This window comes from Rhineura floridana, chromosome 7 (genome assembly GCF_030035675.1).
Source record: "Rhineura floridana isolate rRhiFlo1 chromosome 7, rRhiFlo1.hap2, whole genome shotgun sequence".
Taxonomy (NCBI): Eukaryota; Metazoa; Chordata; class Lepidosauria; order Squamata; family Rhineuridae; genus Rhineura; species Rhineura floridana.
Window position 1 is genome coordinate 145,058,524 of NC_084486.1, and position 114,665 is coordinate 145,173,188.

The 114,665-nt window shown below is 47.3% G+C and overlaps 2 protein-coding genes and 1 pseudogene across 2 annotated transcripts; all 3 read right to left on the reverse strand.

The window, feature by feature from the left end:
- Positions 1–798: 798 nt before the first annotated feature.
- LOC133388561 (heat shock protein beta-7-like) lies at positions 799–9,125 on the reverse strand. The gene is made up of 3 exons (XM_061634519.1): positions 8,981–9,125; positions 4,927–5,081; positions 799–972 (listed from the first exon to the last, which is right to left on the reverse strand). The coding sequence occupies exons 1-3, from the start codon at positions 9,123–9,125 to the stop codon at positions 799–801; spliced, it is 474 nt and encodes a 157-aa protein (XP_061490503.1).
- Positions 9,126–15,806: 6,681 nt separating this feature from the next.
- On the reverse strand, positions 15,807–71,510 carry FAM131A (family with sequence similarity 131 member A). Its single transcript, XM_061634520.1, has 5 exons — positions 71,355–71,510; positions 55,006–55,099; positions 31,390–31,572; positions 22,782–22,910; positions 15,807–16,712 (listed from the first exon to the last, which is right to left on the reverse strand). The coding sequence occupies exons 2-5, from the start codon at positions 55,073–55,075 to the stop codon at positions 16,183–16,185; spliced, it is 912 nt and encodes a 303-aa protein (XP_061490504.1). The 5' UTR covers positions 55,076–55,099; positions 71,355–71,510; the 3' UTR covers positions 15,807–16,182.
- A 3,434-nt stretch (positions 71,511–74,944) lies between these two features.
- LOC133388563 (splicing factor YJU2-like) lies at positions 74,945–84,504 on the reverse strand (annotated as a pseudogene).
- Positions 84,505–114,665: the final 30,161 nt, after the last annotated feature.

Consider the following 114,665-nt stretch of genomic DNA (forward strand, 5'->3'; position numbering starts at 1 on the left):
ATATCCTAATCCCAATCTGGTGCCCACTGCATGTTTTGGACTACAACTCCCATCATCCCTGACCATTTCCCATGCTGGCTGGGACTGATTGGAGTTGTAGTCCAAAAAAATCCATCTGGGAAAGGCTATTCTAGATCATGTCCTTTGGGGATAGATATTCTTCTGTTTCCTTAGAAAACCCGTTCTGTACATAAGAATTGGCTAAAACAACCAAGAGATTTGTGGCACCTTAACAAATTAGTCTTTAAGATGCCACAAGACACCTTGTTGTTTTGGCTGCAACAAATGAACAGAGCTAGCCCTCTGGAAATGTTCTTAGAAGTCTGTGCCCCATTTCTTCTTTGCAGGAAGAATTGCTGCATGTCCGTGCCATGAATGAAGGAAATTGCTAAGGAAAGAGGTCAAGAAGAAGGTGACATTCAGACAATCCCTATCACAAGCATATGCTGAGGAGGGGGCAGGGGTGATCTTTATTGAACGGTGGAAAAGGGAAGTTATTTGAGCAAGATTAAGGATCTCTTTGGTGGTTTCCAAAACTGTAGCAAGAGTTTTGGGGAGTGCATTTATTTTCCATAAAGGAAGCCACAGCTCTGAACTTACAAGATCTGAACAGGGTGGTTCACGACAGACGCACTTGGAGGTCGCTGATTCATAGCGTCGCCATAAGTCGTAGTCGACTTGAAGGCACATAACAACAAACAACAACATTTCCACTCCCGCAGCAGGTGATCTATTAAAGGTAAGGTGGATTTATGGTGTGAGGGAGCCCTGCTTCCCAGGGCGTGACAAGATGCGCCATTAGAGCTTGACTTCCGTGCGATAGAGAGGTGGTGGGGCCAGGAGTTGCCGCCTAGCAGTGATGATCAACTTGCCAGAATCGTTCAGGGAACAGCTGATGGACAGTGGATCCATGTCTGCTGGGAGCTGGCACTTGTGAGTGAAGGTGTTGGAGACTGTGCCATCTTCCGCCACCTGTAGCGCAAGCAAAACACCCTGGCTTAAGCATTTCTCACAAACCAGCTTTTGCATTATCCACAACTCAAATGCTAAACCTGCACTGGCTAAAGAATACATTTGGTTTTTAAATGGACTATGCATCCTCATGCTCAAAAGCAGAGCAAGTAGTTGAAATGTTCTGTGTGTCTGTGTATGTGTGCAGAAACTTCATTAGGGAAGACATAAGAACATATGAAGAGCCTGCTGGATCAGGCCAATGGCCGGTCTAGTCCAGCATCCTGTTCACACGGTGGCCTGCAGGAAGCCCGCAAGCAGGACCTGAGCGCCCCTGCGGTTTCCAGCAACTGGTATGCAAAAGCATATCGCTCCCGACTGCAGAGGAAAAGCATAGCTATTATGGCTAGTAGCCACTGATAGCCTTATCCATGAATTTGTCTAATCCTCTTTTAAATCCATCCAAGCTGGTGGCCATTGCTGCCTCTTGTGGGAGCAAATTGCATAGCTTAACTGTGTGCTGTGTGAAGCAGTTCTCTCTTTTGTCTGTCCTGAATCTTCCAACATTCTGCTTCATCGGATGTCCATGAGTTCTAGTCTTCTGTGAGCGGGAGAAAAACTTTTTTATCTGTCCACTTTTTCCGTGCCATGCATATTTATATACATTTCTATCATGTCACCTGTTACTCATCTTTTCTCTAAACTAAAACGCCACAAATGCTGCAACCTTTCCTCACAGGAGAGTGACTCCATCCCTTTGATAATTTTCATTGTCCTTTTCTGAACCTTTTCCAGCTCTACAGTATCCTTTTTGAGGTGAGGCGACCAGAACTATATACACAGTATTCCAAATGCGGCTGCACAATAGATTAGTATAATGGCATTATACTAGGAGTTTATTTTCAATAATTTTCCTAATGATCCCTGGCATGGAAGTTGCCTTTTTCACAGCTACCACACTCTGCGTCGACATCTTCATCAAGGTATCCACAAATACCTCAAGGTCTCATTCCTGATCAGTCACCACCAGTTCAGACCTCATGAGCTTATATGTGAAATTAACAGTTTTTCCTCCAATATGCATAACTTTACATGTGTTTACATTGAATTGCATTTGCCATTTTACCACCCATTCACTCAGTTTGGAGAGGTCCTTTTGGAGCTCTTCTCAATGCTTTTTGCTTTAACAATCCTGGAGAATTTAGTATCTTCAGCAAGACCATAAAATCATAGAATTGTAGAGTTGGAAGGGGCCTATAAGACCACTGAGTCCAACCCCCTTCTCAATGCAGGAATCCAAATTAAAGCATAGCTGACAGGCTGCTGCCCAGCTGCCATTTGAATGCTTCCAGTGTCGGAGAGCCCACCACACCCTTAGGTCATTTGTTCAACTGTCATACCACTCTAACAGTTAGGAAGTTTTTCTTGATGTTCTGTCAAAATCTGGCTTCCTGCAACTTGAGCCCATTATTCCATGTCCTGCACTCTGGGATGATTGGGAAGAGATCCTGGTCCTCCTCTGTGTGACAACCTTTCATGTACTTGAAGTGTGCTATCATATCTCCCCTCAGTCTTTTCCAGGCTAAACATGCCCAGTTTTCAGTCTCTCCTCATAGGGTTTTGTCTCCAGTCCCCTGATCATCCTTGTTGCCCTCCTCTGAACCTGTTCCAGTATGTCTGCATCCTTCCTGAAGTACGGAGACCAGAACTGGACGCAGTACTCAACATGAGGCCTAACCAGTGCCAAATAGAGGGGGACCATTACTTCATGCGATTTGGAAACTATACTTCTATTAATGCAGCCTAAAATAGCATTTCTCTTTTTTGCAGCCATATCACACCTCAGACTTTTTTAAAAAAAATATTACATTTATATAGCACCTTTCCTCCGAGAAGCTGAAAGTGGTGTACATGGTTCTCCTTTTCCTTGTTTATCCTCATATCAACCCTGTGAGGTAGGCTAGACTGAGAGACAGTGACTGGCCCCTAACCACCCAGTGAGCTTCATCCTGGCTGAGTAGAGATTTGAACCCTCCTCTCCCAGGTCCAGCACTCTAACTATTACATCACACTGGCATCTATCTCCACAGCTTGCTGTTGATTTTTTCTTTGAGCAGCTGAAACATAAGAACTGCCTTATTCCAAGTCAGGTCTGATTCATCCACCTAAGTACTAGGACTGTGTACATCTGCCTGCCCCAACCTGGTGCCCTTCAGCTGTTGTTGGACTCCAACTCATGGTCAATGGTCAATGTTCAGGAATGATGGGAGTTGTAGTCTGACAAAATCTGGAGGGCATCTGGTTGGGAAAGGCTGGTCTATATTGTCAGGCAGAGGTTCTCCAAGGATTCCCCCAGCCTTACCTGGAGATGCCAGGGGTTGAACTGGTGAGGGAAGGGGGCTCCTACATACAAAGGAAATATCGTGCAGGAGGTCTGTTCTGCACAACATAGGAAACGGGCCTTTAGTGTGGCAGCACCTACCCTGTGGAATTCCCTCCCTTCGAATATTAGGCAGGCGCCATCTCTGCTATCTTTTCGGCACCTTTTGAAGACTTTCCTCTTCCAACAAGCCTTTTAAGTCGAGACCTATCCTAGTCTGCATCTGTGTTAGAATTGCTTTTAATATGTTTTCTTTAAAAATATGTTTTTAACCCTTTTTTTAAAAAAAAGATGTTTTTAAAGTTTTTTTCAAAATGTTTTTAACGTTTTGTTTTAATGTATTTTATGGTCTTTTTATGATGTTTTAAAGTGTTTTTAGCGTTTCTGTTTGCCGCCCTGGGCTCCTGGTGGGAGGAAGGGCGGGATATAAATCAAATAATAAATAAATAAAATAAATTACCACTTAGCTACAGCCCTTTCCTGTTGTCAGACTGTCCTAGGGAACCTACAGGCCTTTCGGAAGCTTTCCAGGAGTTACTTAATGGAAAGATCATTTCCTGCCACGAGGAAGGGCGGGATATAAATCAAATAATAAACAAATAAATAAATAAGATCAGTAAGGGCAGCCATGTTTCCTCGAAGAGCAATTGCCCTTCACAACTTCCCCTGCAAGGTGTAGCTGCAGGTGAAAGGTTTTGCGTCGTCCAAGCAGTGGTGGCTGGGGGCTCCATGTCAGTGGGGCACCGGAAACCGCTCTGGGTTTTCATCTGAGCTTTCAAGGAGCTGTCCAAGGTGGAGCAGATTCCACTGCCCCACTGACATGCAGCCCCCAGCCGCCACTGCCTCCAGGGGACATGTTCAGTCTATGCAGGGTGGCAAGGAAACCCAACAGGACTAGCCAATGCCTGCTGTAAACTGAGGTGTGTTCCTTGACAGCCACCAATGCAGAAAGTGTCCCCAAAAAAGTAAAACATGAGCAAGCCACAGATATATGTGCTTAGTTTGGGCCAGATTCTTCTCCGAAGCAGCCTGGGCAGCAATGCCACAGAACTGCCCTCCTGACAGGGATGGGGAAAGGTGGCAGTGATGTTGGGGCTATGGTGGAATCAGAGCTTGGAAAAGTTACTTTTTTTGAACTACAACTCCCATCAGCCCCAGCTAGCATGGCCGCTGGATTGGGCTGATGGGAGTTGTAGTTCAAAAAAAGTAACTTTTCCAAGCTCTGATGGTGGTGCACTGGTGGGAGCACTGAAGTGGCTCCGCCAGTGCATCCAGACAGCCCCAGTCTCACTGGCACTGTGAAGGACAAGGCTGTCAATGGCTACTAATCCTGATGGCTACGTTCCACCTCCATTGTCGGACATTATGCTTCCGACTGCCAGTTGCTGGAAACCGCAGGAAGGGAGAATGCTCTTGTGTTCCAGTCGTGTTTTGCAAACTTCCCACAGGCATTTGGTTGGTCACTGTGAGAACAGGAAGTCGGACTGGATGGGTCACTGGTTTGATCCAGCAGGCTCTTCTGTTCTTATGCCCTGCCCAGCACAGCCCAGGTAAGCTCCGCAGCTCAGACCCTCCCCCCCCACTGGCCAACTCACCTTCTCCGCCTGGATGACAATACAATAGTTGTAGGTGGTCACCACAATGTCTTGAGGTTCAAACTGACTGAGGTCAGCCATGACCTGGTACTTGTCGCCACTGGCGATCACGTTGCTGCTGCCCAGAGTGGAGGGGTGTACTGCTGGGGGTGAGCCTGTGAAGGTGGGTGAGCAGAGGCAGCAGAGTTGAACAGCGGTAAAAGTAATATGTTTTCGTTGTTTTTCATGCTGCATTTTAAATTTATGTAACCTGCCTTGGGACCTACAGGTGAAGGGCGAGCCATAAATATAATGACATCATCAACAACAACCATGACAACACATCTGGTGGCACCTTGGAGCATGTGACTGACCATTGCAGCAGGCCTCCCGAGGAGGGTGACAAGGGGAGAGGAGAGGGAGCAGAGTGGGGGGTGCCAGGATGGTCAGATGCAATGGGGGGAGTCAGGAGAGAGTATTTAGGCAGGAGCAGCCTTTGGTGATTGTCCCTGACTTGAAAAGCTGCACCTTCCCAAAGTGGAGAGGGCCCCTTTCAGGCCTGGCACCAGCAGACGGCCAGGTTGGGGATTGGCCGAGGGCCCCTGTGGCTGACAGGGGCCCTTATGGCTGTGGCTGGGTTGGTGTGGCTCCAGCTCCACAATCTGTACTAGCATCAGGTTGTGGAGGCCATCCTCCCAGGCAACACCCTCACCCATCATCCATGGGGGCTGGCTGTACCACTTCTCACTTCAGTCCACCATGTGTACATGCTTTTCATCATGCAACATGGTGTGGGGGCGTCAATATGTGTCTGGACCGATTTAAGCCCCTGGCAGCAGTTGCACCACTGCCATTTTCGAGGGCCTGGGGTAGGCTGGCGCCAGCCCTGCTCCCCCTATTATTATTGTTGTTGCTGCTGCTGTTATTACACTTGTATATTGCCCCATAGCCAAAGCTCTCTGGGCGGTTTACAACATAAAAATCAGTATACAATATACAGTTCATATCTGGCCCAATTGCTATTAAAGGAAACGCAATACATCACATTTTTAAATAAACTAAACGATAAATCTCAACAATGTACATAACATAATAACAGAATAAACAAAACAAATATAACAGATAAAAATATCTAAAAATATTCTCCCATATCCCATTGTGCTTCTCCCCACCTAACCCCATCTTCTATAACCAGTAGCGCTATATCCATTTCTTCCATTGTCTTCTTTCGCCAAACAACCCCAAGACGACTCCAAGTGCGACACTAAGTGCGCACTTAGTGTCAGATGAGGGCCCCTGTCTTGGATGGCCTCAAAGGGGGATTGTACCACTTTGAGGAAGTGGGGCTGGCCCAAGTCATTTTGTCACCTGAGACAAAGGACAAATCCTGCCCCCCATTTCACATACAGAAGCTGATTGGTCAGGGCAGCTGTATCATAGGGCTCCTCTGGATGACCTGTTTATTGAGCATCCTGATTCGCTTGCACCAAAGCTTACGCAGAGGTTAGATGATGGGCGGTCTTTATTGAGCATTTGTTTTGATTTGCTTGCTTAGATATCTTCCTGGTAATCGTTCATTCATCCCACACTTTTCAATGCAATTGCCTGTCAGTTTCCTAAGCCGAAGCATTTGCTTGCATTCGGGTGACAGAGCACTTTATTATTTCTTTATTAAACTCATATCCCGCCCTTCCTCCCAGAAGGTGCTTTTGGGCTTCCCCTTGGGGTATCTGGTTGGTCAACTATGAGAACAGGATGCTGAAGCAGATGGACCTCTGGCCTGATCCAACATCCAGGCTCCTCTTTGCATCTAGTCACTCAGCTGCAAGCTAGGCTGGTTATCCAAACTCAGCAGCCCATGTCTGCGTGGCGAGGGGGGTATCTTAGAATGGGAAGTTACACAATGGATCTTTTAGTTCAGCTCTCCACTTAAGAGCATAGGAACCTGCCTTACACTGAGTCCGAGCATTGGTCCATCTAGCTCAGTATTGGCTACACTGACTGGCAGCAGGGCTGTCTCCCAGCCCTACCTGGAGATGCTAGGGATTGAACCTGTATGCAAGGCAGATGCTCTGCCATGAAGCTATGGCCCTTATCTTCGTACCCAGATGTGGCATGGTCGCTGTTGCTCGTCCTGGTTCAGAAGCCATTGTTCCATGCACAGAGACAGTCATGTGATGGCCCTGCCCAGAATTCTCTGTGTGCATCAAGCATTATGACACCACTGCCAGCGTTGCTAACCAGCAGCTAGAAATCAGTTCTGAAGCAGCAGCCGTGACGGTGGAGCGGGTTGTGAAAGTGGGCTCCAAGGGAGAGTTTCCTGTATGAACCAGTCTTCTCTCCTGGGGAAATCACAGAATCTTCCCTGGGGTAGGAGGGCCATAACTCAGTGACAGAGCAACTGCTTTCTTTGCAGAAGAGATCTCCGGTTCAGTCTGCAGCACCTCCTCACAGTGCTGGGAAAGACTCCTGCTTGAAACCCTGGACAGCTGCTGCAAGCCAGTGTAGGCAATACTGAGCTAGGTGGACCAATGCAATACAAGGCAGTTGCCTGCTCTGTTGTCCCCAAATGGAAGCATTTTACCTTCCAGAAACCTTGCCTTGGTTTCTCTCTTCTGACAAAAGGGTTCCATGTCCCCAGGGTCAACCCAACTAATATGGCAAACAAAGCAGTCTCCTGGTGTACCAGGACTGCCTGCCCAGCTCTGAAAGCAACTTGCAGGGGAAGCCACGGCCTGCACCTTTGCAAGGGAAGGAGGCACACAGAGGCAGCTCGGCAGCTCCTGGGCTGGGTGGGCACCCTGGGGTCCCAGGAGGGAGGGACAAACATTTACCATGAAAATCAGGAAAAAGGGTCCTGGTGGTCAGCAATGGATCAGCTATGGCCAGGGTGGGCCAAAGGGAGCCTGTAGGGAGACGGGGGGAGCAGAGGAGCAGAAAACAGCAGAGGGGACGGACCAAAATGGATGGGTGATGGAACAGGGAGTGGGGGGGGCGTGTAGAACCCTTTGCAAGCAACCAGTTCAGACCTCTGGGAAGTGTGATCTGTCCACACACACAACCCACAAGCAGGAGAAAGATAGAGACAGAGAGAGCAAGGAGGGGGTGGGAGAGAGAGAGAGAGAGAGAGAGAGAGAGAGAGAGAGAGAGAGAAATGGGTGGCAAGGAGAGAGAGAGAGAGATGGGTGGCAAGAAGAGAGAGAGAGAGAGAGAGAGAGAGATGGGTGGCAAGAAGAGAGAGAGAGAAAGAGAGAGAGAGAGAGAGAGAGAGAGAGAGAGATGGGTGGCAAGAAGAGAGAGAGAAAGGGGTAGCAGAGCAAGAGAAAAGGGATGGCTCCAGTCCTATACACTGCTGGCATTCTGCCCCCCCCCCAGATGATTCCCAAGAGAATGTGACCCTTGACAAAAAACATATTTTCCACTACTGGCCTGAAGTTACTCTGCCCAGCCTATGACAGGGATGGCAAGATCAGTTCATTTCGGCTCTCTCCATTTCTTGGTTTTCCAATCTTAAATTCAGTTCTCCACATTTCTGCAGCAGTTTGCAATTTTTTTTAATCCCCATGAAATTCTCCAGTGCTTTAGTGTGAATTTCCCCTAATAAATAAGTTTTCTTTTGATCAAAGACCAGCAAATCCTAATAAACACATTTTTGTAGGCAGTTTTGACTAACGTACACGTTTTGCAAGCCATTTCTCATCATTTAATGCCTTTTTGCATGTTACTTTCACTCCTGCATTAATTTTTATGCACACTTTCCCCTAATATATGCATTTTTGTAAATGTTGCTTAGTTGGCGAACTGCATCCCAACATTCTAATGCGAATTTCGAAGGATGGCTGAGTTTTGCTTCTCGTACTGTTTTGGAAAGTGCGGATTTGATAGGTTCGGCTTGAAATGTGAACAGAATTGAAATTCTCGCCCATCCCTAGCCTGTGACAAGAAGCAACATTTCCATTTGCCTAGAGCTGGTGGAGAAACCTTGGGCTGGGCCTAACTTGCCTCCCATTGCACAAGCTCAAAGGGGGGGGCAGGGAGGCAGTGCATCTATCTCCCACATGCAGGGCTCACTCACCTGAGTATCCATAGGACTCTCGGGCCCTCCCGGCACCAAAGATCCCATGTGGAGGGTCAAGCAGGGGTTCAAAGCAAGGCTTCGCAGGACTGTAGGTGCTGATGTGCTCCGAGCGGAAGGTGGACGATGAGCTCACAGAAGACATGGCACAGGTGACGGTGGTGGGTGGCAGCTCTCTGCTAGGGGTGATGTGCAACTAGTGTACGTATGGAGGGACAGGGGTGGGGGGAGGGAAGGGCCTTGTCCTTGTCCTGTAAAGCTGAGATGTCCATAATTGGCCTAGTTGCTGTGCCCTCTGAGTCCTGCACGCTGGAATGTGAGATAAGAAGGCTGCATTCTCGGCGGCTGAGAGTAGGGGGTAAATTCCCTCTCCCGCCCTCGATTCTGCTCCTTCGACACCTGAGAGACTGACAGGCAACTATTCTTGCGAGAAAATTCCACATCAGACAATGGCTGGAATAAGAGGGGTGTCCCATGGAGGACCTGTTTTATGGAAGGGACATTGCGGCATCTAGGGTTAGCCCAGGGCTGTGGCTCATTGGCAGAGCATCTATATATTACATGCAGAAGGCCATGGGTTCAGTACTTGGCATTCCTGGGGTGGGCTGGGTCCCAGGGTCTGAAACTCCCTAGAGCAGCTGCCAGTCAGTGTATGCAATACTAAGCTAGATGGACCAGTGGGGTGACTTGGTATAAGGCAGACTCCTAGGAAGGGAACAGGTTCCAGATTTTTCGGCAGAGGGCGGACTGATGTTCCTGCAGTGCTGTTTGAGACTGCTCATAGCGATTGGGGAGGGGTTGTCCTTGAATTCTGTTCAAGGGTGGGAGGCAACAGCATGCCTCTGAATACCACTTTCCGGGAGTCACAGGTGAAGAGAGTTGCTGTTGCAGCTCCTGCTTTTGAGCTTCCCACAGGCATCTGGCCACTGTGAGAAAAGAATTCTGGACTAGAGGGGCCTTTGGCCTGATTCAGCAAGGCTTTTCTCATGCTCTTGCAATTGCACTTAATTGGACAGTCTGTCGTGAAGAGAGAGACTTTGTTCTCCATGTACTTAAGCAAATTAAGAAGAAGGAATGCAATGTACTGCTCATTTAGAAATCTGTTCCACGGAATGCGAGAGTCTACACATATCTTAAACAAAATGAAGACCGCAGTGATTAAAGATACAGTAGAGGCCCGCTTTTTGGCATTCCGCTAATACGACAGTTTTCAGTTAGAGTAAGGTCCCACTTATACGGCGCTTGTTCAGCTTTTACAGTGTTTTTCGGGCGTCGGGAACCATTTTATTGAAGGAGTTCCACTTTTCGGCGGGGGTCTGGAACGTAACCCGCTGTATGAGTGGGGCCCTCCCTGATGGTTTTCTGGAGACTTCTGAAAAGGATCTTGTTCCGGAGAGCCTTTGGGAGGGACTGAAGGTAGAGCCTGACACTGATTTTATGCCTTCTAAGTTAAATTTTACCCTTGTAGTCCCCTTTAGTACCACTCTCTCTATATATGTATATATTTGTGTGTGTGTGTGTATACCAAGAGGTCTTCTGCATCTTTAAAAGTTGTGCAGGGGGGAGGGAGAATCCCACCTTGTGGTTTTTCCCATTACAGCGTTGCAAGAACATCTGCGCTTGGCTGACTTTCTCTTCTCCTAAAGATACAGGATCAGTCTCAGGCCGAGCCTGGCAACCCTAACCACAACCCTGGAGCTTCTTGGAGGTTTATCAGGGGTCCCTCAATGTAGTGGCAGACGTAATCCCCTGAATCTCCGTGTGAACTGACTGTTCCCCCCGCCCCAAGAATCCATACAGCAGGGGTTCCCAAACTGTGGTCCATGCCTCACCAGTGGCACATGAGCTTTATTCACGTGGTCCACAGCATGTCCACATTAAATATCCATATTGATTTTTAATCGTATTTTTAGTGCTTCTTCCATTTCTTCCATTGTATTTTACTGTATTACATAAGAACATCAGGGGCATCAGCAGAGCCTGGGCTGCTGGACCAGGCCAAAGGAGGCCCATCTAGGCCAGCATCCTCTTTTCACAGTGGCCAACCAGGTGCCCTCATGGGAAGCCCGCAAGCAGGGTCTAAGGGCAAGAGCACTCTCTCCTCCTGCGGTTTCCAGCAATTGGCATTCAGAGGCATACTGCGTCTGCCTACAGAGGCAGAACATAGCCATCCTGGCTAGTAGCCATTGATAGCCTTTTCCTCCATGGATTTCTCTAATCCCCTTTTAAAGCCATCCAAGTTGGTGGCTGTCACTGCCTCTTGTGGAAGCGAATTCCGTAGTTTAAGTACGTACTGCATGAAGTAGTCCTTTCTTTTGTCTGTCTTGCTTCATTGGATGTCCACGAGTTCTAGTGTCATTTATTTTTATTTTTATTTATACCCCACCTTTCTTTCCATGACAGAAACCCAAGGCAGCTTACATATGGTTCCCAGGTGGTGTCCCATCCAGGTACCGACCAGGCCAGACCCTGCTTAGCTTTAGCAGGGTGCTGGCCTCTGTGCCTTCAGACCATAGCCTGGGACTGTTATGACAGAGGGGGGGAAATTATTCACTTTCTGCATGCCATGCATAATTTTATACACTTCTATCATGTCACCCCTGGCTCACCTTTTCTCTAAACTAAAGAGCCCCAAATTTTGCAACTTTTCCTCGTAAGGGAGTCGCTCCATCCCCTTGATCATTCTGGTTGCCCTTGTCTGAAACTTTTCCAGCTCTACAATATCCTTTTTGAGGTGAGGTGACCAGAACTGTACATGGTATTACAAATGTGGCCGCACCATAGATTTATATAACAGCATTATGGAATCAGCAGTTTATTTTCAGCTCCTTTCCTATCAATCCCTAGCATGGAATTTGCCTTTTTTTCATAACTGCCACAGACTGGGTCAACAACTTCATTGAGCTATCCATTGAATATCACAATTTCAGTTTGATGGAATGCAAATTGTAATGCAATAAAACACAACAAAGCAATAAACTGTGATTAAAAACCATACAGCATCTAGCACAATGTGTTACAACTGCTGCGACAGGCAGAAAGATTAAGCGGTCTGCCAAGACCATAAGCAATGTTCACGTTGCTGCCCTGGGCTACTACTGGAAGGAACGGCAGGATATACATTTAATAAGCAAGTAGGTGGTCTGTCTGGGGAAAAGTTTGGGAACCTCTGACACTGAGGGTTTCTTGGCAGATGGGTCAATGTGGGGGGAAAGTCTCTGGAGGTAGAAAGCTTGAAAACCGCCAGCCAAATCCAAGGAGAGGAGTTGTGACTACTCAAGGGAGGATGCCACGAGCAGAGCCGGTAGGAACAATCTACAGAGACACACAGACAAAGTCAGGTAGAACCAGCCTTTTAATGAATTACAGATACAAACAGAACAAAACGGACACTCATACCAGCCAGGGGCATACACTGGGAGCAGGAAGGGGGTCAGAAATAGGGACACACAGTAACAATATTGTGCATTTGGAGGTGGGAGAGTGGGTAGAGCGCAAGGGGCAAGGTGGGGGAGGAATGCATAGGCTTTGGGACACAGCTCTGCACAGGCATCAAGGTGGGCATAGTGGATGGCAGGAAGGGGGGCTGCACAGAGGTTAGTTGTGAGGTCAGGGCTCCACCTAATGGGCTGACTTTGCACAGAGTGGTGGCCCATGACTCAGGTGGGGGAGTCATGATAATAACTACTCAAGCATCCTTGGCTTAGAGGGACATCCTTGAACTGAAGCTGGTTTTATTCTCTATCCCCGTGCACCCCCTGCCACCTGAACAGCCCTTTATCCCTCAGGTGCACGGCAGCATCCCTCATCTTCCACTGTCATCCTTCTAGGCTATGCCACCCAGCTGGGTCCAAACAGCTGCAAGGAACCACTGCGGTCTCTGACCATCACCAGCATGCCTAGAGCAAATCTGTCCTCTCCAGTACTGTGTGGATTTGGAGGGACATCTGCACCCTAGTAAACTCCTCCTTCCAAAGGCCTTGCTCTTCCTTAGAGATGCAAAGCTCTAAAGGGCCCGGGGCAGAACAGAAGCTGGTGCCCGAGGGACAAAGTTCCATCCCTGTTGGAATGCAAACACGCCCTCCCTCCTGTATTTAGCAGTAACCATTAGGGACAGCTCCAGGATCTGGAGGGCCATCCTCCTCCTCACTTCTGTTTCTGCTGCCCATTCACTTGCCATCTCCCTGTGAGTCCAACCACCCAGAGGGCAGAGTAGAGGCAAGCAAAAGACCAAAGGGTGATGCTCTCCTCCTCACTTTAATCAGGTGACTAGACTAGACAGTGACTGCAAGGAGGATGGGGGGAGATCCCAGAGGCTGCAGGGGTTGGCAGTGAGCTCCCCTGCAGTGGCGTGTACCTTGGCAGGAGCCCAGTGATACCTACTTCTCATCCTGGCCCTGCAAACCATTATTTCCCCTCCCCTTACAAAAACCATATTATAAAACTTGGCTCTTCTCCACTCCCCCCCACCCCAAAACAACAGAAGCATCCCTTGAAATAACCACATCCCACCTAAGCAGCCCTCCCCTGCTTTCTGCAGAGTACCTGGTTAAAAGAACGGGAGAGGCAACAAAACCAGGAGGAATGGGCCTGATTGTCTTGATATGGGAACAAGAGTCTGGGTCTGGATTCCTGTTCACGTGCAGACATCTCTGTGTATTTGTGCAAGTGCTGTGGGGTGTGCTGAACACAGCTCAGCACGTGTTTGCAATGACTCTTGGAATGCATGTTTATTTTTCAGGGATATTTCTCAGTGACCACACGGAGCACAGGGTGACCGGATGCTATAGATGATAGGGCTCCTGTGCCTTTAAGTAGTTGTGTCAAAGAAGGAAAATTGCATCGTCATAGCACTGCTGGAATGGAAATGCTGCACTGGATGAACCCAAAATGAGCCTTGTGGGATCAGGCCAAGGGTGCTTCCACTCCTGGCCTTAACAGTGGCCAACCAGCACCGCTGGGAAGGCCACAACTGGAGCATGAAAGCAACACCTCTCCCCAGCAGATAATATTCAGAAGTATATTACTTTTGAACATGGAGGTTCCACTCCCTCTAGAGTAAACTAGGGGGAGCCCTCACTTCTTTTGCATTTGATCATCTGCCTTGAGGAAACAACTGGAAAATTGGGATTTTTTAAAAAAAAGACAATGAATTTCCATATGCAAAATGGTTTAAAACTAGTTAGCATGGCTCCATCCCCAAAGAATGCTCAGAAGTATAGCTTACTGTCGGTGCTGAAACATCTTTGTTAAAGCGAACTAGCCGTGCTCCTGTGCCTTTCGCATCAGCCTGCCCCATAGGAACTGAGCAAGCGAAACGCCCCCCCTCCAGTCAGCATAAAGTGATGGGGAGAAAATCTCCACCTGTAACATTTCTGTGGGTCAGGCTGATGCTACAGGCGTAAGAGAAGGGCTGATAATAAAATACTGGCAACAGAGTTGCAGTTCCTAGAATTAGTAGTGGGTGGGAAGGGCCCTATATTAAACTGCTTTAGGAGGGCTGTGTGTGTGTGGGTACGTGTGTATACATGTGCAGGACAGTAGATGTGCAATGAAGTACACCTGTGCGCATGCACAGGAACACGCATGGAGATGCAGCATTTATGGAGGGGCGCATGCCAATGGTGTATGCAGGATTGCATCTGTGTGTCCCCTTTTCTCGAGGCGTAGGTACACTGCAGACTGAACACTGCTTGCCACAGTCCTTTGCTCTCCCCAGGGACTGTTGCTACAGTTGTGCAAGCAGGAGGAGCTAAGGATCTTTAACAGAATTCTCAGCACCCTTGCCAAACTGCAGTCCTCTGGGACCCTTTGGAAGGAGCCGCGACGGTTAAGCTGGCACAAAACAGACAAGACATTTATAATGTGGATATGCCTGGCCTATATCCAGAAGTTCCCCAGCATACTAGTTTTCCTGGGCCCACCCCAGTGCCGTCCTGGAGGGTAAGGGTCCCCTTCGCTTTTGGAGCTCTGGAGAGCTCAGGGGAGGAGGTGGACCCCTTCCTAGCAAGGCGTCCAACGTGTCCTGTGCAGTGGGGAACCGCGAGGGCAGAGGGGCGGGGTGAGGATCACAGTATTCCCCACCCTGATTATCCAGGGTGGGAGTGCAGAGTGGCGGGAAAGAGACCCCTTACAAAACCCATCCACAGTGAGGGCAGCAACGCCCATGACAACGGCGACACAGAGACACACGTACAAAAATATAGAAAAGATCTGGGTCGGTGGCGTGGGAGGACTGGCTCCTCCCTCCCTCCCACCCATGCCATGCTCCCCGCTTCTTCCCATGGGAGAGAGTGGGGAGGCAGAGGGGGAGCACATGTCAAAGCACATCAATGCACCCGCCACCCCCCCCCCACTCCTTCCTTAACCCTTTCTTCCAGCCGGTCCACAGTATAAAATTCAAGACAGTAAAAGCCAAGAAGAAGTGTCCGTTCGGGCAAGGGTGGATTTTTTTTTTGGACTTTTTTCTTTTTTAAAAAAAGGCATAACAAATCAAGCATCCATTGCATTCCACATTCCGTTTCAGCCCTTCGCCTTGAGCCGGAGGAGATTGGAAGGGAACTGGGGATATACCGTATATATATTTATATATGTATAAATATATACATAATATATATATACGTACTATATATGTGTGTGTGTGTGTGTGTTAGTTAAATTGTCTTAAGAAGGGTTATCACAGTTCTGCTTTAAGAGCATCAGCCATGCCACCTGGACAGCTTGAAAGGCGCCTCTGTCTCTGCCGAGTACTGAGATTGGGCAGCGCAGCATGCTCCAAAAGGGCCCGGATGGTGGCGAGTCCAGTTGCTGCTGCCCTGTTTCTGTTACTTTGCTTGCTTCTTTTCCCCACCCCCACCCCCACCCCCAAGACATTCTCATGCAAAGAAAACAAAACAGACCACAAGAGAGAAAAGGAGAGAGAGAGAGAACGCAGCAGGCAAAATCCACGAAGCCACGTTAGAGGCCCCTCAGGCTTAAATGGTTGACTCAGATGGCACGGTGGAGGTGAAAAGGGTGGGGCGGGGGGTCTACTGGTTTGCTTTCCACCCACTTTCCCCTGCCCTGCATAGAGCCAGGCCGCCACCCAGAGAGGGAGGAACCTTTCCTCCAGGTGGACCGGCAGGCCACGGAGCAGAGCTGAGGACGGAGGCCACGGAACAGGACAAAATGGCAGGTGAAGCATGCCGTGGGTGGAGGACGGTTCACTGCTCCCCAGTGTCCTCCTCTTGCTCTTCTTCCTCCACCTCCTCCTCTTCGTTGTCATCGAGTGACACCACGCCCGAAGAGGCCACGTCAGACACTTTCCTCCGGACTTGGCAGCTGTCCCCGTGGACTTTGTAGTCCTTGCATGGGATCCCCTCATCCTCTGTGGGCGAGAGGCAGGACTCAGTGAACGACATGGAGTACATAGAGTCCTGGCACTCCAGCTGCGCCAGGCTCCGGAAGGCACATTCTCCGGCTGTCTGTGTGGGCAACTTGGAGAGGAGCACCCCCTCCCCGCCGGACATGGAGCCCAGCAGCTTGGCGGCCAGTTCCGAAGGCGAGCCCAGCTCCTTGAGAAGGCGGCTGTCCTCCAAGCTGCAGAGGCTGGAACACAAGGTCTCCGGGGAGATGGTGGTCTGGGAGGAGTCGCTCTCGGGATCGCAGGAGCCTTGCCGGGCGTTCAGTTGGCACAAGCGGCTGTGCAGGAAACCCTTCAGCAAGGTGCTAGGGGGGAGCTGGCTCATTGCATCTGCAACACAGCAAGGGAGTGGGCATCAGCAGGGCAGTATTCTACGGACATAAGAGGTGCCATGACGGTCAAGTCAGGACTTAAGCCAAGCATGAAGAAAGTCCACAGCTTAGGATCTCATCGGAAAAGGCGGCAAGCAATTACTGCTACTGAGCTCTGGCTCTGTGCATGGAAATGCAGGGAGCCAAGGAAGACCTCAAGGGCCATAGCTCAGTGGCAGAACAAGGCACTGCCTGCGACAGATCTTCAACCTCCGGCATCTCTGGTTAGGGCTGCCTGCAACCTCAGAGAGCTTCTGCCCATCAGTGCAGACCAAGGCTGGCTAATTGGTGACCTTCCAGGTGCTGTTGGACTCCATCTCCCACCATTTCAGACCATTAGCTATGCTTGGCGGGGCTGATTGGGAGCTGCAGTCCAACAGCATCTGGCTTCCCACCCCTGGGGTAGTCAATTCGGAGCTAGACAGACTATGTTTCCATGATCTGTAAAGCGATCAGAACTCAAGGAGTGACCGTGTGGCAAAGCGCAGCTCCCTTGCAATGCCCTTCAGACTTCCTTCCTCAGTTTGAGCAAGAAAAGGATTGGGCTTACTGCTCTTCTCTGCCCTGAGCCGGATCCTGCCGGTTTCTGTCTCAGTCTTCAGACTTTGCCACATCACTTAATCCCTCCTGACTCAGCAGGAACGGCACCCGACCATCAGGCCAAAGGTCCATCTGTCTCCGACGCTGGCCAGCCAAATTCCCAAGGGAAGCATTGTGGAGGCAGCCACCCTCTTTTGCTGGTCCCTAGTTATCTGCTGGTCAGAGGGATTATGTCTACATTTCGTAGTATCATAGCAGTGCGAGAACAGCCATGAATGGTATAAAGCAGAACCCGGGAACCTGTGGCACTCCAGAGGTTGCTGGAGGCTAGCACCTGTCAATCCTCCCCAACATGGCCCAATGGTCAAGGATGACTGGAATTGCGATGCAGCAGCCTCTGGAGGGCTACAGGTTCCCCAACCCTGCTGTGAAGGTTTGGCCTCAGCTCTAGAGCTCTCGTCATTTGTGCGAGTCCCACTGATTAAAATGAGCAATGCAATAAACAGGCGGCGTGGGCCTGGAGGAGTCGGTATGTTTCATGTCTCTATGATGCGGCAGGAAACCCTGTGGCCCTCCTGAGATTGCTGGACTCAGCCCTGACTACTGGCCATGCTGGCTGGGGCTGAGAGGTGCTGGAGTCTGCACGTTAGTCGCCTCTGTTCCAGGAGCTTTGACGGAAGCCTAAAGAGCTGCAAGCAGCTGTGGAGTCCTGGCAAAAGGGGCGATCTTTTAAAACACGCACAAGTGGGGCTTCAAGCCCTGCCCAGCCGCAGCTTGTACCGCTATTGCAAGGCAACCTGGCCATCTAAGCGCATGCTTGCCGGTTGCACCTCATTCACCATTGATACATTCAGCGTCCTTTAGTTAATGGAGACCTGGTCTATGAGTGCAACGGAATGAGACGGTAGAGTGGGCTATGTCACTTTTGGCTGTGCATGAGATACTGTGTTTTGAGGCAAAACGCTCCTTGCAAACAGAAATTGAGCATAGCCGGCAACTGGCTGGGCTAGCACCTCTTGCCCTCACCCCCTCTTGAGGATTCCTCCGTCTGAACTGGGAGGATCTATTCTGTCACCCCATTCTGCCATGCCCTATAGGCCCAGCCTGACATCTTGCCTACGCTGGTTGCAAACCAGCTTAATTGTCAGAGCTCCCCCCCCCAGCCAAGGATGCAGAGAAAAACCTTCCCCAAAAGAACAAAGGCCTGGAGTTGACCACCTAACATGTCACAGAGGAAGAGGCAAACTGGAGCAGTGACCCTCAGCCGTGAGCATGGCGGTGGGGTGCCCTTCCCCCTACTCTCATTTACAAAATGTTGGGGGACTTGTAAGACTCTGATTGCAGGAGAGCTAGGGAGCAAATGGCAATGCAATCGACAGAGTAATCGTGCCCTCACAGGTACGCCGCTGAGAGGCCTCAGGAAGCAGCAGCTCCACTCCGCTGGCGGAGACAGAGGTCGGGGTTGGTCGGCTGACACTCACACGGTTGGAAGCTCACCCCCTCCCGGCCTGCCTGCAGAAAGCTCAGCCGGTGTACGTGTTGCACTGGCGATGTTTCACTGGCAGAGTAGCTTGAAAAGCGGCGTGGCGGGGTGGGGATGCCACATCCTGTGTGCTTTTGCTTCTCTGGCATGACTCTGTGCCTAAACCTGGGGTTGGCATGGTTCATTCCCTCCCATTACAGTCAGCGGGAAGATAAAAGAGCCAGAGCGTGGTATAATGGTGTCAGACTAGGGCCAGGGGAACTGAGTTCATATCCTTGTTTATGCATTTATTATTTGATTTATATACCGCCCTTCCTCCCAGCAGGAGCCGATATCCTTGTTTGGCCATGAAGCTCACTAGGTGACATCAGTTCTCAGCCTAATCTACCGCACAGGGTTGTTGTGAGGATAAAGGGAGTAGTGGTGGAAAAGGACAGCCTTCAAGTTGATCCCGACTTATGGCGACCCTATGAATAGGGTTTTCATGGTAAGCAGTATTCAGAGGCGGTTTACCATTGCCGTCCTCTGAGGCTGAGAGGCAGTGACTGGCCCAGTGAGCTTCAGGGCTGTGTGGGGATTCGAACCCTGGTCTCTGTTGGAGGAAATGTGGGGTACAAATTGAATAAATAAATAAATGAGAAAAAGCACCTCTTTCCAGCAAATCTCCCCACTTCCCCACCCGTGGTCCCCAATCAGTATTAAGGTGGGGTTGTCCTGGTAGAGCACATGTTGCAATTTACAGATGGGCATTCTGGATCTCAGGAAATACCTGTCAATGGCCAAATAACAGGGAGTTTGACCAAATGCAGCTAGCCAACTGCCCAGGCTGCCATTCTAATGTGTTGTGGGCACAGCTGGCTTCCTAGCTGTCAGTCAAAAGAGTTTGTCCTCAATCAGCTCTGTGTGAATTTTGGCCATATATAGCTAACTGTGAAAGCTTTATGATTCCATTCATTAAAAAAGAAAGATATATTCATAATTTTTTTAAAAAGTTGTTGTTTTTTGCATGGCTTAGGGTAATCCTCCCAAGTGGTGTGAGAGCATGTGGCTCTCTGACTTGGCTCCCCCTATGGTGTTTGCTCCTGCAACCAGAGAGGTAGCGTTCTTCCCATGCGTGCCTCCCTCTCCTCCTCTCTATTGCCCACTCATTCTAATTATACAAAAGAGTAATTAGAACTTTCCTTAGATGCCGCACTGGCAGATTAGCACTGACTTTCTTTGATATGCAAATGGGCCCAGATTCTCTGTTGGCAGTTAATGATAGGGAAAAAGAGCGCTTTTCTTCGCGCAGAAGGACACGGATCACATGAATCGCCAACACACGTGCGCCAGCTGTGGGCTCTTCTTGGGAGCAAAGGCTTCTGGAGGCCCAGCAAATCCTTGAGGCCAAGCCAAGGGCAAACAAGCAATGGAGGGAGAGGAAGACCGGACAAGACCTGCAGCCCAACAGGCAACATCTGAGGGTACAGAGTGATGCCCATCTCCCCGTCTGCAAAAGGCAGTTGGGGCTTTTAACCCCAGCCAATTCTCAAACCAAAACCTGATGCCTGAGCTTGGCATAGCCCCAGAATACACCATCTGGGAAATTCACCCATTTGAGTGGTTGATATAGTGTCTGTGGGGGGCCTCAAAATCATTTGGGGGTGCCTTTCTCAGTGCAGTGAGTGGGTGGGATCGAGATCCTTTCGTTCTAAGTATGTGCCAGGGTTGGAGGAGCGGACCAGCTGCACTTGCTATGTGGTGAGAGGATAGGAACTCCCTATATGCTCAGAGCTACTCTCCTTGATTAAATGATAGCACCTCATAGCTGTTTCATCAAGGAGGGATGTACCCACAGGGTGGAAGGAGGTGCTCAAGGAAAAAGGGTGCAGCTGCAAGGCCATAGGAAAGGGTTGTTTAGTGGAGATCAGCAACAACAGCTGGCAATGGGTTTTCCATGTTCAGAAATATTTCCAGTTCCCTGACGCTGGAGATAAACAACAAGGGACGGTTAGGACGATCTTGCTTGTGCTCTTTGTGACTCTCCTGGGGGATTTGGCTCAGCATTCAAGAAGTGACTTCTCCTTTTTGGGGAGCTGCATCACACACCAACAAGTATGCCAGGCGGTGGGGGCTGGCAGGGCCGGTGCCAGAGGGTGGCCAGGTTGGGCCCTGGCCGAGGGTCCCTGTGACACAGAGGGCCCCTTCTTAGGGTGGGAGGGTGGTGCTCCCGTTCCGTGATCCAAGGCAGCATCAGGTCCTGCAACCTGACCCTGTCATGCGTCACTGAGGGGGAGCTCCAGGCACCACCCCAACATAGACAGTGTGGGCTTCAATAAGTCTGCACGCACCTCCCACCTACCTCTCCCATTAATGTGAATGCTGTGGGCACCGTGCACGCATTCCTGCCATCACCCAAGATGGTGGTGGGCAGGGCTGGCACCAAAAGGCGGCCAGGTTGGACCCTGGCCGAGGGCCCCCTAAAGAGCCCCTCCTTTGGGTGTGGGGGTAGCGCTCTCCTTCTGCGATCCTCGGCAGGGTTGACTCCCAACCCTGCCGCAGGTCAGAGATGGAGCTCCCAGCCCCCCCTAAAGACCGTGCAGGCCTGTGGTGCCCACCCACTCTATCTACCTCTCCTCTCTTTCTGTGAATGCCCTATGTGCTGTGCGCGCAGCTGCCATCAACCAAGATGGCAGCAGAGGCTTCTCTAAGGTGCTGATGCCCCTACCGCCATCTTGATTGATGGCAGGCATGTGCGCGCACGCAGCATAGCATGCATGCGTGCCATCAACGAAGATGGCGGCAGGGGTATCATTCCCTTAGAGAAGCCTCCACCGCCATCTTGGTTGATGGCAGCGACCTGTGTGCCCAGCGCACAGGGCATTCACAGAAAGGGAGAAGAGGTAGGTGGAGCAGTCCCACACAGTCTGTAGGAGGGGCTGGGAGCAGGGGGCCTGGGGCAGGCTGGCGCCCAAGGGCCCAGTCATGCCTGGTGCCGGCCCTGGCAGTGGGGCTTCCCTAAGGCACTAATGCAGTCACCACCATCTTGGTTGATGGCAAGCATGCCTGCTATGTGTGCACGTCATTCACACGACACAAGAATCAGGTGGGGCATGTAGGGGCTTTTTAGCCCCACACCGCCTGTATCGGGGTGGTTGGGCCACTGAACCGTGGGCCCTGGTGCCCAAGGTCCCAGTCATGCCTGGTGCCAGCCCTATGGGCTGGTGTATTAGGGCAAATGGGGTGCTGCCCCACTAACCTCAGTCTGCCCTCACCCAGCCCCAATCTCTCTGCCTTCTTATTTACAACCAGACCAGAGGGTGGTCCTGGCTGTCTCCTTCCTCTTCGTCTCAGTGTTGCCCTTGTAGAACTCAGCAGGGAGGAGGATGGGGGCCAAAGCAGACCTCGTTCGCTCTGCCTGTCATTGACTCTGGCTCCACCAATCACTGGCTCCATCTCCATCTACTGTTGGTGTCCCTGCCTTCCGCCCCACCAGAGTCAATGGGCACCAGCCACCACTTATGTCAGGGATGGAGAACGTGCAGCCCAGCCATATACAGTTGAACTCCCAACTCCCAGCCAGCGTGGCCAATGGTCAGGAACAATGGGAGATGGAGCAGCATCTGGAAGGCCAGGAGGACCAGTGTGGTGTAGTGGTTAGAGTGCTGGCCTAGGACCTGGGAGACTGGATTCAAATCCCCAATAACCCAGGGGACCTTGGGCCAGTCACAGTCTCTCAGCCTAACCTACCTTGCAAGGTTGTTGCGAGGATAAAATTGGGAGGGGGAGAACCACATCTGAACACAACCTTGAGCTCCTTGGAGGAAAAGTGGGATATAAATGTAACAAATAAATATAGAGCCTCACCCCACCATCCCTGATGTACGCTGTTCTCTCCCCTACCCCCAAATAGGAAGAGATTTTTGGAATGACCATAAGGAACCCTGGCAAGTGGGGGGAAAAGAGGGAGGCCCACTGCAGTCTACTTCTGCTGCATGCAACCAGATATGCCCCCCACTCACTTACCAGCTGGTTGGGTTGTGTCGGTGGGAGTGGCAAAATCTTCGTCGTAAGATTCATCATTGGAATCATCCCCATCCACCGAAGACCAGGCCCTCAGCTTGGCTTCGGCAATGGCAAATTGTTCAGCTACGCCTAAGAAGGAGGGTGAGCTGTCAGTCAGAGGGAAACGAGGGGGGGGGAGCCTGGCAGCTGCAGAAACGACACATCGCGCAAAACATCCTGAGTACGCTGTTGGCACTAGGGTTGCTGTGTGACAGGCAGAAATTCAAGAGATGGGTTTTCCCAGCCATGGCAATGCAGGGAGAAGTGGGATAAACTGCACCTGTTGAATTTCAGATTACCAAGCAGTGGGAAAAGGTGGGGAAAAATCCCACCCCCAAAGCCGCTACATTCCAGGCGCTTCTGCCAACTTCCTTCCTGATGGAGGTGTTCTAAGAGGTGCAGCTTTTTAATCTCACCGAATTGCAAATACAGGAGGTGAGAAAGCATCTGTTGAATCTCTCCCTGTCATGCAGCTCTTAAAGGCATATGGGCGTCTGTCAAAAAAGAAGGAATTGGCAACCTACCACCTACTTTATATTAGGCCTCCACGATGTGGCACCATCAAGCTTAATATAGACTCCCAGCCTTGCCTGGCAGGGCAGGGCAGAGCAGGGAAGTCTCAATAAGCCTCCTGGCATGTTGCTACCTGCCAGGGATCACAAAAGGAGGCCCTTGTCAACCCCTTTACAGGACACAAGGCTGGTGGATTCAGCTTGGCGGGTCATGTGAAGAGGTGCTAATTTCTAAACAGCCCTCTGCAGCTGTCCCTTCAAGCAGTGCTTTGATCTGCTGCAATGAGCAGTACAACATGGTTATCTTCCTCTAAAAAAAACCGTTTGCCTGCCGATTTCAGCCTGTCAAACTTCTGTTAAAGGCAAAGGAGCAGGCCAGACCATTTATTTTCTGGCCATTTGGCAATCTTAGTGTCCTGAAATCTAAGTGGATTTTGATTAATTCTGGCATGGGTAGCCTGCTTCAGCTGAGTGAGGTTTCACTCCAGTAATAAAAGGCACAGGAGAGGCCCCTCCGCAAGTCAGCTGAATTGTTCTCCAAAACTTAATCGCTAGTGTCCTGTGTCTCTGGAAAATGACCTGCTAAACTGGGAAGTTGTGGCTTAAGGCTCCTGCCTGGGATTTACTGAGAAGCATTGCTCCGCCTGATTAATTTTTACCCTCCATTTGTATATCAGGAAGAGGCATGATCACCTGTCATTTTAGGGCAATTTACTCTCAGACTCACACCTCTTAAGATGTTTAACAACATAGGAAGCAGACCTTTAGAGTGGTGGCACCAACCCTTGGAATTCCCTCCCCTTAAATATTAGACAGGCGCCTTTTGAAGACCTTCCTCTTTCAACAAGCCTTTTAAGTAGAGACCTTATCCCAGTCTGCATCTGTGTTGGTATTGCTTTTAAAGATGTTTTTAAAGTTGTTTTTAAAGATGTTTTCTTTCAATATGTTGTAAAGGTTTTGTTTGTTTGTTTTGAAGATAAAGTGCTTTCAGTGTTTTTGCTTGCCGCCATGTACTTTTTCTGGGAGGAAGGGTGGGATATAAATTTAATTAATTAATTGATTAACAAGCGGTGCCAGACGTCAGAGCTGGCTCAAGACATTTTTGCTGCCTGAGGAGAGGTGAAGCAGGAAATGTCATGCCACCTCCCAGCCCCCAAGACTGGTCCAAGTTGTTGTGGCTATAAATCTATGCATAAATAAGAGTCTTCTCTACAACAAGCCGAACATAAAGCAGAAGACCGTAATTAAAAGGGTGCCGTAATGTACTCACAGAAATGATAACCCAGCATATACAATTGTTACAACAAGCCAACTGAGGAAGAAAACCCTACCTCCAACAGTAAAAAATACAACAATAATTAAAGAAGCAGCTATTTGCTGTCCTTTCACGACACCACTGACCCTTGGACACAGCTTGGAAAAGTTGCTTTTTTGAACTACAACTCCCATCAGCCCAATACAGTGGCCATGCTGGCTGGGGTTGATGGGAGTTGTAGTTTTAAAAAGTAACTTTTCCAAGCTCTGACCCTGCGGTAGCTGCCTCAGTCTGCCCAACGGTAGGGCCGCCTCTACATGCATGCCACTTCCATCTCTCCTTTTAAATGTCTTCCTGCAATGGGGGAGATTGCAGCTGCTGCACTGCTCCAAGTGCCTGCTGAAGCCAGGAGGGCTCTGATGCCACCCCGCAGCTGGCAGGGGAGGAGGGGGAGCAAAGGATTGAGTGGACAAATGGGACACAAGAGCACAGCAGGCGGCTGCATAGTCTGCCAGGAGCCCTGAACATGTCAGGAGGCAGACAGGGCCTCCGAGCTGCAATCGGGTTGCCCTGTCCCCAAGAGACACCCCAGAAGGGAAATGATGATCCTAACATTAATTCAGAGAGGTTGTCAACTCTCCCAGTGGAAACTGATCCACCCTCCCGCTCGCTCTCCTTGCCAAATGGTTGTAACATATTCACTGGCTTTAAATGTGTTCACTGTTTTAAATGATGTATTGCTCAAGGCTAAGCTGAAGAAAGCCCAATTGCATGTTGGGTAAATTGTTCAAATTAGGAAAATTAGCACACTACCTAATTTACATGTTTTATTGCAAACAAAAGATGTATTTATTTATTAGATCAGGGACTCAGGCTCGGTGGGAGGAGCAGAGGACGGGCAGGGGGTCTGATGTTCTTGAGCTGTTGCCAAGAAACATTTTGGAGAGGCCGGGAGAGAGAAATAGACATCTCCAGAGGAGTTTTGGGGTGCAGCTGGACCACCTCTGATCTTTGCAGTGGTCTATAGCCATAAAGACTAGTAGCCACTCATCCCTTAGCCATGTTCCCCCCTCCCTCTCCCTGGAAAGTAGAGCAGCTTTGAGCATGCGCAGACTGCCCAGTGCAGCCAGTTCTCACTGCCCTGGGAATGAGCTCTGGCACTTCTCTTTTCACAAATCATTCACAGGAGCCAAGAGTCTGGAGTGCACAACGGGACTGAGCCGTGTATTTGCTAATTTTACTTGTCAGCAAGCAGCCAAGCTTGTTGTTAAACGGGGGCTGTGGGTGGCTAATTTGGGGCTGCAGCTGTCTGTCTGCGTCACCCCCTGGAGGGGAGGAGCAGGGATAGGTGGACACTCCCAGCTTCAGAATTGCCTGTGAAGCTCAGGTTGAATCACAGCCAAGGCAGCCAGCAATTCACCACCAACAGATGCGGGAGAGGGGAGGGCTCCTCTACTTTTGATTCAACCATAAAAGCAGGACGCTCAGCAGGTGCAGCTTGTCAGAAAATGAAACAATGAAAACTCCGTAACTATTACAGGTACAGAACAGGAACCCCTAGATGCCTTTGTATTTGAGGGTCACCCCAGAGCAGGGTTGTCAAGGTGAGCCTCTGAGCCCTCCCCACTCACAGTCCCCTTGGTCATGAGGGCAGGAAGAGGGTTACTTTTTTCTCCCTTGAAATGAACACAGAGCTCAAAGAGGAAGTTGGAAAAGAAACACTCTTTCCCACTTCCTCTTTCAGCTCTATGTGCTTTTCAAAGCTCAGATTAGTTCTGCTGCACTGATGTTTACTGAGATCCCTTGGAATAACAAAGTGTTTCTGTCTGGGGGGGTGATTCGGGGGAGAGAAGTGACCAGAGGTCACCAGAGGTTTGTTCTTGGTTTACAGCTCATGGTTTGTCTGAGTGAGGCAGACCATGATCCCAGATTCAGACAACATGCTAAGTCAAACTTAGCAGCAAGACTGAGGAGGAGTAAAGCGGTTGAGATCTCCTCACCAGGGGCCCACACGTTTATGTGTTTATGTGTTTGCATTAAGCCGTGGCTTGGCTTAGCATTATGTACAGCCAAAGTCTGTTTGCACAGCAAGCTCTGTTAAAGGCACAGCAACAGAGAATCCTATTCGCTTACGAATCCATCCCCTTCATTTCTGCTGGCCGCTAGTAAAAGGAAAGCAACTCCCTTTCATGGGAATCCAAAGCAAAGAGAGGCAAACTCAAATACAGGCTTCCCCTAATTTAGAAGGTATCAACCTTCATTTGCATAACAGGCTGAGAACTAATGTATACTTAAACTTTGGAATTAGCATCCACAAGACGTGACCCATAGCTACTAATCACGATGGCTATATGCAGCCTCCAGAATCAGAGGTACCATGTCTCTGAATAAAAGTTGCTGGAGGAACAGCGGTGGGAGAAGGTTATTTATGGCCTTCATCTCTTGCTGGTGGCCCTTGGATGGACGCTGTGGGAAACTGAACGCTGGGCTACAGCAGCTGTTGGTCTGACCCAGCAGCGCTCTTCTTATGTTAAGGAGAAAGGCATAGCAGAAGAACAGATAGCGATAGCAGCTAGTTCCAACAAATAAATCCCAGCATGCTTCACCGTGTGTGTGCTATGTGCCTTCAAGTCGATTATGACTTATGGCGACCCTATGAATCTGCAACCTCCAATAGCATCAGTTACAAACCACCATGTTCAGATTTTGTAAGTTCGAGTCTTTTGCTTCCTTTATGGAATCAAGGCATCTCTTGTTTGGCCTTCCTCTTTTTCTACTCCCTTCTGTTTTTCCCAGAATTATTGTCTTTTCTAGTGAGTCATGTCTTGTCATGATGTTTCTAAAGTACAATGACCTCAGTTTCATCATTTTAGCTTCTACTGATAGTTCTGGTTTAATTTGTTCTAACACCCAATGATTTGTCTTTTTCGCAGTCCACGGTATCTCCAAAGTTCTCCTCCAACACCACATTTCAAATGAGTTGATTTTTCTCTTATCCGCTTTTTTCACTGTCCAACTTTCACATTCATACATAGAGATCGGGAAAGCCATGGTCAGAATGATCCTGACTTTGGTGTTCAGTGATACTCTTTGCATTTGAGGATCTTTCCTAGTTCTTTCATTAGGCTGGCCAATTCAAATTTAATCAAAGGTATATAGTTCTGAACTGCCATCACTCTTCATATGCCATCTAGAAAACCAACATGACCTACGCCTGACCTTCACAACCCTGGCTTCACATGACCCAGAACAAATGGTGTGAAAATGTTTACTATGAGCTATTTATTCCTGAACCTATTGCCTTTTACTGGAGATTGCTACAACATTTTCACCTTTGAAGATGCTTCTTTGACGGGCCAGTAGCCACTCTATACTACTTCTTAACATCACACTTTGTCCTGTAGTCTCTGCTTGGTTTCAGGGGTGTATCAGAGTTCACTCAATGACACTGAGGTTCATTGCGGTGCGTGGCGTGGTTATTTCTTAAACCGTCAGAGGGAGAAATTGCCATTACAGTAAGGAGCAATTATACCCATCCTGGGGGACTCCCAGAAGGATGAGAAAATGAAGGGAGATGAATTTCCCTATGGACAGGTCTCTGGTCAGTCTTCCTCTGGAAACAGGAGCTCTCTCAAAGGCAAGCCAGTGAATCTGTGTTGCTCTGGCAGCAGTCTTATCTGTCACTGTTTATCTTGCCCCACGCCTGTCTCTCCCTGGTTGTTAGTTCAGCCCTTAAGGCACGCTGGGTGCTTGGGTGACAGTCACGTCATGCAACAGTGTTTCTAAAGCAGGGACTTGGCAGGCTGTTTGGGGTGATATTCTGCCTTGCTTGGTCCTTGAAGTGCAGAGAAGTCAGGGTGAATTGAGAGGGGCAGGGGATGAGAGTTAATCATTCCCTCTCTGGCTCAGTTTCCCTGGTTCCTGGGGATCGTGACTCAGCTGTTGGCCTTGTGTTAGGCTGAGCTCATGCAAAGAAAGAGCCGGCCTCTCCTGCTCATGGCGATGGGGGGCGGGTGGGATGGAGTGGCAACTGTCAAACCAGCAGCCGGGACCCTCCATCCTGCAGCATCACCCACCCAGTTTTTAAAACCAGTTCTCCCAAGAGAGGCAAGAAGAAAATGTCCCTACGTGCACAGCGAAATTGCTTAAAATGATCCAGAAATGGGAGGACTGAACTGAGGGTTTTGAGCGGACGTGGGAGGAGTTTTGGTGCAGAGTCAGCAGCTTTGCCTGGTGCCAAACTCCCATTATATGTATAAGCAAGTGGACATTTTGACTGTGCCGTGGCAATGGTTTCTGGGACTTGGCCAATAGAGATGCAGGAAAATATCGGTCCACAGTATAGAAATCAGCACTAAGGTCTGCTGGAGAAGGGATCACGCAAACAAGCGCAGGTATGCAAGCTTCTCTGCATCTATGATCCTCCTCCCCTCCTAATAATGTTGGCTCCCTGCTCATTATAATCCTACACACCAGAGGTGGGAAACTGGATCTGGCAAGTGGCCGGATCCTCGGTTCCCCCGCTCTCGGCAAGCCATTTTGGGAGGTGGGCCAGTCACCTATGGCATCAGGTGACCCATTTTTCCTTTGCAGAATGACAAGCTGGGCTTGAAGTTACTGCTGCCCAGCTGACAGGTGCTGGCTTCAGGCTCCATTTTCTGCTGGGACCTGCTGGGAACTCTGCAGCGCAGCTGATCCCGGAGGGCTCGAAGTGAGTGCCTATCAGGTGATCGGTGATGACAGCAAGCCTCCCTTGCCATAGCAGAATGGGGAGTGCACTGTAAGGCTCCAGACAGTGCACTGGAAGCCGCGTCTCTACTGGCCCCGCACCTGAGATGGGTGTGGGAGATGGCCCCGAAGGCCACATTGGGACCTGCGCCAAACCTAATCAGACCTGCAGGCTGGAAGCTCCCCATCAGGGCCTGCTCCATCGGACTGCCCCCTTCCCCTCAGGGCCAACAGACACCATCTGCCCTGTGGGGAGGAAGGAGGAGAGGAAGCGAGGCAAACAACCTCTAGGTCAGCTCCAACTGGGCTGTCCCCTGAATGCCCTTCTCCTCCAGCCAACCTTATAGTACATTACAATAAATAAAATAAACTCCATCTACAAATGTGACTCCTGACGCAGCCAAAATAGCACCGATGTCAGCATCAGTCGTGCAGTGGCAAATTCAGACGTGTAGGGTCCCTTCATGATAGACACCACCACGCTCCCTCCCCCCTTTTCCCTGCTGGATTGAGAATGAGATCCTTGTTAATACCTTCTCTCACAACACCAGATATTCCTAGGAGCCAAAAAGCATGAATGGGGAGTGTTAGCTACTGAGAAGAGTCTTCTCAGTGGCCGACTCACCTCCTTTAACTCTGATTGGTGGGAAAAAACAAGGAGGCATGTTAGAAGACTCTTCTCAGTGGCTTGTAGGATGCTGGAGACAGGGACCCTGCTCCCAAAAAAGTAAGGGGACTAAGACCCCCTGAGACCCCAGACAACTACACCACTGATCAGCACACTCATGGGGAACACCAAGATTTGCAGAAGTGCAAAAGAAATGCTTTAGGGGGAAAAAGGTTTTAGATGGAAAAATAAAAGCCCCCAAATGACTGGGCATGGTCAGTGGCCAAAGAAGGCTGGGGGGCTATTGGGGGAGAAAACGGAAAACTGGCCAGGAGGCAGCGGGGAGGAGATGGAATGAAGTATCCTGGAAAAAAACACCATTGACTGGTACCCTGAACAGGAGCCCAGCCAGCAAGTCCCACTGCTTGCCCACAACCTCTCTAGGTAATTGGTTCTACAATACAATATTCATTCTACAGGGAAAGGGCTGTGGGGGCAAAGCATCTGCTTTGCATGCAGATGGCCCCAGGCTTAATCCCCGGCACCACCTGCCAAAAAAACCCTGAAGAGCTGCTACCTGTTAGTGTCAACAGTACTAAGTCAGATAGACCAATGGTCTGGCTCAGTACAAGGAGCATAAGGCTGGCCTTACTCCGTGCCAAGCAAGTGTGGCTAGGACTGCAGCCTTAATTAATTCAGGTACTTGGTGGATACTTGAGTGGATAAGAATATGGACTAGGAAATACTGATAAAATAGCCAGAGAAAATCCAATTGAACAGGAGCAACTCTGAAACTCTGAATCCCACATTACCGCAGCCCAACCAAAATCTAGCCCAGATTTCATTTTTCTTCATTTCCTCACCCTAACTACACCTGTCCTACCCCACCTCACAAGACAGCTATTTGAGTCATACCGCATGCTAGCATTTTTAGGGTGGAACTAATGTTCTGTGGAGACTCAAGTGCAGGCATTCAGGCTTCTGCTAAACATCTAAAAAGCAGCGAGGATGGGTGTAACATGGAACACAAGAGGATGGAGCAAAGTGCTTAACCCCTTCCCCACGCATCACGTTCTCCAGCCACTTCCCCCCCAGATGCGGCTAACGTGTGCCTGGGAACCTCAGCTGCGGGAGGAGGTAAAGGGGAGGAGGAGCTGGAAGGGGAAGGATTAAGCAACCCTCCTTGGTCCAATGCTTTGGCCCTCCACACCTGCCTCCCCCTGTCTATTTTGCAGATGCTGAGTGGAGGATCTCAGAGACCAAAGTCTGTTGATGCTGAACATCCACTTAGATTTGCCCTTGCTTGCTATAGCTTAGCTAGCCTGTATGTGTATTCCCTTGCTCTGCTGCCCCCCTCAGAACAGAAAGGCACCTCATTTCTGGCTTTGAACTAAACATCCCACGCTTGTGCCAGACAGCACCCCATGACCCAATCCCGCCTGTTTCCCCCTCTCTCACAGGTCCCACCTGCAGCAAACCTGGCCTCCTGCTCTCCTTCGCTCAGGTCCGAATAGGAGTTGAAAGTGCTCTCCAGAGCCACAGGTGAATCCATGGGCTTGCACCACCCCTTCCACTCAATGAGGTGGGCCACCCTGCCTTGAGCCATGGCCGTGGGCTTGGTCACATGATCCTTCACCACCTGCGAAATACCTGCAACAGAGAGGAAGGAGTTAGCTAGGGAAACAGATGATATGTCCCAGAGTTGCTGAGATGACTCCTCATTCCACGTTGCAGCGAGACTCTCCATTCCTCAAACAGGACGCCAGCTGTATTCCACAAGACACTGGACCTGCGACACACTCCCTGGGTAGCAGCCAGGCCCCATGACTAAAGAGGCACCCTGATAAGAAGCCAGCTAGCTGAAAAGACATCCTTACAAAAAGGGCCATCTCTGTGTGACGCTCCATCATATGCAAGTCCTTCAGATTATCCGCTCCTGCCAAAGACATGCAGCAACAGCTCAGCTTTCAGCAGGAAAGCCACACTGGGAAATATGTGTGCGTGTGCTCTTAACCCTTTCCCCTCCAGTGCTTTTTAGAGATGCACATGAAAAGAAAGGTGTGCCTCCAAGGGAGTAGTGCCTGGGTGCATAGTAGAAGTGGTAGGGTGGAAGGTAGGGAGGCCGACAGTAGGTGGAGTCAGAGGCAGGGGCAATTCATTCTAGATTGTCCCCATCCTACTCCCTGCTGAGTTCTGCAGGGGCAACCCTGAGACTAAGGCGGAGGAAGCTGAGAGCCAGTAACACCCCCTCGACTGGATGTAAGCAAAAAGAAAGGCAGGCAGGGCTGGCTGAGTAAGGAGGAAGGCAAATGGGGGCGGGTTGAGGGCAGACTCAGGTTGGTGGAGAGTGCCCCATTCACCCTAATGGACCAGCCTGCACTGGTCCAAAATGTCTGGCAATGGTGCTGTTGCATATGGTCTGTGAGATATTCAGCCCAGCAACCTCAGCAGCATTCCAGCAGGGGGTTGGACTTGATAGCCTTACAGGCCCCTTCCAACTCTAAGACTCTAGAGAACTTTCTATTCTATGATTCTGTTAGCACCTGCAATTCTGAGGTACATCTTGCAAATCGGTAACATTGCAGCTGCTCCAGGTCACAAAACGCCTTCAGCTGGCTTTGATTCTGCCACTGTGCAGGTTCATGACATCCCAAAGGAAACAGAAGCGAACAACTGCTAGCATCGAGGATCAGTGGGATTAGTGTTTAAGAGGGATGGGTTAGGGCTGGGGAAACCCAGGTTCAAATCCACATACAGGTCATGAAGCTCACTGGGTGAGCTTGGGCCAGTTGCTACCTCTCAGTCTAACCTACCTCACAGGGTTGCTGTGAGGATAAAATGGGTGAGGGAACATGTATATCTCCCTAAGCCTCTTGGAGGAAGGGCAGAATAAAATCCTAACGATAGAGAAGCTCTCCAATTTCATAATACGACAGCTGGCACCGAAGGATAACAGCAGAGGAATGACCTTAATCACTTTCCTCCATTTTGTTCAACAAGCACTATTTTCTATACAATTATTGTTATGTTTGCTATAATTTTACATCGATGTGGTACAACTGCTTTGTTCACCATTTATTTTGTTAGAGTGCCTATGGGAAAAAGGTGGTATAAAATACAACATCCTTTTTAAAACTCCAACATTTTAGTGACATAGGAGAATCAATCCTGATCTTACGGGGTCCCAGATGAGGCCTCAGAGTAACATATTAAAACATTAGGTCTCGTCTACATGGGTGGTAAAGTGCTGAGATTACAGACTAGACCATATCACTTCCGGACGGAGGTGGGATCTGCTGATGGATTGGAATCCACCCTTTTCTCCTCTGTAAGAGTTTTTCTGCTTGAATGGAATTTTGGTTTTGGTGTACAAAGCCCCACGCAGCTTGGGACCAGGATACCTGAAAGATCGTCTTATCTCTTATATACCCAGTCGATCACTGCACTCTGCAGGTGAGAGCTTCCTGCAGATACCATCTTATCAGGAGGTCCGTTCTGCACAACATGGGAAATGGACCTTTAGTGTGGCAACATCTACCCTTTGGAATTTCCTCCCATTAATTATTACACAGGCATCATCTCTGTTATCTTTTCAGCGCCTACTGAAGACCTTCCTCTTTCAGCAAGCCTCTTAAGTAGAGACCTTATCCCAGTCTGTATCTGTGTTGGAATTGCTTTTTTAGATTAAAAAAAAAAAAAACAGGTTCAGAGGAGGGCAATGAGGATAATCAGGGGACTGGAAACAAAGCCCTATGAGAAAAGACTGAAAGAACTGGGCATGTTTAGCCTGGAGAAGAGAAGACTGAGGGGAGAGATGATAGCACTCTTCAAGTACATGAAAGGTTGTCACATAAGAGGAGGGCCGGGATCTCTTCTCGATTGTCCCAGAGTGCAGGATACAGAATAATGGGCTCAAGTTGCAGGAAGCCAGATTTCGACTGGACATCAGGAAAAACTTCCTAACTGTTAGAGCCATACGACAATGGAACCAATGTCCTATAGAGGTAGTGGGCTCTCCGACACTGGAGGCACTCCAACACTGAAGGCTTTCAAGAGAACATAAGAACATAAGAAGAGCCTGCTGGATCAGGCCAGTGGCCCATCTAGTCCAGCATCCTGTTCTCACAGTGGCCAACCAGGTGCCTGGGGGAAGCCCGCAAGCAGGACCCGAGTGCAAGAACACTCTCCCCTCCTGAGGCTTCCGGCAACTGGTTTTCAGAAGCATGCTGCCTCTGACTAGGGTGGCAGAGCACAGCCATCTGGCTAGTAGCCATTGATAGCCCTGTCCTCCATGAATTTGTCTAATCTTCTTTTAAAGCCGTCCAAGCTGGTGGCCTTTACTGCATCTTGTGGGAGCAAATTCCATAGTTTAACTATGCGCTGAGTAAAGAAGTACTTCCTTTTGTCTGTCCTGAATCTTCCAACATTCAGCTTCTTTGAATGTCCACGAGTTCTAGTATTATGAGAGAGGGAGAAGAACTTTTCTCTATCCACTTTCTCAATGCCATGCATAATTTTATACACTTCTATCATGTCTCCTCTGACCCGTCTTTTCTCTAAACTAAAAAGCCCCAAATGCTGCAACCTTTCCTCGTAAGGGAGTCGCTCCATCCCCTTGATCATTCTGGTTGCCCTCTTCTGAACCTTTTCCAACTCTAGAATATCCTTTTTGAGATGAGGCGACCAGAACTGTACACAGTATTCCAAATGCGGCCGCACCATAGATTTATACAATGGCATTATGATATCGGCTGTTTTATTTTCAATACCTTTCCTAATTATCGCTAGCATGGAATTTGCCTTTTTCACAGCTGCCGCACACTGGGTCAACATTTTCATCGTGCTGTCCACTACAACCCCGAGGTCTCTCTCCTGGTCGGTCACCGCCAGTTCAGACCCCATGAGCATATATGTGAAATTAAGATTTTTTGCTCCAATATGCATAATTTTACACTTGTTTATATTGAATTGCATTTGCCATTTTTCTGCCCATTCACTCAGTTTGGAGAGGTCTTTTTGGAGCTCTTCGCAATCCCTTTTTGTTTTAACAACCCTGAACAATTTAGTGTCATCAGCAAACTTGGCCACTTCACTGCTCACTCCTAATTCTAGGTCATTAATGAACAAGTTGAAAAGTACAGGTCCCAATACCGATCCTTGAGGGACTCCACTTTCTACAGCCCTCCATTGGGAGAACTGTCCGTTTATTCCTACTCTCTGCTTTCTGCTTCTTAACCAATTTCTTATCCACAAGAGGACCTCTCCTCTTATTCCATGACTGCTAAGCTTCCTCAGAAGCCTTTGGTGAGGTACCTTGTCAAACGCTTTTTGAAAGTCTAAGTACACTATGTCCACTGGATCACCTCTATCTATATGCTTGTTGACACTCTCAAAGAATTCTAATAGGTTACTGAGACAGGACTTTCCCTTGCAGAAGCCATGCTGGCTCTGCTTCAGCAAGGCTTGTTCTTCTATGTGCTTAGTTAATCTAGCTTTAATAATACTTTCTACCAGTTTTCCAGGGACAGAAGTTAAGCTAACTGGCCTGTAATTTCCAGGATCCCCTCTGGATCCCTTTTTGAAGATTGGCGTTACATTTGCCACTTTCCAGTCCTCAGGCACGGAGGAGGACCCAAGGGACAAGTTACATATTTTAGTTAGCAGATCAGCAATTTCACCTTTGAGTTCTTTGAGAACTCTCGGGTGGATGCCATCCGGGCCCGGTGATTTGTCAGTTTTTATATTGTCCATTAAGCTTAGAACTTCCTCTCTCGTTACCACTATTTGTCTTAGTTCCTCAGAATCCCTTCCTGCAAATGTTAGTTCAGGTTCAGGGATCTGCCCTATATCTTCCACTGTGAAGACAGATGCAAAGAATTCATTTAGCTTCTCTGCAATCTCCTTATCGTTCTTTAGTACACCTTTGACTCCCTTATCATCCAAGGGTCCAATTGTCTCCCTAGATGGTCTCCTGCTTTGAATGTATTTATAGAATTTTTTGTTGTTGGTTTTTATGTTCTTAGCAATGTGCTCCTCAAATTCTATTTTAGCATCCCTTATTGTCTTCTTGCATTTCTTTTGCCAGAGTTTGTGTTCTTTTTTATTTTCTTCATTTGGACAAGACTTCCATTTTCTGAAGGAAGACTTTTTGCCTCTAAGAGCTTCCTTGACTTTGCTCGTTAACCATGCTGGCATCTTCTTGGCCCTGGCGGTACCTTTTCTGTTCTGCGGTATGCACTCCAGTTGAGCTTCTAATATAGTGTTTTTAAACAACTTCCAAGCATTTTCGAGTGATGTGACCCTCTGGACTTTGTTTTTCAGCTTTCTTTTTACCAATCCCCTCATTTTTGTGAAGTTTCCTCTTTTGAAGTCAAATGTGACCGTGTTGGATTTTCTTGGCAATTGGCCAGTTACATGTATGTTTAATTTAATAGCACTGTGGTCACTGCTCCCAATCGGTTCAACAACACTTACATCTCGCACCAGGTCCCGGTCCCCACTGAGGATTAAGTCCAGGGTTGCCGTCCCTCTGGTCGGTTCCATGACCAACTGATCTAGGGAATAGTCATTTAGAATATCTAGAAACTTTGCTTCTTTGTCATGACTGGAACACATATGCAGCCAGTCTATGTCCGGGTAGTTGAAGTCACCCATTACTACCACATTTCCTAGTTTGGATGCTTCCTCAATTTCATATCTCATCTCCAGGTCTCCCTGAGCATTTTGATCAGGGGGACGATAGATCGTTCCCAGTATTAAGTCCCTCCTGGGGCATGGTATCACCACCCACAACGATTCTGTGGAGGAGTCTGCCTCTTTTGGGGTTTCGAGCTTGCTGGATTCAATGCCTTCTTTCACGTATAGAGCGACTCCGCCACCAATACGTCCTTCCCTGTCCTTCCGATATAGTTTATATCCAGGGATAACCGTATCCCACTGGTTTTCTCCATTCCACCAGGTCTCCGTTATGCTCACTATATCAATGCTCTCCTCTAAGACCAAGCACTCCAGTTCTCCCATCTTGGTTCGCAGGCTCCTAGCATTAGCGTACAGGCACTTGTAAGCAGTGTCTCTCTTCAAGTGTCTTTGGCACTTGTGGTTAGGCCTGTGGTAATTTTGCTCTTCTGAATTTATATCCTGTGCCCCTGCTCTCACAATGCCTACTTCTAGGCCTACCCCTTTTAAAATTTCATCATTTCTTTGGTTTTTATCCCAGGGGGGAGGTTTATTCCGAACCGGACCTTTCTCAGCTCCTGTCGGGTTTCCCCCCTCAGTCAGTTTAAAAGCTGCTCTGCCACCTTTTTAATTTTAAGTGCCAGCAGTCTGGTTCCATTCTGGTTCAAGTGGAGCCCGTCCCTTTTGTACAGGCCCGGCTTGTCCCAAAATGTTCCCCAGTGCCTAACAAATCCGAACCCTTCCACCCGACACCATCGTCTCATCCACGCATTGAGACTGCGAAGCTGGGCCTGTCTGGCTGGTCCTGCGCGTGGAACCGGTAGCATTTCAGAGAAAGCCACCTTGGAGGTCCTGGCTTTCAGCATCCTACCTAGCAACCTAAATTTTGCTTCCAGGACCTCACGGCTGCATTTCCTCATGTCGTTGGTGCCAACGTGCACCACGACCACTGACTCCTTCCCAGCACTGTCTACCAAACTATCTAAACGACGAGCGATATCCGCAACCTTCGCACCAGGCAGGCAAAACACCTTGCGGTCTACACGCCCATCACACACCCCACTGTCTATGTTCCTAATGATCGAATCACCCACTACAAGGATCCCTCCACCCCCTGGAGATATATCCTCGGCACGAGAGGATAGCTGCTCATCCCCCAAGGAATGGGTCCCTTCTAAGGGATCGTTTCCCTCTTCCTCAGCTGGATGCTCTCCTTCCCCGAGACCATCGTTGTCCATGATAGCAGGAGAGCTATCATCGTTGGAGTGGGACACAGCTATAACGTCCCTGAAGGCCTCCTCCACACACCTCTCTGCCTCTCTCAGCTTTTCCAGGTCCGCCACCTTGGCCTCAAGGAAATGAAGTCGTTCCCGGAGAGCCAGGAGCTCATTGCACCGAGAGCACACCCACGACTTCTGTCCAACAGGCAGATAGTCGTACATGCTGCAGGCGGTGCAAAACACTGGAAAGCCCCCACACCCCTGCTGGCTTCTTACCTGCATAGTTTTGTTTAAGGTTTATTACGTCAATGGGTTGGAGACTGCGGTTTAGTTGAGGTCAGGGAACAGACAGGCAGAGTGGGGGGCCCTGGCCTCCTCGCCCTGCTGCCGAACTCGCTCTGCTGCTTAACTCGCCTTGATGCTTTGTTATCTGGGGCTCCCTCTAGCTCGTGGAGCAGGAGGCAGCTGCCTTGTGGAGGCAGCTGGGCAGCCATCTGTCAGGAATGCTTTGATTTGGATTCCTGCATTGAGCAGGGGGTTGGACTTGATGGCTTTATAGGCCCCTTCCAACTCTACTATTCTATGATTCTACGATTTTTAAATGATTTGTTTAAATGTTTTTAAAGATGCTTTTTTTTAAATAAGTTTTAAAGTCTTTTGTTTTTATTATTTATTTATTTGATTTATATCCTACCATTCCTCCTAGTAGGAGACCAGGGTAGCCAGCAAAAGCACTAAAAACTAAAACACCATAAAAATAGACTTTAAAAACATATTAAAACAAAACATCTTAAAAACATATTTTTTAAAAAAGCTTTAAAAACATAGAATCATAGAATAGTAGAGCTGGAGGGGGCCTATTAGGCCATCAAGTCCAACCCCCTGCTCAATGCAGGAATCCAAATTAAAGCATTCCTGACAGATAGCTGCCCAGCTGCCTTTTGAAAGCCTCCAGTGTCGGAGAGCCCACTACCTCTCTAGGACATTGGTTCCATTGTCGTATGGCTCTAACAGTTAGGAAGTTTTTTCGGATGTTCAGTTGAAATCTGGCTTCCTGCAACTTGAGCCCATTATTCCGTGTCCTGCACTCTGGGACGATCGAGAAGAGATTCTGGGCTTCCTCTGTGGGACAACCGGTCATGTACTTGAAGTGTGCTATCATATCTCCCCTCAGTCTTCTCTTCTCCAAGCTAAACATGCCCAGTTCTTTCAGTCTCTCCTCATAGGGCTTTGTTTCCTTAAAAACATCTTAAACATCTTAAAAAGCAATTCGAACACAGATGCAGACTGAGTTAAGGTCTCTACTTGAAAGGCTTGTTGAAAGAGGAAGGTCTTCAGTAGGCACCGAAAAGATAACAGAGATGGTGCCTGACTAATATTAAAGGGGAGAGAATTCCAAAGGGTAGGTGCCACTACATTAAAGGTCCACTTCCTATGTTGTGCAGAATGGACCTCCTGATAAGACGGTATCTGCAGGAGGCCCTCACCTGCAGAGCGTAGTGATTGACTGGGTATATAAAGGGTAAGATGATATTTCAGGTAACCTGGACCCAAGCTGTATAGGGATTTGTATACAAAAACCAGCACCTTGACCTTGGCTCAGTAGCTAATAGGCAACCAGTGCAATTCTTTCAGCAGCAGGGTGACATGTTGGCAATACCCTGCCCCAGTGAGCAGTTGCACTGCCACATTTTGCACCAGCTGCAGCTTCCAGACCAATCTCAAAGGCAACCCCACATAAAGCACATTACAGCCATCCAGCCTGGAGTTTACCAATGCATGGATAACAATGGTCAGGTTATCCCGGTCAGAAATGTCCACTAGCTGTCTTACCAGCTGAAGCTGGTAAAAGGCACTCCTAGCCACTGGGTCACCTGGGCCTTTAGTGGCAAAGATGGATCTAGGAGCACACCCCCAGACTATGGACCTGCTCTTTCAGAGGAAGTACAACCCTATCCCAAGCAGGCAACTGACCAATTATCCAAACTCAGGAACCACCAACCCACAGTGCCTCCGTCTTGCTAGGATTCAGATGCAGTTTATTGGTCCTCACCCAAACCACCACCGAGTCCAGGCTTGCAAGGCCTCACCCGATACTGTTGACACCTCTCAAAGCTCCTGATGACTGCTCCCAAAGGCTTCATATAGATTTTAAACAGCATGGGGGACAAGATGGTAGCCTGCAGCACCCCACAGCACAACTGCCAGAGGCCCAGGAGGATACCATTGTGAATGGTATCAAAAGCCGCTGAGAGATCTGTGACGCCCTCCCCTGGTTCTCCCTGTCAGGTTCCCAACTGCTTGTGGCTACTGCCTTTCACTAGGCACCATCAGGGATACCACCAGTCCGGACCATCCTTTATATGGTTTCTCACTCCGCTCTAGCACAGATCTCACTAGATCCCCCTGCTAGGCAGCACCACCAGTCACGTCCTATAACCAATACTCCCAGAGACTTTGCCTGAGTCTCTCTCTAGCTGGTTACTTTTGTGACTGCGTGCTTATGCTGTTCCCAACCCCCTTGTATCTTTATAGATAACGCATACAACTCTAGGTTGCTCTGGATACTTGAATTGTTATTATTCCTCCCTTCACCGCTGCCACCTACTGTTTCTGTTCAGCCTTGGTAATTACCTTGCCCTCCCTTCTGGTATGTATATCCCCCAGCCAAGGATCAGGCCTTTGGTAAACCAAATAAGTATTTATTAAATATCAGAAATAACAAGATTAGTTTTAGAATGTTTCACAAGCGTATGGTTTCATCTATTTCTGTTTTGTACTTGACTTATTATTAATCAGAACTCCAACTCCCTCTTTCTCCACACTCCTGACCTCCACCCTCAAACACCTCTTGCTCCACACTCCCAACATCCACCCAGATTCAACTGTCATTCTTCCATTTACACTCCCAGCCATTCAAACGCTCAGCCAATCATCCAGCATTCTACTGCTCATGTACTCCCCCGTCCTCTTTCACTCCACTTACCATATGTCTTCTATATAAACAGCACTTACCATATTTACACTATAAGCAGGAACATCACATTTCCCCCCCTTAAAATAACAGCAAAGTATTATTCCTGCTCTAGGATTCATACGATGCGTTAACAATAAAAAACAAGTCTCTTTGGGGAAAATGTCTTTTTTGCACCCACGTCTGGGTCACGTCACTGCAGTCCCGGCCACCTGCCTTGAAAGTCCATCGGCCAATACATTGTCCTTGCCTTTTAGGAACTTGAAGTCCACCTGGTAATCTTGTAGAGCCCAGGACCACCTCTGCAGCATAGTGTTCTGATTTTTCATAGTCTGTAACCATAACAATGCTCGATGATCCGTCGTTACTGTAAATCTTCGTCCCCACACGTATGGGCGCAACTTGCTCAGTCCCCACACTACCGCTAGGCACTCCTTTTGGACCGATGAATAATTGTTCTCCCTCGATGTCAGCTTGCGACTAAGATACGGCACTGGATGTCTGATGCCTCCTCTCTCTTGTAGCAAGACGACTCCCAGCGCTAGGTCCGACGCATCCGTAGCCACGATGAATGGTTGCTCGTAATCTGGTGCACAAGGCTTGCTTCAGAAGGTCAAAAGCCTTTTGACATTCATCCGTCCACACCACGCGCTCAGCACACTTTTCCCTTGTTAGCTCATGCAAGGGGGTTGCGATTTCCCCAAAATCTTTTACAAATTTACGGTAAAAACCAGCCACACCTAAAAATGCCCTAACTTGTTTCTTAGTTAAGGGGATGGGCCACGATTGTATTGCCTCAACTTTGCTCCATAAGGGGGTTATTTTCCCACTCCCCACCTTATGTCCTAAATAGATCACTTCATTCAACCCAAACTGGCATTTCTTGGCTTTTATTGTTAGCCCTGCTTTCTTAAATGCCTCTAATACTGCTGTCAGGTGTTGGACATGCTCAGGCACCGACTTGCTGAAAATGGCCACATCATCTATATAGGCCACTGCGAAATCTGACATGCCTCGCAACACAGTATTAATTAGTCTCTGAAAAGAACTTGGTGAGTTCCTTAGTCCCATGGGTAAAGTCACAAACTCATATAACCCATCTGGTGTACTGAAGGCAGTTTTGGCTCTGGATTGCTCGTCTAATTCCATCTGCCAAAATCCTTTACACAGATCTATGGTAGAGATAATGGTTGCTGCTCCCAATAGCTCTAACATTGAGTCCACCCTAGGCATAGGATATGCATCTGGGACAGTAATTTTATTGATTAAACGATAATCAATACAAAACCTTGTGGTTCCATCTTTTTTCGGAACCAGTACAATACTTGAGGCCCAGGGACTGATGGATTCCCTGATCACTCCTAGTTCCAACATGTCTTCAACCTCCTTTCTAATTTCATTCAAAACTTTCCCATTCACACAGTACAGAACAGATCTGATTGGGGCATGATTTCCAGTATCAATTGAATGTCTGGCTATACTGGTTCGGCCAGGTTTATGCTGAAGAGATCCCCATAATTTTTTAAAACTCTTAGAATCTCTTTCTTGACTTCTTCCTTCACCTCCTCCGACCATTCCAATTGATCTACCCCTCCTTTTGCTTTGCTTTCCTGTACTAAATCTGGAAGTTCAGGCCCACTTCCCTCAGGGAATAAGGTAACTTGCAACACCTTTGCATCCCTGGTGTGATAAGGTTTCAACATATTTACATGAACCACTTTATGCTTTTTTAATTGGTCTGTGGTTATCACATACGTCACTGTGTCAAGCTTTTCCCTTATGGTATATGGTCCCTCCCAGTTGGCCTGTAATTTATCGTGTTTCCTGGGTATGAATGCCATAACCATATCTCCCACATCATACACACGTTCTCTGGCTGTTCTATCATACCAGTAACTTTGCTTCAAACTTGCATCCTTATCCAGCTCTTCCCTGAACTGCTCTGCCTCTTCACTAGAGACCATTTGATACAGTTTGTCTCTTTTAGCAGGCCTGCCAGGGGTTGCTATGGCGACCTTAGGCTCGATAACAGGTTCCACCCTGTTTTCTTCGGCCTCTGTTAACATGGTTTCTGTTGCTTTGCCAAGTTGTTGTCTGGTCACCACATATATTTTTCCTTGTGCCCCCATAACATCTCTTCCCAGTATCACTGGTTCTTGTTGTTGGGCATTAATACCTACTTTACATATTTCCTCCTTTCCTCTCTACTTTAATTTTATCAGGGCCATGGGTATGCTTTCTGGTTCACCCCTCACTCCTTGGATTGTCACCGTTTCCTGAGGTAATATTTCCTCAGATTTTATCAAATCTGGCCTCAGTAACGTCTGAGCGGCACCAGTATCAAGCAATGCCCAATAATTTGCCCCTTGCACACTCACTTCTTCCCTCAGACTCGAATCAAAGTCTTTTACATTTGTCCAGTTTATCTGGCAGAACAGAACCTTCTTCGTTTCTAACTCCCTTGGTTCTGTTTTCACTGCCCTTCCCTGAGCAGGATTACCAATGGGGTTGGCAACCTCACATTGAAAATGTAGGTGCCCCGGTCTACCACATTTATAACATAATTTCTCCTCCATTTTAGGGTACACAGATCCACTCTGGGGTGTCCTGTGCCCTTCAAACTTTATTGGAGGACTCACTCGCTGTGGTACCACATCCTTTCTGCCACCATTATATGGTCTGGGTTTAAACTCTCTTGATGTTTTCCCCACCCAGCCAGTTCTATTGGAGGCAAAGTGATCTGCCAACTCTGCAGCCTCTTGAACAGATGTAGGGGAACGGTCTTTGACAAGGAGCCTTATTTCTGGTGGTAACTGATGGTATAATTGATCCAGTATCATGAGGCTTTTCACCTCTTCCACTGACTGAGCTTTGGCACTTCCCATCCACTTTCCAAATATGTCCATCAATTTTGCTCCCAGTTCAACAAAAGACCTCCCTGCTTGGATCTGACAGTTTCGAAATAACTTCCTAAAGTAGTCAGGCCCCAGTCTGAATCTTTTGTACACTGCCTCTTTAAACTCGGCATATGTGACGGGCCTGTCTGAGGGGAAATATTGGTATACCTCTGCCAATTCCCCTTTGATCAGATTTGATAAATATTGCATATATTTATCCTCCGGTAGCCCCCACATCTGAGCTGCCTTTTCGAAGGTGTTGAGGTAAATCTGTGGGTCTTGTCCAGGTTCAAACACCGCAAAATCTTTTGGTGTAACCTTTATTTTGGTTTCATTTCTGTCTCTCTTTCAAACTTCTCTCTTTCAAATTTTAACTTTTCCACCTGTATCTCAGCATCCAATGCTCGTTGCTTCTCCCTCTCCTCAAACCCCATTCTCATCCTTTCAGTATCCATTCTCATTCTCTCAATTTCCAACTCCCGCTGTTTTTCCTTCTCTACACCTTCCATCCTCAATCTCTCAGTTTCCAACTTCTCTCTCAAATACTCTGTATAAGCAGGATTGCTTGAGTACCCTTCTGGGTTCTCTTCTCTGACAGGTTGTTTTTGTTGAACAGATGTGAATGCTATCAATGCTACTCGCAATTCATCTACCCCTTTACCCTCGTGAGGTAAACTGAATGTTATGCACTTCTCCACCAGCTCCTCTCTTTTCATCTTTATATATTCAGCCATGTTTTTAGGAGTTCACTCGCACTTTGCCACACACTCTTTGCCAGTCACTCTCACAAGTAATTTATTTGTTATTTCTTTTAGCCACACCACTTTTAGGGACTCTCTAGGGTTCGAATCCCACCGCTACAGCCACCACATGTGACGCCCTCCCCTGGTTCTCCCTGTCAGGTTCACACCTGCTTGTGGCTACTGCCTTTCACTAGGCACCATCAGGGATACCACCAGTCCAGACCGTCCTTTATATGGTTTCTCACTCCGCTCTAGCACAGATCTCACTAGATCCCCCTGCTAGGCAGCACCACCAGTCACGTCCTATAACCAATACTCCCAGAGACTTTGCCTGAGTCTCTCTCTAGCTGGTTACTTTTGTGACTGCGTGCTTATGCTGTTCCCAACCCCCTTGTATCTTTATAGATAACGCATACAACTCTGGGTTGCTCTGGATACTTGAATTGTTATTATTCCTCCCTTCACCGCTGCCACCTACTGTTTCTGTTCAGCCTTGGTAATTACCTTGCCCTCCCTTCTGGTATGTATATCCCCCAGCCAAGGATCAGGCCTTTGGTAAACCAAATAAGTATTTATTAAATATCAGAAATAACAAGATTAGTTTTAGAATGTTTCACAAGCGTATGGTTTCATCTATTTCTGTTTTGTACTTGACTTATTATTAATCAGAACTCCAACTCCCTCTTTCTCCACACTCCTGACCTCCACCCTCAAACACCTCTTGCTCCACACTCCCAACATCCACCTCAAACACCTCTTTCTCCACACTCCCAACATCCACCCAGATTCAACTGTCATTCTTCCATTTATACTCCCAGCCATTCAAACGCTCAGCCAATCATCCAGCATTCTACTGCTCATGTACTCCCCCCTCCTCTTTCACTCCACTTACCATATGTCTTCTATATAAACAGCACTTACCATATTTACACTATAAGCAGGAACATCACAAGATCAAGTAAGAGTAACAGGGTCGCACTCCCCGTCCTTCTCCTGATAAAGGTCATCCATCAGGGCGACCAAGGCCGATTCAGTCCCATAACCAGGCCTGAACCCAGACTGGGATGGGTCAACATAATCTGTTTCATCCAAGAGTACTTGCAACTGCTGCACCACAACCTTCTCAGTCACCTTCCCGAAAAAGAGGGTATTTGCAACCGGGTGGTAGTTGTCACAAACCAATGGGTCCAGGGTGGGCTTTTTCAGGAGCGGTCAGATCACTGCCTCTTTCAGGATGGCTGTAACCATTCCCTTCTGCAACGATGTGTTGACCACATCCTGGATCCACCCTGGATCCAGAACCCCCTGAGCAAGCTTTAATAAGCCAAGAAAGGCAAGGGTCAAGAGGACACATTGCTGGCGGCATCATCACAAGCACCTTGTCTACGTCATTAGGCTGCATCAACTGAAACCGTTCCCAAGAAGTTGCAGCAGACATTGCACTGGACACCTAACTGGGGACTACAGTAGATGTCAATGGGCATCAAGATTGCTACGGAGGCGAGCTTTACCCTCAAAGTACCTTGCAAACAATTCACAGTGGGCCTCCGAAGGGTCTAAAACTCAATTTCCTGCAGTTGATGTCAACAGACCCTTGATAATACAGAAAAACACCACTGCATGGCTACCTGAGGATGAGATGGAGGCAGAAAAGTGGGCCTTCTTCACCTCCCTCACCATCACACAGTAGGCACGGTTATGATGTTTTACTCGTGTCTGATCAGCCTCACAGCACATCTTTCACCACTTGTGCTCTAGCCGTCATCTAGTCGGTTTCATTGCTGGAATGTTTACCATTACTTACTGTTTTAAAGATGTTTTAGAGTGTTTTTAGTGTCTTTGCTGCCCTGGGCTCCTTCTAGGACAGCCTTTCCCAACCAGTGTGCCTCCAGATGTTGTTGGACCACAATTCCCATCTTTCCAGACCATTGGCAATGCTGGCTGAGGCTGATGGGAGTTGTGGTCCAACAACATCTGGAGGCACACTGGTTGGGAAAGGCTGTTCTAGGAAGAAGGGCAGGGTATACATTTAAATAAATAAGTAAATTGAATTTCTTTAATAGAACATTTAAAAAATGTGATCATCCAGACCAGCCTTTGCCAAGCAGATGACCTCCAGATGTTTTGAATTATAACTCCCACAAGGGTGCTGGCTGAGGTTGATGGAAGTTGCGGTCCTAAATTTCTGCAAGGGCACCAGGTCGGCGAAGGCTGATCCAGAGCCTGCAGCATAAACAGCCCAGCCCAGTCTACCTCCTCTCTCACTTTATTCTGCTGCACATGTACCCCCAGACATCAGAGTTAAATAATTCAGTTTGAAACTTGGATCTTGCAGGAAGGATTAGAGCCTACTCTTTTAACACAGCCACGAAAACCTGACTTTGAACTGCACTTTGGAACTTTTCTGCATCTCTTTTGAAAGTGTTTGCCACTTGGGATGTTACACATTTTGTTCAAGTGACAGCTATCATGAAATAGGTGACAGATGAGCTACAGTTGGTGCATCGCCTCCCCGGCTTCCCTCCCCATTGTTGGATAATTATCCGAGCATATTTAAGAGGCAGTGATCTGCAGTAACTGATTATAGCAACTCTGCACACCCATGGAGATGTAATGATCTCAAGGATAATGTTAACATGAGAACTCGTCAATTGACAATTCACTGGCTCTTTATCAAGCAACGTACCCTTGGCTGACTGACATTGCTGCCATTAAAAAAAAGAACAGTGGTGGGAAATTAAGCTATACAAAGCTGAAACGCTCAGCCACATTTGTAATAGGTCCCATAACGTTCAGAACTAATTATCTGGGTGTCCTTATTTGATTGGACAATGGCAAAGGCCTATTTTTCTCAGTTCTGAGAGGGACATGTTGCAGAGGGTGACCGAGGGCCAAACAGGTTGAAACAGCAACAGTCCTGGTGCTTAAATACATGCCTGCCCCAATCACGTAGAAAAAGGTGGAATGGGTCCAATTTAAACAGCAAATGGGTGCATGAGTGACGTCTGTGAACCCTGCCTGCACCCTCTCCTTACCTCCCTGTAATCGGTCCCCACCTCTGCCTTCCTAGCTAATTTACTTCTGGCTTCGGAGCTCAGTTGTGGAATAAAATGCATGGGGAGGCAGACTATGGGGAGGCAAGTACGTCACACGCAGGGAGGAGGGTTGGCGCCCCTCAGGCACTTGCCTCCCCGTAGCTGCCTATATTGAGCACCCCAACCTCTTTCTATGTAGTTAGGGCCAACATCTCGTGTGGCTCTCCCACATGCGCATCAACTCTGCATAGAAAAGAAGCATACAGAAGAAGACAGAGAAGTGAAACATGGTTGCCCTTGAAACCAAAGGGGTTCAAGTGGACTATGCCAGCCGCTAAGAAAGTTTGTATCAGTGAGGGTAGGAGAAAAAGGGACTCAGGATCCAATGGGACAGGCCACGTCAGATAGTGAGTAGTAGTAAAAAAACCTGAATGCAGTAGTCTTAATGCAGTGGTTCTCAAACCACAGGTGATCCACGAGTGTTTTGGGTGGTCCATGGAAAGGTTGCAGAACAGTCAATAATGTTCGTATATGGCCCTGGATTTGATTTATTTTTCTCGACTATGAAGATTGCAGCTATTTTGACCAGGGCCGGATTTATCAAATAGGCCAAGAAGGCCCTGGTGTAGGGTTGGCTATTTTCATACTATGCTACTGGTGTAGTTTACTAATTTTTCCATTAAACCTTGCTAGTTAAAAAGGCCCATCTTAGCACCCTGGCCTAAGGCCTGTGTTTTGCACTAACACAGACAGCGCTGGTTTTGACCATTGAAGGAAACAATGTTTATTGAGTGGTCTGCTGAGATGCCCAGCAAAGTGGTTTGAGAATACGTTTGGAATAATTGGATTCGGCGGTTTTCACACTGTGTTCTATGAAATCCTAGGTTTTCTTGGAAGCCTATGAAGAGCTGAAAAGCTCAGTAATGGTGGGCAATATACCCAAGAAGTCATTGTTGATGTTCCCCTGCAATGCTCACCCCCAGTGAGGGATGGAGACATTGATTTTAGGGTGCCTTCTCAGTTGGTGAACTGAGAGGAGACCGCATCCCAGAATATTCAAAAAGGGACAGGGATTCTGGAGCCAAATGCAGGGAAGAGGATCCTTGGCAGACAAAGCTTATCCCCCTTTCCCCATTCTCACATCAGCCCATCCACAAGAGTAACCATGAGCTGTGTTTCCTGGGTTTTTTGCAACGTTGCTCTTTAAAAATTGCTCTTTAAAAATGTGTTTTTAAATTTGTATGTTTGTCTTTAATGTTTTAATTGTTGTAAACAGCCCAGAGAGCTTCGGCTATGGGGTATACAAATGCAAATAAATAAATAAATAAAACAATGCAGAAAGGATTCTGCGGGGGTCAGAAGATGGTTAGTATAATTTTAAGAAAATTGCATTTGTAGTAAATAATAACAATAAGTGGCAATGGCCCTCTGGTTTGTTTTCAAGGCAGGAAATTAACTGCCAAAGCAAGGCCCACTGCAGCCAAGAAACCAAATGCCAAGTGCCCACACAGCTGTTAAAAAGCCAAAGGGAAATCATGCACTCACAATCAGCTGCCACAAACGGACTCCAAAGAACGAAGGGCTCCAGAAAAGTAGCCTTTGTTGCAAAAGCAAGAAAAACTGCTGTGGCACCTTAAGAGCTAACAAACTGGTTGTGGAACAAGTATTTGTGGCTTAAAGTCCTCTTTGTCAGATGCATGCATGCTTGACATTTGATCACTGACAAGCAGGGTGGACAGTTCTGTATTGCCAAAAGAGAGGAAATGCATCATGCCCCCACCCAAAAACAAAAGAGCAAACGAGGATGCTGATTTGCATAAAATCTGCACACGCTAATGTATATGTGTAGATGCAAATTTAGAAATAACGACTATAATTTAAAGAGGGATACAATACCCCTCCCATAGTGGGGAAGACTGCGACCAGCTGCGGTCCAGGTGCTAAGTGTTGGGGGGCATCTTCAAGTCTCCCGCTCTCCCTTCTCAGGGCTTGGGCCAGACAACCCTTCAAACAGAGGACTGTCCTCTGTACAGTAAGACACCTGGCCATCCTTTCACAAGGGAGGCAAATAAAAAACTCCTGCTACCTTGAGCCAGTACCAACACTGGGGTGGGAGGAAGGAGGAGGAGAACACTCCTTATCTCGTGGGTCACTAACATGTGCCTGCAGAGGCCGGCTATGGCGCCCACAAAGTCCCATTCCCCTGCTGAATTTAGGCTTGGAAGAAGCTTTCTTGAGGTCCGGGCCCAAAGACAGCCCTCTAGGCCTCCCGGTCTGGTCCTCAGCACTATCCCCAGGCCACACAGTGGCTCTTCAGGCCGCTCCCCCTTCTGGCCCTGCTGCACACCCCACGTATGTTTGCCTGCCTGCAATGCGTCCTTCATCCTTGATAATGCCTCCAGATGGTGGATAAAGAGGTGTGCATGAGCATGTGGTGAAAATCCAGCACAAGAGTCAGCTTCAGGGGAATTATAGCTGGGGAGCGGAACGCTGCAGCACACACGGGGGGCTCCCGACAGTTTGCAAAGGTGCCCCCAGGCCCGAAAACGTTGGCAGACCCTGCCTTAGCTGTACAGCTCAGGGCAGATTTAACTTTGGATCTAATCTGCATATTACTCTTGTTAGGTAACAGAGCTTTTCATTCTAATTATTACTTAGGATTTCTACCCACGTTAACTTCTAAATCGGTCCAAGGGAGGCTCACCGGAGGAGACCCCGGCTTCCTCCTCACCCCTGCTTCAGGCAAATCGCCCTTTTGTTTCAGCTTTCTCTAGCAGGAGGAGGCAGACCAAAAGCAGGTACGGTACTTTCTTGCTCACAAGCCAAAGGGAGTGACAGAGGAGATCCCAGCTCAGGGCAGTCTTGGATGTTCAGTACATGAAAAGGGAGAAAGGGAGGCGGGGAGAGCAAGTCCCTCCGTCAGTCTCTTTCAGGTAGCATTTGTAATAGTTACAGCAAAGACCAAGGGAGCTTCCACAGTGCTGGCTGGTGCTGAAGCACCTTGGACAGCTCCTTGAACATTGGGACTAAAACCCAGAGCGGATTCCACTGCCACACTGACATGGAGTCATCAGCCACCACTGCGCTTCCAGATGGCTATCAGGCCCAGCACCAGTGGGCACCCAGGCTGGGCACTGGCCAAGGGCCCCAGTGGCCTAGAGGGACCCTGAAGGGACGCTCCTTAGGCTGGGGGGGATGAGAGCTCCCGCTCTGCAATCTGTGTGTCAGGTTGCAGGACCCAGCAACCCGATGCTGCCGTGGATCGCAGAGTGCCACAGGCGCTGCAGGCTTAAATAAGCCCACCCACCCCAGCTACCTGCCACCTCAGTGCATCAGTATCCACACCCCGTGTTCTATATGTGCATGCCTACCATCACCCAATATACGGGAACGCCATCCTTAAAGGGTTGACACCCCCACTGCCATCTGGGGTGATGGCAGGCATGCATGTGCAGGGAATGAATGCTGATATGGGAAGCAGGTGGGGCTGGCCGGCCAATTTAAGCCCCACACCACCTGCATCGGGAGGGGTGTTGGAAAGTATGGTGCTCTTGGGGAGGTCACAACCCTTCTTGGCTTATTAAAGCTTGCCGAGGGGGGTTGACCGAGTGGATCCAAGGTGTGGTCAACGCATTTTGCGGGAGGGAGTGGTTCCAGCTGCCCTTAAAGAGGCGGTGATCCAACTGCTCCTGAAAAAGCCCACCCTGGACACATTGGTCTGCAACAATTACCGACTGGTTGCAAATTCCCCCCTTTTTTAGGGAAGGTGATTGAGAGGGTTGTGGCGCGCAGCAATTGCAAGTACTCTTGGATGAAACAGATTATCTTGAACCATTCCAATCTGGGTTCAGGCCTGGTTATGGGACTGAATCGGCCTTGGTTGCCTTGATGGATGACCTTTATCAGGAGAAAGACAGGGGGAGTGTGACCCTGTTACGCTTACTTGACCTTTCAGCGGCTTTTGATACCATTGACCATGGCATCCTTCTGGGCCAGGTTGGTGAGATGGGTATTGGAGGCACTGTTTTAGAGTGATTCCGATCCTATCTCCAAGGTCGTTTCCAGAGAATAGCATTGGGTGATTGTCTTTCGGCCCCCTGGCAGTTGTGCTGTGGGGTGCTGCAGAGTACCATCTTGTCCCCCATGCTGTTTAACATCTATATGAAGCCTTTGGGAGCAGTCATCAGGAGATTTGGGGTGAGGTGTCAATAGTAAGCTGATAATACCCAGCTCTATTTCTCTGTAACAGCTGAATTGGGAGAGGCTGTGCAAGCCCTGGACTGCGACCTGGACTCGGTGGTGGGCTGGGTGAGGGCCAATAAACTGCGTCTGAATCCTAGCAAGACAGAGGTGCTGTGGGTTGGTGGTTCCCAAGTTCAGATAATTGGTCAGTTCCCTGCTTTGGATAGGTTGTACTCCCTCTGAAAGAACAGCTCCATAGTCTGGGGGTGCTCCTGGATCCATTTTTGTCGCTAGAGGCCCAGGTGACCTCAGTGACCAGGAGTGTTTTATACCAGCTTCGGCTGGTAAGACAGCTGCGGCCGTTTCTGGACCAGGTTAGCCTGACCACTATCATGCATGCACTGGTAATCTCCAGGCTGGATTACTGTAATGTACTCTATGTGGAGCTGCCCTTGAAGTTGGTCCGAAACCTGCAGTTGGTGCAAAATGCTGTGGCGAGACTGCTCACTGGGGAAGAGTATTGCCAACATGTCACCCCACTGCTGAAAGTATTGCACTGGCTGCCCATTTGCTACCGGGCCAAGTTCAAGGTTTTAGTATTGGTGTACAAAGCCCTATACAGCTTGGGACCAGGATACCTGAAAGACCGTCTTATCCCTTATATGCCCAGTCGATCACTGTGCTCTGCAGGTGAGGGCCTCCTGCAGATACTGTCTTATCAGGAGGTCAGTTCGGCACCTACCCTGTGGAATTCCCTCCCCTTAAATATTAGGCAGGCACCATCTCCATTATCTTTTCAGCGTCTATTGAAGATCTTCCTCTTTCAACAAGCCTTTTAAGTTGAGACCTTATCCCAGTCTGTGCCTGTGTTGGAATTGCTTTTTAATATGTTTTAAAACCTTTTCTTTTTTAAACAATATGTTTTTAATCTTTTTTTGTCTTGAAAGCTTTTAAAAAAATGTTTTTAAAGATGTTTTGTTTTAATGTATTTTAAAGTCTGTTTTTATGGTGTTTTAAAGTGTTTTTAGTGCTTTTGTTTGCCGCCCTGGGTTCCCGCTGCTCGGGGGAAGTGCAGGGTATAAATCAAATATTAAGTAAATAAATAAATAAACCTCTCAGCCTAACCCACCTCACAGGGTTTTTGTACAGATTTGCAGGGGATAACCATATATGCTACCCTGAGCTCTTTGGAGGTATGGCAGGATATTAATGAAATAAATAATATAGAAAAAGAGGCACGATCTATCCCTCTGAACCTAGAGTAAATTTCATTTTTAAAATTGGCTGACTCTTGCCTGCTCAGCTCCATGTGCATAGGGAGGTATTCAGCAGAGCTTTACCCTCCCTTTCTTAGTGTTTCTTAGGTAGATATGCTGCCGCTAGGCTGGTTGCTGCGGGGCTTTGAGCCTTTGACTCTGGCACTAAGGCCCATGCATCTTTTCCCTTGCACAGCAAGCAACAAGTACTTTTAAATTACATTCCTGTTGTATGGGGATTCACAGGAGGGCAACGAGAGTGGACTTTATGTGCCCTGGTGGTTGATAAGAGATTTATACTTTGCGCATGGAAGGATAAATATCCGCCAACTCTTAAGCAATGGTTTGATGACCTCAATGCTCTTGCTACATTTGAGTGTACTTTCTATAAACACCAACTTAATCTGCATACATATTTGGACAGCATATATTTATCTATACATGTAAACCAAAATAACAGAAAATGCATTATATGAGGGAGAATTGCTTGCAGAAAGGTGTATATTAGGTAAAATTGCATACCAAAATTGTGTATTAGGAGAAATACATGTTAAAATGCTGATGAATTTCCATGAGGACTTTTTTTAGAAAAAATCTCAAATTTATGTGGAAATATAGAGAATGGAATTTGAGATTGGAAAAATGAGAAACAAAGAATCCAAGATTGATATATCATCCATCCCTATTAGGGAGTAAGCCTCACTGAGCTCAATGGGACTGAATGTCTGCATAAACATGCTTAGGATTGCACTGAACATTTGTTGGATCCCAGTTGTTACTTGCAAGTAAATCTTATTAAGGTAATCCCAAATCAGCATGCTGAAGACAGCAATCTACATTTCCTTTAGTGTTAATAGACCAATGGATTGGAACACGTAGTCCAGTCTTTTAAAATTACACCTCCTCCACAACCAGCATTTTAACTTTTTGCATTTTAACTTAATTTAATTTATTTTCTTGTTATGTTTGCTGTTATTGATTTTTGATTGCTTTATTGTTATTGTATTATATTGTTCATTTTATTGTATTTTGTTGTTCACCGCCCAGAGAGCTATGGCTAGTCGGGCGGTATATAAGTTTAATAAATAATAATAATAATAAAAATGGATGTACAAATGTTTAAATATTCTGTTAATGTGAGCTGGCAGGATTCCCCCCCACTCTCATTTGTTTAATCTCCTAGTTTTCTTTTTCTTAACGAAATTGCCATTAAAATCAATAAAAGGTTCTATAGGCAAAACAGAAAACAAAAAGAACAACTAGCAACAAGAGAGGATAATAGCTGTCCTGACCTTTGTGGCACTACAGCGCCACCATTGCAGATGGCGAGAAGGTGTACTGCAACCGTCTGCTCAGATGACCTCAGAAGCCAATAGGATTCCACCTGGCCTTACATGACTGCAAGCTCTTCTCCTCCTGGTTGAGGCCTTGTTGAACTTCTATCCAGTTTGCTGCCATCCCAACTGGTGCACTGCAATGTTCCCAGCCAGCCCTTACCAATAACAGAGGCCCTTCTGCGCTTAGCTTGCTGGTATCCAGTGATCAGCTCTCCTCCAGGTTGAAACACAACCTGTTCCCATAAGTGAATGTGATTTGCTGGAGGGCCTCAGACAATCAGAAATGGCTGGATTTATTGCAAAGTGCCCAACACAGCAACAGCGAGCAGATGGGGAAGAGAAGCAATCCCCACTACATATACAGAGAGTGTAAAGCAAGGAACCAGTTGTGTTCTATTTATTCCCTCCATTAAGAACCATCTAAGGTAGCTCTGTGCTCTCCAGATGTTCCAGACCACAACCATGGTTGCTGGGCTTGATAGAAGTTGTGGTCCAAAACATCAGGATGACCCCTGGTTGGCAAAGGTTGAACTAAAGGCACAACTCACTGGGAAGTTATCCTCTGTGAGTCTCACTGAAATGAATAGGAGAGATGCCCCTAAAATGTTAGCATTCGTTTAGAAACTCAAAGTGGCTTCCATGTCTCTTCCTCCCCACCCCACCGCCCCATAAATACTTTACTCAGTCTTGGTCACGTTCTGGTGGTGTTGTTGTTTTTCCAAAAATGGACATCCCCACATCAAGCAATGTTCCCTGGCCCTTACCGTGCAGGGAGGACCGGGCGAGGGCCGCAATCTCTTGGATGGTGAGCGCTCGCCGGGACTTGGGTAACATTTTGACAGTGTCTTCAACATTTACCTTCAAGAGCAAAGAATAATGAGGTCAGAAGTTGCCTCAAAGAGGTCTTACACAGTGTACTAGAGAAAGAGAATATATATAATTTGTTTATATATTTATTTATTGTTGCACTTACACCCCACCCTTCCTCTAAGGAGCTCAAGGTGGCATGCATGGCTCTCTCCCTCCCCCTTTTATCCTCATAACCACCTTGTGAGGTAGTGACGCTGCGAGAGACTGTGACTGACCCAAGGTCACCGAGTGCGCTTCACAGCTGAGTGTGGATTTGAACCCTGGTCTCCCAGGTTCTAGCCCGGCACACTAACCCCTGTACCACACTGGCTCTTGAATGTGGTAAGGAGCAGAATTCCAAGGCAGGTCTACTTTATATTAATAACAAATAGCTATTTACCATTTCTTCTGCAGAACGGCACCAGAAAACTCTGCCCACCTCAACCCTTCAACAAGCCATTTATGTAGAGATCTTATCCCAGTCTGCATCTGTGTTGGAATTGTTTTTAGATTTTTTTAAAAAAGATGCTTTTAGTGTTTTTGTTTATTGCCCTGGGCTCTTTCTGGGAGGAAAGGCAAGATATAAATTTAATAAATAAAAAACAAACCCTACCTTCTCTGACTGATACCAAGCCTTGGGTGTGAGAAGACGCTTGATATTTAAACTAGCCCATTAGGGCCAAGCTGCTCTGTTCTAATTTAAGCCTTACCAACTCCTGAAATTAAAAAAAAAAAAATCTGGTAGCTGGATAGGACTTGGGGGTGGAGCCAGAATGCTTGAGGGGATGAACGGAGTGGTTTTTGACAGAAGGGGCGGGGTCCAGTGGAAGAGTTTCCTGCTCACCTAACGTGCACAATTTTTAAAAAATAAAGGTGGCAAAGGAAACAAAATCACTTGTTTTTCCAGCTGCAGCCCCAAAGAAAACAAGCACGAAACAGCCCCAAAGCCAAAACTTGATGAGAGCTGTTTTTTGTCTCCTTGGTGAGCTGTTAACTGTATTTGTAAGGAGGCAGAAGCAAATGGGAAAAGCACCAGACTGAAGGCAGGAAAGAGACACAGGCTCTGGCGCTGAGTAGATTTGTAAGCCAGATTCAATACCTGGTTGATCAACATATGATTAATCACCTCCATTTTAGCTGATGAATCAAAGGATTAAATTTAAAGACATTGTCATACGGCCAATTTCTCAGTCTAGGTGCCTTTTTGAGCTATTGAAGGAAGTGTGAGGTAACTTCCAAGTTAATAAGCACATGCTACCATGCGCTGAAGGGAAGGCAATCTTTCTTCTTTAATTCCATACTTATGACAGGGACACGGCAAAATAGCACAAGGAGAAATAAACAAATGTACCATGAACTCTCAGCCCCATTGATTAAAATTTACCTTGGCCAAGCAAAATCGAACCTTGATTAATTCGCCAATTGAAGCTTTAATTGAGTCATCTATCAATTAAGCCGATAAAAGGTTGTAGCCGTCTTTTTTAAAAATAAAATAAAACGAAAGTCTGAATATATAGTTATGTGCCCTCCTCACTTGCCTGAGAATGAAAACAGTGTTAACGGGGTTTCCTTTCATTTAGATCACAGAAGCACTGGAGCCACTTTTGTAATAGTACCAACCTTACAGATGTACAAGCATGTCTTACTGACAGCAAGCAGCCTTCTCTGAACAGCAGGTTTCCAGGGAACAGCTGTTGTAGCTGCCCACCCAGTTTCAGCTAACACTAGCTAGACCAGGGAAAGCCATGGTGGTGGCCTCTGGACGTTTTGGACTACATCTCCCTCACCCCTGATTCATTGGCCGTGCTGACTGGGGCTGATGGGAGTTGGAGTCCAAAACATTGAACCTAAGAGCAAAAGAAGAGCCTGCTGGATCAGGCCAATGGCTCCTCTAGTCCAGCATCCTGTTTACACAGTGGCCAACCAGGTGCCCATGGGAAGCCTGCAGGCAGGACCTGAGCACAAGAGCACTCTCCCCTCCTGCCGTTTCCAACAACTGGTACTCATAGGCATAGTGCCTCCGACAGTGGAGGCAGAGCATAGCCATCGTGGCTAATAGCCTTTGATGCTGCTGTTGTTGTTATGTGCCTTCAAGTCGATTTTGACTTATGGCGACCCTATGAATCAGCAACCTCCAAGAGCATCTGTCGTGAACCACCCCGTTCAGTTCTTCTAAGTTCAGGTCTGTGGCTTCCTTTATGGAATCAATCCATCTCTTGTTTGGCCTTCCTCTTTTTCTACTCCCTTCTGTTTTTCCCAGCATTATTGTCTTTTCTAGTGAATTGTGTCTTCGCATGATATGTCCAAAGCATGATAACCTCAGTTTCATCATTTTAGCTTTTATCCTCCATGAATTTTTCTAATCCTCTTTTAAATCCATCCAAGTTGGTGGCCATCACCACCTCTTGTAGGAGCGAGTTCCATAGTTTAACTATGCGCTGTGTGAAGAATGACTCTCATTTGTCTATCTTGAATCTTCCTGCATTCAGCTTCATTGAATGTCCACAAGTTCTAATGTTATGACGGAGAGAGAAAACCTTTTCTCTATCAATTTTCTCCATGCCATGTGTAATTTTATACACTTCTGACTCGCCTTTTCTCTAAACTAAAACGCCACAAATGCTGCAACCTTTCCTCACAGGAGAGTGACTCCATCCCTTTCATACTTTTGGTTGTCCTTTTCTGAACCTTTCCAGCTCTACAATATCCTTTTTGAGGTGAGGCGACCAGAACTATATACACAGTATTCCAAATGCGGCTGCACAATAGATTAGTATAATGGCATTATATTGGGAGTTTATTTTCAGTTCCTTTCCTAATGATCCCTAGCATGGAAGTTGCCTTTTTCACAGTTGCCGCACACTGGGTCGACATCTTCATCAAGGTATCCACAAATACCCCAAGGTCTCAGGCCTGGTTAGTCACCGCCAGTACAGACACCATGAGCTTACTCGCCTTTTCTCTAAACTACAAAGCCCCAAATGCTGCAACCCTTCATCATAAAGGGAATTGCTCCATCCCCTTGATCATCTTGGTTGCCCTTTTTTTGAACCTTTTCCAACTCTACAAAATCCTTTTTGAGGTGAGACAATTGGAGGACACTAATGCTGGCTACCTGTGCACTAGACACTGTTATCCCTTTTCCTGCCTCTGTCTAACTCCAGACTTTCTCAACCCTCTCACGCTGCCTCTGAAGGGTGTCACTTTCTGAAGGCAGTCAGGAAAAAGATTCCCCCAGCAATTAAGGACCATCAGGGTTATTTTGTTAAATCCTGGAGGACTCACTGAGAATGTATTGGTGATCAGCTTCACAAAGGATGGCCACCCAGCAATATATATATATATGTTATGATTACTGTGAGTGAGTGGAAAAGGTAAATAGACATCAGTACATCTTCACAGAAACATGGACCATCTATAAACGCTACTCCCAACTTCTTGAAAGATTCCACCAACGCTGCCTCCGGAAAATTCTGCAATTGACTTGGGAAGATAGGCGGACTAATGTTAGCATATTGGAAGAAGCAAAGACCACCAGTGTAGAAACAATGATCCTCCAACATCAACTTTGCTGTACCGGCCATGTTGTTCGAGTGCCTGATCACCGTCTTCCAAAGCAGCTACTTTACTCCCAGCTTAAGGATGGAAAACGGAATATCGGTGGACAGCAAAAGAGGTTTAAAGATGTTCTCAGAGCTAATCTAAAAAAATGTAACATAAGCATCGAGAACTGGGAAGCCTTGGCCCATGAGCGTCCCAATTGGAGGTCAGCCATTATCAAAGGTGCTATGGACTTTGAAGAAGCACGACTACAGGGCGAAAGGGACAAACAAGCTAAGCAGAAGGCACGTCAAGCAAATCCTCATTGTGACCATCTTCCATCTGGAAACCTATGTCCTCACTGTGGGAGGCTGTGGGAATCCAGAAGTGGCCTCCACAGTCACTGATGGACCCACTGTTAAAGACCTTATCTTGGAAGACAATCTTACTCGGCTACGAGTGATCGCCAATGAAATGAATGAAATGACACCTTCACATGCAGACGAGGAGATTTTGCACATTGCCCATCCCATCCATGTGCATAGTTACATGGAAAATAATGAGGACACATGGGCTTTCTTAATCTGTCCATGTACAGATTGACCAGTCGCTGTACATATTCTCAGCTTGAGGACAATATGTATGACTTCAGCAATGTTCAAAATGTCTTTGATCGCATGCTCTGACTTCCCAATAATGATTATCTCTATACTGATGATCGTATCTTTTATTGACCAGACAGGCAGTGTGCAAAATCTCCCACTGAACTTGTTGGTTTACACAGCTCAACTAGAGAACTCTGGATCTACCAAGGGTCGGACTCCGGCATCACACCGAGGCCTTTCCAGCCTTCATGATTTCAAACAGGCTGACTGAAGGATCCATTTTCATGAATGATTTGCAAGAATGGGTAAACAACACATAAGTTGCAGCAGCTGGAAATGGTGGCTGGGAAGTAACATAAAGCGGGAGAAAGTACAAAAGGGAAGAAAAGTTAGCTGGCCTAAGAGTTCCATTAGAAATGCAAAAGAGAGAAACACCCCATTGGATCAGACCAAGAGACTATCTAACCCAGTGCCCTGTTTCTAACACCTCCAGCCAGATTCCACCAGCAGCTTAAAAGCAGGGCATAATGCCTTCCTAACAGTCTTCCTTCTTTTGTTTGCCTTGGCATCTGGTATTTGGAGGTACACTATTTTGAGTGTGGCGATTCCATTGAGAGAAGGTGGAGTGCGCCTGATGGACAGATCTTGCATGAGTTTGTTCAAAAAGCCATCTCTAAGCTGGTGAGCAACACAGCTTCTTGCAACAGCAGGGGCAGCTGGTCAGTAATGGCAAATAGGGCCGCGCCCTCCCAGCAGCCCATCCCCTCCAGCAGACAACATCATGACTTTATCATGCATCTGCCTGGAATGAGCTGAGACAATTGACAGGATCTTCGGTTCTGAGCAATCATTCCCTGCCAAAAAAAATAAATAAACATCCCATATCGATCTGCAGAGCTTTCTAAACATGCCCCTTCTTTCTTCAGGGCACACTGCACAGACATCGCACCTGATCTCAGGGCAGGACTGGGGCTGTGAAGGGTGTGCTCTCTAGCTTCATGATCTAAGGGCCAGGAGCCTGAGCTGGAAGTGGATTCTGAAGCCTGAATTACAGTAAGCAGGGCCCACTCCAGATTCGAGTGGGTCCTTGGCAAAAGTTCCCTCTGGTGGAGTTCTTTCAATGTTGGTGGTCCCTGGTGGGTTTAGGCGGTGGAGGCAGCAGCAGCAGAAGCAGCCCTCTATTTATGTATTTGTTTTATATCTCTGCCCTTCCTCCCAGAAGGAGCCCACCAGGCGCCAGAATTGGCACCAGGCATCTGGATCTGGGACTCTGGGAGATATCATTCCAATTACCCATCACGCCCCAGAGCAGGGGTTCCCAAGCTGTGGTCCATGGGCGTCATTCAGGTGGTCCGTGGCATGTCTGTGGATCTGTAGTTGAAGATGGGAGATGGCACATCAATCCCGTTAAATATTCATATTGAATTTAACTGTACTCTTACTGCTTCTTTTATGGTATTTTATTGTATTACTCTTTCAGTTCTATAGAATTCAAATGCTGATACGGTAAAATACAATCTGTAAGAAATAAAGAAGCTATAAAAACACAATTAAAAGTCATGCGGGGTCTAGCGCAGTGCATTACAATTGCTACAGCAAGCAGAAAAGTCATTAAGTGATCCGCCAAGAACCTCAGAAATTTTCAAGAGGTCCGTGGAAGAAGAAAAAAGTTGCCCTGGGGCGACACCATGTTGGGGCCATTGTTGGAAAATGAAAACGGTGGCTGCCACAGCCAGCCTCCTGGTGTTGAACGGAGGCCTAGAAAAAGAAAAAAATTAAAGTGTATGTGTGGCAATGACAGCCCAAGAAATGGCCCCAGAGACAGAAGTGAGAGCTGTCCATAGGAAAGAACAGAGAAATCCAAGATTTTAATGTAGCAGAGTTTGAGCATCACTGTGTCTACCCCAAACTCCAAAATGGAGTGGGCACCCATAACATTCTAATGAAGACTGAGCATGCTCAGTGGGCACAGAATGCTGACTGGCTGTGAAGGGAAAATCTGGGGCGAGGGGGAATGGAATGGGGAGGTTGGAACCATGAACACAACCGCTCCATGCTGCATCATTTTGTTGCAGGGCCCTCACCACTTGTGTTTGATCGAATCAACAATGTATATGGCGCTTTGCAGAGTTCCCTAAGGAAAACATGACAGTCCCTGACTACAAGTAGATTATGTTCTTTTTTCTATTCTTTTTTTACAATGGAGAAGACAACAAAAGGAGGGGAAAGAAAGAAAGAGAGGAGGATAGGAAGGGATACATAACAGCAAAATCTTCACAAGCTGCAGGACAGGACTGAACTGAGGATGGATTCCTCCCTCGGCCATTTCAAAGCAGCGCAAGGAAGGTGGCGAGGACTGCTCGGCTAGATGTGCAGGAAGCAGGAATGAAAGGAGCCAAGGTGCACTGTGTTTGTACCAGCCAAGCTGCCAGTCCCTGAGGTGGAGAGACAGCTGGGTATAATGCACAAGACGCTGTAATAATTTTTATCACGGCCCTCAAAGGAAACAAATACATCTGCAGTATGTGTGGGGAGGGGGGAGAACGATCAGGAACAATGGGAGAGAAAACAGAAAGCAAGATAATGGATAATGCTTTAGTCATTAAAGTATCTTAACACACAGCAACAACCGCCCGGGCAATTTCCCACACGGCATGCCACTCGCTGCCATGCTAGCCTATTCAGAAAGTGCCTGCAACAGCGCAGAAAAGATTAAATAAGAGTGACGCTAACCCAAACAGCTGTCGTATGGAACGTGATGGAACCCGCTCTCCGTCTGGAAAGAACAGCTCAGGGCTTGTGGAGACAGGGGATGGGCCAGCTCAAAGCCACAAGACAAGAACGTCTTTGTAAGCCATAGCAAGAGACCAGAGTAGGGTGCAGACTATGGTTGTGCACAGATCTCCCAATCTAATTTGTGGCTCCGATTTGTAACTACAGATCCGGCCCAATCTGGTTCAGACTCAATCTGAATCCAGATCACAATCTAGATATTACAAATCTCCAGAAACTCCACTGATGTACATTGCAAACCCAAAATGGCCATGTCAGCCGAGCGCAGGTGTTCTTGCAACACTGTAATGGGAAAAACCACAAAGTGGAATTCTCCCTTTCCCCTGCACAACTTTTAAAGATACAGAAGACCTCTTGGTTACCAGGCCCGGCTTGGCTGACTTTCTCTTCTCCTAAAGATACAGGATCAGTCTCAGGCCCTGAACCTGTCAACCCTAAGCGCAAACAATTGCAGAAAGAAGAGACACAGAGGTACCCTCCCCCATCCCACTCAAAGCAGATACAGGGGCCTGAAAAAGTGGAAGATGTTATCATATAAAAACATGGCCTCGAGTTCTCATCCCTTTGTCTCACTGTCAGGTGACCAAGAGACAGAACCCAGGGCAGTCCTGTGCAGATAGCGGAACATTTGGCTCTCCATGGCTGCTATTTAGTTCTGCAGGACAAAGCAAATGGGCAGCATTCTGGCACAGTGTTGATGGGCAGGAGGACCAAACATGTTCCCTGCTCTACACACTGCTGCCTGGAGACTCTGCAGTACACAACTCCCCCTCTCTCTCCAGAGGTCCTGTCATGATGATGGGCACATTGCTACTTACTGTTCATTCCCACAGCGCTTTTCAACATACTGAATACTTTCTGGTTCTCTTCCTCTCACCTAGGAACACAGGAAGCTGCTTACACTGACTCAGACGCTTGGCCCATGTACTTCAGTATTGTCTACACTGACTGGCAACAGCTCTCCAGGGTTTCAGGCAAGGAACTCTCCCAGCCCTGTCTGGAGATGGCAGGGACTGAACCTAGGAATTCCTTCATGCAAGGCAGATGCTCTGCCATTGAGCTATGGCCCTTTCCCTAACAACAACCCTGTACTTGAACTTAAGATCCAGACATGAGGACAGCAATGCGTAAATAAATCTTTCAGGTCTCATTAAACTTTTGCCAATTGCAGCCTCAGGGAGGGTGATCCAGACCAGGACTGTTGGGGAGAGGAACAGAGGAAGATGTCTTACACTGAGTCAGACCATCAGCCCATCTAGCTCAGTATTGTCTGCACTGGCTGGCAATTTCAGATGGGGGGCAGACAGCCCTACCAGGAGATACCAAGGATGGAAGCTAGGACCTTCCACATGCAAAGCAGGTGCTGTACCACTGAGTTACGTTAACCCTTTCACCCTGTGCCGTGTTGTCCAAATGAAAATTGCCACCCCCCTCCAAGCTATTTGTCTCGTTCGGAAAAAACATGCATGTGCACAAGGAAGGCAATAGCTGCAGGGGAAGGGGGATTCTCATTGGGCAAATGGAGCAAAGAGAAAGGGTGAAAACATGCATCACGTTGCCAGTTCAGATAACAAAATTAAGCAGTCCGGGTAGTTATTCACGCATCACGCTGTCATATCTAAAATAAAAGATCCCCCTTGCCCAAAAACCTTCACTATCTGCAACATTTTTCGCCTACCCTGTAACATAAAATTCTCTGGGTGGCTTTCAATAAATAAGCAAAACCAACAGCAATTTAACAATTTAATTACAAAATAAACTGTAAATCTGTAAAATGAACATTGCATGTGGAAATGTGAACCGGGGTCTCCCCTGCCCCCCCCCACATACAACATTCCTTCTCATGCACCACAAACAGTGCCAGTTTGCAGCACCTTGGGGTCATTCCTAGCATGCAGACCTGCAGCGCAAGATGCAACTTCTTTGGGGTAGCGGTTGCCTCTAAAGGTTCAGGCAACAGGCTCAGTATATAAGGATGGCTGGGAGGATGCCGAGAAGGTGTGCAGAAGCGACCGAGAAGGTTAACTGGATCTCCCGCCCCACAATATACACATACCCAGGATTGTTGGGGGGTGGGGAATGCAAGGCATTTTGGGTCTATTCCCACAGCTCAATAAGCTACACATAGATTTATTTGCTCTCTCCATCTCTCCAAGTCCCTTTTCTGCACGACATTCAGCCTTTCAGAGATAGGCCCAAGCCAGACCTTCTTCAAAGGTAAAAGTGACCCTCCGGCAGATTCTTACCTGGTCGTTCTGGTTTCCCCCTCCCTACCTGGCATCAGCCCCAGCGGCTCATAGTCACAGCCAGGGGCTTCTTAGGAAGCAGTTCTGGACTTGTAGCTTGCAACAAGGTGTATTTCCATGGCAACCAGTCACCATGGACTGATTTCTCCGAGGATACAGGCCTGGCTTTGAACTGACGTCAGCGCAGCACAGGAGGTACTCTAACTAGGAAGCCAGGGAGACCATCGCAGGAACCGGGGTGGGTGAGGGGATGAAGGCAGGTCAAGGGGCAGGGAGCTTGGGCCTGGCTCTCTACGATGTGGTAAACCTGTGTCTGGGCTGTTCAGGCAGCAAGCTGGGGGCTCCATGTGAGTGGATGAATGCTCCTCCCTTCCATTATTTTAATCTTTTCAGACAGAAAACTAGCACGTCAGGGAGAAAGCTAGACTAGAGCTGTTCTCACCAACCTGCTACCTTTCCATGGGCAGGGGATGTTTATGTCTGGCAGGTGTGGGGAACTTTTGGACCCCCAGATGTTGCTGAACTAGAAATCTCATCATCTCTGCCCATTAGACCTATGCAGATCTACTAGATTCTTGCTCAGAACTTGGAGCCAAACTGGCACTCCAAGGCTTCAGGCAGAAGCCTTTCCTTTCATCCATGACCCAATATGTTTAACTGGAGATTCAAGGGACTGAAGCTAGGACCTTATGCGTGCAAAGTATGTGCTCTTTCACATCAGCAGAGTGGCTATGAAGCAAGCAAACCCATGCACTCCAAAACCTTTCTCACAGAAGCGTGTGAAAGGATGCACTGGGGCTGAGCTCGACTACCCCCTTAGCATGTGCGTGCAGTCAACGCACACAATTTTAAAACACATTAATTTATAAGGAGATTTGATGCTGGTACCTACTGCATACTTTCTACTTGTTTTCTCATTTTAGTATAGCTGGCTGCCCTTTCCCTCTGTACATATACATGTATAATACTTGCAATAAAGGGCAGGGTACCAAATTTGCAAATAAACAAGCAAGCAAACCAGCAAATATTTCTATCCTGCCTTTTTGAGTCCTAAGGGAGCACTCACGGTGACTCACATCATCATTAATAATGAAAAAATGCACCAAGCAATAACAATAAAAGTGTGTAATAACAGAAACGAAAATGAAGCAGTAGAGAAAAAAATTAAAACAACAGAAGTCAACCGCCCTCTCCACACACAGAGCTACCTGAAACATCAGGCAGCAAAACCTGATGTGGCAAAATATGAGGGGGGGGCAGAGGCAACTGAACATCCTGGAGCAGGGAGTCCCACCAATTTTACTAATTTTCACTCAAAAATTCTCAGCATTATTCAAAACATTCTGGCCATAAGTACAACATTCTGGCTACTGGGCTTGGTCCCTCCCACCCCCACCCCACCCCCTTTTATGCTGGCAGTACTATATACTGGCCGGACAGAGTTTCCAACTGCCTAGACATCTGGTCTGCTCCTGTGCTATACACAGAGATGTGATATGTAGAAATGAGCAGGTGACAGTTTTCACTGCGGCAGCTAAATATGATCACCGGAACATTGCTGCTATCATCCTGCCGCTAAAAGGAACCTTTCCAGGAGCCCATTCAAAAGTTGGCACACCTACAGCCCACTCAGCTCTTTGGCTATGGGGGGGATTTGCATAGGCATCTAGGCATACTTTCCAAGTGATCTGAGGGCCGCATTCCCTTCTAGACAACCTTGCAGGGGCCACATGACACTGGTAGACAGGGCCAGAGGCAAAAGTGGCAATGAATATTAATTTAAACTTAGTATAGTAGGCTACCTCCTACGCACATTCAAATACCTTCTCTATCCTCCATCCAGGCACATGAGAGGCATGGTAAGAATTCAAGGACACAGCCCACCCAGGCACAAATACTCAAGGCGGGTATGGAGCAGGGCTGTGAAGAGATCAGGGCTGTGAAGGGGAGATGCGGCCTTGGGGGAGTTCCAAGGGCCAGACAGAGAGATTTGGAGGGCCACATTCATCCCACAGGCCTGAGGCTCTCCAACGCTGTTCAACTACGTAGCACACTGCTGAAATGGTTTCCGCCCATTTCACAAAACAACACTGAGCCTTCCTAAGAACATAAGAGCCTTACTGGATCAGGCCAGTGGCCCATCTAGTCCAGCATCCTGTTCTCACAGTGGCCAACCAGAAGCCCTGATGGGAAGCCCACAAGCAGAACATGAGTGCAACAACCCTCTCCCTGCTTGCAGTTGCCAGCAACTGGTATTCAGAGACATACTGTCCCAATACTGGAGGTAGTACATAGCCATCGTGGCTAGTAGCCACTGAGAGCCTTATCATCTATCTAACCTCCCGTTAAAGCTAGCCAAGTCAGCAGCCCTCGCTACATCGTGTGGTGATGAATTTCATAGTTTTGCTATATGCTGTGGGAAGAAGACCTCATCTCCACTATACGTTTAAAACAGTATCTATCATACCACTCTAAAGAGCCGTGCTCTCCCCCAAAGAATTCTGGGAACTGTAGTTAAGGGTTCTGAGAGTTGTTAGGAGACTCCTACTCCCCTGCAGTTTCTAGCAACTGGTACTGCCTCCACCTATGGAGGGAGAGGATAGCCATCACGGCTAGCAGCCATTGATAGCCTTTTCTTCTATGAATTTGTCTAATCCTCTTTTATAGCCATCCAAGTTGGTGGCTGTCACAGCTTCCTCTGGGAGCGAGTTCTACTGTTTATGCGCTGCGTGCAGAAGTCCTTTCTGGTATCGGTCCTAAATCTTCCGACATTCAGCTTCGTTTGATGCCCACAAGTTCTAGTGTTATGAGACAGGGAGAAAAACGTCTCTCTGTCCGTTTTCTCCATGCCATGCGTAATTTTATACACTTCTATCATGTCACCTCTGACTCGCCTTGTCCCTAAACTAAAAGGCCCCGAATGCGGCAACTTTTCCTCACAAGGGAGTCGTTCCATCCCCTTGATCATTCTGGTTGCCCTTTTCTGAACCTCCTTTTCCAACTCTAAAGTATCCTTTTTGAGGAGAGGTGACCAGGATACGATGGGGAAGGGGAGAACCATGTACACCACCTTGAGTTCCTTGGGGGGAAGGTGGGATATACATGTAAGAAAATCATCCTCACCATCCTCATCAATTAGAGTTTGAACTGCTTTCAGTCTTCTTTTGCTTTTCGTCTCTCACCTCCTCTCTCTCTCCCACCCCCCATTTAGTATATTTGATGCTCTGGTATCCTCAAGTAAATAAATAAATATAAGATGAGAAGCAGTCATAAGACCAACCCACAATCTCTACTTGCTAAGCATTTGCTCTGCACCCCAAACCTGAAGAGCATGGTGTGCATGGAGTCCACACGCTCTCTTGGCTTGAATGGTGGCAGGGAGTGGGGTGGGGATAAGTGTGAGCCTCTCTTTTTTCTTGTACACCTCTGATGTCACTTGGAAAGTAGGTGCACTACACAGAATCCTACTTAGCATCATCTTCTCCCCTCCTTCTTTGCTGAAGATTCACAAATGTCGCCTCTGACTCGCCTTTTCTCTAAGCTAAAAAGCCCCCAATGCCGCAGTCTTGCTGGCCAAGAGACAGAGATGTAAGAAGACCAGTCTTGGGGAAACCCTTGCTCTCTTCTAAGCAGGCGGCTTAGATCCCATGAGAGCACCATTATAAGCCTGAGAGCCCATCCTGTGGCATCTGGTGGGGCTTGTCCTCAGGTAAGCATCCGCACAGATCTTGCAACCCTCACGTTTTCTTCTGGTGCCTTCTGGAAAGCAGGACCCACTCGCCTGCACTCCAAGCAACAGTGCCAGGGAAAGAACATCAAAGAAGACAAGCGAAATCTGCCGTTTTCGGGCACGCAGCATCTGTGCAATTGTTTGCTGGTGTTGCCATAGCACCCAGAGTAGCCAATCCGAGATTAGGGCTCTCTTGCTCTGGGCCCTCAAACAAATGTGTGGGAAGGACATGGCTCCCTGCCAATTGGAAGCTGCGCCCGTCTAAGAAGCAGGTCAACCTGCTCATAGAGACAAATCAGGCATCTGGCTGGGGGGGGCAGAATTCCAGGGGCGCCTGCTTTGGAGAAAGCCAAGCACTGCTTGAGCTTTGGGAGGTGCGTAGGGACATCAGAAGATGCGTGAGTCAGACCCTTGGTCCATCTAGGTCATTACTGTCTACACCGACGGGCAGTAGCTCTCCTACCTAGAAAGGCTGGGGATTGAACCTGGAACCTGCTGCCTGCAAGGCAGATCCGCCACCATTGAGCTCCGGCCTTGCCTCTGCGCACAGGCAGCTAAGCAGCTATCAGCTATCTGCTGAGTGATCTCCCCTGCATCCCAGGGGACATTGTGGAAAGGTTTCTGACCTTCACTGGAGCACAGAGACCGTTGTAAAGGGGGAGGAGTCAGACATTCAGACATCCCTTCTATGCCCAGTCGATCACTGCGCTCTGCAGATGAGGGCCTCCTGCAGATACCATCTTATCAGGAGGTCCATTCTGCACAACATAGGAATTCCCTCCCCTTAAATATTAGACAGCCTCCATCTCCGTTATCTTTTTGGCATCTATTGAAGACCTTCCTCTTTCAACAAGCCTTTTAAGTAGAGACCTTACCCCAGTCTGTGTCTGTGTGGAATATGTTTTTAGACCTTTTTAAAAATAAAAATATGTTTTTAACCTTTTTTTAACAAAAAATGATGTTTTGAAAACTTTAAAAAATGTTTTAAAGATATTTTGTTTTAACATATTTTAAAGTCTGTTTTTATGATGTTTTAAAGTGTTTTTAGTGTTTTTGTTTGCCACCCTGGGCTCCGGCTTGGAGGAAGGATATAAATTAATTAAATAAATACATTCAAAATGAAAATGAGAAAACATCAGTCAGACTCTTGACCATTTGATGTGCTATTGCGATGCTGCTTGGCATACAATAAGGCATCCATAGAGGGTGGGGGAAATCTCAGGGAGCAAAACAAAACAAAGCCTCAGTCCTTGGGTCAGCCCTGAAAAGAAACCAAAGAAGACTGTAAAAGACTCCAGAACTAAAATCCTAAGGGAGATGGTGGAGAAAGTGTTGGGGAGAGAAGGAAGAAGAAATCTGAGCGAGGAAGACAGCAGAGCAGTCAAAACAGCACAGGAAGGGACAAAGTACTGATACAAAAGCTCCATCGAATGGTCTTGTGTAATCTTACAAATGATCCTGTCTCCTGCAGGCAGACCTCCGCAAGATTTCTCTTCAGACAAACTGAACAGCTGCCCAATCCTCTACTCCACTGTTCTTCAACCTTGTAGTCCAACATCATCTGGGGACCCAACTCCCATCATCCCTGACCACTGGCTAAGGATGATGGGAGTTGTAGTCCAACATCATGCGGAAGCCCAAGGTTGAAGAACACTGCTCTGCTCTACAGAGATTGATGGGCACAGCCCATTCCTACGCTGCACACTCACCATACATTTAAAGCACACCCTACCCCCCAAAAATCCTGGAAACTGTTGTTTACCTCCCACAAAGCTGCGATTCCAAGCACCCTTAAACTACAGTTCCCAGGATCCTTGGGGTGGGGATGTGCTTTAAATGTATGGTGGGTACCTCTGAAAGTACCTTCAATTTAGAAACAAAAACCTCTTCCACTTTTTGTGCCACTCAGACTCTGGGCATCCAAGGACTGCCCCCCACCCCCAAAAGGCAAATGCCATGCTAGGGATCACTAGGAAAAGGAACTGAAAATAAAACTGTCAATATGACCAACACAGATCTATGGTGTGATCACCCCTGATACACTGTGTCCAATTCGTCTCACTGCTGCATCTCAAAAGGGCTGTTGTAGAGCTGGAACAGGTGCAGAAAAGGGAAACCAAAATGACCAAGGGGATGGAGCGACTCCCCTGCAAGGAAAGGTTGCAGCGTTTTTTGGGGGGGGTCCATTTGGGAAAAAAGGCAAATAAGGGGAAATGTGTTAGAGGTTCATTAAATTACACAAAGAGTGGAGAAAGTGAATGGAATGAGATGTGCTTCTCCATCTCTCATAACGGTAGAACATGGGGTCAACCAATGATTCAGGGCAGACAGAAAGACTTCTTCACACAGCACATAGTTAAACTACGGAATTCTCTCCCACGAGAGGCAGTGATGGCCACCAACTTGGATGCCTTTAAAAAGGGATTAGACAAGTTCACGGAGGACAAGGCTAGCAACGGCTACTAGCCACGATGGCTATATCCTACCTCAGGGATGAGAAGCAGCATGCTTCCAAATACCTTCAAGTACTTGAAAGGTTGACACACAGAGGAGGGCTGGGATCTCTTCTTGATTGTCCCAGAGTGCAGGATGTGGAATGATGGGCTCAAGTTACAGGAAGCCAGATTTCAGCAGAACATTGGGAAAAACGAATTGTTAGAGCAGTACGACAGTGGAACCAATGACCTAGGGAGGTGGTGGGCTCGCCAACACTGGAGGCATTCAAGAGTTTATTATTATTAATAATTTTAATAAAGTTTATTATTATTATTATTATTATCCCTGACCACTGGGTGGAGCTGATGGGAGTTGGAGTCCAACAACATTGGTGGGACACAGGTTCCCCATCCTTGCTTTACAGGATTCAGGAGTACTCACAGATTCCAGGAACTGAAACCTTAAATTCATCTGGCATGCATGTGTGCACACACACACGGCCCACTATGATAAGGTTGCCAACTTTTTTTTTTACTGGCCCCCTGCTCCTGTGCCTTTAACTACCATAACAACAGTGAATAGAGCACACACCCTTTGCATTCATCAGATTCCTCACTTACTCTCTAGCATTTCCATTTAGAAGTATCAAGTAGTACGTGAAATGAAAGACCTTTATCTACCAAGGACTCTAGGGCAGACGTGGGGATCCTTTGGCCCTGCAGATGTTGCTAAATGATAGCTCTCATCATCTCTGGCTATTGGCCATGCTTGCTGCGGCTGATGGGAGTTATAGTTCAGCAATATCTGGAGGGCCAAGGTTCCCCACACCTGGAGTAGGAAAACAGTCTGACCTGGTATGATGCATCTTCCTAAGTTTCTCTTATCTGCAGATGTTTACAAGTGATCATGCTTACCTTTGTGCTGTGAAAAGCTTCACCCACTGATTTCTGCAGACCAAGCTGCTGTTAAAAGGCACAGGAGCAGGCCAGTCAGCAGCTTTCTTTGGTTAGTTGGCAACCCTATGTGCTTTCTGGCGCCATAGGAAAAGTCATAATTCTGGCCAGGCCAAATCAGGAACCTACTATTTTGACTTATGAGCCATTTGTTTAGAATGCTAGGAGCAGTGACCTCCCAGGTTAGGTGACTGAATTAATCCCAGCTTTTGAAACAAGGCTCCTCCCAGAATGCGTAAAAACAAAACTGCTAACTTTGCAAGGACTAGGGCTACAGAGATTCCTTAATGGTCTGATCTTTAACAGCTGACCGCACTGGGTAGAGTCACTGCCTTTTCTTCCTGACAGATACTCTGTGCCTTTAACAGCTGCAGTGGGGGAATGGACTGCCTTCAAGTTTATTCCAACTTATGGCGACCCTATGAATAGGGTTTTCATGGTAAGCGGTATTCAGAGGTGGTTTACCATTGCTGTCCTCTGAGGCTGAGAGGCAGTGACTGGCCCAAGGTCACCCAGTGAGCTTCATGGCAGTGTGGGGATTCAAACCCTGGTCTCCCAGGTCATAGTCCAACCCTTTAACCACTACACAACACTGGCTCTCAACAGCTGCAATAACAAGGCAAAACCCCCGAAACAAACAGGTATACCTTTGCCCTTCAATGCATCTCCAGTTTGGGTAAAGTTGCACTGGTTGAATTTCCATCATAATGTGCTCTTATTAAAGACACAGATGCTATGTTAGGGGAAAAGGCAGCCCCTCATACTGTTGCAAGTGTGGGGAACCTTTGGCCCTCCAGGTGTTGCTGAACTACAGCTCCCAGCCTCCCTGGCCATTGGCCATGCTTGCTGGGGCTGTCGGAGTTGTAGTTCAGAAACCAAAGGTTCCCACACCTGTGCTGTTGTCAAATATAAATCCTGAAGGGCTTGCCATGGGAAGCAAGGGTAATGTAGCTTTCCCTCTCCCTCTCCCTCTCCCACTCCCACACCCACACCCACACCCACAAAGTTTGGCTCAACATGAAGCAAACCAGAGCCTGGAAAAGTTACTTTTTTGAACTACAACTCCCATCAGTCCCAGTCAGCATGGCCACTGGATTGGGCTGATGGGAGTTGTAGTTCAAAAAAGTAACTTTTCCAAGCTCTGAGCAAAACTGAACCCATCCCTGTTACCCACCCCCTGTCTTCCTTTCCTCTGATGACTGCTTCCCCCTTTGACACCTTTTAGATTGTAAGCTTCTCAAGGCAGGGACCTATCTTTAGTGTGAAACATCTTGGACATTAATGGTACAATATAAATGCTAAATAAGATCTGCAGCAGCTGTGGGAAAGGAGAATTGCCTGTTAAGGATCATTAGGAAAGGGACTGAACTGGAAACTGCCAATATCATAATGCCATTACACAAATCTATGGTACAGCCCACCCCGCCCGCCCGAATGCTGTATACAGTTCTGGTCACCACACCACAAAAAACATATTGCAGAGCTGGCAAAGGTTCCAAAAAAGGGCAGCCAAAATGATCCAGGGGATGAGCAATTCCTCTATGCCGAATGATTACAACCTTTAGGACTTTCTTAATTTAGAAAAAAAAGTGAGAGGCGGGATGGAACAGAGAGGTATAAGGTTATGCCTGGTGTAGAGAAAGCGGATAGGGAGGAGTTTCTTTCCCTCTTGTATATTACTAGAACTTGGAGACATCTGGTGAAGTTGAACTTTGGAAGGGTCAGGATAAACAAAAGAATGAACTTTGGCCCCATCTCCACTATACATAGGCAGTATGATACCACTTTAAACAGTCATGGCTTCCCCCCCCCCAAAGAATTCTGGGAACTATGTCATTTGTGAAGGGTGCTAAGAGTTGTTAGGAGACCCCTTATTCCCCTCACAGAGCTGCAGATCCCAGAGTTCCCTGGGAAGCGGGATTAATTACTAAAGCACTCTGAGAATTGTAGCTCTGTGAGGGGAGTAGGAGTCTCCTAAAAACTCCCAGAACCCTTAACTACAGTTCCCAGAATTCTTTGGGGGAGAGCACGGCTCTTTAGAGTGGTATGATACTGTTTTAAACGTATAGTGGAGATGAGGTCTTCTTCCCACAGCATATAGCAAAACTATGAAATTCATCACCACACGATGTAGCGAGGGCTGCTGACTTGGCTAGCTTTAACGGGAGGTTAGATAGATGATAAGGCTCTCAGTGGCTACTAGCCACGATGGCTATGTACTACCTCCAGTATTGGGACAGTATGTCTCTGAATACCAGTTGCTGGCAACTGCAAGCAGGGAGAGGGTTGTTGCACTCATGTTCTGCTTGTGGGCTTCCCATTGGGGCTTCTGGTTGGCCACTATGAGAACAGGACGCTGGACTAGGTGGGTCACTGGCCTGATCCAGTAAGGCTCTTCTGACGTTCTCAGAAATTGTTATAACTTCAGTTTCTCTGCTTCTGCTGCTAATATTCACAGAAGGAGGAGGGGACACAATGGACAACGCATCCACTAGCACAGAGCTTGGAAAAGTTACTTTTTTGAACTACAACTCCCATCAGCCCCAGCCGGCATGGCCACTGGATTGGGCTGATGGGAATTGTAGTTCGAAAAAGTAACTTTTCCAAGCTCTGCACTAGCAGCCAGTTCAAACCCCAGAAGCTTTTAATGGGATATCTGGACACAGGCCAGGTGCCCGTCGCTTGACCCTGAATCCCTGTAAGCAGCCATGAATTTCTCAAAGGAGACATACCGTCAGGCCAACGAGATTACCTGGAAACTGAAACCAAAACTGAAACCATAAGAACAGAAGAAGAGCCTGCTGGATCAGGCCATTGGCCCCTCTAGTCCAGCATCCTGGACTACTAGTTGCCCACTGGAAACCACAAGCAGGACTTGAGTGCAAAGAGCCCTCTCTCCTCCTGCGGTTTCCAGCAACTGGTATTCAGAAGCATACTGCCTTCGAATTCAGAGACAGAACATAGCCATCATGGCTCCATGAACTTGTCTAATCCTCTCTGAAAGCCATCCAAGTTGGTGGCCATCAGCCTCTCTTGTGGGAGCAAGTTCCCTAGTAACTATGCGCTGTAGCAAGAAGCTTTTGTAGCAATAAACTTTTGGGAGAGCACTTTGAAAACTCTCCCCTCTTTCATTTACCTAGGAACTGAACCATCTGTCTAGAAGCCTTGCCATGAATCCCAGACTACGATTTGTGGACATGGCTGTAGTTATTAGTATAGACAGTCACGGACTCTGGACATGATCGGAGGCACTGCTCTTCACTATTATTTCACAGGTTAAAGGTTTGTGCCAGAATGTTCAAAATAGGCCCTGGAACTGTTTCACAGCAAGCCCCGGGCTCAAAATTAAACTCCACAGATGAGACTCAGGCTGCCTCTTTGCTTCAAAGGGAATCCCTTCCCCCAAAGAAACAAATCCCAGTGGTGCTCTGCCAGACCCACCTGCAGATGATGTCCGTGTTCAAATGAGGAAAGAAAAACACTACCCCTTCCTCCACTTTCCTCTGTTTCTGTGTGTCAAACTTCAGATTGGAAGCTCTTTGGGGCAAGGACCTGTCCTCTTGTGCTCTTTTAAGGTCCCATGCACATTGGTGGCACTACAGGTAAAATAACAGAAAAACCTCAGTGGAGACTCTCTTGCCTAGAGATGGGAAACATGAGCCTCTCCGGATGCTGTTGGACTCCCCCAGCAGCATCAGGGACGGTGGGAGTGGTTGTCCAGCAATGTCTGGAGAGCTACAGGTTTCCCATCCCTGCTCTTGCAAGAGGGGCAGTGGCTCAGTAGTAGAGGACGTGCTTTGCAGCAAGAGAGGGGGACATGTAGCCCTCCTGATGTTGTTGGAATACAGTGCCCATCATTCCTGAACATTGGTCATGATGGCTGGGGCTGATGGGAGACGGAGTCCAACAACATCTGGAAGGCTAAATGTAGTCCTGACATAGAAGGTCCCGAGTTTAATTCCCTGCACCTCTACCCAAAAAGGCCTCAGATAATGAGGCTAAAAAGACTCTGCCTGAGATAATGATGGTTGGTGGCTCCATGTCAATAGGGCAGTGGAATCCACTCCGGGTTTTAGCGCAAGCTTTCAAGGAGCTGTCCAAGGTGCTTCAGCACCAGCCTCCACTGAGGAAGCACACTTGCTGTGCACCTTGGACAGCTCCTTGAAAGCTTGGGCTAAAACCCAGAGCAGATTTCACTGCCCCAGTGACATGGAGCCACCAGGCGTCGCTAGCCGGAGACCATGAAGAGCTACTGCCAGCCACAGTACAGCAGCCTTCGCCAACCTGGCGCCCTCCAGCTGTTGTGGAGAACCGCTCCCATCAATATTGGGTTGTAGCTGAAAACAGCTGGAGGGCATCAGTCTGGCAAAGGCTGTTGTAGACAATGGCAGGCCAGGCGCATCAGTGGTCTGCCCCGTGGAGTTCATGTGTCCCTCCTTTCCCACCCCCTGTGCCACACAGGAGCACACAGACATCCCATCATGCACCACCTTGCCCTTAGCTACACGCATAAGGAGGCTGCAGCAGCATTTCCTTTTTATTATTATTTTGCAAGGTTGTGCAGGCCTAGAAGCAGAGTGATTAAAAAGGGCACCTCAAGAGAGTCCTGGCTGTCCACAGAGCTTTGGCGAACCAGCCTGCGCACCAGTGAGGTCCGGGTGTGGCCCAGGGGTGAGAGGGCAGGCAGGGGCTTCGCCTCGTTCCACTCCACGTGCAAAGTAGTGTCCACAGCCACTGCAGGGAGAGCAGAGAGTGAGATCAGCCTCTGGGGAACAAGAAGGAGCGAGCAAAAGCGGGTGGGTCCCTTTTGCCAACCCCAACCCCCCAAAGCAGCCTTCTGAATCTGGCCTCTCCCTCACATTTGCTTACGGAACCCACAGTCACAAAACTGTGGCAATTGGCATGAGCTCAGGCAGCTTTCAAAGAGGGCTTTGTGGCGAACAGAGGTGGCCCTATGCCATGTCCAGGGTCAGAGGCACATACCACTGAATGCCAGCTGCGGGCAAAGAGGGCAGTTGTCTTTGTACCCTGCCTGAGAGCTTCCCAGGGGCATCTGGTTGCCTTTGATTTTAAGTATTTGTTGCATTTTTATTCCACTTATCCTCCAAGGAGTCCAGAGTGGCATACATGTGTGTGTGTGTGTGTGTGTGTGTTTATGTACAGCTCACTAACATAACTTCACCACAACGTACAGCAACATAAAAACATTTCAAGGCAATACAAAGCAATAATTAAAACAGTCTTTATTCTCACAACAACCCTTTGAATTAGGCTTGGCCAAGAGAGGACAACTGACCGAAGATCACCCTCTTGGCTGAGGGAAGAGATTTGAACTCAGAGCTACCTAGCCTTTATCCAACTCTCTCTAATCACCACTATCCCACACTGATACCAGTTCTGACAAAAAGCAGGCCTTGTAAAGACTGAACCAACAGTGGTGTCTGTTTCTTCTGCCTCCCATCCCCAGGCACATGTGTACATGGCCCTCGCATGCACCTCCTGTAGCCCAAGGGCCACTTTCCCTTCTGAGCAACTTTCCAGGGGCCAAGTACCAGGGGTGGGCAGGGACAGAGACAACCAATGTAATTTTTTACTTTTGCACAATAGGCTTTTTTCTGCAGACACTCACACGTTTAACTCTATCCTCCATCCGAATAAACAAGAAACTTTCCCAAAGGACTCATTCAACCCAGGCAAAAATACTGGAGGAGGGTGCAGACCAGGGCCAGAAAGGGTTATGGCCTGGGGAGAGACCTCAGGCCCAAACAGAGAGGCCTGCAGAACTGCATTTGACCGCCTGGCCTCAGGTTCCCCATTTCTGTTCTACCTCTAGCGTGTTTTAAAGTGTAATTGTATTTTAACTGTTTTTAGTATGCTTTTCTTTTTGTTGTTAAACTGCTTTGTTGCTGCCCTAGGGTCCTTAGGGAGGAAAAGCGAGATATACATTCAATAAATGATAATACATTATCTATCTATCTATCTATCTTTCTATCTATCTATCTATCTGTGACCTGAGAGAGCCAGTGTGGTGTAGTGGTTAGAGTGTTGGACTATGACCTGGGAGACCAGGGTTTGAATCTCCACACAGCCATGAAGCTCACTGGGTGACCTTGGGCCAGTCACTGCCTCTCAGCCTCAGAGGGAGGCAATGGTAAACCCTCTGAATACCACTTACCATGAAAACCCTATTCGTAGGATTGCCCTAAGTCGGAATCGGCTTGAAGGCAGTCCATATCAGTGACTAACAAATCAGATATTATTTATTTATTTGTTAAAGTATTTATAAGTCACGCTTTTCATGGAAGTACATCAAGGCAGCTTACAACATAAAAAGACCCAATAAAATTTAAAAACAAATTTAAAAAATCATTGTTTATTTATTATTTATTTAATTAATTAATTTGTATCCCGCCCTTCCTACCAGCAGGAGCCCAGGGCTGCAAACAAAGCACTAAAACACTTGAAAACATCATAAAAACAGATCTTAAAATACATTAAAACAAAACAGCATTAAAAACATTAAAAAAACAACCTTAAAAAAGGGTTAAAAACATTATTAAAAAACATATTAAACAATTCTGACACAGATGCAGACTGGGATAGGTCTCAAAAGGCTTGTTGAAAGAGGAAAGTCTTCAAAGGGCACCGAAAAGATAGCAGAGCCTGCCTAATATTAAAAGCGAGGGAATTCCACAGGATTAGGTACTGCCACGCTAAATAATAAAAGAATCAATAAATACTGCATTGGTTGCGGGGGGGGGGGAGGCATCATGTTAAAAGGCCTGTCTAAAAAGTTCCATTTTCAAGTGACATCTAAAATGAAGGAGGGATGACTCCTGCCAAACCTCTATTGGCAGGGAGTTCCACAGGACAGGGCCTGCCACACTCAAGGCTCGGTCCCTGATGGAGGACAACTAAACCTCAGAGATATGAGGAACCACCAGAAGTACCCCATCAGAAGATCTCAGTGATTGAGATGGAGCGTATTAAATCCTTCTAGCAAAACATTTTGGCTTCCGCTGTCCTCAGTTGCTCTGATGTGAAGCCGAAACATTTTGCTAAAAGAACTGAATATCTCGCTTGTCACACAGCAATAAATGTAGGGTTTCAGAGTGATATCCCAGTAAGACATGTGCAGAGTGGACCCGCTGAAATTAAACTGGCAAGCTGCTTGTAGGGAAGGACTGCAGGTCAGTGCTTTTGACGCAGAAGGTCCCCGGTTGCAACTCTGGTATCTCCAGCCGGGACTGGGGAAGTCCCCTGTCCGAACCCTGAAGAGCTACTGCCAATCATGTAGGCCACAGGTGGGGAATCTGTGGCCCTCCGGATATTTGGTGGACTGCAACGCCCATCATCCCTGACCATTGGCCATGCTGGCTGGAGGAGATTGGAAATTGGAGCCCAACAACATCTGGAGGGCCACAGGCTCCCCACTTGTGCTTTAGACAGCACGGGGCAAGATAGACCAAGTATCGGACTTGATAACAGGTAGCTTCCCATGCGCTTAACACCATTGATTCCAAAGGGTCTGCTCTGACGAACGTCAGATATCACTGTTAGTGATTAACTGCATCCTTCCACAATCCAGAGCAAATGTGTCTGAAGTGCTGTGTGTACACACACACACACACACAAAATAAACACAAAATACACACACACACACACACACACACAATACACACACACACAAAGTTCCTCTTTCTCTCCCCCCCCCCAATTCGAAGCTTGATCTGAAGCTGCTGCTGGGAACAGAGGGAGGGGGATGCGGCAGCCTACAGGATGCTTTCACCTGCCCAGGAAAGCAGAAATTAAGTTTCTTGCTGGTGCTCCTCGTATGTTGTTCCTGGGGCTTTCCGAAGAAGCCCTGTAGAGAGGGGCTGGCTCCAGCATGGGGCTGTATGCCAGGAATGCATTCAGTCTTTAGGGTCTGTTACAGGAGCTTGTCAAGACACATGTCAAGAGGCTGGGACTCATACATAAAGCCAGGAAAAGTCATTCCCACCCACCTCTCCAAAGCGAGCAAAAGGCCACGCGCGCATACACACGCCTCCTGCCTCTACACCGCTCCAAGGTTTCCCCTAGGCATCACTGCCACTATGTATCTTCAGAAGAATCAGATGGTAATGTTCCTCCTGGACTGTTCCAGTGCAAGTTGCAGAGGGTGCCTCTTTGGCACTTCCTGAATTCAGAGAAACAGCATGTGAGGGGGAAGGCTAGGCTGAATCCTTCTCTCCAACATGTTTTTTGTGTTCAGGGAGTGCTGGGTTGCCCTGCTCCATGCCTGAAATAATAGTCCATTCAAAGCCATCACAGACCCCTGTGGCACCTTAAAGACTAATATATTAATGATGGCATAAGCTTTCATGGATTCAGGCCAACTTCGTCAGACGCATGAAGTGAAATCTTAGTTGGCAGGGTAAATAAAGAAGCAAATTGGAAGGTGGGAGTTGAATGGCAAGGGGATTCAGTCAGTGATTAACCAGAGTTGAAATATATGTTCAACAGGCACACCTTTAACCTTTTATAGTAGATGATTAAAAGGTCTCCCATTTTATTCTACTGAATATTTACACTAGCTGAAAAAGTTCCTAATAACTGCAGGAATTTCTGATACCCCCTCCCTTAGCAAAAGAATCAACACAGGAGGTCCAGATTTCCTCTTTCCCACATTTTGGTTATGATTCTGTTCCTGGCTACCAGGTTTATATTATACGTTTGTCACATTTGCGACTTGCCATTGCAAGGGATATGTGCAGGGGTGTATTTCATTTTATCCTCACAAAAGCCCTGCAAGGTAGGTTAGGGTAAGAAATATGGCCTTGCTCTAAGGTGTCCATCCAGTAAGCATCCCTGCTGGGCAAGAATTTGAGCCCAGATTTCTGTGCTGTGACCATAGCCATGCAGTGGAAGGACTATGGCTGTAGGGGAAGCGGCAGAGCACCTGCCTTGCATGCGTAAGGTCCTGGCTTCAGTCCCGGGCACCTGCAGGAGATCCTTGCCTGAAAGCCTGGGAAACTGCTGCCAGTCATTGCAGACAGGGCTGAACTGGATGGACCAATGGTCTCACTCAGTATAAGGCGGCTTCCTGTGTGCCACACTGGACCTTCCATGTGGTCATAAGGAACAAAGTTGACATTGGCACTGTGGCCTAAGAATTAAAGAGATAGTGTGTGCATTCCCCTAACTGTTACAGCCATACGACAATGGAACCAATGACCTAGAGAGGTAGTGGAGGCATTCAAGAGGCAGCTGGACAGCCATCTGTCGGGAATGCTTTCATTTGGATTCCTGCATTGAGCAGGGGGTTGGACTTGATGGCCTTATAGGCCCCTTCCAACTCTACTATTATTTTCCCAGTGCCATTTCTGAATGAACTACAGCCAGAGTGCAACAACTTGAGAGGCGATCCTAGTTTCCTTTCTCCCCATCCAAGAACCATAGAATCGTGGAGTTGGAAGGGGCCTTATAAGGCCATCAAGTCCAACCCCCTGCTCAATGCAGGAATCCAGCTTAAAGCATCCCCAACAGGTGGCTGTCCAGCTGTCTCTTGAAGGACTCGGCTGCTTCTCCTGAAAGAAGGAGTGGGACTGCGGATCAATATTGCTGGGAGTCTAACAAGATGGGCCCTTCTCCGTTCCAGCACCTGATTTCTTGTAAGGGGAGAGGATCCCCAAGAGGGAAGAGGGGCTCCTTCTTTCCCTTTGGTGAGTTCTGCCAGCAAGTGAGGGCCCCTCCAGGCTGGTACATTCTGCAATACCTCATGTGTTAGTGAAGGATTTATACTGGACCATCCGCATGTCCTTCTGCTTTATTAGTTATTCTGCGATGCTTCCTTAGTGTTCTTCCTGTCTGGAGGGGCACTCTTGCACTACAGCACAACAGAAGCGGGGGGGTGGTGGTGGACCAGAACATTTGTGCTATGAGAAGTTACAGGATTGCAGCAGGAAGCTATAGCACATGCACTAATGGCACATGCACTAATCAGAAACAAAGTAGTATGTCCACCCCAAAACATTTTCAGGCACAAACAGTCAGTAGTGTAGTGGCAAATTCAAAAGTGCATGGTCCCTTCAAGATAGTCACAGCCACACCCCTCCTTTTTTTTGCTGCTGGGTTGAGAATGAGATGATTCAATGATTCTATGATCCTTGTTAATGCTTTCTCCCATAATAACAGACATCCCTAGGAGCCAATAAGCACAACAGGGGAGAGTGTTAGCTACTGAAAAGAGTCATCTCAGTGGCTGACTCATCTCCTTTCCCTCTGATTGGCTCCATTCACCAGGAAAGGACAAGGAAGCATGTTAGAAGACTCTTCTCAGTGGCTAACACACTCCCCTTTCATGCTGATTGTCTCATAGGATGCTGAAGACATAGGAACCCTGCTGGGACCCTGCTCCCAAAAAAGTAAGGGGTCTAAGACCCCCTGAGACCCTGGATGACTACACCACTGCAAACAGTATTGAAAGCTACTTCACATATAACTGTCCCAACATCATCATGGGCACAAATCACAATGAATGCATAGCAAAAAGGACATCTGGAGGGGCCCTGAGAGGGGTTTTTTTAAAAAAGAAAGAAAGGATTGTCACAGAGGATTGGAAGAGGAGAATTCCAGACTTTGGAACTTTCTGCGGAGATCAAGCAATCCTTTCCATGTGATTGTGCACTTTAAAAACACTTTCATTTTCATAGAAGACAAAGACAAGAACCTCACACACTGGTCATAATTAATCTATTCAATTTAGGGCGTTCAGACAGGTACTACCGTGCAGAGCTTTTTACTAGGATTTGTTAAATGAATACATGATGCTGTCAGCAGCTACTTGATATGATAACCCAAACAACATTCCGCCATTTTCAGAAAGTGAGGACCTCTGCCAATCTGATGCAAGGGTAAACAGCGGGCTGTGCATGTGGATGGTAACCCTTTCTGGGAATGTGTCCAAGTTATCATGGTTGGCAACCAGCAAAAGTCAGAGTGACCACTGAATCAGTCCAGCATTATGATTCATACAAGTGGGACCTGCAACAAAATGTTGCAGTGTGGAGTGCTTGCTGCTCAGGATTCCAGCTACTCCATTCTACACCCCCCCCGCCCAGTTGATTACAGCAAAATACCTGGCTAGAAGGCCTGCGTAGGCCTGCGTGTGCACTCTCCCACTCCGGAAATACACACAGAGTGGGATTCATTCCTCCCAGATTATCTAGAATTCTGTAGCAGTCAGCATCAATTGTAACAATGCTGCTAGCACACGCACGCATCTCACAGCAGAATTGCCTAAGTAGCTGGCTGTGCTGCAGTTCGTTCCACTAATAAGAATTGCCTTGCGGCTTCCTCTCTGGCTGCCTGTTGGATCCACCTGTTATCACAAGCCTGACAGCAACACTTTGGCTGGTTTCAGCCATTGCACACCAGCTCTCTGGCGGAATTCTGCACGTATTGCTGGGAGGGCAGAGAAAGGGTGCGTGCCTCTGTGCTTAACCCCATGTGCCTGCTTCTGCAACATTCATTCTTGCCGCAGTTTTTTTGAGATTTAGGGTGCTTCCAGACAGGAGTTTATTGTGGGATCAATGCCCCTGATGAACGCAACTTTTTTTTTAGTGTCCACACAACATGGGTATCAAAGATGCCAGCCCATATTCTCCCCTACTCCACCCTATTTAACCCATTTTTTCCTAGGGAAAATCTAAGACATTAAAAAGCAAGAACAATGCCAGTAACTCATTTGCAATATCTCAGCAACCCATTTGCAACATTAAGCCCCCATCTGGACACACTCTTAAAATTCTCTCCAGTGATGATGATGATGGATTAAATTTATATCCCACCCTTCCTCCCAAAGGAGCCCAGGTGAGAGTGATCTTACCTCCCAAACCCATTAGATCAGACTTGCAAACAATGCCATAAAAGTGACTAGCCGGAAAAACTTTTACTAGCCTATCCATGTCCACATATTTATTTATTCATTCATTCAATTTGTTAGACGCTCATCTGGCTGGTTACCCAGCCACTCTGAGCGACGTACAATACAGCATATAAATAATAATAATAATAATAATAATAAATAGCCACAGGCTACTCACTCCCTCAACCAGGGGTGGTCAGTCACTTTTACTGTCCTTGCTGTCAGAATATGCTCCCAAGAGGCTGAGGGAAGAGGCGCCCGCCTTTGAGCGGGAAGCCAGAGAGGTATCCACAGAGGTCTTGTCTGCACTCCCAGCACCTGGGCCCGGCGGCATGTTCCAACTGTCCGCCCCATTTGCCACTCTCAAATCCGGCTTCCTCTTGGCTGTCACCAGCCCGGAGAGTTTGGCCTTGTCGGAGAGTTTCCCGGCGCTTCTCTCCCGGCTTTCCACCTTCATCTTCTTTGCTTGCGGCTCTGAGTCCTCTCGCGGGATGTCTGCAGGCTTTGCTTTTGCAAACGATTTAGCAGGACCAGGAGGAGAGTCCTCATCTGAATCAGAGTCTTGCAGCAACTTCCTGCTCTGGACTTGTTCTAGCATAGCTTTGGTCTCCCGCTCGTCCTCCTCCAGCGCCCTCGGCCTCTGCCTCGTTCGCTTGGTGCTGCTGCAGCATGGACTCCAAGTCCACGTGGGCCTGGCGCTGGTTCAGCTCCTGCAGGTTCTCCAGGACTTCCATCTCGAGCCTGGAGTCTTTGGTCCTGTTCTCCAAAACCTTCATTGGGTCGTTCAGCTCTTCATCCTCTCTTTCTTTTTGCAGGCGCTTCTCCTCTTCCTCCAGAAGCTCCTGGGCCTGGATGTTCCGAGTGGCGCCGTGCTCCATGGCATAATCCGTGTTCTCGGGGTCTGTCTTGAAGGTGATTTCCGCAAGGCAGCGGGTGCATTTGATATAAAACCAGAAGATGGGAAGCCCCAGGTAGGATTCATTCTGGACCGTCTCCTTCCGGGCGTTGAATTTCTTTCCCTTGTAGATTTACTCACCGCAAGTCTTGCACCTCGTGTGTGAACGGTGCCATCAGCCGGACCACATACTGCCTGTCCCGAGGAAGCTGAAGCTTGGGGATCTTCGACGGATCGAAGTCTGGAGGGTAGTATTTATTTAACACTTTCCTCTCCGACATTTTGCCCCTTCTCCGACGCTCGCTGCCTGCTCCAAAACACTTCCGCGACGTGCGGCTTTGCCCCGTCCCGCCCCATCTTCTCCCATTGGCTTACACATCACTTGATCACAGAGTTACACATCACTTGATTGCATAACAGGTGTTAACAGGGAAAGCCATATTAAGAATGTCAGCTGGCTGAACCCATTCTCAGTTGTATAAGAAGCTAAGAGACTGTGATGAAGAGACTTCTGTAAATTGCTATAGATTACTATGAGTATGCGGGTTGAGAATTGAAAGCAAGGCAATACAATACAGAAAAAATATGCCCACCCATTCTAGAAATAACGTAGCAATAGGCTTTTTTTTTTTTACTAATAGCATTTTTCAGAGAGCTGAGGCTCGTCTGAAAGATTATAATTGCTTGTGACATCTTTACTCATACCACTTTGGCCTGTAAGCACACAGGGATGCAGATTTTGTCTTGCTTTAAACCCCTGCAAAGCATGTTCGACTAGGGATGGTAGCAGCAGTAGAGACTGGTGACTCCAATGTCAGTGGGGCAGTGAATCCACTCCGGGTTTTAGTCCAAACTTTCAAGAAGCTTTCAAGGGCTGAACCCCGGAGAAGATTCACTGCCCCACTGACATTGGAGCCACCAGTCTTCATTGGGTAGTGGGGGAAAAGAAACTCTGCATGTGTAGGCTTCCATACACACTAGAGAAAGAGAACCAATGTAAGAAAATAAAGGACATTGTGTATTGGCTGATAAGAATAGTTTTGAATATAGGAAGCTGCTTTATAGTGAGTCAGACCATTGGTCCAACTAGCTCAGTATTGTCTACACTGACTGGCAGCAGATCTGCAGGGTTTCAGGCAGGAGTCTGTCCCATTCCTACCTGGAGATGCTAGGAACTGAATTTGGGACCTTCTGCATGCAAGGCAGTTGCTCTTCCACTGCACAATGGCTCTAAGTTCTCTAGGCCTCTTCATCAGGCTCTAGTGACTAATTGTGAAGCCATGGTGTCCGCACCTGGTCACAGTCCTAAAATGGGAGGTGGGAGAATATGGGGGAATCAGCCATTGCATGCATCTCCCCACCTCCTCCTCCTTTGAAACGTGCCTTCTTTGAATGCCTGCTGCTTCCTCTTCCCACATTTCATCTTGAGATTGTGGCCAGATGCAGACTCCAAAGCTTCACCAGCTATTTTCCTCCCTCTCCTCCTTGCTCTATTATCTAGCCTGATGAAGAGTTTTGGAGCACTCAAAAGCTTGCAGGCTATTTTGTGATATTCTCGTTGGCCTAATATGGATTTTGAAACCTAAAAACTACTGTCTCCAGCCTGCTGGCTGATGTACACGATCTACAGAATTACGTGATACAGCTTTTGATGGATTGTGTCACTTCAGCCTACAGGGAGGTGGAACAAATGTTTGCATACAAACCGTTCCACACACATACACTTAAAAAAAAAAAAGACTCACTATACATACAAAATTAGTACATCAAGGGGAATGTTCAAGCCTGGCTTTCCCCGACTTGCTAATTTTGAGGAAAGGGCTGTAGCTCAGCTGTTTTGCATGCAGAAGGTTCCAGGTTCAAACTCTGGCATTTCCAGATAGGGCTGGGAGAGACCCCTGTCTGAAAATCCTGGAGACCTGCTGCCTGCCATTGCAGACAATGCAGTGCTAGATGGACAAATGTTCTGATTCAATTTGAGGCAGCATCATATATTTCAGAGGGAAGGGCTGTAGTTCATTGGTGAAGCATCTACTCTGCACACCAAAGGGCCCAGGATCAATCCCTGGCATCTCCAGGTAGAGCTGGAAGAGACCCCTGCCTGAAATCCTGGAGAGTTGCTGCCTGTTACTATAGTCAGTACTGAACTAGATGGACCAATGGTCTCACTCACTATGTCCCATGTTCCTGTGCATATGTAGAGGGTATGATCAGTGAGCATCAGAGCATCAGTGAGCATGAGATCCTCTCTCTCACACACACATACACACACAAACACACACACACACACACACCACCACTTGCACTTTGAAGTGGAACAGCCCAGCCCTCCAAAAATACATCCTAGGAGGCTCTTGATGGTGTCGCTCAGATAACCTGAAAGGGAGAGAGCAAATCAACCCCCTTCCAGACAATAAAATGTACAAGCAAAATTCAACCCCACCACATAAATGCTATTCCACACAAATGGTTAAGCAAGCAAAGAGAGATTCCCGTGTGGTTTGGGTCCTTGGAGTATGAACCATACACTGCCAGAATAATATTTGAATGAGCAAAGGCCCCAAAACTCCTTACAGTCTAACAGGGAAATGATATAATATGTGAAGCAGCTCTAAACATCCCTCAGCTAAACATGACAAAATCCATGCAACGTTTGCTGTGTACAGTCATTGTCATGGGGAAGAGAGGCTGGCTGTTTCTGGCCGAAGGATTTTGTGAAAACTTACTTTGCACGGGGTGGGGGGAGAGAGAGAGAGTTGCAAAAGGATGTGTGAATCTAGCCAGGATTTCCTTCCAAGAAGAGCCTGCATCCTTCCATGGAGGGGACACTGCGTTCTTAACAGACGAGCCATTAATTTTCTAGTGTGCGGCCGTCGTGCCCAAGGGGTGCCAGCAGCTTCCACAGAAATAGCACAGATCCTTTCCCTCCCACCTGAAGACATTAAAACAAAAGCACACAGGATGTGTGTCAAAGTTTTTTCACGGGAGACCCAGCATCAATCCAGAGTCAGGGCACTCGTGATTGCTCCCGTCCCAGGGCTGCCCTCAGCGCTGGGAAGGGACAGGCAGCACACAGATTTCTGAGATCGGATCAGCAGCGTGAAGGACAGTCCAGAGGGCTAGGCCCTGCTGAAACGGCAACAGTGCTCCTTTCATTCCTTGCCCCGTTTATGATCAGTGAGCATCATAGCATCAGCAAGCAAGGATGTCAATGTGACCTTTCGCTGCTAGAAATAAATGAGACAAAAGGGGGGTACCCTATGTTTGTAAAGGGGAGGGAAAACACCTGCCTTGCCCTGAGTCCAGTGAGGGACATAGAAAGCTGCCTTATACTGAGTCAGACCATTGGCACATCCAGTTCACTACCATCTCCACTGAGTAGCAGTGGCTCTCCTGGGTTTCGTGCATGGGACATTCCCAGCATTGCCTGGAGTTGACGGGGACTTTATTTCAGTGGGGCTGATGAAAAAACTCTAGGGCTACAATCTATTACCTTTTGACTGACGTGCTGCAATCCTATGCCCACTTACCATCCTAGCCATAATCCCTTCTCAAATGCAGGGAGACTAATTTCTGAGTAAATTTGCAGAGACATGCATTGTAAAAACCCGCCCTGATTCATGGTTCAGCGGATTAAAAAAGCAAACCAAGATATTATTATACTGAATAGGAGTACTTATAGGAAAATACAGAAGGCAAGCACCATCTTCAAAGAGGCATGCCCCCTTCCCTTACGTCCAGGAGGGGTGCACAAGCCTGCTACAACAACACATATTGGACTCATCATTTAAAAGAAAATTGCTGCAGAACTATTGTTTTTACTTATATGCAGACTTATTCAAATTGAATTGGCAACTTGAGCAACTGGACCCCATGCAATTAATCAACCACAAATTCTTTATTTGTATGAAAGCCCAAAAGCCCCACCAAAGATATTCAGCTTCAAGCTACAGAAATTGGTTCTGTTAAAGAAATCATGAATGCTCTGTTAAATTGTGTCCTCTCCTCTCTGCAACTCAATTCATAACTTATAGGAGTTGTGTGGGAGTTGCTTGGCTGTGGTGTCCTGGCAGATGCCACTCCAGCAAGAGCTGGCAAGAACCCCCAAGTGGGCGGTTGAATGACATGGTTCCTTCCCACATTAGCATTGTCTTGTTGGTATGGAAGGAGGAGACCACATCTTTTGAGTGACCCACGTAGTTCCTTTGCACCAACAGCATTTGAGCTGCCACGGACCAGACCACAGGCAACCAGTGGCCACTCTATTCCAGTAGTAATGCAACAATCTGGTCTGAGAGAGGACTGGTCAGGAACGGAAGAGCACTAAAACACTGAAGTAACTGCTTAAAAGGTTGTGAACAGCTAAAAAGGAGTGGGGAACCTGTGTCAGCCTGACAGCCACATTCCCTTCTGGGTAAGCTTCTGGGGGCCACTTGCCAGTGGTGGGTAGGGCTATAAGGCACAAGTAGGTGGAGCAACAAATGTTAATTTTACTTTTTGTATCATAGGCTGGTTTCTACATACACTCAACATCCCCCTCTCGACCCTCCATCCAGGGAAGCTCAGAGCATTGTCAGAGTTGAGGGACACACTCCGGCCAGGCAAGAAGAAGGATGCAAAGCAAGGCCAGTGAATGCTGCGGCCTGGAGAGAGGGTGTGTCATGGAGAAAGTCCTGAGGGCCAGATAGAAAAGCCTGGAGGGCCACATTTATCCCCTGCTCCAGAGGTTCTCCACCTCTGAGCTAAGACATTATAAACTGAAAACGAGCACTTCCGGCTTGATGAATGTGGCTTTTGTCATTAAGGGAAGTCTTATGATGTAAGTCATATGTCCTTCTGTCGGCCAACATGAGTTCCTTGGAAATAGGTGCGTGGATTGACCCTTCCTTCAGTCCTTCCCCTGGAAAATCTTGTCTACCCTGACAACAGCTCCACTTGGAAAGCAGAGCTGTCTCCATTCCCATAATAATATTCAGAGCTTGGAAAAGTTACTTTTTTTGAACTACAACTCCCATCAGCCCCAGCCAGCATGGCCACTAGATTGGGCTGATGGGAGTTGTAGTTCAAAAAGTAACTTTTCCAAGCTCTGATAATATTTAGCATTTGCATAGCACTCTAAAGAGTCTCCAACACACAGTTATGTATACGTTCTCACAACAACAACAACAACCCTATAAAGTAGTTGATGCTATTATCCCTCTATTAGAAATGGAGACGGGGCTGAGGCTGAGTGGCAGAGCCTTTCTTAAGGCTATGTGGTAAATCTATGGCAGAGGCAAAAATGGAACAGAGGGCATCCTAGCTTTTGGGAATCGATCCCACGTTCTTTCTTGGCTCTTTCCACAATGGCAGTGTTGCAAGCCCAAATGACATGGGAGAGTCTCACGCAGTGTTTCCTTCCCATGTAAGATGCATCCCTTCCAGAATCTGCAGGAACACCAGAATAGGAAGGATCTACAGCAAGGGTCACCAATGTGGTGCCCTCCAGATGTTGTTGGACTCCCATCAGCCCCAGCCACCATGGCCAATGGTCAGGGATGATGGGAGCCTGTGGTTCAACAGCATCAGAAGAACACCACTATGGCTACTTCTCATCTACAGTATGGACTCGATCCACATGGCCTGGGGACTCTGGAATCACCTTTATGGCAGCCTTACCCAACCCGGTGCCCTCCAGATGTTTTCCCATCAGTCCCTGCCGGCACAGCCATGCCAGTTAGGGCAGATGGAACCTGTAGTCCAGACACCAGGAATGGGGACGGCTGCTTTATGTCCTTGGCAAGGGTTCAGATATAGAGCCTTACACAGTGCAGAATTAATATCTGAAGAAGCCCCTGGGACACTGTACTGAGTAGATTTCCATCACCAGAAAGCCATGGGTAGGGACAGAAGCCACTCCTGAACAAAAAGGCTGGGCTTCAGCTAAAGAGATCCAGGTGTAAAAGTCATGCCTGAACACCCTTAAGCTAATACTCTGGCAGGTTGGGAAAATGATAAACTGAGCAGAAAGGCTTGGCAAAAGGGAGAGGAAGTCAGCATAACTGGTCCCTCTGTTTCACAGGGGACACTAAAATAAAATAAAAATCAATGGGAAGCTGAAATGTGCATTTTTCTGTACCCTCTGTGGGAAAGAAAGGTTACACAGGATGGATGCTCTATGAAAAAGGGAGACTGTAGCTTACTCTAGTGTGGTTATTTTATTGCATTGCATGGTTCCAGAGGATTTGAAAGCACCTTGGACAGCTCCTTGAAAGTTCAGACTAAAACCCGGAGCGGACTCACTGACTCACTGGCATCGGAGCCATGAGTCTTCACTGCTGACTTGGTGGTAGTGATGGCCAATGAGGGGTCCATTGGAATAATGGTCCATGATGACTCTCAGACCACTTGAATTTGTGCCTCATGGACTCTCCACCTGCCTAGGTTATGGCAGAAATAAAGTATTATGCCCCCACCCCAGGTTTGGAAGTGAGAGAAGGAAGGAAAACAAACTTCATGTGTTTCAATCTAGCTGGGAAGAACTAGCCTTATGGGGGCTGCAAGAATATGATGTTGCCTTTGGGGACTAGTCTTGTCTATAGGCCTACTTGCTTCCCACCTGCACAACCTGTACACAGCATGAAAACTAGCTCATCAAATGGAGTGTGGGGTGTGTGCATGATGTACCTGTATGCCCACATTAATTATTGCCACTTCTTTCAAGCTTAGCATTGTGCCAGCAATCTTTGTTCCATTCCTTTGCATGTGGAGTGTTGGTTGCTAGGAATGCAAATAGGTCTGAGATCAAGACAGAGATTGGTACAAAGGCTGCTAACATCATAAAGACTCCAGTGGTTCCTGAGAGGTGAAAGATTGCAGATTTCACAAACACATTCTGTTACCTTGTGTCCCCATCAGTTTTTCAGAGATGCCAGGTTGTAGCCAATGTTATTCCTACACAGAGTTGACCCATTGAACTTAACAGACACAACTAACTTCGGTCCATTATTCTCTGAGTAGAGTTAACCTGTCTACAATCCACTGGCAATAGCAGTTTAGGAAGAGAAAGTGGACAGAGAGTGGGGTTGATCCATTTAGTGATGCCGAGGCACCGTTTTTTCCATAATTAGCTGGAAGTGGGACATCTTTTTGTCACCTACTGAAAAGATATCTGTTCCATTCGGTATATGAGGGTGAACAAGATGATTGTGCAGTTTGTTGTGTTGTGATATGGATTGTGTGCTACTAATTATTGTTCTACTAATTATTGATGTTTTATGGTTTTATTGCCGATGCTTTTTATAGTGAAATGTTCACTGCCCTGATAACTGGAGGGTGGTCTACCATTTCTGTTGTTATTATTCACTTAATTGAAGTGCTACATTACCCAACAACGCCCTCCCACATAGCCAAGATCCTTCTATAATATTTACTGAGAAGTAAGTTCCATTTAGCAAAGTTCCTTTTAAATGTTAATTAGAACTTTTCTGTTTGCAAGTCCTTTCTACAGATAATTGCTGAGCAATTAGGGAAGAACAGCCTCTCTTTATTGCCCTAATATCTATTTTTGATCTTGCAGGGGTGGGCAGAAGCTTAATTTCTGATTTCCCCTCATTTTAAATTTTCATATTTTTTCCAGCAAAATAAATTTTTAACAATATATTTTTGCAGCAAAGAAAAAAGTAAAGCACCACCACTGCATAGGAACTGAAACTGGCATTCAGGCAATTAAGAAAGGCTATTCAATAGGCAGAGAGCCAGTGTGGTGTAGTGGTTAAGGTGTTGGACTACAGCCTGGGAGACCAGAGTTCGAATCTGCACATAGCCATGAAGCTCACTGGGTGACCTTGGGCCAGTCACTGCCTCTCAGCCTCATGAAAACCCTATTCATAGGGTCGCCATAAATCGGAATCGGCTTGAAGGCAGTACATTTACATTTTTATTCAATAGGCAAATAAAAGGCTATTTGTCACTATTCCCTAGCTGTGATAAACAGGAAATGAGAAAATAGCAGCACCTGTGAAGAGTAAATATTTAATTAAAGTCACAGGAGCCCCAAAAAGCCTCAGTAGCCACACTGGACATACTGACACTGCAATTGCATTTTATTACCCACCCATAGGATGGTAATTCCAGGGAAAGAGCTAATATGGAATCAACTCCAGAGTCACTGAGATGTGTGTGTGTGTGTTATGTGCCTTCAAGTCGATTACGACTTATGGTGACCCTATGAATGATCTCAAGTAGCATCTGTTGTAAACCACCCTGTTCAAGGACATTATTCTAGAAACTAAGCGAAAGATAATACACAGAGAGAAAAATCCAGTGTTCTCTTCTCCCAAATCACTAGAAGGCAGATCCTTATAATGTCCCGATCATCAGTGTCCAGCCAGATGCCTGAAGAAGCCTAGAAAGTACTAAGCTGGATGGAAATTGGTCTGACCAGCAAGAATGTTCTTATGAGCTTCTGCAGCATGGAAAGCCTGTCCAGAGGAGCAAAAAGCAAAATTTCACCAGCTACTCAATATGTAAGGAGGAATCAGCAACTGGTGGTCCCAGAGCTAGAGTGCCAGCTGCCCTTTCAGGTGCTAACCCAAAAGAAAGAAAGGGGTATGTTAAGGGAGAGGTACCTGTGGCAGCAGGATAAGATGGACTGAGTGAGGTGAATTACAAACAGAAGATGCAAAAGGCTGGGAGAGACTCCTGCCTGAGACCCTAGAGAGCTGCTGCCAGTCAGAGCAGACAATAGTGAGCTAGAGGGACAAATATTCTGACCTGACCTAAGGCTGCTGCTTCCTATATTATGGGGATGGGTTGTAGCTGAGTGGTAGAGCACTCGCTCTGCATGCAGGAGGTCCCAAGTTCAATCCCTGATATCGCCACCCAAAAAGATCTCCAATGGCTGTGGTCTGATTCAGGATGAGGAAGTAGTCCACAGCCCTCATTCACCACTCAAAGCAGCTTTTCTGTAAAACTAGATGATGGCCAGGGCCGTAAGGAAATAGCCAACTCACAAGACAAAGCCAATAACTCTGGCACAATGACAATCACACATACACTGCAAAGGACCAGCTTGTTCTAGAAACCCTCTGTATCTGGGGGAATAAGGCACTTTGGACTTAATCATGAGAATCATAGAATAATAGAGTTGGAAGGGGCCTATAAGGCCATCAAGTCCAACCCCCTGCTCAATGCAGGAATCCAAATCAAAGCATTCCCAACAGATGGCTGTCCAGGTGCCTCTTGAAGGCCTCCAGTGTCAGAGAGCCCACTACCTCTCTAGGTAATTGATTCCATTGTCGTATGGCTCTAACAGTTAGGGGAATGCACACACTATCTCTTTAATTCTGATGTCCAGTCGAAATCTGGCTTCCTGCAACTTGAGCCCATTATTTCATGTCCTGCACTCTGGGATGATCGAGAAGAGATCCCGGCCCTCCTCTATGTGACAACCTTTCACGTGCTTGAAGAGTGCTATCATATCTCCCCTCAGTCTTCTCTTCTCCAGGCTAAACAGACCCAGTTCTTTCAGTCTCTCCTCATAGGGCTTTGTTTCCAGTCCCCTGATCATCCTTGCTGCCCTCCTTTGAACCTGTTCCAGTTTGTCTGCATCCTTCTTGAAGTGCGGAGACCAGAACAGGACACAGTACTCAAGATGAGGCCTAACCAGTGCTGAACAGAGGGGAACTAAAACTGGTGATGATTTCATTTCTTTTCCCCCAAATAAAAATCCGGGGGGGGGAATAATGTTTATTGGAGGGGGAAGAAACAGTTCCACCCACAGCAAACTGCCAATAGCTTCTGGGCTGTGAGATATGGGCAGGAGGTTCTCTATCAACCCCACCCACCTTTCTGGTGAGCTTAGCATGGTTTCCACAGGCATCCATCTGCCACAAGCTCCTACACTGAAATGCTTGCTTTATGGATGGGGTGGGCAGATTTTCCCACAGGTTACAGATGAGGATCCACCTCCTATCCCTTTTTTTTTTTTTTTGCAGCCCAGGGTCTTTGTAAAAACGATAATGAAACCAGTTTATTTTCTAAAACGTTAAAGCAAGTTTCTAGCTCTCATGGTGCCAAAGATAACCCCAAATATGTGATGGTCAGCATTGTTGCAGTTGTTTTCTACATTGAACAAGTTCCCTGGATAGCTTGGTTCCAGTTTGAGGTGCTAATGACTGCTTCATTTTCTCATGGATTAGGAATTCTCTTTCCCAGCAAAGCAAAACGAAGGATTCTGAAAACATTGTTAATTGTCAGGAAACAAATTGGTCCAGGATGCACCAAGTGCATCTTAGACTACAATTTTATGGAGTGAATCCTATTGAACTTACTATAGCAAGGGGCTAAGAGACATTCCATAATCCTATGGTTACTCCAAAGTAAGTCCCTCTGAACTGATTGTGCCATGGTTATGAAATGCCCTCCCTTCTTTAATCAGCTTGGCACCACTAAAACATTCTGACTGTCAGGTTTGATTGTCGGGGATGCTTTAAGCAGGATTCCTGCACTGAGCATGGGGTTGGACTAAATGGCCTTATAGGACCCTTCCAACTTGACTATTCTATGATTCTGTGATGCCGGTTAACACCTGGTTATTTACTCAGGCAGTTATGTGCTGTTAGATCTGTTGTCTCTTCATGTAATCTGTTGAGGCTGCATACACACCATACATTTAAACTACATGCCTTCCCCCAAAGAATCCTGGGAATTGTAATTTGTTAAGGGTGCTGGGAATTGTACCTCTGTGAGGAGTTAACTATAGTTCCAAAGATTCTTTTAGAGTCATGCGTTTTAAATGTATGGTGTGCACGCAGCCGTAGCATTTTAAGGTTGGTACTGGCTATTTATTGTTTAATGTGTGTTATTTTATATAATGAATTGTTGCTTAAAATGAGTTATGTACCTCACTCTGAGATTAAGTGATGTAAGGCAGGTAATAAATATTTTAATTAATAAAGTGTGCAAACACATTTACTAGGAAGTAAGCTCATTGAACTTGATAGATTTTACTGTAAACTGAGAAATTTAAGAGGCAGCTGGACAGCCATCTGTCGGGGATACTTTGATTTGGATCCCTGCATTGAGCAGGGGATTGGACTTGGTGGCCTTGTAGGCCCCTTCCAACTCTACTATTCTATGATTCTATGAAATCTACCCTTCTGATCTTGCCGTGGCCTGCACTCAACAGGTTGCTTTTGTCTAGCTCCTCTACTTCTGCTTCAGTCACCGCTACACCCTGCCTGATCTGCAACATGCGGATAATAATATTGGCTACCTTACAGGGCTGTTGTACAGATTAGTGAGCTAATGCTTGCAAGGTGCTTTGAACATTCTAAAGTGCCACTTCAGTTCTAAGTATTATAACAAAAAATGTATAACGCTGGGCTGCAAGGGTCTAATCCTAAGTGATCTTGCTTGGAAATAAGTCCCAATAAAAGCTCTAATAGTCTTAAATGAACATTGGGACTGGGCTACATCTGGCAAGCAAAGCTCACTCTTGTCTTCGCATGGTGTTGGCAGGCCAACATAAATGGGGGGAAGCAATGCTTTCTAGCAGGGGAGGGGAACCCGAGGCCCAGGCCCAAATGCACACCTTTAGGCCTCTCCACCCAACCCTCAGGGGTCTCCTTCATTGGCCCTCCACCACAGCCTAGAGTGCTTTTGCCTAACTGGCATCAGTCCAGCCAGGGTGAGGCTTCGCACCCCAGCACATTTCTTTTTCTATATGTTAAAGATTGGACATAGTGAGGGAGCCCAGGAAGTGGTAGAGGTAGCAGTAGGCAACTTCTCTCCAAAGCTTGCCTGTGTGTTGGCAGAGAACACACACAGATCTAGGGAACCTGCTGCAACATGCAATATCCTGAAGCAGCAGCAATGGAGGCTGGTCCATTTGAGCAAATGGGGCTCCGGCCACCAGCCTCGGCCAGCCTTCAGCCACCCCCTTCTGCCACGCCTTCCTGCTGGCAACTGGCCCAAGAATGTGGCCTTGGAAACCAGCCTCCCCTCCTCCTTAGCCTCAGTGGACTGAATCCAATTAAGTTTTGCTCAGAGAGTAAAAATGTAAATGTACTGCCTTCAAGTCGATTCCGACTTATGGCGACCCTATGACGAGGGTTTTCATGAGGCTGAGAGGCAGTGACTGGCCCAGGGTCACCCAGTGAGCTTCATGGCTATGTGGGGATTCGAACCCTGGTCTCCCAGGTCATAGTCCAACACGTTAACCACCATGCCCATTAATTTCAGTGGGTCTCGCGTGAGTAGGACTAGCATTGGATAAAGCCTAATACTTCCCTCGCTGGAACCCAGGGAGGAGGATGGTGGCAGAGCTAGAATGAGTTGGCTCTGCTTATCATTGGCTCTGTCTCCACCTACTGTTGGCCTCCCTGCCTTCTGCCCTGCCAGTCCCCCTGGGCACCACCGACACAGCGTGGGATGCGGGCCATCAATGCTAAACAGCGCAGTGCTGTCAAACAGAGGGGCTTTTTGAAGCCTCCAACCCAGGACTCCAGTGAGAAGCTGCAGGCAGGCAGACACACCCAAACACATTACCGAAGCCTTGAGCAGAGGCAACCGCGGCACTGCATTGGCCCACCCTGTCCGTTCAAGCCAGGTGATGCTCCTATGCTTGATGGATCAGTCCAAAGCATTCCATTCCCAGCAGCAGCCGGCCAGATGCCTGATAAGCAAGGCATGAAGACAACAACCTCCCTCCCTCCTGTTGCTTGTACCCAGCACTTGAGATGTTCAGAGGCTTCTCCCCTCTGAATATGGAGCAGGCCTCTCTGAAAGTGCTGCGGAGGGCATCTGGGCATCGGAGTCAACGTTCACACTGCCTGAAGAGAGGCTTCCCAAAAGAGGGATGGGGGGCTCATATAATCACTGTCGATTTCAGTCTCCTCTGCTGTGAATATTTTATTTATTTATTTATATACCGCCCCATAGCTGAAGCTCTCTGGGCGGTTTACGGAAACAATTTTTTAAAAATGTTTTTAATGCTGTTTTGTTTTAATGTATTTTAAGATCTGTTTTTATGATGTTTTAAAGTGTTTTTAGCACTTTGTTTCCTGCCCTGGGCTCCTGCTGGGAGGAAGGGCAGGATACAAATTAAATAAATAAATAAATATCATCCCCTCTCTCTTCCACTCAAGACACAAAACACCCACAAGCTTTGCCCTGTATTAGCATAACCAACAGGAGTTTTGTCCTGGGTCCTCCACAGTTGGATATGTGGCTGCATACCCCTGCTTTGGAATTTTGCCTCAGCAAGGCTTACCCGGCACCAGATTTGACATCTGTGCAGTGTCAGGTGAATAAGCCTTTAGATGATTTTTTGGGATGTTGGCATTTTCCTCTGCTGCGTTTTTAAACTGTATTTTTCTTGATTTTATCATTCTGTCAGTTTATATTGTTATGCCTTTGATTTTTCTTTCTGTAAGCTGCTCTGAGAATCTTGGCTGGACAGAAGAGGAGGACATGAACGGCTCAAATGTACAATTCATCTACATGCAGTGCTAAACTACAGGTCTTTCTCTTTCCCCATTCCCAAAAACTTTCTGCCAACCGCCTCCCAGGCTCTGTAACATCTTAATTCTATGCACTCCAATCCAGCCTTTCTCAGCCTGGTGACCTCCAGATGTTTAGGAGTGCAACTCCCATGTTAGTGGGGCTGATGGGAGCTGTAGTCCAAACAGGGCTGGAGGGCACCAGGTTGGGGAAGGCTGATGACAGGCTTTCCATCGATATCAGCAGAACTTAGTTTCAAGTGATAGATGCAGGCTCTGGATTACAAAGACCTGCTGTGCACAACTGGGGTGCAGCCCCAGATAAAAGGGGTGGGAAGCATATTCCAAGCAGACAGCAAACAGCTGAACTCCACCTGGCACGGGAATATGCATCAGCAAGGCAGCACTAGCATCAGGCTAGTCCTTCCTGTTCCTAAATCCTGGGGCTCCTGCGCACTAGATCCACACACACCCCAGCGGGACTTCAGAAATTTTCCCTCCCTCTGGAAGCCACTGCTTTCTCTTCCTCTGCCAAGTTGAGAGCCTCCATCAAACTCGCCTCGAGTCTCTGCCGACAATGTAGCGGCAGATTCAGAAGTGTGGGGTCCCTTTGTGATAGTCACAGCTGCGCCCCTTCCCCCTTTTTTGCTGCTGGATTGAGAATGAGATCCTTGTTAATGCCTTCTCCCATGACAACAGACATCCCTAGCAGTCAATAAGCATAGAAGGGGACAGTGTTAGCCTCTGAAAAGAGTCTTCTCAGTGGCTGACTCACCTCCTTTCACTCCGATTGGCTCCAATCATCAAGAAAGGACCAGGAAGCATGTTAGAAGACTCTTCTCAACAGCTAACACATTTGCCTTCCATTCTGATTGGCTCCTAGGATGCTGGAGAAATTGGGATCCTGCTCCCAAAAATGTAAGGGGTCTAAGACCCCCGAGACCCTAGACGACTACACCTCAGGACACTCTTTGCAAAGCCAAGTGGCTCCGAACCCAGAGGAGCCGGGCTCGGTTCCTTTCCTCTCTTCCCCATCTGTATCGCGCCCAGCTCGAAGAGGAGGAACCGGCGCCTTCCTGCCAATATATGAGGCCCATCCTCTGCGTGTGTGTTTCCCCCCCCCTTTTTTTTCTCTTGCCAGGCTCTCGGATGGGAATTGGGATTGGGGCGAAAAGGTGGTTGGGGAGCGTGGGGGGGGGGAGGGCGGCGAGGCTGAAGGTCTGCTAAGGAGAGTGGTTCCTTGGCAACAGCAAGTCTGCCCTCGCATGCTAATTGCGCCGGGCTCCGGCCGTGGCTGTCGGCGCGGGGTGCGGGGAGAGAAGGACGGGGGGGGGGGGGAGAGCGCGGGCACAGGGAGGGGGAGGATGTTTCCAAGCTCTGGAGGAAAAACAACCCTCGAAGTGCTGGAGGGCTGCGGCGCCGACGAGCAACCCCCGCGAAGCCAGCGGGGCGATCCTCCGCCTCTACACCTCGGCCGTGATTTCCACGGCAAGCCAGGCAAGGCGCCAGGCTGGCCCTTCCGCTCCTCTCCCCCAGGCAGCATGCGAGCGGAGTTTGCGTAGCCTTGCCTCAACACATCTCCCCCCTGCACACGCACACACCCCTCTCCCCCCTCCCGCTTAAAAAAAAAAAAGGCTCACGCTCCCTGCTGCCCTTCCCCAGAAAACAAACACGCTACAACAGAGGAGCCATCTCTCCCGCCCCCGCCCCCACCCCTTCCCTAGGGAAACATCCAAGCACTTGCATCTCCCCATACAGACTCTTGGCTGGTCCCGGCACATCAGAGCTGCAGCCGCGCTCCCTCCCCCCGCAACCCCCGCGCCCGCCGCCGCAAGAAAGGCAATCTTACCGATGGTGGTTTTGGAGCCAATACAGCCCATAATCGTCGGGGGCAATTCAGGATGGCAGTAAACCTGTGCTCCAGACCGCACACATTGCCACAGTACCTCATGGGCTGGGAGCTGGTAGGCGAGCAGTGGACGGGAGAAGCGACTTCTTTTCCCGCCGGGTCTGAGCTGACAACACAGACAGTGGGGAGATTGCGAGGGGGGGGGCGGAGGTAAGCGCGCGCACACGCACGATCTCCAGGAACCGCTCCGGCTCTCTGTCTCCTCCTCCTTCTCCTCAGTTTCTGCCCCCTCGAGAAGCTGGCGTCTCAGGGACACTGGGGCTGAACCGCTTGCACGTTCGACTACGTCACTGCTGCTGGCGGAGAACTGAGAGCGAGCGTGAGGCAGGCAGGCTGCTGGCTTCAGCACCCTGGACAGCAACTCTGGCTTCAGCACCATGGACAGCAGCGGGCTGGCTTTAGGGGCGGGCGCCGCCAATTTCAGCACCTTGGCCAGAGCCACCAGAACTAGTAGCTGGGGACGAAGAGCTTGGTTCCGGGGGCGGGAGGGGGGAGGAGCAAACCAATCCCATTTTGTGTAGGTGGCAGATCTGCCAGCCCTAATGTGTGGGTACGAATGTTCCTGGCTTCTGCAAGGGGATTTGGGGAGGCTTAAATCCCCCCTCCCACACCACCTCCCTGGCCTCTGCCATCCCCAAGTTCCTTTTTTCGCATAAGAAAAATGGGCTCATGGTCCCCGACAGAGAAGGTGCCAGATCCCTGAAAGATGCAACAGGCGTAGCAACCTCTCTCTCTCCTGCTTGCCTTACACAAGCAAACACAGCAAGCTTTCACCAGATCCAACAAGAAGTCTCCTTTTCTGCTGGAAACACTTCCCTCTCTCCTACATGTAGACAGATGAGTCGTTTATAATTTTGATTCCCAATATGTTTAATTCCCAATATGTGAGGTCGCCCCTGTTCAGCCAAGGGCCATTGCAGGAATTGTGTGGAATAGTCCAAGCATTCCTTCCCAGAAGGCTGTTGACTATTTACAGCAGCCAATATACAGGCCAGCAAGGAAACCATTCAGCAGCCTCTGGTCCATAGACAAAGATATGTCACTCCCTTCACACCTACATAGAAGGGTACTTAGTACCCAAAAGGAAAGGGGTTGTGGAGTGCCCAGTGCTTCATCTCATCCACATCTATTGGAAACAGGCTTTGCAAGAAACCAGGTGTTTGATCACCCTTGACAAAATATTAAAAATAGTTCCACAGTAGATTTACTTAGTCTCCTGGCCTGGCAGGTTTTTTTTTCTCACCCTGCATGCCTCTGAAGTGGTGACATTGCCGTTACAAAGCTGGTGCAGTTTAGTGTTCTCCTGTTCTACAGATTCCTCATGGGGCTCAGGGCAAACCTCTTTATAAAACATTGTGTATAATAGACATTGGTGTAATGGAAATATAAGCTAATACTTCATCCCTCTCCTTCCAGCCCCATGAGGCAGACAGTAGATCATAAGGCCCTGCAATCATACACAGGAAATAGAAGGGAGGTGCCCTTGTGCACTGTGCTTTGGGCACTGGCATTGCAACTTTGTTTGCTGCATGGAAGAGACAGGCGTTACATGCAAAAGATCCCAGGATTAACCCCTGATGCCTCCAGGTAGGGCTGGGAAAGACTTTTCTCTGAATCCTGGAGGCACAGACAGACGGTAGACTGAGCTAACGGCCTAACTGCATATAAGTCAGGTTCCTATGCTCCTGTGGTTGAAATGGCATCAAACAATGGAATTCTAGCATAGTACATGATACACTGTCATACGGACTGAATTATATTTCCAAGAAGCCAAACTTTTCAATATTTATTTAAAGAACAAGTTCCTAGCACTCACAATTGCAGAGAGATTGTGTCAAAAGGTACAAGTAGCAGCTAAAATATGCTCTGCCACCCTAGTCAGAGGCAGTATGTTTCTGAAAACCAGTTGCTGGAAGCCTCAGGAGGGGAGAGTGTTCTTGCACTCAGGTCCTGCTTGCGGGCTTCCCCCAGGCACCTGGTTGACCACTGTGAGCACAGGATGCTGGACTAGATGGGCCACTGGCCTGATCCAGCAGGCTCTTCTTATGTTCTTATCTGAGACTGGTAAGTGAGGGAGAGTGAGGATAGTTTCCAGTGGTTCCCAACCCTTTGGTCCCAGGCCATTTTAAAAAAAATATTTATTTATTTATTTTTAGAGCCAGGAAGATTGTAAGCAAAACCACGACAATATGGCCATGGCCATGAACAAAGTAAGGTAGCCTGTGAGGAAAACAAAATGCCTTTGGGAAGAAATGTGACACTGCTACTGTCTGTATAGATTGCTGGTTTGTTATGAGGTTTCTCTCATGCTCATGAATGTCTGCGTATGAAACAGGTGTGAGATTGCCCAAACCTCTGTTGAGTCAAGTAGAAACAAGTTGGATCAATAACATTTCTGGGATTTTTCCTTTGATGGAACAGCAGTAGAGCGTAAATAGATAATGTGTGTGGATTAATTCTTCAGTGCACCTCCTACAGTATCTTTTCAGCCAAGTATACAAGCCACATACTAGTATGCAGAGAGAATTGACTGGCATTAGAATATGGAATTAATGGGGAAGTATTGGGAGAAACCACAATATTGGAATATGTGGGAAAGTTCAGTTTTAACAGTGATTACATACCATACATTTCGTGGAATTTTTGATTACATGGTTATTTTGATCAAGACCATTTTTATATGCAAGTAACAGCTGTGCCTTTTTGGACAATTTTCTTATACAATTGCATACACCTTCCACCTCTGAGGTTCTGGGTTTTATCCATATTGGTGGCTAATTCTGGACAATCTGACCCATTGGCATGGCTAACGAGCCCAAAACTGAAGAAATTGTGATGCTTTTGTCTGGTGATGTTTAATTACAACTAATATCCACTACTCTTATATCTATCTCTTCAGGCTTTTATAACACATCTCTGAGTATTATTATTTTAAATTTTTATTTATATTAACCATGTTTATAAATTGCATAATAATTCCAGTATTTAAAACACAACACACTGAGCAAGCCATAAATACTAAAAATGCTTCTAGATCACCGTTCATGTGCAGAGATACCAGCATGGCACCAGTGTAATGTGTGGTTAGGGTGGTGTTAAGCACAATGAGTTCTCTGCTACTTTATGACCTTCCTTTTTATTTTCAATGCAGTTGTATTTGCACTTGCACTTAGCTGTTTTCTAATAAATACATTTGATTAAAATACTGTTAGTTTTGCCTGTAAATTCAGTAGGTTTTGCTCTTTTCTTGCCTGCTTGCTAGTTCCTGTCATGAGAGAGTGAGAACAGAGAACAGAGAATTATATCTTTAATGCATAAAAGGAGATGCCTTTTTAGCTTGTTTCCACAGTTGCCTTTCAGTCTGAGGTCTTCTTAATCCAGTGGCACCTAACCTGCAGCCTCATTCTTGTAACAAGAGCAAAATAGAAATTCTTAGAAAACTACAATAATGGAATAATAAATTAAAGTAAGCAAGTAAATCTCACATGCTGTACATTTGTCTTGTTTTCATAATGGGTGGTGAGCATGAAGCTTGGGGTTTCTACGGGAAGAATCTGGATTTTTCTCTATATACAGGCCTTGCTTCCACACACACCCCAACCAACCAACCAGGAAAACTTTTCTTGCCTGATTTGTGGGCAGTGGATGGGGACAAGAGACCTGTTCATTCAAAAAATGGGCTGGCATAGCTGGGTAGTAAAGCAAGTGCTTCACATGGTCAAGGTCACATATTCAATTAAAATAAATCATTGTTTGTCTATCATGCTCTTACATGAGGTTTCTAGTGGTCCCCATTCCATATCCCTGACCAAATGCATTCTCTTAACTTCAGTAGTGGTACCTCCTCATCTGGCACTCTCAGACTGTTCACTGGGCCCTTTCTCCGCTTAAAAATAATGCCAGATACAAGAGACAGGTAAAACTTTAGCTCCAGATCTTGCAGAACTGCTACCAGTCTGAGTAGACTATATCAGACTAAATGAACTGTCCAACTGTATAAGTCAGATTCACATAGTTAAAGTAGTATAATTGGTGCAGGTTGGGCGAGTTAAATAATATGAAGATGAAAAACTTTATTATTAGATTGCCTGTGAAGCTAAACATGAGTCAGCAGTGTGATGCAGCAGCCAGAAAGGCTAATGCAATTCTAGTTTGCGTCGAGAAGAATAGTGTCTAGATTGTGAAATGGAATGGTACCATTCTATTCTGCTTTGGCCAGAGCTAGCCTGGAATACTCTGCCCAGTTCTGGGCACCACAGTTTAAAAAAGATATTGTCAAAGTGATACATCTCTAGAGAAGAATGGCAAAAATAGTGAGGGGCCTGGGCCTAACCTAGAGATAAGAAGGCCTAGGGGAAAAAACCTAGAAAAATTCAGAACCTTTTTTTCTGTTATCTTTTTGAAGCCCCTTTTTTGTTTTGTTTTTCAAAGGGAGGGGAAATGGGGGGGAACAGGAAGACCCCAGCTTTTTTCTGAACTTTTTCAGGTGTTTTTTGTCCAGGCCTTCATAGATCTAAACCAACCCCTTTGAGAAGAGAGGGGAGAAGTTGGGTATGTTTATTCTGGAGAAGAAATTACTAAGTGGTGATAGCCATCTTCAAATATGTTACATAGATGATGGAGCAAATTTGTTTTCTGATGCTCCAAAGGATAGGACCTGAACCAATGGGTCAAATTACAAGGGGAAAAAATGTGCTGCTGATTTATAAGACCACCCTTCATCAGGTGATCTCAGGGCAGGTTACCTATAAAACTAACAATAAATTTATTAAATATGAAAACATGAAACACCAGCTGTCCTAAAAGTATGAGTTGTTCAGTAGTTGAACAGTTGTTTGGAAGTTGGTGGAGTCTCTTTTGTTAGAGATTTTAAAGCAGAGGCTGGATGACCACCTATTAGGGATGCTATAGGGGTAAATTTCCTGCACCAGCAGTGGGGTTGGACTAGATGAGCTTTGATGCTTCTTTTGATGATTCCATAAGTTTGATTATTCCATAAGTTTCAGTTTCATGCTAATATTCCATAACTCGTCCCTTCCACTCTTCTCCCACATCCCCACCCCCATGCATCATCACCCTATTCTGTCCTCTTTACTTGTATTATCCTCAACTGGTTCGCATCAACCTCCGCGGCACAAACTGTAGATCTTAGAAAAGTAGATAGCTGCATTGTGTGATTGGCTAGAACATCTCTGCTGTCACTGTAGACTAATGCTAGGCCTCTTGTGCATTAATTAGGACTTGGGGAGGTCAGAGAATTGTCAGCTGTATCAATTTAAAAGAAGTTTGCCTCAACACAAGTCACCTCTGAGACTTCTGTGCCAAACTGTGCAAGCTTGTGGGGAGGGGGGAGGGGGCGGGAAGAGATAGAATTGCACCCACTTCCTAGAGTGAGTGCTATGTCCACCCTCAGCCAAAGCCTGGCAGCTTGAAGAGCAATGCACAACCAGCCATTGCAAGGCATTGATTACTAGGCAGTTCAATGCCTCATCATGAGGACAACGTCCCTGCTATTTGCTGTGGGTCATAAATTCTCAATAGCTCAGCAGATGGATCGATAAGAAGCTATTGAGCCTTTTCATGCCGCCCTGTCCAGGCCAAGCCTTGGGAGGGAGGGAGGCCTTCAGTCAACATCAGGGGATGGGACTATAAGGGGCTGGGTGGGGAGGATGAACTCCAGGGGGGAGCACTGGTCTATCCTCTCTCTGCTCACCCTGGTGCCCTGAATTGTGAAAGGGCAGGCTTCTTGGGGTGCACCCAGTGGAGAATCGTGGCTCTGATATATTTTATTTATTTATTTATTTATTATTTTGTATCCCACCCTTCCTCCCAGCAGGAGCCCAGGGCGGCAAACAAAGCACTAAAAACACTTTAAAACATCATAAAAACAGATCTTAAAATACATTAAAACAAAACAGCATTAAAAACATTTTTAAAAATGTCAGCGGGACAGTGAATCCGCTCTGGGGTTTAGCCCAAACTTTCAAGGAACTGTCCAAGGTTCTAACACACATGAGGCAATCAGCAGGGCGGGAGTAAGGAACTTGCAGCCCTCCAGATATTGCAGAACTCCATCAATCCCAACCTGCATAGCAAATATTCCAGGATGATTAGGAGTTATAGCGCAGCAACACCCGGAGAGTTGCAGAGTCTTCACTGTGCAATAGGGGGTGGGGAGAGAGGGAGGGATGAGGAGGAGGATGGATGATGGGAAGGAGGGAGAGGGGATTTAGGCCTGCTGGGATTTACCTGGAAGGGCTGGCTATGTTGTACCTCCACGGTTGGAGGCAGCCTACCTCCGCATAATAGTTACTGGGAATCACAAATGGGGAGAGTACTGTCGTGTCCATTTTCTGCCTGTGGGCTTCCCACAGGCATTGGGGTGACCACTATGAGGACAGGATGCTGGACTAGATGGGCCTTTAGGTCACACTGCTGCTGAAAGGATTACACTGGCTGCCAATTAATTTCAAGGTGTTGGTTCTGATGTATAAAGCCCTATACAGCTTAGGACCAGGATACCTAAAAGACTGTCACTGTTCTCTGCAGGAGAGGGCCTCCTGCAGTTACCATCTTATCAGGAGGTTTCTTCTGTACACTATATGAATCAGGCCTTTGGTGTGGTGGCACCTACTCTTTGGAACTCCCTCTCACTGCACATCAGACAGGCATCTTCTCTACTGTCTTTTTTGGTGCCTGCTAAAGACATTCCTCTTTCAACAAGCTTTTTAAGTGGAGATCTTTATCCCATTCTCTATCTGTATTGGATTTGAAATTGTTTTTATTTATTTTTAAAAAATAAAATTAAAAATTGCTTTTTAATTGTTTTTGTTGGGATTAATCTAATTGGGATTGCTTTTAATTGTTGTGTATATGGAATTGTTTATATATAGGGAATTGTTTTGTTTTTATTGTTGACATTTTTTTTACTGTGAAATCACTTTGGGATATTTTACGGGAAGCAATGGAATCAAATAAATAAATAGGTATTTGGAAGACGGGTCCTAGAACTATGTGAGGTAGTGGTACAAAGATCCAGAAAGGGTACCTATCAGCAGTTGGCCCAACAGAACAACTTAGTCTGTATTGGGATCCAACTCCATATTCCATGGGTACTACTATACCAGAACTTCTTAAAGCCTCAGTGATACAGCTTATTATATCAGACAGCTAAAAATAACATTGAAATCAATGGGACAATATAGAGATGACTAACAAGTCCCATTGATTTAAACAGAACTTGGAAGATAACTAACTGTCTCTCGTGTGAGGCCAATAATTTGATTCTCATAGTGCAACCCCCACATGCACACATACACTAGCTGACAGTGTGATTCACACAACAATGGAACATATTATACTTATAATTCTGCGGGTTTAGGATCTGAACTAGAGACAATGCCATTCAGGCAATTAGCAACTGTGTGAATGACTTTAATAAAGCAAATGGCAGGCACAGGGAGCCCAATCTAGATTAGGACTGTGGCATGGGAGGCATTAGGGGGCTTTAACCATCTGCCCCCACTTTCAGCCCCGTATCTGTTATTTGCATTTTAAAAAGCTCTCATTAGAGCAAATGGGAGCTACCCTCTCCACAAATAGAAATAGCAGGACTGATCCTAGTCGGACTACAGTAATGGCAAAGGGTTAAAGCCCCCCCCCAAGTTTCCAATCCATTTTAACCATGGGAGTAGTCATCTGGGGCTGTAGAGGGTCGTGGACCCCTTACCTTTTTTGGGAGCAGGGTCCCTATGCATGAGCCAATCAGCATGAAAATGGAGTTCGTTGGCCAATGGGAAGAAGTCCTTACCCTTTCATGCTGACTGGAGTTAATCAGAGTGAAAGGAGGTGAGTAGCTAACACACAGCCTCCCCTTTCATGCTGATTGGCTCCTAGGGACATCTGCTGTAGTGGAGTGTGGACTCAGAGACAACCCGGAGAGAAAGGAAGATGAGGGAAAGTGGAAAAGGGGAGTGGCAGTTACAGGGTGTGGCGTGAATATCATGAAGAGATGTTGCACTTCTGAATTTGCCACTATACTATTGGTTATAACCCCTCTCCCTGCACCTGCAATTTACTTAAAAAAAAAATTCATACAATTGACATGCATGACAGGCAACACATCTAGTCCTGACCATAAATTGGCTGCCTTATACCAAGATAGACATTGGTCTATCTAGCTCAGTATTAGCTACCCTGATTGGCAGCAGCTCTCCAGAGTTTCAGACTGAGGTTCCAGTCCTACCTGGAAATGCCAGGGATTGAATCTAGGACCACCTGCATGCTCTGCCACTGTGCCATGGCCCTTCCACAAATAATATTTTAACTTCCATAAATATATAAGCTTATTACAGGTGAGGTGGTGCAGCGAGTATGCATGCCTAGGGTGCTGTATTGACTGAGTCATACTCAGAGTAGACTCATTGCAATCAGTGGCACTCAGTGGGTCATGACTAAGTTAAGTCCATTGATTTCAATGCATCTGTTCTATGATTTACTCAGATGCAGACCAGAATCTGTTTACAAAACAGGGTTAAAAAAAAAGAGCACAGCTCTCCTGTTGCAAAAATGGGATGTGTGAATAGTACACAAGGAAAAGTAGTCCCTATTGACCCAACACTCGCTGTAGTTTTGCAGATTTATATTTCCCAGGATCACAGGTGAATTATTACCTGCTTTGTTCCATTCACACCATTCTCCTTCCCTGAGCAAAGAAGGATGCTGTATGAAAGGGCTCTTGCCCTTAAGCCCAAGTTCAAATCCCTACTAAACTGGGGACTTCCAGTGTTTTGGGGGACAAGTCCAGCTGTGATCTGCCTTACAGTGGTAGTGGGGGGGATGAATAAGGTCAGGATTGCAAGGTACTCCACACACTGAAAGATCTAGCTAAACCACAATTATGAGACTCGTAACGTGGATTAGATCAGTTTATAGTTTATTTATATACCACTTTTTGGCCAAAGGCCCCCAAATTGGTGAACAACATATTAAAACATATTACAAAAAAGAAATTACGTAAGAAATAAGCAGTAAAAAATATACAGTAAAAATACAATGCAACACGAACAAAGTAAAACAAATTTGCAACAAACACAATGTTTTCTTTAGAGAGTAAAGTGTGTTTTCTTTCCAGCAAACCATAGTTGGGTTGCACATAAAACTCCACTGAAATTAAGCACTAGTTTTGCTGAAATGAGATAAAAAGATTATATAACATTAAGATGAACTGCCCTTACCACTAAAGGTTTGCAGATTCCAAGGTGAATATTCCCTGGTGATACAGATTTCAACACTTCTACAGCTTCTGCTAGAGTAGTATTGTGAAAACATATGTCATTTACAAAGACCAGTTGGTCACCAGGGAAGAGTTCAGCCACTTAATTTGCACCAGTGAACTGACCACAAATGCTGCCTTTGTTGGATCTAAGGGATGCTGGTAGTCCAAAATGCTGAATACTAAACCCATTTTAGTGTCTTTTACAAGTGTAACAACTTTGACTTCAGAAGACCACAGTTCTAGCTCCACACCTTCCTCCTCCTCCTCTTCTTCTTCCTCTGGGTCAAAATCTTTAGGTTTCACCTTTGGTTCTGGAGAACAAGCAATGATAGCTGTGGGCTCATTCTCAAAGGATTCTATGTCATCATCAAACAGGCAGCAACAACAAACCAGGGTAAATGGAGGTGGTACTTCCTTCAGAAAAGAAACTGCTTCACAATGGGATTTTCCATAGAGTTGAACACCATTTACCTCTAGAAATTCATCTTCCAATTGCAGTAAATCAAATTTAGCAATCCAGCCATCTGCAGCAATTGAAGATATAGAATGATGTCCTTCAAATGTATCCCATTCAACCTCTAACCTCAGAGTGTGAATAGGTAGCAGCTTTGAACATTTCTGTATGGCTTATGTCCTGAGAAAAGGAAACAGGTTTGAAAGCAAATAATTTTCTGAAATGTTGCTCAGTCTATTCCAGAGCCATTGTGACAGACAGAATGTTAAACCTGGACCATGAAGAGCAAAGCAAAATCCCATCCAGTGATCACTGACTTTGGGCTATAAAAATCTCTCAGCCTCACCTACCTTACAAGGTTGTTGTATGTATAAAATGAAAAAGCTGCATGCACACAGGCCTGACTTCCCTGGAGGAAAAGTGTGGTAGGATGGGAAGATGGGCAGGAAGATGAGAGATCAGATCAGATGCGAAGATGAGAGAAATACTTCTCTTGGTGTAGAGAAAGCGGCTAGATGTTTTTCTTCCTCTCACATACTACTAGAACTCGGAGTCATCTCATGCAGCTGAACATTGGAAAGTTCAGGATAGACAAAAGAAAGTTCTTCTTCATACAAAATGTAAACGTTCTGCCTTCAAGTCGATTCTGACTTATGGCGACCCTATGAATAGGGTTTTCATGAGGCTGAGAGTCAGTGACTGGCCCAAGGTCACCCAGTGAGCTTCATGGCTGTGTGGGAATTTGAACCCTGGTCTCCCAGGTCGTAGTCCAACACAGAGGCGTCACTAGCGGGAGTGCGGGGGGGTGCGGACCTCCGGTGTGCGCCCTCCCAGGGGCATGGACGAGGTGACTGGGCTTGCGTGCGCACACGCATGCACGCACACTCGAGGCCAGCCACCCCGTCCATGCCCCTGGGAGGGCGCGCGCCGGAGGGGCACCCAGCCGGTGAAGGCCTGGGAATGCCGGCGTGCCTCCCTCGCCCCGCCGATGCTGCTCCCGGTCTCGCCCGCCCACCTGCCTGCCCACCTCTGAGGAGGAGCTGGAGCAGCCTTGCCGGGCAACAGCTGGGGGCGGGGCGGCTCTGGGTGTCACCCCCATCATGGTGTCACCCCCATCATGGTGACACCCGGGTGCGGGCCGCACCCTCCGCACCCCAGTAGTAACGCCCCTGGTCCAACAGTCTTAACCACTACGCCACACTGGCTCTCCTTTCTTCATACAACGCATAGTGAAACGATGGAATTTGTTCCTACAGGAGGTAGTGATGGCCACCAGCTTCAGCTGCATACACCCCTTATGTGTACATTTAAAGCACATGACTTCCCCCAAAGAATCCTGGGAACTGTAGTTTGCCCTTCACAGAGCTATAGTTCCCAGCACTCTTAAATTTGTCTAATCCTTAAAAAGAAGAGAATGTGCTAATGAGTTCCACAAGGTAATTATGCACAGTGTGAACTTTTGGCTCCTCTCAATGGTGCAATCTTTGGAGACAAATACCCAAGCTAAGGTACCATCCAAAGGGAGATCATTAAGGTTTGCCTTCAGCTGCCTCCTCTGGCCCTCACCCTTCTCCTCCAGATGAAATAAATGACTCCAGGCTTTGAAGACATTTCATTCCGCATTTGGCAAGAGCGGCTATCTCCCTGCCATCAAACGCCGCCAACTCCAGCCTTCGTCTGGGTGCTTATGACAGGGGTGACGCGTCTGTGACAAAATGTCACATGATGAACAGGAATGACAAATGTGCCCAGTCAAAGGAGGTCCAAAAGGGAACGCCGATGGACGTCAGGAATGAAGTCGATGAAGGACAGAGGTAGTCAGGGTGTGCTCTGGTCGACTAGCACTGCATGGTCGACCAGCAGGACAGCCTGACCCAGGAAAATGGGCTCTTTAGGTGATCAAAATACGTGCTTCCCAGACACACCAAAGCAAAGCACGCAAGGCTAGGCTTGAGGTCCGGTGTGCATTTCACATTAAGCATCGCTTCCAGTGGTCTGATGCTGTTGAAGAAGGTGTAGAACAGTCTTTGCCAACTTGATGCCCTGCAAATGTTTTGGACTACAACTCCCATCAGCCCCAGCAATGCTGGCTGGGGCTGATGGGAGTTGTAGTCCAAAACATCTGCAGGGCACCAGGTTGGCGAAGGCCGATGTAGAATATGTGTGTATGAAGAAGAAATGGAGCAACACAGGAAGACTGCTTGTGCTGGGTCCAGAGCAAGGCCTACTCAACCCAGTGTTCTGTTTCCACCAGTGGCTGGCCAGCCAGCCAATCAGGCCAGTGTTGGCTCCGTGGGTAGTATTAAACAAAACAGTTGTGCTAGTACAAGGATTAGCACTAGTGCAATGGGATTCTCCCTCTCCCCCCCCCGCATGCCCCAAAACAGAATTAGGGGATGCACAGAGGGAAAAGAAGGGGAGAACGTTCCATTGCACAAATAGAAATCCTTGCACTAATGAACATTCACCTTAGCACCAGTTTGAATAAAAGCCCAATGTTTTGGAGGGCTCTTGGGCAAGACACCCTCCATGGGCCCTTCCCACTCAGTGAGCCCGCCTTCGCTCCACCATAATCACCCGCTGCTTCCCATAGCCGCTGTTACGGCCACCTGCTTGCTAGCCAGGCAGAGAGCCAGTGCGCAAGCAAGCTATGGCATCTCCTGCTCTTTCTTCCCTGGGCCAGAGCAACAGGTGGGCAAACAAGTGAGCAGGTTGCAACAGGAACAGGAAGAGCCGGTCCAGGGACAGGGCTTGTCAACGGGGCCACCTGCTGGGGAGTGGGACCTCGGTAGATGCCCAGTCATGCTGACCCCTGAGGCCAGCCGTGCTCCCAGTTGGAGCAGGACGTTTTTACAGCCCTTCCTGGTAGAGTAAATCCTGGGTGGGTAGAGCCACTCCAGTATCTGAGAACCCTGAACTGGTTAGGGCAGGGAATAGAAAACCAGTGCCCCCTCCCCCACTTCTTGTTGGAGTCCATCAAGTGCAGCCAGCATGGCTAATGGCCAGAGATGATGAAAGTTGGAGTCCAACCACATCTGGAGGGCCACAGGTTCCCCATCCTTGGACCAGGGTGATGCTTAAACCTGCAGCCCCAGTGGATCATCAAATGGGGCATCTCTGTACAGACCAGTAAGACCCTAGATCTACCCACAGCAGCTTCCAACAGTTCTGGCTTTGGTTATCATGGCTAATACGATCTGTGAACTTCTGCGTTGCTTTGTTTGTTTCAAGTCATCTACGTTAGCGGCCATCGACACATCTTGTAGTAGTGAAGCCCACAAGACAATTTTGCATTTCGTGCAGGTAGGTTTCCCTCGTGTCATTCTTGAATCTGTTGCCAAGCAGCTTTGTTGTGTGATCCCAAATCCTAAAATTATGAGACAGAAAGGCAATTGCTCACACCCTTCCATCTTTCCACGCCATTCATAATTCTGCATGCCACTATCATGAAAGAAAGATAGATTTCTTTCCAGGAGGCATAACTAAAAAGTCCTAACAGCCCTTGGAAAGAAACCTGCTGTCTGGTGAAAATTACTGCTCCATCTTTGGACAGATCCTCCGTTCTGCTGGTCTTCAACAGATTACGATCACCCCTCCTCTTTCCCCCTTTTTTGTCCTACTTCTGTGAATGCTGTTCACACATACCAAGCACCCATGGCTCAGTCACGCATTTTAGGAACACAGAATGCTGCCTTACCAGAGGTCAGACCCTTGGTCCATCAAGCTCAGTATTGTCCACACTGACTGGCAGTGGGTCTCCAGAATTTCAGGCAGGGGATTTCTCCCAGCTCTACCTGGAGGTGCCGGGAATTGAACCTGAGACCTTGAGCTATGGCCCTTCCCCTTTTCATGTAGAAAGGTCAGCATGAAAAGGGACCCTTTGGAATTCCCACCCCTTAAATATTAGACAGGCACCATCTCTGTTATCTTTTCAGCGCCTGCTGAAGACCTTCCTCTTTCAACAAGCCTTTTAAGTAGAGACAAAGTAAATCCCAGTCTGTGTCTGTGCTGGAACTGCTTTTTAAGATGTTTTTAAGATGTTTTGTTTTAACATGTTTGTAAAGATTGATTAAACATTTTAAAAGTATTTTGTTTTTAAGATGTTTTAAAGTGCTTTTAGTGTTTTTGTTTGCCATCATGGGCTCCTTCTGGGAGGATGGGTGGGATAGGAAGGAAGGAAGGAAGGAAGGAAGGAAGGAAGGAAGGAATCCAATTAGGCCATAGAAGGAGATGCAGGGTGGTTATACAATGCTAGATGGGATGCACCCTGGAAATAAATAAATAAGGATTCAGACAGAAGGAATGGAAAAGACATCTGCTAAGACCTTGGAGAGTGGCTGCCAGTCCAAGTAGACCAGGGATGGGAGACCTGTTGCCTCTCAAATGTTTTTGGACTACAGCTCCCAGCATTCCTAACCATTGGCCATGCTGGGTGGGGCTGATGGGAGTTAAAAAACATCCACAAGCAGACAATACTGGGTCAGATCAGTGGTCTAATTTGGAATAAAGCAACTTCACATGTTCCCTACGTTCACACATTACACAGCAACAAACCTAGGTTTGCCATCCAGTGTACACTCAAACAACAGCTGGAAGCAGGCTGTAGGAATGCCTTGCTTTCAAAGACCCTTTCATTGCAGTGTCACTTTATATTTTTAGGTGTGCACCTGAAAAACACAATGACACCTACAGGATCCCTCTCCCTGTATCCTTCACAGGAGCTCCCTGTCTGCTTTATGGATCAAGTCCTCATGAAAGGCTTGGCTACTAGAGTGAGTCTTCTTGAGGAAGGATGTGGAAGGAACATGCAACAAAATCCAGAGCAGAACTTCAGCAGCAGTAGTTAAAAAAACAAACAAACCATACTGACCATTCATGTATAAAGCATGAAAGAAAAGGCAGGTCTTTACCTGTCAATGGAAGGAAATCCAAGCTGTCTGTTGGTGAATGTCCGTCTCCCTGGGTGGGATGCTCCTCAAATGGAAGTCCTCAGTCAAAGGCAGCTTCCTACATTCCTGAGGAAGACGTAACTAGACTGCTGTCAAAGGCACAGGAGCAGAGGCAGTAAATAGATGTCAATACACAAGTACCTTGGCTTAGCTGTGAAACTGGAGCGGGAGACAGTCCCCAAGGGTGTTGCTGAAGACCCTGGACACAGAACTGAAACAAAACTACACTATTTGGCAAATCTTCAGATTTTGATGTTGAAAATGGGGCTTCCAAATTTTTAAATTCCAGAATAGAAATTTGCCATCAGAATTCAAAATTTACCTAAGACTTCAGTCCTATACGCCCCTAACCAGGAGTCAGTCCGGCTGAACTCGGTAACACTTGCTTATGAGTAG

Coding starts and splice junctions, on each gene's coding strand:
- LOC133388561 (XM_061634519.1), bottom strand. CDS start 9,125: ATGTCTTCTGTGAGCTCATCGTCCACCTTCCGCTCGGAGCACATCAGC. Junction 5,082..8,980: donor AGAGTCCTATGGATACTCAG/GTGAGTGAGCCC, acceptor CCACCTTCACAG/GCTCACCCCCAGCAGTACAC. Junction 973..4,926: donor TTGTCATCCAGGCGGAGAAG/GTGAGTTGGCCA, acceptor CTTGCGCTACAG/GTGGCGGAAGATGGCACAGT.
- FAM131A (XM_061634520.1), bottom strand. CDS start 55,075: ATGTTACCCAAGTCCCGGCGAGCGCTCACCATCCAAGAGATTGCGGCC. Junction 31,573..55,005: donor CGCCCGGTCCTCCCTGCACG/GTAAGGGCCAGG, acceptor TCTCTGTTGCAG/GTATTTCGCAGGTGGTGAAG. Junction 16,713..22,781: donor CGACACAACCCAACCAGCTG/GTAAGTGAGTGG, acceptor GCTGTGTTGCAG/ATGCAATGAGCCAGCTCCCC.